This window comes from Rissa tridactyla, chromosome 7 (genome assembly GCF_028500815.1).
Source record: "Rissa tridactyla isolate bRisTri1 chromosome 7, bRisTri1.patW.cur.20221130, whole genome shotgun sequence".
NCBI classification, from domain to species: Eukaryota; Metazoa; Chordata; class Aves; order Charadriiformes; family Laridae; genus Rissa; species Rissa tridactyla.
Genome location: NC_071472.1, coordinates 16,353,494 through 16,475,389, shown reverse-complemented (window position 1 = coordinate 16,475,389; position 121,896 = coordinate 16,353,494). Strand labels below are relative to the sequence as shown.

At 44.5% G+C, this 121,896-nt stretch overlaps 1 protein-coding gene across 12 annotated transcripts; it reads left to right on the top strand.

Moving 5' to 3' along the window:
• The first annotated feature begins 14,803 nt into the window (after nt 1-14,803).
• BIN1 (bridging integrator 1) lies at nt 14,804-116,095 on the top strand. Of its 12 annotated transcripts, none has more exons than XM_054208696.1 (19): nt 14,804-14,991; nt 57,705-57,785; nt 64,833-64,887; nt 65,352-65,446; nt 67,342-67,437; nt 71,985-72,092; nt 80,134-80,219; nt 82,058-82,133; nt 84,112-84,194; nt 86,932-86,976; nt 91,732-91,882; nt 95,970-96,098; nt 99,010-99,117; nt 100,913-100,936; nt 104,501-104,593; nt 105,383-105,493; nt 106,890-106,991; nt 108,198-108,248; nt 110,439-116,095. In XM_054208696.1, exons 1-19 carry the CDS (start codon nt 14,908-14,910, stop codon nt 110,544-110,546), a joined length of 1,686 nt encoding a protein of 561 aa, XP_054064671.1. In that variant the 5' UTR covers nt 14,804-14,907; the 3' UTR covers nt 110,547-116,095. The 12 variants fall into 12 exon arrangements, with proteins under 12 accessions (XP_054064671.1, XP_054064670.1, XP_054064674.1 ...); XM_054208695.1 differs by having other exon boundaries at nt 86,932-86,982; XM_054208699.1 differs by lacking the exon at nt 86,932-86,976.
• Nucleotides 116,096-121,896: the final 5,801 nt, after the last annotated feature.

Sequence of the window (121,896 nt, the reverse complement as noted above, 5' to 3'; positions counted from 1 at the left end):
ATAAAAAAAAATCACTAATTCTCAGTGTTCCAGAGCAATGTTGGTTTGCACTGGCAGGCTCCCACGGAGGCAGATGCTTTGAGGGTTTTTCACCTCCTGAAGTGTCAATACAGGATTTACAGGGTCATGTGAAAAGCAAATGCTAAGATGATTTAAAATGCTACCAAGTTATAGTCACAGCACTGTACGGCTGCTTAGGATAGATGTAAATACATATGCTAATACAATCACTATGGAATGCACATTCAACTGGCCTTACACATTGGACCCTTCTGATTTTTGTAAGGTGTGATCGCCCGTATCATGGACTGTATATATTGAAGCAAGATAAACTACAGTTCACTGCAATGTGTGTTGGAAAATATTATGAAAGAGAGGTCCAAAGTTGCCAGGTATTTCTTATTCATATATAGGTTTTCATCTAAATTTTACACCAGTAGTAGTAAATAATAAAGTTAGATGGGAAGGTGTGAGTAGTAACTATTTTAATACTTGGTGATTTAAAAAGTATATTTTTATATATGTAACTATGCACAAAAAAAAGAAAAATATTTTATCATCTGTGATTAGTACACACATTCACATACTTTTCTCCCTTTCAAAGGGTATTAACACAGAAAATAAGTAAATGTATACCCAGAGCTTGCAAATGTTATTTATTCATGTTCATGCTAAATTAAAAAAAAAACAAAACAAAAACATGTAGATGTCGTGTGGGTACTTTAAAAAGAATTTCATCTGAGAGTTTCCCCCGTGGTTTCCAAGCTTTCTACAAGGAAACCACTGAAGTACTACACTGTTTTTGGTACCACTAGGTGGTGCTGCTTTTATAGTATTCCTTAGTAAAAGTCCGTGATTATGTACCTATGGAAAAAAAAATAATTATAGCTAAAAGCAATGTACTTACTATAGCTTCCTAAAGATAAAAGAGTTTTGTTATACTTGTTTAACAAGGACTATTAGCCCTTGCATGTGTAAATGTACTCAGTTTGTGTTCATCTCTTGCATATGCTTGCTTAAAATGGGAATTTGCATCTACCAAGTAGTACAGTGTGTCCAAAGTTTCATGTTTTCTCCTTAGAGAAAATTCAGCCTTTGCAGTCCTGTATGCCTTCTCCTGAGTTTTATCTTTAACAGAGTTTGTTAATCATTGAGCTTTGTCACTCTACCTCTTATCATGCAAAATTCAAAATAAAGACAGTTCCTCCTCTGAAGAGATTACAGTCTAGGTGAGATAAGAGTAAAGAAGACAGAAAATAATTGAGGGGGATATTTGGCGTATTTCAGGCACCACTGCAAATTTCAGTCCTGCATTGCAGTAACCAGCAGATCTTTTGACACAATTTAAAGGGTATTGAGCCAGTCTTGGCAATGTTTGAAACTTACTTTTTGCTGCCAAGTGTTTATCTAGTTGGGAAACAGTTAAATTGAAGCATAGACTCAGTGAAGCAGCCCACTTTGCTTAGATAAAAGGAAGGCTGGAGTCAGGCAATTTGGAAGGAAGTGTCAAGAGATAAACAACTGCAAGAGAATATTTGCCCAGATAAGTTTCAGGATAAGATCTGCTTTTACCATTTTATTGTTTCAAATCAGTCAAATGTAGAATTGGTGTCTAAACCAGAAGCTCAAAGGTCTGAGCAGATTGTTGAGATTGCATTGTTTCTATATTTTTGAAAGGAAAAAATGGAAAAATTTGGAAGTATGAATGAAACATTTTTCTTAAAGGCAAAAAGTTGTGTGCTTTCCCCTATGCAGGACATGAACTATGAAATTGCCCAACTTTCCTCAGCTTAATCATTATTTTTCAGAAAGCAAGTTGCTCAGGCAACTTCAGGAAACCAGTAAGCAATAGTAGCTGTTTGGAAGACATTTAAAGTAGGTTAAATTTCTTTGTCTGCTAGATGCAGGTAAGAATTTGCTTTCAGGTTGACACCCATCAGCTGAACTGCAGAAAGTTTGGGGGGGCTCTTAGCTCCCAACAAATACAAAATAATGCAAGTAACCTGCAATAAGGAATATTAAAGTAAAGTTGTATTGTCATGAGCCAGGAGTACACACGTAGGCAATTACCAAACTGACCTTGATACACATTATCTTAATAATTTCTTGGAATATTAGCATTTATGGGAGATTAGTACAGTTTAAAGTGCCTGCTGGGACACAAACTGGAAAAAGTATAATAATATGAGATAAAGCGATGCCATATGAAAGTATTCCATGTAGCACATACATGATAAACCCCAAAACCATGCAGAAACCATTAACTGTTACAAGTGGTCTCAAAAATAGCATCATATGGTATCTTTCCCAATAGCAAATGTTGATGTTCTTAAAATTAGAAAGCATGCCAACATATGAACGCCATTTTTTTTTGAAGTGTTTATGGGAAATGTCAAAGAACTGTAGACAGAGAACATGACTAACATGCTAAAGGAACTGTTGGTGGAGAAACGTGTAATACATCAACATTGACACATGCACAATCATGGCAATCTAGTCTTAAGCAAAAAATCAGTTTATGTAGGATGAAAGCAATTGTAACACGGGAAATCTAGGGTGTGCAATTAAATAAAAAAAACCTATAATGTACATTAAAGTTGCTAATTTATGATAGAAATCTTTGACCTGGGTCTAAGGGAAACTGATAAGACGGGATGCCTGAGAACTTTCCTCAAATCATAAAATTTCAGCCATGTTTACATTAGCAGCTAGCTTCCTTTGGGCAATTAGTTATCAGCTGTTTGTTTTTCTAACTGAATTAGTGTTTACCTTGGTTTACAATTGCAGGCGTAGACAAAGAGAAGATTAAAAAACATTCAGATGAGTCTTACTGTCAGTAGCTCACCTTGTGAAGGTCTTTGTCTCCTTTATGCAGATAGGGTTAACCACTTGAATTTGCTTGAAGGTTCCCAAATACTGCAGAGACAGTCTCATCCCAGATGGAAAAAGGAAGTATTAACTCTAGATGATTAGAGAATGAAAAAGGTATGTGGGGAATGAGTTACACATATCTGGAAGGGCTTGGTTAAAAATCCTCAACTAAGATACTGCTGAAAAGGCAATCAATATTTCACTATCACATTTATAGAAGCTTCTTTTATGTTATTGTCACAAATACGTAGATAATAAATGCATAATAACCATGATAACTCCATCAAACACCAGTTATTTTCAGATGAAGTTGCATGAAATAACATATCATTCTTTTCAAACAGAATGTAAGCATGAAATTAATCCAAGAAATAATCACTTACTAGTTGCTAGTCAGTTTAGTTTTGCAATATAAATAGGTATCAGTGCCAGAAAGTAGGCAGACATTTGTCTCGCTTCCATCCTACATTGTATTTTAAAGGTGGCTACAAAAAATCCCAACTGTTGCAGAGTTCTGAGACCTTAGTCTCAGCTGGCAAAGCTTTCTAATTCGTATTGCGACGCGGTGCATCAGTCAGCTTCTCACCAGCGAAGACTGCAGGGAATGGCCACGTTTGTCCGTTCCCTGGCTGTGTGAGATTAAGTTGAAACAGGAAAGGTGTAATTCAGCCATGCTACTCTACCAAAGCAGATGTCTCTAATGTTTGTATGTTTGTGAGACTGTAGACTTTAGGCCCACGGTGAACAGTTTCAGTATGTTGAATTCCACTTTCTACATCTCCTGGTGCTGGCTCATCTTGATTGATAAGGCATTATTGGCAAATGTATAGTAGAGATTAATGTTTAAATCTGTCATGACACTGGGCCACATTGAAATGCAAGAGTAGTACTTGCAATTACTGCAATTATGTTGATGTATAATTTGGTATTACATTTATAATTATTTTTTGATGTTGGCATTTCACCACCTAATATTATGGGAGGGGGGAGAGCAAATGAAATTTATGCAATTATTTGGCTAGAAAAAATTTACAGATACCACACTATCCTCATTCTACTGGCACAGAAAATAATGGTCTATTAATGAGTTTCTGTCACGAGAAGCGATAAAATATCAATTGTTCAATTCAGGTAGAATTAAGATTAATTAAATTCCAGGAAAATGTATGGTGGGGAATGATCTTCTATTTCCCAGATGATAGGTTAGGTCAGGGTACTAAGGTTTTTCCACCATATCAGCTACATCTGAGTGGAGAAAATCTTGCCTAGGCCACTTCACTTCACTTTTATGACTAGTATTTCAACTGCATAGTGTTAGAAAAAAGTTGGGAGAAAAGAGTTCATTATTTTTTAGATGCAACAAGTGGAACAACCCTCCAATTCCTTATTCATTATCAATATGTATTTGGCATCTAAAGTTTGAAAGTCTGATGTTGGACAATTTAACTGGAAGAGTGATGTTTAGCCTTAGGACCAGGGAACAATGAGAATCCATTATTTATTTGTCAGGGATTTGTAAAGGACTAAACCAAGGAAGCCTATTGTGTCATGCTTTAGTGTTTTTATTGAGTATTTTTTAAGAGGATGGCAAATCAAAAAAGGGTGAGAACTGCTAGCTAGAAGATATTTTCGTTGGTTGGTTTCTTTGATTCTGATTGGCTTTTTAGTGCCTGGTGGTTTTGTAACCAAGAGGCCAAGAGAAACAGATATCAAAGACAGCATGATTCAGTGTATTCTTTGTGATCAGCTGGACATTCCTATGGGATGAAGAGGAACTTTTAATTGCAAGAGAATGGGGGACTAGTACTTGTTGTGTCCAAAGAACTGTTTTGTGTCTCTACTCTTTCATATCAATGAGCAGGAGCCTGTAAAATATTTTTTAAAAAAAGAGCATTGCTGATCTGATTAGCTTTATCAAAACATGTCTAGGGTACAGTTCCATCCCATATGGTATAAAAACAAAAATTGTGTGTGTTTATATATATATATCTCTTCTGATATTTATATAAGATGACGAAGACTTGTTGGCTGTGAATTTTGTGGATAGGATAATTAATTAAATACCTCAAGGAAACATTGCATTAATGGCAAGGTCAAATCTTCTTCTTCTCCACCTCCCTGTAAAAAAAACTTCCTGTATAGAATGGGAATACCTAATTTCAGGAGGAAAGAATTGTGTGGTTTCTAGGATTATCACACCCCTATGAGGCTGTGAGTAGAGGTAGTATTGGTAGGATTTGCAACTGACTCATAGCTATTAGTTCCTCTGTCTGAATGTAGGATTGCTTGCCTTGCTAAATGTTTACCGTGGAAGTCTTGGTAAACTTGGAGCCTATTGGCATGCTAGGAAGGAATATTATTCTTTTTTAAAATCTATGATCTCAGAAGGTCTGTCAGCATACATACACCCAGAGGGATAATGCTGTGCAAGATTATTCTTATCCAGGCAGTTTGCTTTGTCTTGCTGTAATGGAGATGACTAATATTACGGAGAACAAAAATACTGTTCTCTTATAATAGTTGCCTTTTGGGTTTCTGTTTTCTACCAGTTTCTGGAAGCTAAATATGAGTAGCTACAGTATGCAGTCACTTATTTTCTCATATCTATTTGTGGGTATGAAGTCTACTATTGCTCACAGTAGTGTGACAACAGTATTAGAGGTATAAGTAAGCTAATGACCTCAGTGAAGCAGGAGTTCATGAGGAACAGTCTCTTCCAAATCCCCAGAGCTAGAATATAGAAGAACTAAATCCTTAGGATTTGAAAAGATCAGATCATAACTGAGATTTTCATTCTTTTTTTTTTTTTTTTTTTTGGAATAAGACATTCAAAGTTTCTAAAATCACAACACTGATCTAAATGGTATCTGGGGAAAAAAAAATGTGTAAATGGAGAAATTATATGAGTTTATGGTTTTGCTTTTTTTTTTTTTTCTTAACAACAAACATTTTTTGGATGTTTGTTTGAAATAAAATATTTGCAATAAGCAGTTTCTCTTTCATTCCTCTCCTTGCATAAGATGGAATTACTGGATGGAAAAATATCCCTTTGAGAAAGGGGAGTAGAATGTTAGTAGTAGCTGTAAACTTTAGCTTGTTTTCACAGTTTCATGTTCCCATTTCATGCAAGAATTTATTCGACCTATTTTCATGCAGGTTTCCTTGTTTCCTTAAAGGTGACAGCGAATGGAAATATCAAAGCCTTTCCTTCATGGAACGTGGAGTTCCTCTACTTGGGTATTAGTTTCAGTTTGTTATTTAGACTGAAATGCGTATGTGAGCATTGCAACCCATGAAACTTTCTTCCTTTATAGGGACTGGTCCTTGGGAAGCTCAGCGAACTTCCAACTACCTAAACTCTCTCCCTTTGGCTAAAGTGTTAGAGGCTTAAGCTTTTAGCATAGATGCATTCAGCCCAGGGCTGTGCACAAGAAGTTTGATGTGGTTTATCAGAATTAGCGGTTAAATGAGGTTAGTCTGGCACCATACACTCATTTTGGACTACATAGCTTAAGTTCTGTGAAACATTTTCCTGGATGTGGAGATGTGAGACTGCCTCCTCATTTTGTGCTGCTCTTTCTTGACTTTCTCATCACTGTACTGTTTTTTGTCAAGCTTTGGCTAAATATCAAACCAGGTGATGCTGATTGTGACCACATTCCCCGGTCACTCTTAGGCAGGAAAGAGGCTCTCTCGCTCCTCTTAAACTGCCAGGGCTGTACCTGCAATAGCTATAGGAAGTCTGCATGAAGGGATATAAATGGGAAGAACAAAGCATTTAAGGATTTCATACAGTAAAGGGACCAGTGCCTCACATGTGCAAGGGAAGGGGCTTTCTGCTCCTATTCAACACATTAGAAGCAGTGCAGGGAAGAGTAGGAGGTTCTCTGGTTGTTTTCCAAGCAGCATATTTTTGCGATATAGAAACTAAATTTATCTTTACCTCCATATGCAAGAGAGATGTATCACGTCTCATGTATTCCCTTAGCTTATGACTCAATGTCACTATCATCAAAGTATGCAGGGAAAGAAATGACCATGAATGCCTTAAAATAAATGAAAACATTGAAGCAATGGCTTAATTCTACCTGCCCTTCTTTGGTTTTGAGTTTTTGGGATTCAGATTTTGAAGTTTTCTTCCTGTCTGGAAACCTATTCATATGATTCCAAAAGGGAGGGTTTGACAGAACATCCTGTATTGCAAAATTTCTAGCAAAGACGTTGAGATGCTGCAACATTTCCAGACTTGTTCTTTAGCTTTCAGCGTAAAGTAGTAGAAATATCACGCATTTCCATCACTTGTACAGTGACATGTTCAGAAAAAGTTTCACAATTTAAGATGTTTGGTTGGTTTATCTGGTGGAGTTGCCTTGTTTCAAAATGGAGTTTGGAAAAAAAACAGAAATTTAGCTTGACATTTATGTTTTTTCCTTCTAGCATGCTGATGACCCTGATATCTGTATACACAAGGCTGTGACTCATTCAACCGTCGAGGAAGCTTACTTTAAGACTCTGTAAATGCTTTCTGCTAAATTTGGCAGGGACACTTCAAGATATCAGAGCATTGAATGGCATGTAAAAATGTCACATAATCTGTGAAGAGAAATATGTCAATTCTAACTAGGTGACCCTCAATTCTAAATCTCTATAGTATTCCATTGTCAATCGTGGATCAAATATTTGTCTATGAATACCAGAAAACTGGTAATTTACCAAATTTGGAAACAGATAACTACCTGCAGCAACTGAGTACAGTACTTAGAATTTAGGTAAGAATCCAGGTTGGAGTAGCAGAGAGCTGTTCACATTAAGAACCATTTTGATGGGATTGTCTGCTCTTTTCCTTCACAATGGTTTACACTTCATTTCTGGATTTTTAAGCATGTACTATCGCAGTGCAGGGACCCAGACTAATTTTAAGGTGGAATATTTAAGTGATGCAACTAGCACCTAGGTAATAGAAATGATTCCAATGCATTAAGGCTTACATACAGTAAACACCTACTTGAATTTTCTTGAGCCTGTTCTTTTCTTTTCATTGGAAATTAACCCTTTGGTGTGCACTAATGGTAAAAATGGTATAAAGAATAAAGCACATGCATAGTTTGAAAAATTCCTTAAAGTCCCTATAATATCCAGAAGCATTGTTTTCCTATATCAGATTTTTTTACTAGAAATGCAAACATTTGTATTGATTTACCTTTAATGAAAACTATTGTCTCTGAGAGTGTTTTTTGTGAACATGTATAGTTAACTTTGAAATTACTTACTAGGCTCTTTAATTCTTTTGAAGTCTTCGCTGTTTTTCACTGAGTCTTTATGAAAGTCTTTGATAGAGTTTATAAAGCCAAACCGGTGGAAATGGCTGAGTTGTTAAAGGTAAGAATCATATTTTTGCATTTGTCTGTGTTGTATTTTCTGGAGGTCAGTCCTGGTCTAGAACTAGGAAAACACTATTCTACATGTCAGTTACTATTAATTATAATAGATTGTATAGTACTGACATATTGAATACATGCAGGAAACTGCATTTGCCAACCTGGAAAGTTACTGACCTCATTTTCTGAAAAATCAAATCCCAAACATCAAAAGCAAAGACTTGGCTAACTTTGAAAACTAAACAAATCTGAAGTGGTAGTGAGCTTACAGTAAATGAAGGTGAGATAGCTCTCGTAAATGAATGAGTCACTCAATGTCATTTCTAAGGAAATGAAATGAGGGTATCGGTAAAGGGAAGCAAGGAGGAAGACATTGCAACTGGGGCAACTGTTACAATTACGTAAGTTGACCTGGTATGGTTATCACCAGTGTGAAACCTTGTGGAGTTATGGTTTTTAGAAAATATTTTCTGGATTTCACTTATGTTTTGTGCTGTTGACATGGTATCCTGGTGATATGATATCCTTCGTGTGATTTTACCAGATGGGCCATGTGTTCTACCATAGGTAAGAAGGACATAAACTGGCCCATCTATTAGAGTATATAATTAATCTCCATTTTAATAAATAGTAGAAGGCTTCCAGAATCTTCAGAATAATTTCCAAAGCAAGCACATGATTCACTTACCTGCTCCCTTGTTGACTGATGATAATGAAAAACTAAAATGCTTACATGTGCACGGTGGGGCACATAGAAATTTTGGTAAGCTTCTTGGAAGTATATTTGTGTGAAGCTTACAGACCATTCCCATTCTTTACTTACTTCATTTATTAGTGAAGGGTAGCTGATCTGTTATAAATTCAGGGTCTAAGATGACTGTGATGGCCAAATCCCCAGAAAACAAGAAAGGCAGCAAAAAGAAAACAGCTACGTGCAGCTGAATCAAGCATGCAAAATGGCACATGGATGGAAAAGAAATTTGATCTGAAAGTTGAAGTTGAGTGAAAAATCTGCCAAAGTTTTGAAGTCTCACCCAGTAAGATATATCATGAACACCACACAATTATCAACAATTCAAGCAAGGTTGCAATCAAGTCTTCAGTGAGATCCGAGACAAAGTTTTAATGTAATTTTATTTCCTGCTTCTCCCCCTTTCTGAGGAATTGAGTCTTCCTGAACTAGACTGGCAAAGCTCTCAGCTTTGGAGCCTTCCCTGTGCTATGGTATTAGATATTTTTTTTGTGTTTAGGACATGAGAAGGGTTACTTACGTATCATCTTCTGCTTCTGATAACAAGATAGTGAAGAGATTCAACAGAAGTTGTGAGTTTGAGAGATGTGGGAGAGAACACCTTCTGGACACTATTTCTAAACCGAAGTTGTTTCATCTTGCTTTTGTTTGAGGGGACAGAACACATAATGAGCAAGGTTTTATCTATTATTTTCATGGCAGAAATTTACTAATCCTTCCCCCACCCCCCCACCCCCACCCCCCCCACCCCCCCCCCCGCACCTTTCTGTTGGAGAGCAAAGGGAGAGTTTGCATGAGAATATAGTCAGTCAGAAAGGAATGTTAAGGCAAACTAATGGTGACACTGATGTCTGAATTACCCTTGATAATGTTATCAGACTAAAAGGAGAGATAGAAGTCACCTTTGCAAGCTCTTCCTGAATGTTGTCCCGGAAGAATGCATGATCTGCCATGGAAAAAAAAAAAAGTGAGCATGCTGTTTAAGGCAAACAAGGTTCGAGTCAGAACTTGATTAGATTTTCCTACAGAATATATTTTGTGTAACTTGTTGTTTTCAAGGTGTTGGATTTACTGTTTTAAATTAATCCTTCAACTGACATCACTAAAGCAAGGGAGTGGCGTTGGCAATTGGTGAGGCCAGCTGACTTGCAGTGTTAGAGCCGGAACAAGACTATGGATCCAAACAACCAGAGGCTTTGGAGTTGTTTAAAATGTGAACCCAGCTTTGAATACAAACAAGAAATCATGACTGAAATAGACCCATCTTGCGTTACATTAGTACTTGGGGAGAAGGGCTTTAGAGTTTTTGGAATAATTTATTGAAAATAATATTATTTAGTATGGATATAAACATTTTAAGAATTCAGTAATGATATATTTATATTTACCGTAAACATCTTTAATCAACTGAGATCTAAAATGTTTAAAAAACCCCAATAATTGAAGACTTAAAATCAGAACTCCTTGCTGAAAAGAAACAAAAATCATGTTTATTGAATTTTAATCTTCTCTGTAACTGGAATGGAGAATATATACTTCTAGTTCCATGAATGGTAGAGACCACTACTATTGTAATTTTGAAATTATTTTATTTAAATGAATTGGTTTATACATGGAAGATTTTGCCACCAGTAGCAGGGAAGCAGATACATTTTGATTATCACAGCTTGTAGCTCTAAACATACAAGCTACAATTAAAAGCTCCCAGTCAGAAAAAATAAAGATATGTTAATGGACACATTGCTGAAATTACTCTTTAAAAAATAAAATTTTATACCAATTTAAATTAGAAATCATGAAGAAAACATCCTGTTCCCAGATGGACAAACTTGGCAAAACAGGAATAATAATTAAAAAAACAAAAAGAGAGATATAACAACAGTTTGTGCAACGAAGGGAATAAATTGTACTTAAACTACCAAGTAATAGTCTCCAACCCAGCGAGCACTTAAACATATGCTTAATTGTAAACAGGTGAGCAGTTCATCTCTCTTTAATGAGACAACTGAGAAGTGAAATGCAGTTATGGGGATGAGACCTAACATAGGCATTACTGACTAGAGTATTAATGGAGTAAGAAAGCAATAAAAAAGCAATGGTAGGTATGTACATGTTAAATATGTGCTTTTGTGCTATTGTGTTTGACAGATTTGCTGCTTCCCTATGAACTGTGTAAATGAATCATGCTGTCACCAGGGAGATGGACTACAGGTGGGTTTCATAAACCACCTGGCTCTCTTAACTTCAGCTATTTAAGCGATTCATCTAATCTCCCTCTGTAGCTAAGGAGGAAGGGAGATGTTTCTAGAAGCTGTTTTACCTTTTATCATCCTTTAGAGGTACTGATTTCCCTCTTTTGACTATAAAAGGAGCCTAGGTGACTCAGCTTAAATTAAACTAGATATGTTTAGCTGGTTACAATTAGATGAAATGAAGTGTCCTAAGGTCTAGTGTTAGAATAAATGAGACAACTATGCACATATTGAACCTACTGAATCTCATTGCAGGAGACGGATGTAAGCATCAAGGTCTATTTTTTTTAACTCCAAGTGTGCAGAATCTGTCATTAATGGCTTCTAAAAGGTTAGACAGCTCTGCCTCACAATGACGCAAAGCACAAATGAATACAAGCATTAAGTTGCTAGCCTGTATGTTTATTACTATGTGCAGTCCTATTGACTTACAAAATTATTATTTATGTTTATAAGCTTGTAAAAAAACTGTAAGCTTGAGATCAGAACAATGGTGGATAGATGTGAGTCTCAAACCTCTCTGGTCCACAAAGCAACAGCCTTCACCATATATCACCTGGCTAAAATGGCTTGTGTGTTCGTTCAGATGCATAGCCACTCATTGTTGTGATGTTCACTGGGTCATGCTAGGGGAATACCTTTTGTGACACACCTGGAGCCCCACAAATGCTTTGCAGCTTTGGTGCTGATCCAATCAAGCACAGAAATATCTGGGAAATGACTCATGCTGGGAGGTGGATTCTTGCTGTTAATCCCAGCTTTTAAAATGTACACAGTTTGTCATCGTTTTTCATTGTGGTGAACGTTTGTGTCTGGCCACTTTTGTTTTACGATTGTCTCAGGTTTGCCATGGACTCTCTTTTCAGCTCATGTGCTGCAGTCATTCGCTTTTCACTTGAAAGGACGTACTCAGACAAAAATCCCTTCAAAACCAGTTTCACTGAAGAAAAGACCTAAGCGGGAGAAGCAAATATATGAGGTAGGATGGAGAGGAATGCATTCTGACCCTGAAACATCTGCTCTTTTAAATGTGATGTTACAAATGTTTAACCACATGTGTATCTTTCACTTTTAAAAGCTCAGCTAAGGAGGAGGAGATGGGGAGTAAAGGACAAAGAAAACGGGCTATTAATTATGTTTCCAGATCATACTGAGCAGTGAGATGCTGCAAAATTGTAGATGGTACTGGACAAGAAATGTAATATCTCATAAGGCTGAAATTATGGTCAAAATGAGACGCATTTGGGACAAATACACAGATGTGTATCTAGAGAAAAACACAGAGAAATAAGAATACTAAATGTAAAGCCAGAAAGGAATTGAATAAAATTGCAGTTTGCAATACAGTGTGGCATCACAGGTATGCACACACTTGAGTCTGAATGTGTCTCATATCACTGCACTTTCCTCATATACAACTGAGGCACATGCCTAAGTATTTTATTGAATAGGAATAGTATGTCTAGTAACATAATTGAAGTATAACATGGATTTAAACCAGTTTCTGAATGAGGCCTTTTGTCATTAAAAAAAAAAAAGCCATTGTCATAACAGGCAAGAAATGCAGAGGCATTATCTCATGAAGCCTCACAAAGAGGTGTTGACAGGTTCTCTGCCCACAGTTTCTAAGGGCTCTGGCAAGACAATTGTTTTTATTCCAAGTTCTGAATGAACAGAAATAGTTCTGAAGCAGAAATGGGAAACAATAAATGAAATATAAGATGAAAAAGCTGGCCTAGCTCTCTCAAGTAATCACCTTCGACATTTTTCTGTTGCTTTAGATCGCAATAGTGAGCGCTACACTCCTCCCTATCTGTGTGAAACCCTGGAGATAACAGTCTTCATGTGGCAAAATAAAGACTGTATGAAATCATCTTGGAACACAGGTAGGTTTTGGTACCATCTTTGAATTAAAATAGGTGTAAGAGATGCAAGTCTCCATCTTCAATTAAGGCAAACGCAAGTTCCTTAAATATCTAAATTGCCTGCAGAGCGTTGGTTCGGTTGATACTGTACTGGGTGCTGTGTGTGCCCCAAGCAGATGTAAGAGCCCACAAATAAGTAAGGCGAGTGTGCAGAAGCAGGCAAGGCGGGAAGCTTCCCCACCACCTGACCGAGCCCCAGCATGTGGAACTGACGGAAGCTTTGAGGCTGAGTATTAGGATATGAATAACAGTGCTGAGGTGATTTCTTGTATTCCAGGAAGCAGAACTTTGTCCTATCTTGTAAAGGAATAGAAGTTCACGAAAGGTATTTGCACAGTAGGTCTAGCAAAGCATGACCGAACCCCTGTTGGGATGAAAGTCATGGCATAACTGCAGTGTACACAGTCAGGAGGTCCAGGATCACTGAAGGGGGACAAGGGCAGACAAGAGGCAGGGCGCGTATTTGGGCCAGGAGAAGCAACACTGAAAAGCAGTTGATCTACAGCTGAAAAATGATACCATACAGACTAAGGTAGCAGGAATTCAGGGGAAATTAGGCCTATAAAGCGCTCTGTGCAGTCATGGTTGGTTTTCTTCAGGTAAACTCCATCACTGCAATGTCTTCTGCAGTGGAGATACGCAAAGCGCCTCACTCCGCTGTCACCATTACTCCCTAACTGTAACAGCCATCATGTGCAGTCGTGCAGAATCCAAATTCTCGTGCAAATCTAAAACCACGTAAAAAGCCACTACCACAGCACATTGAAAGTTCTGTACAAACATTAACCAATTACCCATCCTAATGTTCCTGTGAGGCAAGCTGGTCAATTGATTATTCCAGTTCTCAAAGAGACAGGGCAGAGGTGAAGGCATTTACCTGGCTCCCGTAATAGGTTGGTGCATTAAAGGATGAAATCTGAAATTTCAGATTGCCCTTTTAAAAGCAGAGTATTGGTTCACTTACAGATCCCTTCCCCTAAGAATGTAAATTGGTCAGTGTTTGTAAAGATCTGTGAATAATTTGAAAAGTACCTTTGTTGTATAAATTTAGGAGTACGGACAATCGGCAGTAGCAATGAGTGGTACAAACACTCTTAAAACAAGAATGCCGGTTTGCTGCAGGATGAAAGACAACAGCAACCTCGCGCCATCGTTACCTATCTAAGACTAAGATTAATCGCTTGTTACTCTCTGATTGTGATTACTAACGAAGACCGATACCGCCATGAGCCAGCATCTCTAAGTAATGTTCCTCTAAGTCATGTTTTGAAGTGTCAGTGACTTCTTCAGGGGCACAGCTCCTTTCCACCAGGTATCTCTCCCTCCATCCCATCTCCCTCCTTGGGATGCTTCCCAGATTTTCCCCACCCTGCCTGGCTCCTCTGGGCCAGGCTGCGGCGGGTCCCCCGCCGGGTCCCCCCCCGGGCCCAGAGGAGCCAGGCAGGGTGGGAAAAATCTGTCAAACACCTCTCTTTTCTCTTCTTCTCTCCCTCCCCGCCCCCGCCGGCAGCATCCCACCCCTCGCAGCCGAGATACCCAGCCGTGTCGCTGCTGCCACCTCCCGGGGCGACGCGCGGCCCCTTTAAGGCGGCGCGGGGGTTGCACTGTCCCTTTAAAAGGCGGCGGGAGGGAGGCGGTGGCCACCGGGGCCATCGCCTGCCCGCCGGGTTTTCCCCCCCTTTTCCTGCCGGCCCGGCGTTCGCAGCCGCCCGTTAAAAAGAGGAGGCAAGATGGCCGAGCTGGGCAGCAAAGGGGTCACCGCCGGGAAGATCGCTAGCAACGTCCAGAAGAAACTGACCCGAGCGCAGGAGAAGGTAGGGGACAAGGCGGGAAAAGGCGGGGGGTGCGCTACCGCCAGCGTTCCCTCCCTCCCCCGGGATGCGGGGCGCGATGCCGGGTACCGGGGATGACATCCCCTCCCCAAAGCAGAGATGCGTCTGGCGGTGTGTGTCGGGGGGAGGGCTGGCAGCTGCCTCTCTAAAGCCTGCGGATTTAGGGCCCCCTCGCATCCCGGGAATGCGAAATATCGCTGCTGCGAGCTGTAAGGGTTTTTCCGTCCGCCTGCACGCTCAGGATAGGCAGAAACATGGCATCGGATTCAGCTGGGAGAGGGGAGGGAGGGCAGGGCGCCGCACGTTGGTTTTAAATATGTAGATGTTTATTGTTTCAGCAGGAGGAGACCGGCTTTCTACGGTGTTTAGGTTGTGCTTTATGCGGCAATTTCAAGAGCAGTACGGTATTTTGCGATGGCGCTAAATACGTAACCTCAAAGATGGTGAGGAAAAGGAGATGGGCGCTTGCTTCCTTATCTTCTAACAGCACAGCATGATAGTCGCTACTTGCTTTACTGACCTTGAACTCCAGATTGTGGAATGGTGGTAAGGCAAAAACCATACTGTCTTTGTAGATTGTGCCGATGTCTGCTGAGGGAGGGCTTTTTTTTTGAATCCCGGGAGCCCTTTTGCTGCTCTCCACCCAGCCCCGTGCCAGCAAAAGGTGCCAGGAATATGCAATGGATACTTTTCGTGTTCATCTCTCTGGCATGCTGCATCTGATGCCAGATGCCTGCTCTGTGTAGGGATTATCGGACGTTTTATGCAGGGACATTGATCAGCTGCTTTTATCTCAGGCACGCTCATCTTGGTTTTCAGTGATTTGCTGTGGGATGACATTGGCTGAATAAGGACTGGTGCATCTTCGAGGGAGGGAGGGTGATCTGCCCACTGCTGCTCTTGTTGCCTGTGAGTTATCTTTAGCAGCTAGATTTAATCTAGGAGGTTTGGGATTGGATGCAGTGCTGGCCTGAGCCTTGTACCAATCGCTGACACTGTTACAAAATGCTGCTGGGTCAGAATGGCAACCCAAACCTGTTGGGCCTAATGTTGCACGTGCTGCTTCCCCTGGTTTAAGGTCATTTACTGAGACTAGAAGCATGCTTTGGACTTGCCTGATTGCTTGGAAAAAATAGCAGATCCAGTATGGAACTGGCTGCAGCAACCTGGCTGTCCTGGCTTCGCTCCATTCATGAGAGTGAGCGTGGCCACATCCGTGTTTTTTTCCCCTTACTGTGGTTCCAGGAGGGGACAGGACAGGAAATCTGTCTCCTTATATCTGCTCTACCTGAATTTGTCGTAGATGCTAAATTCGCTCTGTGTTAGCCACCAGATGGCAACCATCTTAATAGTTAATATTAAGGTAGGTGGTGAAGGCTGAGCTCCTGGCCTGCTGATGAAGTTATTGTATTTAATGGTGCAGCTTGGAGCCAAGTGTGGCCTGCCAGGCCCTTCCTCGGCTTCTTATCAGAATACACACAGGTTCTTTTCCTAGGGGAGAGAGTTTTCCACAAGTTCCTCTCAACTGGCGATCCAATTCACTTCCTTGCTTATTCCCTGATGGTGATTGTTGTTGTGGGAAAAACAACAACAATAATAATTGAGAGTTTAGCTGTATATTGCAGGTAACTTGCATGATCTGAAATCAGTTGTTTGTCTCTTTACACAGGAAAAAGTACAGCTTTTTTTCCCCTCTAAGGAGAAAAGCAAAACAAAACCCAAAGCACTTGCTTAATAACCTCACACAATTTCTAGGCCCTTTGGCTGTTGTTATCCTAACGCAAATGAAACAACTTTCCTCTCTGGGCTCTCAAAAAAGCAGTCTTGCTTAATTGTCTGTCTGGTTTCTTCATATTGCTGCAGCTTCATCAGCTTCATCTCTAGCAATTCCTCTTTTGTGGAGCGGTAGGTGCTTTACCCTTGTCTCTAAGGGACAGAGTTTCACTGAGGCAAGCGTGTGAATGTGAACTTTCAGCTCATGAGGAAAGATAGAGCTGAAGATGAAGTGAAGAGGAAGGCACCAGCAGTTATGGCACTACACCGGTGCTGGTCTTGTAGTACTTTGTTTTAAACTGTGTTACGTGATACTATGTGTAGCAGAAAGGGTAAACCACGTGTCTGGAGATAAGGACCAGGTGTTTAAAAAATATTAAAAAAAAAAGAAAAGGTAAAGGTGAGCAGAAGCGTGCAGAGGTAGATCTGGGCACGCAACAGACCAAGCGCTTAAAGATGTATCAGATTTTGGTGAAGGGATGCTGAGTGCGGTTGAACTTTCCTTTTTGAGGCGAGTATAATTTGAGGCTTAAAGAAGCTGACAGTGTTCCTTTTACGTATCCTCTTTCGATTTGAATCTAGGATAAAAATTCTTCCCTTCAGAGTGGTATCTCCCTCCCAACTTGAGCCCTGAGGCTTTGACTTAAGCAATTTCCTTCATGGTGAATTTAAGCCTTGTGTTAAGTAAAGAATGATGTCTTTTTGTTCAATGCAGAATTTGCACTGAAACACTGTACACATCCTTTTTTCCCTTCTGAGATGGCTATTATGTAAAGTATGTAAGATATTCCTTCAGAAGTACTGTTTGTTTTGAGCCTTTCAGCAAAACTATTGGCTATTTTTGGAAGATACTTTCTCAATTCCACAGGAAATGTGGGGCAGAATGGTTGCCTATGCTGTTTGCAAATGGGCTGCGCACCCTTTTAACCTCTCTCTCTATTCAAAGGTAGCCTCAACTATGATACTTGGTAATAATTTGCCCATTGTCCAGTGAAATATATCACATAAGTTGATGCCTCTGTCCAGAGCAATCCACCTAGAAGAAAGGACACATGCAACTGTTGCTAACTCATATATCATCCTTTGCAACTAACAACTAGGTGATTTAGGCTGGAAGTCACAATTTGTTCATCCTGAAGGATTTTCAGACCAAGACATTGAGCTCTCAACCTTTCATAATTCTAAACTTCTTAAAATGGAGTAAAATTGTGATGCCTCCAATGACATGGTGTTTTGGAGAGAGCCTAGTGTTTGCAAGCTCTTTTAAACTTTGCCAGTAAGGATTTGAAGTTTTTTTGCTTTATGTCTGTAATCCATCATCTCACTTAAATTGCATGTTTCTGCGATGTGATCAATTTTTACCTTATACTTTTGAGTTTTTTAAAAATTTCCCCAATTTCCACAGTTCTTACTTTGCTCAAAGAGTGTCCTGTTTCTGGACGTGTCAGTCTGCACATGCACAGACATTTCTGCTTTGAACAAATTAAAACAGTGTCTCAGTTACTTGATGCAATCCTGGTATGAGGGTAACTCCTCTGCAAGGTTCCAGGAAGGGGTTGAGTTCAGGGAGCAAATGGATGGGGGTTTTGTCGCTTGACTGGCAGTGAGGGTCCTCGTCACAGAATCGAGCTCTTTGCTTTCCTCCAGCAGGTTGGGCAGAGATTCAGAGTGGAAAGAGGGTACTGGCTGCACGGGCACTGACTGAAGTTTTAAATTGCATAGAGATTAATAGGCACATCTGAGGAGATGAATTGTAAAGTTGACATTAGAAAGAAAGGTTTTTCTTCAGGAGCTTTTTTTGCGTGGAGAGTAGAAAGAGATGAACTTACTTGTCCCTTGCTAGACTTCGACTGAGCATGGGAAGTTCCTATCCTATAGGAGTGGCGGTCTTTTGCTCTCTTCATTACAAAGCTGGGCAAAATGAGGAGTCTGTGTTCTTTGCCATGAATAGGCTGTCATATTTTTTCATATTTTTACTCTGAGGCACCAAAAAACCAAGGGATCCCCTTTTCTCTGTCCCCGACCAAAGGGGAAGACTTTGTTCCAGGACCTGTCAAGCTTTAGTTTGGACATCCAAACTCCCTTGTGTTAGAGGGTATCATTTAGGTTGTAGACTCTGCCACTGACTTGCTGTGTTGCTGTGAGATGTCACTTCTGCTTTCTGTTCTTGGCTTACTTTGTTTATCTCACCGATGTTTACCCACAACTTTGTTTACAAAGTTTCCCTGATTAAAACTTCTGTCAGAGCAAAGTTCCGCTCTCCTCTGTCTGCCCAGTCCAAGGAGGCTGGGCTGTATTCCTGTCCCACAGGGCTAGTATGACCATAGTTATTGGCAGCCAGGCTTGCTGATGCTTATTCCCTGCCTGCTACAGTGCAAAAAAAGATTTATATGCCAGTAAACCAAAGGCTTCGCTAAAGAATTTGCAGCCCAGCAAGGAGAAATAACCAAGGACGCTGGCCCTAAAAAGGAAGTTGGAGGGCTGCTTTTGGCAGGCCACTGTGACCTGATGTTCCAATGCTTTTTCCAATTAATTTGTCTCATGTAACAATTGTAGCAGCACAGGCTGTGTCCAGAAAGGATCTTTTCCTTTCCCAGAACCTAAGGCTTTGTTTCTTTCCCCTTGTAATCCTTTGGTGGACATGAGGAGGTAGTGATTTGTGTGGAACATGGTTTGCAGAAGGCATGGCTTGCATTTTGTGTTTGCCCTGATAAGACTTCTTTTCCCCCCGATAAGACGTGCTCCAATAGGTGGAGCGCAGCAGATCAGAACACCTAGAATGAAATCTCAGCCCTGTTGAAGCAGGTGGGAGTCTATACCAATGAGCAGCACCCAAGAACCTTAAACAAAATTTAAATACAGCTGTCTTCAGGATTCAGCTGTCAGAGGCTGCCTGATCTGTAGCACCTCTGCAGATGGGGAGGGAGGCTTTATATAAAAAATGGTAGATGCAGGAAGCTCTCTTACTGAGCAGGAAGTATCACATCTACCTACTTGGGATGAGGGAAGTTCCTTATTGGTTTCCCTTCGGGATCCTTCTGTCTCTTCAGAGCTTCTATGGTTTTTGCTTCGCTTTGCCACCAAATCGTCCTCCCTGTGCAGTCTCCCTTGTTGTGCCAGTGAAATACAAAGAGCCCGAGGAGCTATAAGAGTTGTTCTCTTGCTGATCAGGCATGAAACTTCCTTTTTTTTTTTTTTTTTTTTTCCCTTGGAGAACTCCCTAGAAGACAAAGAAAGGGCTTCTTTATATCTTTTAGCTTGCTTTCTGAAGAAGGCAGGGCTTAGGTGGCAGGTAGAGTCTCAAAGGTCTCTTGTGCTTAAATGTTGCTGTAAAACAGACACTGGATAGAGGAGGGAGATCTGAATTAATGCCCCTAATGTACAGACAGATGATTCCAGTATGAGCTCAGACTGTATTACTGGGTATCTCATAATCTGCATGGGGCAGGGAGGAGGTGAAATAGGAAACCAGGCTCCACATGTTTTCTTGCCCATGGAATGGTTTGACTGGCATGGCGCTTGCAGTGCCCGGCTGAAGGTGCCCCTCTGTCTGGGTGTTGGTGACAGTTTTCTTTTAAGAAGCAGAATCCCACAGATGGATGAATTTTCTGATTGGAAAAGGCCCAGACCTGTTCCTGGTCACTTTATCTTCCCTGTAATTTTGAGTCTTACAGCCAGTCCCCTTAAGTGCAGTTTTTGTGAGTTTGGATCTGTAAAGTAATAAGATCTTTTCAATGAAGACTTTTGGTGAGGCTTTAGGCAGGATGGAGTTAGTGTCACAGAACTCATCACTCGTCAGGGAGGGTGCCATCAAACCTGTCTGTCCTCTCCCTCCATCGAGCATACTGATTGTTAAGCAAGGTTTTGTGTTTCCAGGCACAAATGTTTTTTGCAATGTCACAAATGCTCTTGGCACGTGACTAGCAAATGGCATGCCCTAGCCAAGCCATTCAGGAAAGCTGTGTGCAGACTGAGGTGTTCAGCATCTAGCCAGACTGGGGCCTTTGGGAATAAGGCAAGTTTTCCTTTTGGACAGAGACACAAGACTCTGTTGCTTGGGACGAAAAGCTCTGGTTTTAGAAATTTTGGAGTGACAAGAAGGTATCTGAGGTTGACAGGTATTAGAGTGGCTATTTTTTTCCACTGTTGTGATGGTGACCAGACACCTGAGCTGCCTGCTGTGCGAGTTCTGCAACTTTGCAAGGATTGTCTTACAATCCTGGCTGTCTACCTGTACGCGCAGGGATCAGACTCTCTTCCCAGAAGTGCTGTAATGGCAACTTGACATTATCATGAAGATGGGCTTGATTTGCCCAAGCAGAGCAGACTTATAGCCCTGTTTTCTTCAACTTGCCACAGCTCAACATGCAGGGCTTCCTGTGTGGGCTGGCAAAGCTGGGGTGTGCGGACCAGCTGCTTCTGCTGTGGGATAAGACTGTATTAATGTTGACCAGGAGACTGTGCATTCTCCACCCCGGAGTGATGAGATGGGAATAAATATGAAATATGAGTAAAGCTTCCTCTGAGAGCTGCTGGCAGGTGGAATAGAGCATCAAGGTCCATTTTGACGTCAGCCTGTGTTTTAGCCTTCTCTTGAGGGACCATATATTTGTTTTTCTCCAACACCTGCAATATTGAATGCATGAGTGCCAGCAAACCTATACCATTCTGACAGTCATACTGCTGAGCTAAAAGTGGGCAACTCTCACAGGAAGGTGTTGGAAGAGAGAAGAAAGTCATTTACGTTGTCTTGCTAGTTAAAAATCAATTTTAAATATCGTATTAGTTGAGTATTTAATATTGTCAGAACAGGAGTGAGGAACCTGTGCAGAGTTGCCTGAACTGTTAGCAGCAGTGCAAGGGTGAATAAATTTGGCAGGTGTTTTTTCAGCAGGTGCATGCAAGTGACTGATGGACCTCAGGCAGTTCAGGTTTCCCTTGGAAGATCTCCTGGCTTTGCTAGCCTCTGAAGCTTCTTCACCTTCACTGAGCTGGCAGTACTGCAGGGGAGGTCCCATCCCTCATTCCTAGAGAAAAATTGGAAATAGCTAATTATTAGCAGAAAACAGGATTAATGACTTTATTTTTGTTTGTTTTAGATTACATTTTTATTATGCCAGCTTGCTTACATAGTTTTGTTTCCTAGCTGCTACTCAAGCAAGTACCTCTCCTTAGATTTGTAGTTCTGTGGTCTGAAGGAACAGCCCTGGTAAATGGGAACAGAAACTGTCCAACCTGAATAGGTTATACAATTGTTTAATTAATTCCCACCTCCCCCTTTCCCCTCCCCCCTCCCCCCCCCCCTTTTTTTTTTTGTCCTCAAAGTTCCTCTTGGATTATGTTGCATTCAGGAAGGGTTTGGACACTAGTTATATTTTGAGGAAGACTTGGAAGTCAGAGTTGGGGCATTACACGGACCTAGACAGAGGTCTCACAGAATCACCATGAAGCAGCTTTATGAAATGAGGAATAGGTGCCGTGTTTGCTCAGACCTCTGCAAGTACATATGTATAACACAGATTTTTCTACTACTTAGGCTGTGCTGCAGTAAACTTTGCTCAGAACTGTGGCTGGCAGGGTAAAGTTTTTGAAAGTCAGCATTTCCAGAGCGGTGCAGTTAGGAGAGTCATAAAAGCCAGACAGTGTTGCCTTTCTTTTTGTCTCTTTCTTTAGAAGAAAGGAGAAGTCTGGGTGGCAGTTTGTCTTTAATGTAGGCTGCCAGGCAGGATGTTTCGAAAGTGCAAACTTTACCAATAAGGAAGAAAGCAGTACTCAACAACAACTAATCCCTGTGTGAAAACCACTGGCCGCATTTAATCTCTTGATGATGCACGTGTATCAAAGTCTCAAGTACTGTCTTCTCTGCAAGGATTTGACAGGCAGGCTCGGAAAGCTGGTAACCTGTTCTGAAATTATTTATTTTTTGGTAATTCTTCACTGATCATGTTTGGTTTGTGTACTTTAAGTAGGTTTAGAACTTTTTGTTAACTTTGCTTTAAGAGCCACACTAATTTCTCAATTCTTTTCAAATTTACCTTTTCAGGAGGGAGATTAGAGGCTGATGTAGCTGAAGTACAAACACTTTTCACTGGGCAGTTGCTAACACTCTGCTTTGAAACTGTGTTAGACAGAACTGCAATGCTTGTTTGCCAGCAGGGACCAAAAGGGACCTTCAATCGTACAGTAACTACAGTGTTTGAAAACACAACTAAAAGCATTTATGCTTTTTTTTTCTTTTTTTTTTTTTTTATTTCATGCTACTTAGCTTAATTGCATATTTTATCAGGCCAGAAACAACAATGCATGACTTACCTTCAAACTCAGCTCTAAGATGGGTATTTGCAGAGTGAATAAGCAATTATTTCCCATTGGATTTATTTGGAATGGTGCCAACGACAGATGTGAATGTATACGGAATAAAGTACAAAGACTGACTTTTGAAGAAAATGTAGATCTTGCTCCTTAACAGAAATGCTGGTCCTGTAGCTCTCTAGTACCGTTATAGGCAATGTTACCCATTCCTGTAAGTTATAGTGGGTCTTTTGGTCCTACCAGCTCCGTGAGTCTGAGCGTGGAAGGACCAACCTTATTTCCATTCCTACTTCCTCAGCCATTGCCGGGAAAAAAAAGGGCAAAAACTTGAGGGGAAAAAATAGTATATTTAAAAAATGCAGGGAATTCCTTTCCTGGAATTTGAATGCTCAGCTCATTAATTTTGAATTTTCAGGTAGTTGAGTGGTGTCTTGGGGAGATACTTTCTTTCTTCTCCATCTGTGCGTGGAACATGACCCCTCTGGTTTAAACGTTGATTCTGGCACAAGAGACCAAAAAGAAAATTGATTGAGTTATTGTGGCAGAGGACAGCATGTTTCAAAGGTTACTTTGAAAAGATATTTTGGAAAAATTCTGGTGAGAGGGATGACAGGCTCTATGAGAGAAACAGTGCTCAGGAAAAGCTTAAATTCGTTCAGATTGAGAAATATACTTGTGTTTTGTGTTGAAACACTCCTTAAGGTATAGGTTCCTCAGCGGAAGAGTGAGATGACTATTCTTCTGTGTATTGAACTAACTTCTACAGTAGGAGAATACTAGGAACTTTTTTCTGTTTAGACTGAACAGCCATTGCGAAAAGCCAAACCTAGCTGTGTGTCTATAAACTTGAGCCATTGAAAGAATGTATCCACTCTGATAATGTTTCCCTCCTCATGCATACAGACAGCATGATTATTTGTTGGTATCTGCAGTGCGCTTGTATTATATACTGCCAAAAAAGGCCATTCCCTATCCTGAAACAATTCCAATGTAAATATTGGACAGTCTCAGATAATTAAGATGCTTCTGGTTTGTTTCGGTAAAATTCTGTGTTCCAGAAGACTTAACAGCGTTTTCAGATATTTTTGCAGAGGTTTGCTAAGGATGGTTTTGTAGGCAAGGGTGCACACCTATTTTTGAAAAACAAAATTTTTATGAAAATACATAAGCTGAGGAAATTGGAAAAAGAGATTGGCTTTTTATGGAGAGGACGAGCAGCTGTATGTGCCAGGCTGGGAGGGGAGGGTTTGGAGACTGTGGTGTGGTGGAGGGCTGTTAGAGGAAGTCAGAGGGGTGACGTGATGAATTGATTGTAGAGGCCTGTAGTGGTACGCTACATCCAATTGCTCATGTTCTGGGACTTGTCTGTGCGTGGGTTGTTGCTAGACTAGAACTTTTTGCCAAGCTGGAGGCTTTTGCTCTTTTTATTCCCTGACCCTTGGTGAACATAAATAATTCAGGGAGGAAGTGTGCATTATCAGGGCTGGATGCCCTTATGATGAGGCTGTGGGTACAGTAGGTTGGAAGAGCCGTGTTGCTGTGCTGGATGAAGGTGATCGACACAGAGCTGAGGTGGTTTTAGATGAAATGTCTTCTAAGCTGTCAGTCCTGAGTCTCCAGTTGAGGCCTTAATTTTTGAGGAGGCTCTTTAGGGAGCACATTGCAGTGGTTTTTCTCTCCAAAGACAGTGTGGCCCAGATTCTCAGCAAGTACTCTGGCAAAGAAGCCGGTGGGCTCGCACCCATTCACAGCATAAGAACTTGGCCCATCAAGCCCAATTCTCGAATCTGCTGTTACTCATCCTCCAGCTCTTCTGAAGTAGAGGCAGTCCTCTCAGGTGGAAAGGAAAAAGAGCTGTTTAAAAGCTGCTTAGGAAGAACCAACAAGAACTGATCATCTGTGTTGCTCCTTATCTTCCCATTTCGATGGGACAAGCCACGCTCTGCAGCCCAACCTGGCTGTGGAGGGCACCATTCCTGAATCTTTCCCCCATGTCTGATCCTTTGCAGCTATTGCTCTCTGACTCAGGGAGTCCCAACAGCTGCTCCAAATGTCTGTGTCTCTTCCTTTGCATGCTACTTGTTCCAGATCTGTCCTGCATTTGAGAAACTCCCATCCTTGTTCAGCAAGGTGGTCGTGAACACGTACAGGAGGTTTCCTGTCCTCTTAAGGGCTCAGCATCCAGCCTGTGCCTTCTGGAGTCCCTCTCACATCGTTCTGCCTTATAAGAGCTCCTCTGCCCCTCTCCCTCCAAGCACACACCTGCTCCTTTATCTCTTTCTCCAGCTCAGGCATGACCCCAAATGCCTTTTATGTTTTGTCCCAGTTTGGTTGCTTCATTTTCCATTAGGGCCTGCATAAAAATAAAAATACTTCTTGCAAATGTATCAGCGTTTAAAATGAGTGTTGCAGAGGAGGAGGTGGAGGACTTGAGAAGGGGGATTTGTGCAAACAGCATTATTTATGCTATCAGTTCCTCTTACTAGTGTTACTGTTGGCTATAGATAGGGTTTAATTAAGCTATGTTAAATGCCTACCCAAGTAATAGACATTGATGTCGCTGAAGTCCTGTTGCCTGGAATGTCATGTTGATGCCAGCTGAATTAAGTGATGCCATTTGGCCTTATTAACTACAGAGCTACGATGTAGCTACTACCCAGTTCCACAGTTGTGCCCACTTTTTTTGGTCTCTGATGTGGTATCTGTTTAAGGCTGGGGCAGACAGAAAGTAGGGTGGAAATTTACCTGCTTTCTTGGAGACTGTTTGACATTTCCTGCTTCTTTGTTTTCAGGGTATTGATAGATACATATTCTCCCAGTCTCTGGTTTGCTGAAAAGTAGGAACTCTACAGAATTGAGTGTTTTTACCTGCCTGCTTTGAATAAGAGCAAACCAAATGGGGAAAAAAAAAATGCCCAGAAAGTTATGAATTAGGCATGCAACTGCATATGGCCAAGATGGCTTGGTTGCACAAGCACACCTAACGGCTGTGTGTTCAGTGCTCTGTCTCTTGGGCAGTTATGTGGTAGAGTGGTAAACATGTGCAGCCCATGCACCTCAGACACTACAGGCCAAGACTGAATGGTCAAGATGACCCTAATGGAGCTTATGTGTCTTCTGGTGAAGCTGTGAGTTTTCAGCACCTGTGGTATCAGGCCATCTGCTTAAGGTGTTAAGGTTGAAGCATTCAAAGTCTGAAAACTCTGGCTTAAGCTCTTAAGATTCTTAATCTCCCACGCTTCTCGAGGTAGGTGCCTGCTTCTGTCTCTGGATTTGTTCTGGTGGAAGAAGTCACTGCTTACGAATGGTTACCCCACTGTCCCGTTTCCTGCCCGGCGCACCTGCTGCTGGAGCGCTTTGTGTGAGTCTCCATCTGCTTGCCTCTAGATAAAATCTTGTCTTTGTCAGACCAACAGTTTGAACCGACCCAGCCACTTTGACTGGGGCAGCAGTTGCACGTCACTCTTAAACCACATCTGCCACCGACATGTGTCATCTCTAGTTGCTTCTTTTCTCCTCCTTTCTGCATGCTGCTGCCCCATTACCACCTGTCTGATTGTGCCGCTTTACCTGTTTTTCTTTCAAGCCCATCCTCACAAATAGGTGCATTCCATAGTAAGTTCTGGATGGGGTGGACTGGAGAGGGAACAACAAGCACAGGGACAGAGGAAAGACTAGCAATCCAGGGTGCTCAAGAGAAGATCTGCCCCGAGGTAAGGGTAGAGTGGAGGTAAGACAAAGTTTGACCCGAGGCAAGAATGTCTGAATCAGCAGGACCATGGGGCAGTGGGGTGGTGGCTGCGCTGGGCTTCTTTCCCAGCTCAGCTCAACTAGACCTATAGCTAGCACCCGACCTCTTAATTTTACATTCCTCTTTCCTTTATATTCTGACTTTCTGAAACCCCTGTCTGAAGGATATAAAATAGATGAGGAAAAAATTGAACGTGAAGTCTAAATGACATTTGCCAAGGTTTGTTTTTATTCTCAGAAGCTTATGTGGTGAAAAAGCAGGACATTTCCATGTTCTTCTTAAAGATAAATAGGTGGATGAAAAGTAAAGGCTAGGAGAGGGATATATCCATGCTTTCTTTTTAACTGCTAAAATCTGTCAAACAAAGGAAAAGATAAATAAATAAAAACCAACATGCTTTCCTAATAAACATTCACAAAGCAAGGCAAGCTCATGCATTTATAGAAGGGGGAAAAAAAAGTGCACTGAATAACACAGTGAGTTAGACCTGGAGGGAAGATGGTGTATCAGTCAAATGTTTGGGGGTGGGAGCATAGATATATGTAAGGAAGAAAAAAAGCAAGAAATCATTCTTGTTTCAGTTTCTTGTATACTGTTGGTTATAGCTGAGAACCAATCCGTGAATTTATGCCAGGGTACAAGATTAGTGCACGGGTTGTACCTATTGTACAGGGCAGGCATAATGCAAAATTGCCTAAAGAAATGAGAAAGAGGTATAGGCGTAACATAACAAGATTGAATCAGCAAACGCAGCAGGAGCCTCTAAAAGGAACCTGGTTTTGAAGGTGCTCAGATGGCCTAGGGGTAGACAGTCACTGAACTGCATGCGAGTGTGCGAGCGTAGCACTATGGAGACCAAACTATGAGGTCGTGTCAGTGAGAAGAGAAATTGCTTTTCTATATTGTCTGTCACAGCACCACTCCTGCTGTATCGTGACTTAATTTGACCTGAATGATGCCAGAAGCTAAACTGCAAAAACTGTGGGTGGGAGTCGGAGGGAGAAACAATGTGAAAATATTGAAAACAGTCAAGGGGCTAAAATTTTCATATAAAAAAATCCTTGAAAGTCAGGATTTGGGTCAGTGCTATATACACATCAGGGGCCCCAGCCAGTTCACCAGCTCAAGACTTGTCCCTCTTCTAAGTACCCTCTGTGGGAGAGGAGCTGGTTGGTTTGAGTCTGTCAGTTATGTACTTAAAAGCACCTTTCTGCTTAACTGATTTGCCATGTGCAAAGGTGGTGAGAGGTAATGCTTGCAAAACATCCGGAGAACTGAGGATTTATTTGTGTGGTTTTGTAAACATGCTGTAGAATTGCCTTGAGGAAAATAGCTCTTGCATCCTGGAGATGTACTGTGTATCTTCCTAAACGGCCGGTACGGCGCTCTTCTTGTGGAAAGCCATCCTTCTAAAAGCTGATATTAGAAATATAGAAGGTGCATTAATTTTCTTTTGCAACAATGAAAACAGATTCTTAAGCTAGATCTTTTGCTTCTACTCAGATTTCGGTTTCGATCCAACAACTAATGTTCACCTTTTTTCATGGCTGGCTTTTTTTTTTGCTGTGGTGTTGGGCCAGTCTTCCACTTGTACTGGCCTTTTTGTTGTGTGAGAGCAGTTTTGAAGAGGTTCGTGTTACATCTTGGTCATTTCTGAAAGTCACTTGCGGGATTTTTATCTGTACTTAAGTAACCACAACCTTAATGTTAGTGCCCTGCCTTTACAATTAAGGCTCTCCTATCACCCCCTTTTCATTTTGTTTTGTTTTGTTTTTAACTTAAGTGGCAACAAAAATCAGTTGTTACTGTCAAATGAAAAAACTTTGTCTTCACCCTTGATTGCCAGGCTCCTGACTGAATTCATGGCGAATCCCGGAGCTCGGGCTGGCAGACATGGCTGGAAAAGCTCCCCCCTCCCAGCCTGTTCATGTGCATGGTAAGCTGACTGTGACTTACTGCACGTAAAGGGGAATGAGGAGTGAGGCTGCGGCTGCACAGATTAAAGAAATCCAACTGATTCTTTTTCTGGGACAAAAGAGAAAGCAAAATGATGTTGCAGTTCCTTGCCACCTTAATTTAATTTCATGGTATTTGATGGGTGCTAACAGCAGCTTTCCTTTTCTGCTGGTTCATGTTGCACCTGCGCAGTTTCTCCTGCAATAGGTGCCAAAGCCTCTTTTTCAGTTCCCGCTCAAAGGTGAGCGCTACCACGGGGCAGTTAGTGTTCAGGAAAGCAGTCTGTTGTGATACTAAAAGAGTCTGAGTGGCTTCTCCTTCAGTATCCTGATGGATTGACTTTGACCACTGCAGTACAGTATGGATGCCAATGACCTGAACAACTTACCCAGGAAGGAGAAAATGATGCTGATAGCGCTTCTCAAGATGATTTTCTTCCACACAGCGATGAATGATTCATCCAAAGTCACTCTTAAATTAGGTGAGAAGATGCCCAGGGTAGTTGGGGGAGGGAACGCTTCAATTCAGGATTGCAGTAAGTTGCTATCAAGCCAGGTATCCTTTGGTATGGCAGGAAAATCTTTCAGCAAAAGTGTCCTTCTGCAGTGTTCATGTCCTGTTCTGGGGAGCTGACTCCATAAATGGACTATTTGGAGGCTCCGGAGCGTAATATTCCCAATTACATTACCTGCAGGGTCACCATGCCCTCTAATGCAGCTTGCAGCCAGAGAGTGGCTTTGTCCTGTCATAGTTATATGCTTAAAGAGCATTACTCTGATTATCCAGGAGGGTGGATTAATGGGAGTTGATGGATAATTGGAGGAAGGGAGAGGTGCTCGGGAGGTGAATTTGAGTTGGCAGACTTGTTATGCAAAACAGTGCAGTCTGCTTGTGAAAAAGTAAACCAAAGAAACAGGTCTGGGGAAACTGTCCTGACTTGAGGAGCTTGAGGAGGCAGATAGCAAGGTGCTTGCATGGGAAGCTGGGTCATTAAAATTGTCACTAGTGAGTTGTGATTGTGTTTAAGGTACTCAGTAAATCTTCTGGAAGAAAATGAGGAAGACAAGATATCCTTCTGTCCCTCCAGAACTTGGCAGCTCAATTTAGCTCCAAAACATCTGTGTTTTCTAGTTCTAGCCCTCTCCCATGGTGTAAGAGAAGCGGAGTCCTACCTGGTGGGATCATAAATGGAAGTCAGTTAGATGTTGCACAGCAGCTGTGAGTGGGCAGGGGTGGTGAGGAGCTGCCTGTCTCTGTTGTGGGCAGAGGAGGCTGTGTGGCAGAAGGGAATGAAGGAATGACCTGGCCATCAGGAAACCTTTTGATGTCCAGTGGCTGAGAACAGCAGTGTGTTGGGAGTTGTACAAGTTGTTTGATGAGGAAGAGAATGGAAATGTTCTCCTGGTCACAGGAGAAGATCTGATTGTGTGGAAGGAACAAATGTGTTTTAGGGACCTGAATAGGATGCAACTGTACTCTGGGTAATCTGCACTCTGGGGCTTCCAGAGGAAGGATAAAATGAGACTTTCTGCAGGGGAAGTGACACTAGTGCCAGTTCTTACCTAAAAGAGTGCTACTTTAGAAGGACAGGAAAGAAAGGGATTGCCAAAGAAATCCCTAGAGAGTGATGGTCTGCCTTGTCTTTCTGGAGTATGTGTTTGTAGGGACTGAGTCCTACCCTTGAACAGGCTCTTAACACCACTGCTGACCTTGGCAGGGGCTGCATGTGCAATGCTATAACCCTGTCTGTCCTCAGAGCCCTGGAAACACAGATACGTGTGCCCCCCGGTCCAGTGAAGTAAGAGTAACACAAGTTGGTTTCCTGGGTGAGTTAAAGTTTCACCATCATGAATGGGACTGTGAATGAAAACGAGGATGGGACAGTGGAGTGGCAGGCCTTGGAAATGAAGTCCTTCTTGAGAGCCTGCACTACTTGCCTGCCAACCTCCAGTGATGGGCAGTGGGAGGCAGAGGGACAGCTGACGGCTCTGCTGAGGGAGGTACCCTGCAACTCATTCTTCAAGCTTGGGGATGGCACGGGTCCGAAACCAGTCATGCTGTAGATGTGGAAGGGTATCAAAAGCATTGATGGTATTTTTAGCCAGAATGATTAGGGGCAAGGGTTGAAGGGGACAGAAAAATTTAGCTATTCATGCATTTTTCTCCTGATGCTGAGGAACCAGGTGTCCTCGTCAAGGGATGACTAATTCCTTGTTTCATGGAGCGGAGAACAAAAAGCAAAGCATTTCTTTTTTCCTCATCAGATAAAACAAGTACTTGTTTTTAGAGGTGAATTTTTCATGCTTGGAATCTGCTGCCTTCCTTCTCTGTTCCCCCTTGAGCTGTTAGTTGATCTGTGTCACTAAGACGTGTCCTTTAATGCAAGCGTCAGTTCCCTCGCACATTGTAAAATCAGACTTGACTAATGTCCCTTTTTCTTTAAATTAAGAAAAAAATAGATGTCGGAGTGAGGGAACCCTGTTGAAGCAGAGTGTATTGTTCAGTTGCTCTGGTTTGTTATTGTAGGGTTGCTTATCAGAGCTGGGCTGTGAGTATTTACCTAAGCCTTTCCTGTTTGGTCCCCTGTCTCCCCCACTCCGCTCCCCCCTCTCCCCCGCCAGATCTCTTCTGTGGTGAAGCAGCTGGGGAAGATACGAGAAGGGGAAACCCGGGGTCTGAAAGATGTGTAGACTCTTGTTCCATGCTTAAGTGCTCACTCTCTGGATGATGAAGATTAAAAAATGGAAAAGGGTGTGTGTGGCAAGAAAACAAATTCTTCCTTCATTTCTTCCCCCTGCTGCCACCGTCCTTAATTTTCCAACTGTAATAACCTTCTGATGATATTTTTAATCACAGAATATTGTCCCCAGTGGTAATGGTAGCTCTTCTGCCAACCCCATGCACATGTACCAACTTGGATAGAATTTTTTAGTGTGTTATCCTGAAGCTGTGGCCAGGATAAGCAGGGATGTTAACAAGTGGCTGGAAACTTGAGGGAGATGTATGAAAACAGAGTCTGTTTTTGTGGTGACAGGCTGAGAGATGAAAATTCATGTATAATGCTTTCTGCTGGCTTTGCAGTCTGGCTGCACTGCTTCCTTACTAAAATCCCTTGATCTGCTTTCTGTTTGCGATCATTCTCTCTAGTGTTTCTTCTAGCTGTCAGTCAGGGATGGCTCGCATTGATTTTTGCCATTTGTGTAAGGGGAAAAAAAAAGGTGCAAGTCGGGATATCCTCTGCTGAAGTCAGCTCTGGCTGCTCTGGGAGAGTCTTGCAGGGGAGAGTAGAGGAGAAGGAGATGATGATGTGAGGTCAGTCAGTTCCCCTGTCCTTGTGGCACGTGTCCATGAGGCATGCTGGACTGATGCAACTCATCTCTTTGGGCCTCAGAACTAGTTCTAGCTAGTAACACATGGATGGCAAAAAAAAAAAAAAAAAAGAGAGGCTTGGAGAAACTGTTGTGTATTTACCTGTGTTAGTATATCCTGGGACTAATCTATGCATCCTGGGTGATTCAACCCTGTCTGTCTCAAGCAGTAAATCTCAGAATTACCATGTGGGAATGTTTTTTTTTTTTTTGAACCCTTTAGACTGGCTTTCACTGCACAGTTGGTGTCCTCGCTTTTCAGAAGGAAAAGACCCCATGTGGCTGAGATTCAGCCTATGCAAAGCTGACTCAAGGTTGCAAAAGTAAACAGAAGCTTTTCATCCTGCCTTTACTATCACCCGATTCTTGAAACCTGGAATGCTGAAAGACAGCCAGGAACACAATCAACATCTTTGTCTCCTCCAGCAATAGCTGGGCTTGCCTATGTGTCAGAAATCTTATCTTCTTAGTGTGTACTGATAACACAATGGTCTCAGCAACAGTAAGGAACAATGTTCAGGAGTTGTGAAATCATGCGCTTGCTTTTATCGTGCCCCCTCAGGGACTATGTGAGAATACTAGCCTCGCTAGGATAGAAAGGAAAGGTAATGATATGGAAAGGCATTCTGATTTGTACAAAACCAAACAGAGCATCTGTGATTAAGGCAATTTTTCAATGCAGCTTTTCCTGGTTTTGAGGGGAACTGTGACAATTTCTCCATCTCTTCTGTAATAAAGGTTAATATTTAGTATTGACCTACATGTAATTTAGGGTTGTTTCGTACCACTGCGGCACACTCCTTGTACAGCCACGGGCAAGTTACTTGTTCTTCAAGAGGTCTCATTTTGACATCTGCAAATGATAAAGAGGAAGTGATTCTGTGTTGGGGTGAAAAAAAAATAAATCTTTGAATACAGGCCTACTTGCAACAAGCCATTGCACGTAGCCTGTTTTCCTGACAGTGCTGTTATAATGCAGATAAGACTGTCCTGCTCTCTGTAGCAGAAATCGATTAGGCTTGTGTTGTCTGTGGTGCTGACGATTGGTAGAGACTTGCTTTCAGCGAGCATCTTTGGCTTATTTATGTCCCCGTTCTGGAGGCTGAGATGAGAAAGAAAGTGGGGTTTTTTTGTGCTTGCAGTACACTGGGGCAGCACCAGTGTTTTTCTATGATGCACTTGTTTCTTTTGATACAGAAGAAGGTTCTGAGTTTGCTTCCAAGGAAGATGTCCTAGCATTTCACGCACGCTGGTGGGTGCATGTGGAAGAATAGCTGCAGCTGTATGCTTGTGCTTCACAAGATATTGGCGATCAGCGCTGACTATGCATGCATTTCCTTCCTTTCATCTGTTTAGCAAAGAACTTAACTTCTTGATAGCATCAGCTGCACATCATTAAAGTTTCTCCTTCCAATCGCATCATCCTTTCAATCCCACACAGTAATCTCCAGCCATCACCGCACTTGGCAGGAAGCCAAGTGTGTAAGAGCCTGGATGCCCTCATCAGACAGCTACCAAGAAGGGCTTTCCCATTGAGATCCAGGGGAAGCCCTAGGAGCCTACTCATGGTGCTGTGCTCCCAGCTTCTTTTTGTTGTTGGAAAAAGTGCCCCTGCTTTGACTGTATTTTCCTGCTCTTGGAAAAATTTAAGCAAGCTGCCACATCCAACAACTCACTCTTTGGATTTTCTGTCCTCTAATTCTAGACCAGCCAAAACACAGGCAACCCTTCCTCTTCCAAGCTAAGACTTCTTTCTCAGGATCCATGTTGTTCCACAATAATATCTATTTAGTTGTTGTTCTAGATCCTTCTTGCTATAATTTTTCTTTCTCTTCCCATCATCTTTAACCTTTGCCTGTGGCAGCTGTGCAATCAGACCAGAATCCAAATGAAGCTGCCTCTTTGATCCTAGCCTGCGTTTAATAATAGGGTTGTGGTTGTTACTGAGGAAAGAACATATCAAGGTGCGTTGGCTCTTCTCTTATCCAAAAGTTTAATTAGAGATTTGGGCAATATACAATAGTCTTTGTGCTCTGGAGTGGTTGTATGGAATTAGGGACCTGGGATACTCAGGAGTGCATGTCCTGCTCGGTAATACCTGTTACACTTGGTACTTAAAATACCTAAATGAAAGGCATGTGGTAGATATGACACTGAGTTCATGATACCTGTGAAACCTCTGGATTTTGACTTTTGCCTTCCCATAAGTTATCCTGTTTTCCTCGGAGCATTTGATGCATTCTGGTACACAATCCAACTGGTTTTGGCTGCCCCAGAGCTGGATGTTGTTTCTGTGGAGTGGCTAGATGGAGGTTGGGTACGCAGAAGTGCTTTGAAGTTTTGCCATTACAGATTTATCTCCATAATTTTTGGTCATACTGTATGTGGCTTAGAATAGGAGATTCACACTATTTTTTTAAAACACTTGAATCTCAGTGAAACCTTGAAGCATTATAGAAAGTGTGTAAAAACTGAGGTTTGGAAAGGCTTTTGGTGAGAGAAGCCAAAGTTTTCAGTAAATAAAATGGTTCCTGAAACACTTTGAATTTGAATGAGTTTGTCTGAAAATGTGATTGATTTATCTGCATCTCCCTTGTACAATTAAGAGTTTAAAAAAAATTTGAAATGCCAAGACCAGAATTTACCAGCTTTTCTTGAAATAGAAAAAGGCTTGGCTGTGATTCTCCCTCTTTAGAAATGGGAGTGAATTTTTAGTTCTGTTGAAATACAAGTTTGGCAAGTGATGTTTTCCAGGGACTTCATAGATAGAAACGGTACACAATTCTGTTCAAACCCAGGCACTGAATCTAGTCCTTTAGCGAAAGATCCACCCTCACAGTTGGTGTGACTTAGTGAAAACAATGGCCCAACGCTTTGTTAAGAGGGCATAAGTAGGCACGGCTGCTAGGAAAATCATTTCCACCCCTTATGAGCCAGGCTGGGACATCAGAAACTACTGGTTACTTTTAACTCGATCTGTATTGCTATTTCTAATTGAGGTTCATTTCTCAATCCTGTTCAGCGTATGGCCGCTCAAATTCTTGGGTTAGCGCAAGAGGGACACAGTGATGTAGAGGCAGGAAAGAGAGTGGTAAATTAGACTTTTTCAGTGGCCTTATTGGGAAAGCTTGTATTCATGAAACTGTGGCCTCTCCAAAGACTCCTCTGTGCTTTGGGGAATTCTCCAGTCCAAGGCAAATTTTCTTTTCATCCCCCCAAGCAGGATAGTTCTGTTCTGGAAATGAGGGTGGAGGAGATGCTCTATTCATTTGTGCTGGAGAATGTACTTCAAATGAAACTCCTATTGTTTCTTGCAGGAGATTAATTAGAGCAGAGCTTTCACTCTGGAAATTGTGACAGATTGCACACCTGGAAGTGATTAGGTGGCAGTACTTTTGAATGCTTTGTATGTATAAGCTGTCTACAGAAGATAGCTTCCACATCTTCTAGCCAGTGCCTGAAGGTTTTTAGGATTCTGGCTTCTTAAGAACCCAGGACCCTTTGACATGCAGCCCCCCTGCCCTCAGTGCAAGCCAGAAGTGCACAGAAGGTAGAAGAAGCCCAGCCTATTCTTTCCTGCCCCATCCTGTTTACTAGCGCTGCTGGAATCGATCCCTGTTGATTCTGGCGCAGCCGTGCTAAAAGCCACAGGGGGACAAAAGCTCCTTTTGTTGGGAGCTGCAGCCAGGCGCATGGACGTGCTTCTCTGCATTTGCCTCTTTCCCGGGGTATCACGCAGTGATTTCGCTGCTGCCTGGGATGCGTGTCCCTCAGCTTGGTGTTGCCGCACTGGCCAGGGAGTGTTTCCCGCTGTCGTCTTCTGGGAGAAGGAGGAGAGAAAAGGCATGTGTAAAGTGGCGGTTGAGGTTTGCACAAGAGGAAGTTAAATATTGGGTGAACATGACCCTTTATAACCAGGTCCAGATAACAAACGTGAATAAATAGGGAAAAATAGACTTTGCTCCTTGTTCTCTTCTGTCTTCACTCTTAAGGATACTTTATGCAGCTAAATCTCAGTTGTGTGGGTTTTGGGTGTTTTTGTTTGTTTGTTTGTTTGCTTTTAAGACCTGTCTTTGTTCAAGCAGTACTAGCATTTAATATTTCTGAAGCTCTGCAGGCTGCACATCACTAATACTAAAGTGCAGTGGTTGCTGGGGAGAGGAGTTGTAGAAAGAGGTTGGAATTGGAGGCATGAGCTGGGGAACATCTGCCTGGTGCAAGAAGTTCTCCTCCCTTTTCAGGTTTCTGTTCCCCTTGGTGGGAGCACTCCAGTTCCTCTCCTTTCTTGGGTATGGTTGCAGAGCTGTTTAAGGAGGGGGAAGTGGAACCTGTGGCAGGATAGGATCCAAGCATGGAGGTTTTATTCTGTGCCCATGACTGGTGGGGAAGGGAGGTGGCAGGGCATGTCACTTGCCAATGAGATCTCAAAAGCTTACATTTAATCTTTGAAACACTGTCTCCCACGCCCAGCAGGTATCTGCAGCATCATCCAGTGTGGTGGGGAATCGGGCAGCTGCTGCAGCAACTGTTGATGGCAGCCTCAATGCCTACACCTCTTTCTCGCAGGTGATAATAGAAGTATTTAGGTGATGGCACTTGCCTCATGGGAGTGAAGGCACAGAGTGGTGTGCACATGCCATGTGTGTTTTCCTGAGCTATTAGTATGGATTGCAGCAGCCGTGGAACACTTGCTGGTTGCTGTCATGATTCATTTTTATTAAAATCATGCCAAGCCAAATTTAGTATGTAGGAGCTGCCCAGGAGGCTGATGTGACTGTACTGGAAAGACATCTGTGTGGGTTAGCACGTGTCACGCTGACGCCCTCTGTACCGAGGAGGGAGGTATGTTTTCGCCTGCTCGTAGCAGTTCACTGCAGTCACAACACGTGTGTTGCTGAACGTGAAGGTTAGTGGCTGGATTAGGAACCTTACTGGATGTATAACATGGGATGTGCCATGTTTGGACAGCTGTATTGGCAGACCTGGCATGGCTCTGTGTTTGGGGATCAAGAAAGGGATGTTACTCAATTCTCTTGACTTCTGCCTGGGAATTATAGAAAACAGAGAAACCTTTATAAGGTTTTTGGAAAGAAAGCTTCTCATCACTATGGTTCTTTTGTTTTTTATACCACTCACTCCAGGTTTAAGTCTTTATTCATAATTGGAGTAGATTGTCTTGTTATAGTCTAATGAGGTGCTTGTTCTTTTGTCAGATACACCAGGTACTGACTCCTGTTGAAGGGGTTAGACCTGGCAGACTCTGAGTTGTGTCTAAGGTGAAGATTTTTTTTCATCCCCTTAGCTGTTTGGTCTGCGCATGTGTCAGTGGGGTTGAAGGAGGCTCCCTTAAAACCATGATGAGGAATATACCTCATGAAAAGATCTCAGCTATGCTCTAGATGAACTAGAGCAGGGCTTCAAACCTTTTATTGAATCGTGGGGCTTTAATTTTCTTTTCCAGGAGCCTGGCCTTCTCTGTAAATACCAAATATACAGCTTGCTTTCTATGGTTCTTCTTCATGGGCCTTGAAGTCTGCAGACCACATGCTGAAAATCACGCAACGTTCTCTTATGTTTATTACCAGAACTGTAATTGCAAACCAATATCTTCTGGCCTTGCTGTCTGTTTAACTCCCTGTGCTGTTTACACTTTGAGATTCTAAGCAAGTAGTAACACGTAGCAGCAGGCACCTATAGTCCCTCCACATGTGCTTGAGTTACCCTCAGCTTGCTTCTCTGAGCAAAGAGTTTTCTACTTCCCTTTTGAAAGGGAATTTAATGTAAAAGCTGAAGTCTGTGGTATGGCAATAATTCTGTGTGCTTCCACTTGAGCTTTCTTCCTGCCCCCTACTCTGAGCCTGATCTTGAGAGTAACTCTCGGTGCACAAAACAGTTCTGATGTACACAGGTTGGCTGGTAGATACGAGCTTTTCCTTCCCTTCACTCTGCTCCTCTCCCACCTACCTTTGTTCCAGGTGGCCTGTCACCTTGTGACTAGGACTCCGTGGAAACAGTAGCTTACTTGCCTTTGATTAATGTTACAGACGGGACTTCAAATGTTATCAGGCTGGAAAAAGCAGCACTTGATGGCTTCTGTAGCACATACAGTATCTGGTTACTCATTGTGCAGGGAGGTCTCAAGGACAAGCAGCCTTTCTTTCCACTGCTGCTTCCACTACCTCCTACCCCCTCCTCTCCCCCCCCCCCCGCCAATTTCTCCTCACCTTTCCCTAAATTCTTCCCTCATGGTTCACCTGAAAATGAAGCAGAGAACAATGGAAGTGTCGGCTTTGCTGTCCTCTCGTTGGCAGGAGGTTTTGGGATATAGACCTGGGCATGGCTGTAACTCTTGGCAGCAATAGCTCTTCAGAATAGCCTGATCACTGGACAGAGGTGCCTCAGAGGTGCTATCCTGATAGAGCTATGGGTGCTGAGCTGGCCAGGGATCAGGGTAAGGACAGGCATGGAGTAGGATGCGAAAGTGGTGTGTGTCAGCCCTGAGGACGATGCATGGGGCAACAGCTCTGTTCTTGGCCTCCTTCTCAAACTCTGACACTTGGTATGGCCTCTTTGGTCCAGGCATAAAGCTCGCGATGCTGTGTGTCACTCAACTGAACCTCCTTTTCTTTGCTTGACAAATTTCTACATGCAGGAAAATTCTGGAGAGTCTGTACCCTCATGGGAAGATGTTTTTAGGGGTTTGCAAACTCAAAAGGTTGAACCACCGTCCCAAAACGTAGCATGACTAGCAGACTGCTCACTATCAGAGTGAGTTCAGACCTTTATTTGGTTCCTAACATGGTCTCCTGCATCTGGGATCCTCTTGGCCCAGTCCTGCAGTGATCAGCACCTGATGTAGTAGATCTGTTTGTGGTGATGGCCTAAAACATCAGTGGGGTTTTCTCTCCACTCTGAAGATGTAGGAAGAATGCTGAGAGGGTATCTTTCATGTGTCCTTCCTATTCTTGGAGGTACTTGCTTTATTAAAACCTTGCAATCCCCATTCAGGCCATGTTGAACTGCTAGAAGCACAGTATGGTGGTGAGAGTGTGTCACTGTGCCCATCTGAACACGGGCAAAGCTAAATTGCCTGTTCAGATCTGGCTGTCAGAGTGGTGAGATGGCTTTGCACCAAACACTCCCTTCGTTGATCCCCCTGTCTCTGCCGAGAAGGATGCTTTTTGGCAATGCATAGTGGAGGTTGCTTGACTGATGCCTGTGTCTTCCTGGCTGTCTTGGTTCATCTCACCTCCTGACTGATAATTGCTTTGAGGGGCAATCAGAAGTGGTAACTAACTTCTACAGCAACTCCCGTGTGTCAACTGTGGCAACTTTCTGATGCTTCCTACAGTGCCAGATCATCTGTTGCTGTTTCTGCCTTGTTTCATGTGTTCAACCACGGCCCTCCCTCTTCTCCTTCAACATAGATCTGAACTCTGCCCTGTGGGGTTCATTCTCTGGGAACCGAGTTTTCCAAGTAGATGAACAAAACCTTAAATCACTCTAGTCATTGAAATCTTAGTTCCCTTCTTTTGCTGGTTCTGCCTCTTCCCTGACTTAGCAGCAGCAAGAACAGGAACAGAATAGGAAACCACCAGGATAAGGGGGACTGTGTATAAACAAAAGTCAATCTCAAGTTAACAATTGAGCAAATCCACTGCAAGGAACTGGGCAAGTGGAAAAGGTCCCTGCTGTATTTCATGTGTGGCACAAGGGAGGACGAACTGACGTGCACATAATCTGGAATAATAAATGCTTAAACTGTTGACTTTATAGTAAAAATTCAAACATGGTACTCCCTGTTCCAGAGGCAGAAGCTTTTCAAAAAGCTGTTTAGGATGCTGATTATTACCCAAAGTTGTACATGACTGTCTGGAGACAGTTAATGTTTAAATGAGGCAGGATTTAAAATAGGTAACTCGCCCTGTTTGGTTGTAGCAAAGTGTTTAAACACATCCTGCTGGATAGCACAAAAGCTTGCCTGTTCCTTTTTTGCTACTTGGATTTCATGTTAAACTTGCGGCAGAGCGAGTTGAATGGAGTGCTGGCATTTTAAGTGCTCTGCTGGTGAATCTACCTCAAGGTCACAGCTTGGTGCTTTTGTCACTGTGGTGGAGAACTGGCTTTTCTCTTGCAGTGCTGAAGATGAGCTGGTTCTAGGGCACAGCCTGGCTGGTTAGTAGGTATGATTGTAACGTATCAAATACAAGGTAAAAAAGTATACTACACTGTTTGGTCTTGTTCCAATGTGCATGGTCAGGTCCTTGTGTTTTCCTTACAGCACCATCACATCTTGCGGTAGCAGTGAACAGAAAAGGAGTCTAGCCATCTTGCTCTTGGGGCTAACTAGCTGCAAGGGTCTGTGGGTGGCTGGGACGTGAAGTGTCCACATTGCTGCAGAGTGAGTCCAGGACTAGAGATGTATTAGCAGGTTCTACTTACTTCTTAAGTAGATTGTGTACTTGAATCCTTCTTGGTCATCCAGTGTAGTCCAAGGTGTCTGTTGCATGTCAATTTTACCATGTTGAATATGAAATGAAATGTAAGAGGCTGTGAATGTTATTAGGTATGGGGAGGGCTTCTCTGGTTCAAGCACTGTTTCTGTGTTTGTGAGTTTCAGGTGATGTTTTATGGCTGGCAGCTCCTGGGGTCTGTGTCCTAGGCAGGAAGCATGCTCGTACACCAGCTCTCAGGTAGAGAGCTGAACAAGTTGGTTCATCTGCAGTGAGACAGCATTGTAGCAGCCAGTGGGCCAGATGATGTACAGTGTTCTACTTGGCATGGTAAATCATGAAGTTCTGTAGTCATGAAAACATTGTCTTTTCCTGTAATGCAGAGCAGAGAGGGTTTATAGAGTATATAACCTCAGACAGTTGGATAGAAGCCCTCAGATCCACCTTGAATCTCTTGATTTGCTCTAGCATACACATGCCAAATTAAAACCTACGTGACTTAAGCTGTGTAAGGTGGAATTTCAAGGCGCTGGGTCTTGATATTGCAAAGGCAATCCAGAAAAAGTTTGTGAAATACTGAAATCTTAGGATCAAAGACAGATTTAATCACTGGAATTAGGTACCCTTCTGCAGGTGCTCTCACAGCCCGTGTTGAATAATAGAGAGGACTTCACACAGCAGTGCAGATGACAGTGATATAACCGAGGGAGGGCAACAGTGAATGGGCATGACATCTACTAAACAGCAGTGATGTGGTTAAAGAGTCTTGCTGTGATCTGGAGATGAGCTTGAGTTCTACCTGGATTTGCTCTGTCTGCCTCCTAGTAACCTTTTGCGAACAGGCACTTGGGCAAGAGGAGATAAAAGCAAGTAGATGCAGTTCTGGCCTTCCTTTTCCCGTGAGTGCTGCTAGCTATAGAAACGAGCGTGCTGTAACCACAGAAGGTCAGCAAGGCCTTTAGGCTCTGGACAGACATCTGATTTTATTGTTAGCCTGTATAACAAGATTAGCACCAAATGACTCACAGAACAAGTCAGGTGGTCTTTAATCTTCTGTAACTGGGTTGGTATGAAGGCATTTTCATTATCATGACAGAATGTGGCTGAAAACTTTGACAAAATCAGGTCTTCAGTGACAAGTATTTTCTGTAGGAACTCTTAACTTCAATTAAAAACTAAACATTGAAGGGGTGGGTGTTTTAGGGGGGGTGGTTTCAGACAAAAAGCTGAACATCCCTGAAAAGGATTTTGTTGTTGAAGTTTTTGGTGGGAGAGAAAGTGATGCTTTCCTGTTAGCTCAGCGGCGAACCCAGGGGTGTCCCTATGGCCTGAGTGTCTGGATTGAGGGGCCAGTGGACGTCACAGCTGAAGCTACAAGTTATACCAGCTTTTCTTCTGGAAGGCAAACTCCTTTCTGACTCTCCTGGGCTGCCTTCATTCATGTACTTATTGGTTGCAAGCTGTTCATGATTATTCCAGCATGAGGATTTAATCTTTATAGTATTAAAAAAATAGGTAAATCTCTGTAATAAGTGAAATCTGTCCTAAATAAAGAGTGTGTGTTGCAACAGAATGCCTTTTCTCTTAACTACCTCTGTGATCATGGTTGGCCTTTATGCCACAAGTACGGAGGGCGCGGCAGAGTTTGTTCCCGTTGGAGGAGCAGGCTAGGATTCAGACTAGAATACCTTTATTTTGTCTCCATTTCAGGCTTCCTGTAAATAACACAACTGGCCCAGTCAAAGGAATAACACCAGAGCCAACCTGTAAATACCAGTTTATGTGCCATCTTGAAAATGGTCTGGAGTTTTCTCTATGTTGAAGTGAAGCTAATACCATTTTTTTTTTTTTAAATAAGAAACATTAACCTATGTAAATACCACTTGGCTTTAGCTTATCAGGTAGTATGATGGGATGGGGAAAGGAGTTGTATTTTAAAAGTGGAGATCCTGACTTGTTAATGAAAATGTGACTGGAGTTAATAATTTCTGGCAAGGTAACTTATCCTCTGGGTAACTTTACATTTCTCCTCTTGTGTTTATTATCTGGCCATGATAAGTTTATGGTTCTGCTTTATAACAGCTCAAGAGGTTTAAAAACTACTTTGATTTGCACAACTACTGCAGGAGGGAACAGAGAAGCCCAGAGACTCTGTTCCCCGAATTTCCAAGATGCCTCTTGAATCACTTCTGAAAATGCGCTAAGGGTGAAGTCAACCCTTGCAGGAAGGATGAGAACTGTGTGCTTGACTCTTTTTGCAGGAGCTGGGACCACTTATAACTGTGGCAACTACTTCTGCACACCAGGTGTGTAATAAAAGTGTGTGAGGATAGTGAACAGAAGGTGACAGAGCCGGAGGGAGGCCAGGAGAGAGCAGCTGGGTGATATCACTTGAGCACGTGTGTGTCTTAACAACCTTTATGATTCAGGCTGATATTTGAAGCAGTCTTGTATGATGACAGGGAGGGATCAAAGGAATGGCTGTGCTGTCTGTAGACAGCAGGTGCTTTTTAGGGATGATCTTCAAATATTGGATAAACAGAAAAGTGATTATTAATGGGGTGGGCAAGAAGTGCTCAGGCACTAGCAGATGTAATTCTAGTGATACGCATGCCTAGAGAATAGGGTGTGGGATATACTCCTCTCCTCTAGCTACTGCCCAACTTTGCTCCATGCAGAAAGCCAAAATCACATCTGCTTTTCAGTTATCCTACTTTTTTTTTTTTAGGGAATATTTCTGTTCTGCCTTAAAAGGTGTATTGAAAAATTTAAACTCCATAGTGTATGACAAGACCTCCCCTTCTCTGCACCCTTTCACATCTGAGATGCAAAGAAAGGTGAGTGGGCCGGGTTTTCTCTGCAAGCAGTGTCACAAACCTGGAATCATTCAGCCAGAGGCAGTGGGGTTTGCTTCTAAATCACTGAGAATCCATTTCCCAAAGAATCTTTTATTCTCAGAGAGCCCTTTTGAGAGATGGGAGATTGCAGGTGCAAGGCTGCCTCCCTCCCACTCCGCAATAGGCTGCGGGAACAGGACAGTAAAAAGCAAGGGTTGGGTCTTTATAGCACACACCTGAGTGATGTTACAGGAGAGCTGAGTGCAGGCTCAGCTCGGTCCACTCGTGTGCATTGATTCATATATAAAACGCGTTTGTTTTCCACGAGTTATGCAGGTCTGCTTACAATTTCAAGCCTTTGGGAGAGGTGCAGGTTGCTGCCAGTTCTCTTGGTTATTAATGGCCACAGCAAGGGCTTTCAGGTTCTGAGAATAGACTCTGCATTTGCTTTAGAGGGGACAGCTGACAATGGTGTTTGATACAGCAATATGTCTCTGCCTGACTTTTGACTGACAGTGACACAAACTCGCTCTCCACCCAGCCATGGCTTGAACCTGGTGACATTTACAGCAGAGCTAGCTTCTCCAGTCTAAGTTTAGATGGTGATTTTTGTGTTTGTTTACATGTGTGCTCTTAATAAGATGAAAAAGCAGGAGGGGTCTTCCACAAAGAAAAGTGGAACAGGTTTTCAAACCATGGCTGAATATGAGAGAGCGAGGCCTTCACTCTGCATGGATTTTCATGGTCTGGTTGCTGTGGATCCTTTTTCAAGATATCCGAGCGCTGGAAGGTTATTGCTTACTTTGGCATTTTTGGTTTGCTCTCATGAAATATGTGGTAACTATTCATAACTATGGGGCTGTCTGTTTGACAGGGTTTTTTTTGAGAAAGCTGCACTTGGAATTGTCTGGTAGCCTTAGCCCCACCTGTGCACAGCTAATGACATGTGCTGTGGGTGTATGTCCGTAAGCCATCTGGAAATAGCCTGTGATCTTAGCTGACTGCTGAGACTTCATTTCTTGCCATGTATCCGCGTTACTCTTTTAAAGGCTTTTCCTGTTAATGAACCCCCCTGCACGAGAAAAATCTTCCTCCCTCCCACAGCAGAGAAGCCCAGAAGAACAGAACTGCCAATGTGCTTCTCAGCCCTGCCTTGAAGGATGAGCCATGTCAAGGGGAGCCTGTCTGTGTCCCATTTGATCCTCAAGCGAGTAATGCTGAAGCATAGCATGAGTGAGAGAGTGGATCCTTGTCTAGTGATGGCTGAGCAAGAGATGTCCTGAGTTTATGCATAACTTTATGCTGTTAAATGGTGGTTGAGTGGGAATAGCTTTTGGTCACTAACACTTAAAAGCTTATTTCAGATGAATGACCTAAAGCAGAATGGTTTTGTCTCCCATTACATACCCTTTTGTAAGCTTTCATTCTTTCAGGAATGTGACTGTTTTCTTATACTGTCTACTCTAAGTCTGGCAGCAGGTCATATAACCCAAATAGAAATAACTGCCTTTTAGACTTGGCCATGAGGGCTAGACGCTCCGTATCCTCCACTAGATGCATGGAGAATTTGCACCTATGTTCCTCTGGCATTACAATGAAAAATGGACTATGAAAGCTGTTGGAACTCAACCCTTCGTGAACATCATAAGCAACTTAGTGGCCATGTGTTTCTGGAGAGTTCTCCTGGGACTTCAGACAGTGCTAGCAGAGTTACTCAGAGAAGTCTGATGGCAAGTAGCCTCCAGAGAGGCTGTCTCTGGAGCCGGCCAGATGAACCCATTTTAGAACAACGCTAGTGTTTAGAAAAGTGGTTTCAGCCATCCATTATAGGGAAAGCAAGCTCCTGGTTTTGGCTTCTTTTTTGTCTAAAATGAAGGCACAAATATGTACGATCAGGGCAGCAGTCCATATGTCTTTGCATCTACCTTACCTCACTTCTGAGTTCCTTGTCAGGAACAATTGGCTACCTGTGATGAGTAGGAAAAGATTTGCTGGAAAGGTTTTTCTTTTACCATTCCTCTTCCTCTCAGTTTCCACTTCCCTCACTCCCTGCTCTTAAAGTTTGCAGAACTCCATCTACATAAGCAATGCTAGCAGTGTTTTATGCTGTCGCTTGATATTTGTCGAGTGAGCTGCACCTTTTGTCTGCAGGAGACTCGGGGATTTCCAGTTCCATGTCCTTTGCAGCCCTTCTGCCCTTTGCTAAGCTGGACACGTGGTCCCGATTCATTCTTGTTGGTGTGATAATGCGTTAGTACTGCAGCAGTTCTGAAGGGTAAAACCCCGGGGTCAGGATCCTGCCATAATCAAACAAATCTGGAACAAGAAAGGCCTCTTGCCTTGAGGTTGCACACAATGAGTGATGGTGCAAAGCAAACCAAGCGTGCAGCTGCACCGGTGCCGTAATCAGCAATCCTGGTTGCCTGCATTTGGGATTTCCTGGGGCATGGTCTGCAGGTGCAGGTGAGAGGCAGGAGTCAGTCCATCAGCATTTGTGTGAATGAAAGGTGCAGAGCTCTGCTGATCTGGTGAATCTTATTATTTCAGTAGCTAATTATGGGATAGTACCAAAATCCCTAGGTATTCTGTGTGACATCTGTGGAGATATGAGTGGTAGATTGGTACTGCCTTTCTCAGAGGAAGATGGAATGGGAAACTTTTTTGTTTCCACACCCCAACAGGTTAAAGAGATTTTTTGAAGCCGTGTACCTCCCTAATGCTCTCCTTGAGATCTTTTTGCAGCAGTTTTAAACAATCACCCCTGTATTATTTCATGGCCCTGTTTCTAGTGTTGATGAATGTATGGTCCATAGCAGAAATAAAAGCAGCCTGAAGGTCTTCTAACAGACCTCCCTCCAACTGATTTACAGTGACAACATTTCCTCAGTGTGCCTTTTCCTTCTCCTGTGGGAGTGACAGCTCACGTCCACTTGTTCGTAATATATTCAGCATCTGTCAACACCCTTCCAGCCTGGAGCTGAGCAGAGAGCCTTCTTGTCCAAGGCTGATAACTGAGCTCTGAGACTGCTGTCAAAAATAAAAGCTGCTGAGCTCGAATCAGATCTGGTTATCTGAGAACTGGAAACCACGTGAAAGACAGAAGCGACTGAGTTGATTATTAGGAGCGCTTAATGTTTTGCCTTGGCTGGGAGATCTTGATGTAAATGTTTGAGAGAGAATAAACATGAAAAACTACTTTCCTTGAATTGCTGTGTCCTGTACCCAGTTTAAGGACTTGGCAAACTTAATGCTGCTGCTCTAGCATATGAAGGAGCCCTCTCTCTCCCGGTCTCCCCGTCTTTTTAAAAAAAGAAAAAAAAAAGAAAAGCACCCTGAAGTCCCCCTCCCACTCTCTGGCTTCATATGCCAAACTCACAGGTACAGACGCTCATGAAACCCTGTTGTCCCATGCAAGTGTGACAGCTTCAGCACAGCACCCTTTCTGCCCTGTGGTGGTGATGTCAGCTCATCTGGGCTCTCTGGGCTGGCCTTTACATCTTCTGCCATGTAAGAAAAAGTCACTTTAGAAGTCTTCGCAGCACCATGTAGAGGACGACGTGGTCACGATTAGCTGAGAAGAGGAGGCAGAGGAACTCGTCATGTCATCGTCTGCTGTGGGATCACATATATGACTAGTAACATGGGGATAGCATCCCCATTCACACTGCCAGTAAATCTGTGCCTGCTGTAGGCAGGACAGTGAAGTGTGAAAGGGCCCTGTTCTCCACAAATGGCAATATCAAGCAATGTGTCATTTGGAGCATACCTGATATGGGTATGTCAGGTGTCCTTATGCCCTTCACCTTTGAGTTGTGCTTTTGGGAGAAGAGAGTGAAGCATTCTGGATCTGACTTTTGGAGTGAGGGGAAGCATTTTCTGCCAGGCCAGCCAGGGGGTCCTGGCTTAGTCTTTCCATGATACCTTCCCTCTAAAGGTCTCCAAGTTCAGTGTCCATCATGCTGGTAGCTAATAGAGCAAACCTGCCTGATGCGAATGTGTTCACAGTTGTTGTTGGAGGGAGAGGGCTTGTGCTTGGCAACCTGTTCTTAAACTCTGAAGAAAATCTGGGGACTAGTTGTATGACTTAAAAAAAACTGCTGATTTGTTCAGAAATGTCTTTTCAATGTTGGCCACTGAGAGGGTGTTACTGTAGGGCCTATCATAAAAGAAGGGCTCCGCATTGCCAGTTTTAACAGTCCTTGCAAGCATATTTTGGACCTTACCAAAAAGGACAGCTAATAAAAAATACTGGATGTGCTAGTGTTAGGGGAGCAATTCAATTTCTTAAAAAAAACGCAAACCCAACAACTTTATGTAACATTTTAGGTGGAACATTGTGCTTGTAGTGTAGCTTTTAAATATATCCCAGTGATATTGGGAAGATCTGAGTTTGGGAGTTTTTGTTTTGTACTGTTTTTCTGTTTGATTTTTTTTTCCTTCTCTTTTTAAAACTCAGCTGGATCCATTCAAAAGTACTATGGGCAAGGGTTTGGTTTTTTGTTTTGTTTTTTCTTCCACTTAAAGTGCTATCTGGAGTAACAGCAAGGGAATGCATATAGAGCTTGCCCCTTTAAGGAAGTGCATATAGAGCTCACCTCTTTCTTCAAAGATCATGTTATTTATAGGCTTTTTGCCAAAGCTGATGCCACAAAAAAATGACTGAGCCCCTGGACTTTGTGTACACCTGAATGTCATTGTTATCTCTTTCCTTAATTACACTGTATAAGGCTGGAATTAGCACAGATTAGCTGCACAGTACTTCCTGTGCCCTTTGATTTCGGAACTCTTGATTTGCAGAACAGGTCCCACTGCTGTTCTGTGGAAAGCCAAGATCAACCCATCGAACTTGCTGAGATTTAGATATTGTAGCCCAGTTGTATGGGAAGCAGCGGTGAGCCTTTGGAATAAGGTGAAGGACTATGAATGTTTTTTTAAAAGGATTTCTGTACTGCCTGGGTATTTGTACTGCACTCATTAAACTATCTGGATGTCAAATGTGAATCCTGTATAACAGGTATAGAATAAACTGCCTCTTAGTTCAGGTTCCTGATGATATCCTGGGAACTTGGAAAAAGTGCTGAAAAGATGAGGACTAGATCAGTAAATGACCTTTCTGCATCAAAACAAAAAATACTTCCAAAATACCAAACACAGAAGTTGTGCCAGCCAGCTATGGAGCTTTTAGCCTGTCCCATTGTGCTGGTCCTTTTCTTTCCTTCCTACTTTCTTCCTTAAGTTTACTTGTTGATAATATACTGTGGTTAGAGACAATGTTAGCAGATCCTGGTATTGAAGGCTTCCCAGAGAGACTGGCAGTAAGGCAGGGCAATGCCAAAGCCCAGTTTATAAAAGTGATTTAATCACAGGGTGGAAACTGAAAGCAAAGTGCTTAGCACTTTCCTCTGAAAGAACTGAGTACTGCCAGTACGGTGGGAATGGTCCAGCGCGGTGCCTGCTGCAGGTCCTACTCCAGAAGCAAAGAGGCTTTTTATGTTGATCCTCAGAGATGTTGGTCTTGCTGAGACAGGGAGTGGGGTCAGCAGATATTATTGTGGATGCTGAGAGCAGTAGAAACAGAGGAAGGCGTAAGCTGGGTAATGAAAATCACCCTGGCCTTTTTCCTAGCGCAGAATAATAACTCGGTTTCTGGCCCCAGGTCCAGGAGAGCTCTTTATCTTGGGCACAGGGCTCTGCCCATGGGCTCAGCAATTTTGATTTGCAAAGCAAGACAGTGATTCTCCTTGCACAGCATGGGAGCCAGTTTCTTAAGCTCCAGGTGCAGGAACAGGCTGAGGTCTCTAGACTCAGAGGTAGTGTGGGAGGAATGTGAGTCTCAACCTTGGGAACACTTAACAATTTTGCTACCCCTGTGTTTTGCCACAGCGACATTCCTTATCTTTAGGCTGTGGGGTGGGCACAGGAGACTGACCAATGTGCAGAGCTGAAGTACCCAGAGCCTTCTCCCTCCCCTTGCTGGCTGTCCTGCGCTGAACAAGTCTCAGGGTTTAGGCCGGGTTCTTCTCATTGTGTTTACCTATGGTCTTAGGACACTCAGTAATGATGTACGATGTATGAGGTACTCTTTGATAACCACTATATGAGTGATGTGAATCCCTTGTTCAATAGCCTGTAACTTTAGATAAGCGTCCCCAAAGGGAGCCAGGCACAGGAGGAAGCATCTTAAGAGCGAAAGATTTCACAAGCTGGTTCCAATTAGTCTTCATACTGAATACCATGAAGTAATGTAAGTACATTTACGGAATGCCGATATCCTTCCTGTAGTAGTATTGATTAACATGTTTCTACATGTTTTTGTGATGTTTCAGTGTGGCAGCTAGCTGAGTCTTTGCATCCATTTATGTTGTCTGCTAGCTGCTGCATCCCATGGGGAGAAACAGAGCACAGTAACTTTATTTTGCTTGAGGTCTTGGGTGAAGCACATGGTGCAGTTAGGAATAGCCTGTTCCCACAGGCCCATCGCTGCAGGCTTGTACCCTGCAGTTGCTTCAAGGAAGACTTCTGAGTTTGGAACAGGGATGGCAACCGCTATAGAAGAATCTGATGCTGCCAAACAATCCTCTTTTTATGCTTCATAGAAAAAGGGGAGTCTTCAGCAGTGTTATTCAAAGGAAAATGCTCAAATAACGCAGTCATTCTTAGATGAGCATGGTGCAACACACAGCTTCAAAAGTGGGACAGGTCCTTTGTGTACCCCCCTCTTGGGGATATTACTCACTACTTATGACTCAACCTTAAGGATAAGCTGACTATCGTTTCAAGCCACCAGACTTGAAAACAGTCCTGCACCTGCTATGCTTATTTGTACACCTTGTCTTACACCTGGCATGATCAGAAACAGGGATATATTCTTAAGATGCTAATTTCAGCCTGGTGAAACTTGTTGCTGTGAACTTCCTCTGAGCCCATTATGGGGAAGTAGGTGTTTCCAGAAAATAATTCAGAAGGAGAAAGTGGAGTTCCTGGTTTTTTCCCTATTGACTACAGAGTGAGGGAGAAGGATTAGCCTTGTAAGGCAACCCAGTGTGACCACACTGAGTCACATTAAACTTGAGAGATGTGTCTTGAAAGTGCAGATGATGGTGAGGCTGCTCCTTAGTAGCTGTCCGAGGCAGATATTACAGTTGAGCCTTCAAGGCGATGTAGTGTGACTCTTGCTGCTACAGAAATTTTACAATATAGTGCCATTTAGGGAAGGTGGCAGTAACATGTGTTTCTTTGATGATAGGCTATACATGCCATTATTATCTAGTCATGCTTGGATATATATTGCACTTCCAACTGTGATATGGAGGAAGGAGTGAGGTCTTTTTTCAGAGGATATTTGTTCCGAGACAAAGAGACCTTCTGTTGCTGTCGTCTTCAGGATTGGGAAGACTAGCTTTGGAAGGGCCTTACAAGGTCTGTCCCCTGTGTGGACTGGGATCTGGCTTAAATCACACTTGAGATGCTTGTCTAATTTTTTTAAGTCTTTAATTAGCAAAGGATCTCTATGCAATCTATTGTAGTGATTTAAATTCTTCACTGTTAGCATATTTTTGGGGGATGTTCTGAGACTTCAACCCTGCAGTGTGAACAGAAAATTATATTTTTAGTTGTTTGGTGTTTTTTTCCCTAGTCAGTTTGGGTTTTAGAATATGGCGAAGCATGCAAACTCTCATTAGCAGGACACCTGTGAAAATCAATCTCAATGTGTCTTGAGCTGAGCACTCAAAACTGGTCATCTCCTCTCTCTGTACCTCTTTCCCTTTTGCCAGCTGGGGATGCCAGGCATAAATTTGGTGACTCTGTGACATACTGAACAAACACTTCTCTTTACAGCTGGATGGATGTGACATTGGACATGCATTTTCCAGGTCATTCAGGAAGTCTCTAACAAAATACTGCATTGAACCCTGATTTCCCAACTCTTGCCCAGTGATTGAGGCAACGTCCTGTCTTTGCAGGATCTATTGAACCTTGTTAGCCAGTAAGAAGCAAACAAGAAACGCTCTGTCTGCGCCAAGTGCGACGTTGCCCTTTCCCATCTTCCAGTGATCCGAGGGTCTTGCTGATTGCTTAGCCACGGGAATAATTTTCTCAATTTAAAATGAAGCGTTAATATGTTTGGAGTTTCTTCCTCTCCACCCCCATCCTCCTTTGTCCCATTGTTTCAAAGAAAGACTTAATTGTGCCAGGCTTGCATGAGGAAAGCCAGGCTGTCCCCAAGACCAGCCTAGAGGCAGGCGTGGAGGGCAGGAGGACGTGCCCTGCTCCTGGGGAGAGTCAGAGGGGGAGCAGGACTCCCACTGCTGTTCTTGCTTTTCTCCCTGAGTCTGAGTGGAAAAAAACAAATTACTCCATGAGCACACATCTACTTCGTTGAGCAAGTCACATTTCATTTGGGCAGAGAAGAAACCAGGCTTAAAAAAGCCTATGAAACTTCCTTTGTACCTTATTAAGTTATGTGTCTTTGTATTTTCCATCTGACTTGGACCATATTTTCTTCTCCCTCTCTTCCAAGTATAATGACTTCCATGGAAGAATAGGCAGTGGCCTAAGATCAAAGATTTGTTTGTTCTGTTGCTAGTTGACCCATTGGCACATGCCAATTTGTTGCAATTCAAAATTAGTCACAGTATTTACTGGCTCTACCCAGTTGGTAGTTGGAGAATAATGCACTGGAGTTGGCAGATACAGCAAAAGTCAGAGACCTCGTTTATGAGGGGAGGAGAGGTCAAGAGATGGAGTGATTTGGGAGCATCGGGTCCATCTCAGTAAGACGTAACCACAGCCCCTTCTCTGATACAGTAGGGAGTAAGATGTGGACCTGCAGGGCTCCAGTTCTCTGGCTCTGGGCTTAATGGCTCCCTCTTCATCAGGGCTGGACCACCCTAAATTCAGATGTTTCAAATGCAGATTTAGCTCTGTTAGGGATTGACAAGCTGCATTGATTTTTGCCTCTTTACTCGACACCTGCTTTCTCCAAACTGGTCTTTGGCCTGGGTGACCCATAAAGTAGTGTTTTATTAGGTTTCTGCTTCACAGAAAGGGTCTGCGTGGGGTTTGATGAGACTATTTGGGGGTTTGGGTCTTTTGTTGTAGCATTGATCTTTCAGAAGGGAGTGATGGGAGGTGCTGGGTAAGAACTGTGGATGCATAAGCAGCTGGCATATATTTCCCTATTAGAAAACATATACCTGAATCTGTTGCGGTTGTTTTTTAGAGCAATTTAGTTGCATTTCAGTTGGTCTGATACTGCTTCTTGATGCTAGCTGCTGCTGCACTGCTGGCAAGTGTTTGTCTTTAATGGTGATTTGTGTTCATCAGAGTGTTTGGTCACAGGGCTGATCTCCATTTCCTTCATGCCCAGTGCTCAAAGCAGAGTGTGGGAGACCTTGTGCTTAGCAGTGTGGGGGTCTGCCCTTCAGGAATGCTTCCTACTCTACACCTGGAAAAAAGAGGGTGCAGTGCAGCCAGATAAGATGCTTCCTTTTGAGTCCTACAAAGCTGTGGTATTTAGGTAATGCTCAGTCAGCCTGTGAATCTTACAGTCTTGCCTTTGAGAAAAACCTGCAGCACGGATTTCCCTGAGGAAAAATTCCATTTTTCTGGGAAAAGTTGCTGTTTTTAAAGGCTATTTCATGTCTTTACTTCTCTGACCATTGCTAGCAGAATGCCAGATGTCTGATACAGAGGGTTTCCAGATTCCTCTGTTGCTTCTTCTGGGTTATCTCACTTCTCAAAGTGTATCAATTCAAAGCTTCCTGCAAATAGTTCTGCCTGCAACAGACTACAAATACATCCATGATACGAGAGGAGTGTGATCATTTACGTATTTGTTAATAGCATCTTCCCTCCTAGGATCTTAAAGTGCTTTTAAAACTTCAGTCAAAGTCTGAATCTCCTTGTTCCTTGTGTTGCTTTTATTCAAATACAGGGAAAGTTGAGGCTCCATGGGTGGATCTGTTTAGAGGTGCTGCAGTAGCTGGTCAGGTGCCTGTGGTCCTAGTTTATGAGAAATGCAGAGCACCTGCTGATCTAGCTAATTGTTGGAAGAGACTTGGTTTCTGAGCAACACTGGAAATTGGTGTCTGGTGCCTGAGGCCAAAAATGTTGGCTGGGATGACATCTGCATCCTGTCATAGTGAATCCATAGTGAGCCATGACTGGAAACCACAGCAACGCTGGAACTCCCTCTGAAATCCATCGCATGAGGTGTTTTGTGGGATTCATACAAAGTATTCTCTCCTTCACCCTAGCTTGCGCTGTCTTGAAATGATCCCTATCCTTGTGCAGGGCCAGGACTTCTCCGGTCAAGGGCAGATCAAGGAGCCTAGCCACGGTTGCTTCTTAATCTTTTAAATGCCAGATCCATGCCCGCTGCCTGGTGTGGTTTGCCTACAGACAGCAGCTGACAGATCACACCATCTCTGATCTGCCCTGAGATTTGGGAGCTGCGGTGGGGTCCTGACTCCTACCCTGGTAAATCTGCTCCATTAATAGCTACCAGAGAGCCTGAAGTTTCCATCCGAACTTTATCTGGCTTTGCAGTGAGCTGGAGGATTAAAGACTGTCGCAGGGGAAGGGAGGGAGCAGCCGTGGCTCACCCGGAATAGCCTGACCTATGACGGCACGTACCAGCCTGGGGAGGGGAGTTGTCCCGTGAGCTCACGGGTTATTAGCAGTGAGCACAGACATGCCTGCACTCAGCAGCACACCCAGGGCCATCTGCTCCATCCCTGTCTGGTTTAGGGGGTCCAGAGGGATTTGGTACTGCAGCTTGATGGGAGAGCTGGGAGCAGGCTTGAGGGCCAGCCTTGTGGAGCCGTCTTTTTATGCTGTTCAAATGACTTAGGGTTTGACCTCTGAGCTGTTGCCATGGGACAGATCTGTTTCTGAGGGAGAGTGGTGTGAGAAGATAACTCCTGCCCTGCTGCGGCCTGGGCCTGTTGTCTCTCTGCTGTGTCATAGCCAGTAATAAAGAGATTAGAGTGGGCTGTATGGCTGTGACTCACCCATAGGGCCAGCAGGTGTGGGGCACAAGCCTTCATCTACCAGATGGGGAAATAACGTCAGAAGCAAGAGCAGTTTTCTTGGTGTAGCCAGGGATTCACTTCTCACAGACTCTTTCTTCTAACTGGTTTTGTTTTTCTTGCCTTGTTCCTCTGCTGGCGTCCCCAAGTCCTCTGTTCCACCTGCCTCATGTCACCACTGTGGAAAAATGCAGGGTTTCTTCTGATTTCCTCCCCCTTCATTCAGAGCTTCTCCTCAGCTGAGCATTGCTGTTGCAGTTTTTTCCTTATAGATAGGCTGTGAGTCAGGGCACTTTTCAGTGCCCAGCATCTTTCAGGACTTCTGCAGAGCACCTGAGCATGGTGGAACAAGATCTTCCCAGCTGTCCAGATGACTCCAGACTCAGTGTGCTTGTGCCCCAAGGAGCAGTGGAACTGCAGATTAGCCGCTTGGATATGTGGGAAGCAGGCGTCCGGCCACTGCAATGAATGGGTCTGTGGGTGCTGCTCAGTGTTTTACACCAGGAAGCACTGAGGCTGTTCTAAACCTTTGACCCCTGCTGACATACTCCAGATTCCTCCCAGTTAAACTGTCTCTTCACTCCCCTCCAGGCCTGAAAGCGTTGCATCTCCTGACTAGCCAGACAGATACATTGCCCCATGAAAAGCTCCTTTATATCCCCAACAATTCTATTGATCTGCACATTGCAAACTTCATTCTGCTTTGGAATTTGCAGGTTGTGTACTTTATTATTACTAGTGATGGTGCTACTGGCATGATGGCTCTTTGGACATCTAGGAAGTCACCCAGCAGGTGGGAAATCCATGCTCCATAGATCTGGTAGCCTAGGGTGGTACCGATGAACACAGGGCCTTTGAGCAGCATCCGTTATGGAAGAGGTTCACCATACTACCTGATGAGAAAGATGAGGCTGTACTGAATCCTTCTCTCCTGCTGGCATGGCAGAGAAATGTGTAGCCTCAGCAGCAGTGTTGCTGTGACATGTGCTCCCCTTCATGCTGGAGGGGGAGGAGCAGATGGAGAGGCATCAGTGGCCGGTGTACAGGACTCTCTGCCTGTCCAACCAATGTTGCTGCTTCTGCTCTCCAACAAGCTGTTCTGTGCCAAGGGTTTGAGAGGAAGAAGGGAATATTTGTGCTTTCTATGTCCTGCTGCATAGACAGGTTTACCAAGCACTTTAGGTACTTGTAACTGCCGTGTTTGCTGCTGTCACTTAAGCTGTCAAAAGTCGTGCTTCTAACTTTGGAGGTTTTTGGTTCAGACCTTGGTCGCAAAGAGGGCAGTCTTCATCTGTACGTGTCCTTTCCCCCCCTTTTGATATCACTTGAATACCTCAGAGATTCCTGGAGGTGAAGAGGCTGTTCAGCTGAGGGGGAGTGAAAAACAGCGATTCCCTCCTAGACATTCAATCCCAGCCTAAATAAAGGGACTTATGAGCTGGGTGCTGAATAACTGCACTGATTTATCGTGTCTAGCACTAGAGTCAGTTATTGCAGTCAGGGGTGAGCTGGGAATATGTGTGCTTATATGGGAGAGAGGGCAACTGAGATTAGCCAAATAGACATAACACAAATGTCCTCCACCTTGGCTGTTTAAAAAGATGAGAGTGGGCCAGTAGGTGCATTAGCAGTTGGACTAGATGATCATTGTAGGTCCCTTCCAACTGAAAATATTCTACTCTACTCTATTCTACATCCTGTTGCATGGACCTTCTCAATGCCATTTTGGGGACCAAACATGAAAGTCTGATCCCTGCCCTGCAGGGTAAAAATCCTTTTTACATTATCTGAGAAGATCCGTAGGTAGCAAAGGGAGCTGGAGGAAGTTGATTTGTGTGGCTGCCTGGCAGTCCCTCAGAGCAGCTGGTCTGGAGACACTTACTAGTGTCCTTCCTGTAGACCTGATGGCAATAACATGCACCCGCTTTTCCATATTGACCCTCTTCTCGCCAAGAGGGGCTGAACATGATGGCTGAGATCTGTGTCTAAAGGACTGCTGTGCTCAGCAGAGCAAGAGAGACTTCAGCTTTCCAGTGCTTTCTGCCTCCTGGGCAGTCATGTTCTGGCAAGCCAGGGCTCCCTTGCATTTTGAGGTGTTCCCTTGGCACCCTTTCTAGCCGAACTCCGGCTCCCCAGAACCTCCTGTGAGTGAGAACCAGGTGGGCTTTTCTCTGTTTTTCCCAGCCCTGTGAGAGAAGGCTTTTTTTTTTTCTTTTTTTTTTTTTTTTTTTTAAGCGTGGTCAGGTTTTATTTTCGATTAACAAAGATGCTGTAATCTAGTTTAACCAGCTGTAGTTTCTATCATTGTCTCCCTGCCGCTGGAGTTGATTGGGGTATGGCAAATAGCTGCTGCCCTCCTCCCCAGCTGCAGTTTGCCCAGCCTTCTTGTGATGGACCTACCTTTCTGCCCAGAAAATTAAATGCTTTGTTCAAAGCCTGGGAACGATCCACTTAGCTGCATGGAGAGATCATTAAGAGAGAAGGGTGATAAGGGAAGTAGTCTGATAAGGATTTTTTTCTACAGGCTGTGGGGAGCTGTGCTGTGCAGGGAGGCGGTGAGAGGAACAGGACTGGCTGCTGACACTCTCAGATGTGACACTTAGACCGAGTGTCACATAGATTCATGGTGTAAGGTTCCCAGTTGCTCTCAATCGCCAGCTCCTGCCAAGCACGTGCATATTGCAAAAAGGTGGCAAGAAGGTGGGACTTTCACTGCTCCAGCCACCTTCTCTCTCTAAGGAGGTCTCTGCATGGCTTTCTGCGTTTGAGGACAGCCCAGCTGTTCTGGGAGCAAAAAACCCCACCCTGTCTGGACCAGAGACTAGCGTTAAATCAGGATAAGTGTAACCACACAATACAAGGCATATTAGGGATGTGGTTTGTTTCTTGCTCGTCCAGGAGATAAACAACTGGGTTGCTATTGTCTTGCCTGCAAAAATCATTAGACCAGTGAAGTACAAGCCTCAGTCATGCTTTTTGGTACAGCAAAGCATATGAGGTCTGAGTTCATCCTGATTCGCCTGTAAGTCCTTTTTCAAACTATGACTATGTGGAGAAGTATTCCTGAAATTCTGAGTGCAAGAATAAGGGAGGCTATTTAACTTTCCTTCTTTCATTTCAGCCTTGTGAGCAAAAACTTGAAACTGATTAGTTTTCTCTACTTTGCTATACCTGTGTTTGAAGTCTCCTGTCTTTCTCCTCTCTTTCTGCAGGTCCTTCAGAAGCTTGGGAAAGCAGATGAAACAAAAGATGAGCAGTTTGAACAGTGCGTGCAGAACTTCAACAAACAGCTGGTAAGATAATTGCCGATATGTAATTACACCCTGGGTTTCAGTATTAGCTTCCAGTCATCTGCTGCAGTATGCAATTAAAGCCCATTAAATTAAACGATGCCATAGGCCTATTGAAGTGACCCACAACTTGTAGCTCTTCACTTACAAGAAATCACACTGTGTCTTCCAGTGTCCTTATCATGGAGTCAGTGAGAATGTATGCTGAAAAATAATACTTGTTCTAGACCCAAGTTCAGGAAAAGAAGTAGCTCAACCACAGAACGCTTCCTTCAGTTAGCAGCTGCTTTGTAATGTAATTTTTCCTGCTGGGCGGGAAGAAGAGATGTAAGAGCAACATTGTCTCTCTGAAAGATGGATAGAATGGGAAACAGATTAGAAATGAAAAATGAAATGGAACAAGGCAGTTTCAGTTTCCTAAGTGCAGCAGAGGGAAAGAGAGACAAAGAAAACAAATGGTGAAACGGCTTCCACAGCTAAAATCTAAATCTAACTTCCTCCCCATCCTTGCACAATCACTGTGTCAGGCCTGAGTCATTCTTCTTTTGCATGTCTGCTTCATCCCTATATTTTAGCAGGCAAAAATATTTTAACAGTGTAGCAATTTGTCCCCACCCTCTTACTTAAATAGCAGGAGGTTTATATCTTGAATTGGGAGTGTGGTTTTGTTTTGTGTGGTTTATTTTTAATTATTATTATTTTTTTTTATCTGGAGCTTTCAGCCACCGAGAGGAGGGGCGGAAACACCATTTACCCCAGGGGATTTGCACCCTGGTGCTTGGTGTTAGGGGAAGTGTTGCTTCTGTTTCATGGTGGCAAATGCATGCCACACCAAAGCTCAGGTGACGCTGAAGAAATTTTTTACCCCCTTTGTGCCCTGACTTATTTGGGACCTTTTTCTGGAGCCGTTACAGGCAGCTGCATCGTGTCTGTTAAGAGTCAGCAGATGTGATTCTGTGTCACAAAACCAGCTGAGAAGGGATTTGCCACAGTTGAATATAATGAAAATCTTTCAGTCTGACTTTGACTTCTGTCTAACTGGAGCTGACTGCAGATTCCTGGAGACTAATGCTCATTCTCTTGGCAGCGACTGTAGCTGTTGTTCCAGAAGTTTGTGCAATATCTCTATAGTATGTCCACCAACGATGTTCGCTTGTGCACAGAGGAATAAAGTTTGGCTGCTTTCTAATAACATTACATTACCAGGTGTGACTGTATGATTTTTAAGTATCGGCAATCAGGAAATAGCCTTTTATTAAGGAGAAATACTGAAAAACTCAAATCCAAACTTCTTGATCAGGCTGTCTGTGATGGCTTATCAGTTCCCAAAGCCATGAGTTCTAGTGGTGCACCAAGCACTGCCTCTGTACCCCTTACAGCTGAATTTCTTTTCCTGTCTTGCAGGGACGGGCCATGAACTTAAATTATCCAAATAATTTATCAAAGGATCTGGAGGCTGCTCTGCATTTGCTGATTGTGGTCTGTTGGTTTTGCTTTGGCCCTCAGTTTCCCTGTTACTAAAATAAAAACAAACAATGCTGTCCTGGTTTGAGGTTGTTTTACAGGGCAAACCATAAAAGTGGGTTCACTGGATTGTTAGGATATCCATGGCTGAGGAGTTGTTATGCCAAGCAAAGGGGAAAAAGAGTTCAGCTATATGTGCATATATACACACTTGGTTTTATTTTTATATGTATGATATGTGTGTGTAGTATAGCTATGTGTGAGGTTTCTATGGCCTTTCCTTACAAAGTCTGCTCCAGTGGGAAATGTAAGTCTGGAGGAAAGCTGCTCTTCTGCTGCAGGCTTGTGACAGAACAGCTCTGCTGTGGAACTGGCTGGGATGTGACCAGGCAGTGGCCTTATTTGCTGTGTTGATTAGAGGTTCCTCTGGTGTTGGGCCACTTCGACACGTTCCCATGCGTAGGCTGTCAATGAATGGAGAGCAGGTCTAAAAATCACTTACCCATTTTCAATCAAGGCGTCTTGTGGTTCTCTGAAATGGTGGTTGAGTGGACATTAGGGAAAGCATTGCACTTCCCAGCTCTCTGTCCTTTCAGGTTCATAACAGCACCACTGGGAGATCTCTGAATAGTAGGAGCCTTTTAGCTGAGACAGATGACTTTGCCGTGTGACAGATGAGCTGGACATAACCGTGCTGCTACAGGGCTTGCCTGTGTCTCTTGAAGGCTTGACAAGCAGCACAACTGGCCCCCATATTACTCCCTCATGATAGATTATCTTTGTCAATTAAACTTCCAAAAAGTCCATTTGAGGGCTCCCCGCTCCTTCCCTTTCCCAGTGTCACTTTTGTTCAGGCATGCGCACAAGGATCTGTCCTGGAAATTGTCCTCGCAGACCTGGGAGCAAGAAGCCTGCTGCAAAGGTGAAACACAGCCCCTGCCCAAGGTGTGCTGGGCTCTGGCTTCTATTCCCCTGCATTTGAAATACTCACTGGAGAGACAGGGAGTGGGAGGCTGATGGCAGCCCTTAAACCTGGCACCACGTTGTGTTTCTGCCTGGCAGAGCGGCTGGGTTTTGATACCCTTCATGAGCTGTTGCTCATGTGGAAGTCCTGGGTGGGTTTACAGCGTTTCACACCAGATGCATGAGAGGCAAGCTGCTGCTGGCACGGGCTGCATCCATCTCTGCCTGTACCCCACGGTGTTTGGCACAGCCTCAGCCTGTGGGGCAGGCAGCGTGGACTTAATCTTTGCTCTCGCAGCATAGGTTTGGCTGTGGACCATTACAGTCAGTAGCTCAGAGAGAGACTTTCTTGCCAGGCAAGAACGCTTCACGCCCAGCAATTTCTATTTCAGCCCTGTGTAGCTAAACAAGCTTAACAGCTTGCCTGGTACCCCAGGATGGGAGCTTCTCACCAGTTGTCCATGCTTTGTGTCTTAACAGCTCTAGTTTTGCTGAGTTGGGGGCTTATATGGAGCTGTTGTCTCAGTGCTCCCCCCCTTCTTTTATCCCTTCACAGTCTGCTCTTCCAGCCCTATATTAATCTAATCTGGAACAGCACATTGCCTGCCCCTCTCAGGTGTAGAACGTCCTTCCTAATAATAAAAATCCTTCACATTGGAACTGCAAACCCAGGGAGGTTATGTAAAGGGGTTGCAGTCTAATATTTGGATGAAGGAATTCCTTTCAAAGATTGGGGAGAAAGTGGTTTTAGGAAACCTGTCTACTACTAGGAAACAGCTCTACAGAAAATCACATACTTACTTAGGGCTTGGTGAAAGGTGTTGCAAATAACAACCCCAACAAAACAAGAAAGCACGAAAATATACCAAACCACTTGTGTTTTTCTTTCACAGAGCTATAAGCAATAGGTGGTTCATTAGGTCTTTGGAGAGAGTTCTTCCAGCCTCCTGAGTACAGCACTTCTATTTTTAAATATGCATCTTCCTGTACATACTGTCCTTCATGTTATACCTGGTTGTGTTATAGGCTTGCAGGGTTGAATTACACCATGATTGCAACCATGGCGATATCTGCTCAAACAAGATGACACTTGTGTGTTTGAGTAGAACGACTTATTGTGGTCACTTCTACATCAAGACAAAGTGTCATTGTCCCTGTGTGAAGGTTTTAAGTCAGTTTGGTAGTGCAGGGATGAGAAATGAATATGGGATTCAGAATCAGCACTGATCTTCCAGCTTTGTCCTAGTTTTACTTTTCTTTTGTGGAGTTTTCTTGCTCTGATATATATCTCTCTCTATATATATGCTATTTATTCTTTCTTTTATGTTCTTGCAATTTAAAAATTACTGATTTTTGAATATCTTTGGATGCAACCGTACCTCTATAACTTCCCTCTGCACATTCTTAAACTCTTTCACAAGTGGGAAGTGGATTAATTTTTCAGGTTCCAGTTTAACTCTCTTCCCTACTTTTTTTACCTCTGAGTTTAGAAAGCATCTCTTAAATGTGCACTCAAGGGTGTTGAAAGCTTCTGTTCTATACAGTATTTGACAGTGTCTAACTACATTGCGAGAGGTGTTTTTGCAGAATCGTGGCTGTACGTGACAGCTCGCTCTAGCCTGCTTGAAGAAAGCAGGTGTTGCATGCACAGAGAGAAATCAGTTGCCAAAGTTTCTTGGGAAAGCATTAATGCTTAAAATAATAAAAAGAAACCCATGTAGCAAGTGAGGGAGCTGCTTTACTGGTGGTGAAGAAATAGAGCAATGTAAATGCCAAAGATGGACCTGGATGGGAACTCCAGGTGCCCAGGGGAGCTGGGGAAATGGGATTCATAGCAAAACTCTGAACATGGGCTTTTCTTTGAAAACCTTTCTGCCTGCAGATCTTGCAGGCTGTAAAATCTATTCACTCTCTCTGGCAGGCTTGGTACTTCTAAGAGGCTTAAGTAACCCCATAGTCATGGACATCAGCTGTAACTCTGACTTTAAGCATCAGGAAGAGGTGACTAAGAAAGACCACTCCAGTGGCAGGATGCAGCACTGCACATTGGCTGACTGCACATCGTGGCAAGACGAGTGGTGTTGAGGATGTTTGGAGAACACGGAAGGCTAGTTGTGCATTGCTGCAATGGCATGCTCCAGTATTCAGGCCTGACTTGCAGGTTTTTCAGGTAGTCTATCTAAAAATCTTGATTCGATGTTTAATTGTGATGCTGGTATACCTCTCAGAGGATCATTTTGTCCCTGTGACTTTGGGACTGGGCATTGAGACTTAAAGAGTTCATGAGTCTGGGTTCTGTCCTGTGCTGCTGTGGCAGGACTGAGGCAAGTATGGTCACAATTTTAGAGGTGGTTTCTGATTTTAGATGCTATAATTTTGAGAGTTACAGTTCTAGACATTGCAGCGCCCAAGTGTACGGTGGGCAAGTTCTGCAGAGGACCTTACCTGCTGATTACTTTCTGATAAATTTAATGCTGCATGTTCAAACTTAGTCATTCTTAAAAATGGTATAACTGCAAGATGATAATGTATCCATCTGAGGGATTTTGCTTGATAGTTTCTTCTGTGTCGTTTCCTCTTATGTTCTGACATCTTATGTTGCCAGTTCCAGTTTATTATTTCCAGCATGGACCAATTCTAGGCAGACAGCACTGCTTTCCTCTAAGCCTTTCTTGCTCCCTGCATTGGGCAGAAGCAAACACATATTACAGCTTGATTGAATGGCTGCCTGTCAGCTCAGCCTCCCTGATGGTCCTCTCTGTGTGTGCTTTTTGATTACTCTGGCACCTCTTCCCTGGTGGTTTCTGATTGCATCTCTAGGAAAGTATCATCTGACCAGGTTTCCACATTCGCCTCAAGCCAGCAAAAAGCAACATTTGTTTGCTCTGTGTTTTAAAAACTCCTAGGACTTTTGCAGCAGATGTGGTCATTATTCCTTTCCTGTTGTATACTCTCTTTGGGTCAGTTCCAAATGCTTCTCCAGAGCAGGAGACTGACTTTCTTTTATAAAAGTGGTCAGCTCTTTCCCATCCCTCGTTTCCTTTGTCGATGGCAGTAGGAAAAGAACAAATGTGAACTCATCCAGAACTTTCGAGGCAAGGAAAACAAATTGGGCCACAGTGTTGGAAGCAGATGGGTTTCTCCATGAAGCTATGTTAGCACTGCCACTTCAACAGCTGGGCAGATTTAGCCTCTGCTTCGAGAGCGCAGCTGCACTGCGAGCACAAAGGATCACAGCACGAGCTCGGTTGAGGCACGAGGTGCCTGAGTGGTGGGGAGGGCTGATGGGAAACATCTGCCTTTGAAGCTCGTAGCTCTGCGGCAGCTGTCAGATGTCCTGTGAGCTCCCTGTCTCTGGAGTTGTCTTCAGCTGTCAAAATTCATTATGCTGGGGGCTCCCCCAATGGGACACAGACTGGGAAAGAATGGGAGGAATGGAGCAGGCTGTGAGGAAGGTGTGAGGTGTAGTTGTTGCTTTCCTGCATTTTTGTTTTTGCAGCTACTTTGGGGGTTAGTGGGGATCCCGTGAGATCCCACAGGGTAAGAGAAACCGTTTTATAACAGAGATCTTTGTCTCTCAAACTTTTTTTTTCTGTACTTCTTGCATACTCCAGAGGTTGTCTCCACAGGTGTCCTCAATGTTTGCTCCTCTTCCTTTGACATGCTCTGTGGTGTGGATCAACTTCTCAAGCCTTGCTTTTCTCTTCTTTTTGTTTCTGTTTGTATAATGTGACTGGCTGGATTTGGGAGTATTTTTCTGTCTGCTTTGCACCACTGTCAATGACACATACCAAGGTAGAGCTGGGCCTGACTATTCTTATCCTAGTGCAGGACAGCAATCATATGGGGAGTGACTGTATGTGTGTGTGTCTAAGCCAACTGTGTTGTAAAAATCTCCACGACCCTTTCTAATCTGGGTTCTTGTACCCATTCACCTGTGCCATATGAAGGCTCAAACTGGCAAAACAGCCCAGCTTCTGGTTTTAATCCTTTGTTTTCCTAGTGAGTGAGATCTGCTGCTGGCAGGCCACTTCCACAGTGAAGCTAAAGAAAAAGAGGATTAATTCTGTATTTGCAAGCCCTGCTGCACAGGACAGTTTAGACAGGATGTTTGGGCAGGTCAGAAGTCCCTCGTACCCACTTTGCACTGGGGTTTTGGTTTGCAGTGTGGCAGGAAAAAGTGGTGAGCTAAACTGCTCACAAACTGGTACAGAATAAATCAATTTTATCTCGCTTCTGTATCCTACAGATTCCCTTCAGTCACATTTGTTGCATAGACCTGCTAGTCCTTATCTTACAAAATAATTGTTGCCCTTAGGACCCTCTCCAGTTGCTTGTATGAAATCAAAATGCTACAGCTGGCTCTGCTGGGTTTACCCACATCAAGTTACTTGGTACTTTGGTGGTATTGTTGGCCAAACATGCCTGCAGGTCACCATCTGTGGGCTTTCCAAGTCAGAGGGCTGTGGTCTCCCTGTTAACATTTATGTTTTGTGTGGTAATAGGGCTGGCATGTAGCCCATCTTCAAGACCATTTTTCTTTATTTAGAAATGCTTGACTCCTCCTTCTCACACTCTCTTTACATGTGAGAATAACTGATGGTCTTCTCCTTACGTTTACAGTCCGAAGGCACGAGGCTGCAGAAGGACCTCCGAACTTACTTGGCTTCTGTAAAAGGTAAGGTCTGCATAAGCAGAGAATGGTTTCCTCTCTAGCGCTTACCTACATAGTGAGGTTTCTGCAGCATCTCCTTCCTGGTGTTTCCTCAGACATGAGCTGTGGGAAAGGTCAGCCTTGTCTAGGTGAGAGATCTTTCAGAATCCCTCAGGACCAGCTGGAATGGAGTGGGGTTGTGCTTTGATGCCAAATAGCTGGTGCTGTCTTAGCAGATAGACTCTCATATCTTCTGCTAGGAGAGGATGAAGACAAAGGGTTTGATGAGACCGCATCCTCGGTTCCGTTCTCCCTCTGGTTACCTTTCATCTCTGTGTTATCAAGGGTCAAACATTCTGTAAGGAAGAGCCTAGCATTTGTTATAACCCATTCAACACCTCCTGTGTCCCTATGCCTCAGGATGAGAGTTAAACTGTGAGGAACATGCTATTTCCCTCTTTCTGAAGCAGTTCTCTCTTCTTTCCTAGCCATGCACGAGGCCTCCAAGAAGCTGACAGAGTGTTTGCAGGAAGTTTATGAGCCGGATTGGCCTGGGAGAGATGACACAAATAAAATAGCAGAGGTAAGAGACTGTCCAGGATGTGAGGTCACCAGCCTTGATCTGTCAGCAGAGATGAGCTTTGGAAGATATGTCTGTGCACCATGTTTCTTCAGTCATGTGACTTTGCAGAAGAATTGGAGATACAAACTCAGCATTGGAAGAAGGGAAAGTTGAAGGGATGTGGCCTGTGTTTTTGTTTGTGTAGGCACTGTCTCCAGACGCTTGAATGCTACACAGAGCCGTATGCTATTGAACACAAACAATTTGTTCCCCAACCAGTGGCTAAACAGGGATAGAGGATGCCAAAAAAAGGGTCAGTAGGGTCAACTGGATGTATTGCTTATGGTCTGTGCAAGAGAAAGGGGAAGCTAAATCGACGGCCAAAGCATGGTCAGAGCAGCCATTGTGTAGCTGCAATAACCTCCCACTCACAGCAGTACCACAAGCTGCCATATTTTAGTTGCCACCTTGTTTGGCTGAGCCACGTATCATCCCAACCTGCTCGTCTTCTCATTCCTTGGTGAGGTGGTGCCTGTCCAACTTGCCCAGGTGTTTTCTGTGGAGCTTAGGGCACAGCCAGTCATTTGACAGCTTGGATCCCCCTTGGCATGTGCGTGTGGTGGGTCCAGATGGAGGTAGGCACCCCCTGCCCTCTTGCTCAGCTGTTCTGCTGAGCAGCAGCTGTGGCAATTCAGCTCTGTGGATCCATCTGCCATGAGGCTGCAGGACTGGGCTTACTGCAGCTGTCTGTGGCATTGGAGCAGGGGGTAAGGAATAGAGAGGAGAGCAGGAGAAGGATTCTTCCCTTCCTCTGCTTTCCCCTGCAGAAAATCTCACCTGAAATAACATCTGCATCTTGCTTAGGAAATACTGACTTCAAAGCAGATAAATCAAACAAAACCTGAACATTTCCAGGTCAATTCTTGCATTAACATGGAAACTTTCCATTAGGAAGTGCTGTTGCAGTAAATAACGGAGTTGTAATTCAGCTGGTTTGGCTTCATGTTCTCTGTTGGCCTTGCTTCTTCCTGAACCACTGCAGTGCCTCTGGGGAGACCATCCCATCAGAGAATTTGAGCCAGAGAGGTCAAAGGGAGCATAAGTCCTGAGAACTAACTGTAGCTACTCTAATGGTCTGCAGGAATATTTCCAGTCCTCCACCTCTCCCTTTAATACCTTTCTTTATGTTTCTCTCTTTCAGGGAGAGAGAGGCAGAAGAAAAGTGCTATTCCTGCCAAAAAATAATAAATTCTCACATAAAGCGGGCATTTTAATAAATATTTTAGCCAAACCCCTTTGTTCAAGAGGAAAAACAGGACAGAAGGGCAATTTCCGCCTAATCCAAAGGGTTGATGGCAAGTTACTGTGCCTAAGATAAGATCAAGGATAAAGTGTGCAGAAGCTTGGGTGTAATTCTTGGACGTGACCTCATTGGGCTTTGGAGGAAGGTGTGAGGGATGAAGACTGTTAGAATAGCTTTCTGTTATTGTTCATTATCCTCCAGAAAGCTGTGTTGTAATGAAAAGCAGAAAATAGTGCCTAGTGGTCTCAGGTGTCACATTTTTCTGGTTGCTGGGAGAAAAAGGTAAAGCCAGCCTGACTTTCATCTTCCCTTCTGTTGTATGGACTTGAGCTAGCTCTGGGGGGGGTAAAAGACAGGCCTTCAAAGGAAGGTTTGCGAAGGGTGCTGTGTCCTTGGAGAGGTCACCTGAATTGGGAGCATCAGGCTCTATTTCTACATTTCTGGCATGACCTCTGTTTTCAACTAACTTCTCTGCTCCTCATTTTTTTCCAAAGATATCACTATTTCTTAAGAGCTCTGGGGGACTGAAATTGTTGACTGTAGCACTCATGGACAAAATAGAAATGCAGAGCTCTGTGTTCTTGATAGTTTGCTCATCACTTTTGTTTTTCAGAACAATGATCTCCTCTGGACGGATTTCCATCAGAAGCTGGTGGATCAGGCACTTCTGACCATGGATACGTACCTTGGCCAATTTCCAGATATTAAAGTAAGATTCTCTTTAAACCTTTTGATCTAGAAAATCACAGCAGATGAAACCCTGTAAGAATCAATTTCTTGCATCCCTGTCTTTCTTCTTTAGGAGGATGTGTGTGCTGTGCTGCTGCAAGCTCTCCTTTTAGAGCAGCCAAGATCTTTGCAGCTCTGGGTCATGTGAAAATGTTATGTTTTCCTTTTGGGCTTGAAATGAGAGTGAAGAATTGGGACACTGAAGAGAAAACATAAGTGTGAAACGGGAGGATTCATGAAATTTCTTATTGTATCACGGTGCAGGAGGGCAGTGTCAGCAATAACTCACAAGCTCTCAGTCTCTCTTTCCAATCCTTTGGTTTTTTAACTTCCTTGTAAGTAGAAAGCACAGAGGAGGTAATCAGTGGCAAATGTCCTTTATAGGTAGAGGCTGGTATGGAAGGCAGATTTCTGTGTTCCCTGAAGTCCTGCTGTGCATGTAACCAGCTTTTTGCAGCGAAGGGGGAGATCGTATCCAAGGACCTCGGTTTGAATGGTGTCCTCTTCCTCCCCCCACAGTTAGGTCCTCTCCGTTCGTTTTGAGAAGGTTATGCAGGAAATATCTTCACCATATGGAAGCGCTAGTAATGATATCACCATATGGGAAATATCAGCTTGGCTTCTTCCCAGTGAAAACAACCCTTTCCCCACCACATGTCTCTTAAAACGTTTGTCAATATTTGTTGCTTCAGGAGGATGGTGCTGTATCAAAGGGGGGCAGGTCACAGGCTTGTAGAATGAACCCTGAACAGCAGTGCCCTTCCTCGCCTCCTGGGGCTCCTTGTTTTTGCTTCATTTTTCCAGTCTCTGGAAAAATCTGTCTCTGGAAGTCTGACGTGGGGAAGGGTGAAGAGGCTTGCTGTTGCTTTCCACCCGATCAAGGCTGTAGAGTTGATTGCTCCCCGTCGTGTGATGCCATGTGCCTCAGTTAGCAGCGCAGAGGCTCGTGCACTGCTTCCTAAGCAGAAGGTTTTATTTCAGACTCGCTGTAGTCTCAGACTTCTGCACCGCTTCGCTCCAAATCACAATTTACCAGCCTTGTCGGCTGTGCACTGGGTCACCTTGGAGTGTCACCTTTTTTCTATGCTTAGTATCTTTGGGATTTCTTAATTCTCCTGGGGTCTCGCTGAGGTTTTACAGTGGGATTTTAAAAGGAGCACAAGACTGGGACCACACAAATTCCACCAGAACTCAATGTGTTAGGCACTGAGCTCCTGTGGATCTTTTCTGTCTTTGGAATGGGCCACTAAGGTGTTTATTACTCATGTCCCTTTTTCAGTTTTCAGATAACGCTCTAGAAAATGGGAAGTTAAAGCAATTTTGTGCACATTTTAAGTAATGCTTTAGAGAGCACTACTCACCTCTGCTTCCCTTCCTAGAACAAGTGAGAATTTGTCTTTCTGTTGGTTCCTACAGTAAGATATGGATATGTTTCACGTAGTTGTCTATTTCCTTAAAATGGAGGACTTTCAGTGGCATGAACTTAAAAAGGTCAGTATGTTTTTGTTGGTAGTTCAGCTGGATGCATCATCCTCCTTACCCCAGAGCAGTGAGAAATGCTCAAATCAAGTCTGGTTTCTTTGACCAGTAGAAACTCTTATAAGTACTGTTGTTGAAGGCTGCTACAGTTGTACAAAAGTATAATTTGGCTTCACGTAAGGAATTAGAGGTCTTGAGGATAGCAGGCAAAAAACCCACCCCAGTCTTATGTAATTTACAGAATATTTCAGGGTTTTTTCGTTGTTGTGGTAATAGTTTTCTGTTTTGTGTTTTCCACAAAAGCAAATTTTCTGCTTTTCTTGGAATTCTGGCATTACTGCACTAATGAAAGATGATTTATGGAGAGAAGATGATTTTAATTTACTTACGTCAAGGCCTGTTTTTTGTTAACAGCCCAGTAATTCAAATGTGTGATGAGTTAGATCATGCATACATTATTTTTTGTTAAATTCTAACATATTCTGAAATAGTCATTTGAGGGGCTGGAAAAATTCCCTAGAATTTTTTGGACTTCCAACGGGATCCACAGCGGGAATGTAAAAACATATCATGTCTTTAGTAAGGGATTTTTATAAGTTAAAGAGACTAATTTTTAAATGTTGGGTGGGGAGGGGTGAACAAAGCCTCTCTGTCTTCTCTAACTTGAAAAACAGGAATGCAAAAAATACTTCATCCTTTCTTTGCAGGTCAGTATCTGTAACTTCTAGGAGTAGGTCTCTTGCATAATCTGTAACATTTCTGAGTGAGTTTTTGGTTGAGGTTGCAGAGCACACAGGAAGAGTACAGGTCTTTGTGGCGAGCCCAGAAAAGATAAACCATAACCCTAGTTCTGAATAGTTGTGGAATTAGCAATTTTCTGTCTTGCACTGGAAGTGGTGCCCTATTTCTACTAGGTTTAAAATGAAATATCAGTAAGGACAGTAAAGTGTTTTGTGGTGGTTTGTTTTGTTTTGTTTGTGTGGTGTTTTGTTTTGGTTTTTTTTTTTTTTTTCTTCTTTAAGGAGCTTTAAATTAAGATGTATCTATTGCAAAGCAGTAAACTGTTGAAGTTCAGCTTTTGCCATCAGATAGTGGTGGGTAGCTGCAATTATCCTAGAGTAAGACAAGGAAGCTACCCTGCAGCCTTCCAGGACTGGGCTGAGTCCCGTTACTGTCATCACAGGCAATTGCATGATTGATGGTTACTCCTGGAGGGCTCGCGGTATACCCGTACCTCACAGCATTTCCATGGACTGTAGTAGAAATATGAGGGTGGGGTTAGAAGATTGGGGGATGCAAAAAAAACGGGAGGAGTGACCTTGTTGAGAGATGGGTGACATTGAATCAAACTCCCTGGTGGGGTGGCAGGGAAACCTAGAAGTGGCTGTTTGCAATGTCACAGAGGTGGGCAAAACTCCATCTGTCTCTACCAGTCTGACCTGGGGGAAAAATCCTATCTCTTAAATCCATGGTCTGGCCATGTGTTTTATCTGGTGTGTGTGGAAGATGCATTAACTAGCATCTTGGAGATTGTCATACTGCTGCAAGCTCCCGCTGACACCCTGTCTCCATGCCTGGCTGGCTGCATGACGTTGGGGAGGTGTCTTCTAGTGACCTTGACTGTGAGGTGGCACAGCTTCTTTGTGATTCCTCTCCTGAAATGAGCTCAGTACTTTGAAATCAGTTTGGGTGTGCGTGTGGCTGAGATCCTGCAGATCTGCCGTGACTCACACAGAGCTGCACCAGCATTTGCTGAAAGTGCAGAGCAGCATGTGTGGGAGATGTGCGAACTGGTCCCAGCTGGTCTGGCAGAAAGATCAGCCCCGAGTGCGGTTTTGTAGCATATCTGCAGGAGCCAGGGGGGGAAGACCACATCTCCCTGACAAGTGTAGTGGAGGGACGGATTTTGCTTTTGCAAGCAAATCCCAGTGCTGATTCTTCAATTTGCACTTTCAATTTCCCTGGGTGCTGTTGTTAATTAGAAACCTCCTGGCTCCTTGCCGCGCCTGTTCACTCCAGTTCTCTAGCCTGTCTTTAGATGACTGACCATTGACACTGGACCAGGCTCTTCGAGCTGGGGTGATGTTAGGGTCAGGCTGGGAAGACCTGTGTTCCAACTCAGATAGTCTGGGGTGTTTGTAGAGACCGTGGACGTGAGGGTCTAAGAGGGGTAGATGGTTCTTAATCCATCGGGCCTGAGCCTTGCTGAGGTGAATCTATGCTGGGGGAGAGAGCCTGAGGCACCTCGGATGAAGAGGGGTAATGGAAGATCAGGCCACAGGCCTGACTGTCTATTCTGGATTCTCACCCACGGACCTATCAGGACTCCATTCCTGAACGCAGTCTGGTATGCAGTTGGCACCCTCCTTGCGTTTGTTACAGCTTCAGTGTGTCTTGCTATTAGTGACATAGTGCTACAGGTTTTCCCTCCGGCTTCTCTTGCTTAGTAGCCAGTTACAATGGACCACTGCCTGTGGCTGCAGACACTTCTGTCTGGACCTCCTGTCGCAGGGTCCAAAATGCTGACCTAGGTGTATCCTGAACATATTGGTGAGTGTTTTTTCTGTGCTGGCAACAGAAATGCCTTCTTTTGTTGAACTTAATCTTTTGAGCTTCCACACAAACTAGGGCTGTGAGCTGGTTAGTTAGAGTCTGGCTGCAGCGCTCCGGAGGCCCTGAAAATTATGAAGCAGGTGCCCGTAGGATGCAGACACATGGGGATGCTTAGGAAGCGCTGGAGCTACAGGTCTGAAAACATTAATGGCATCCAGAGTTGGGGCCTGTTGTTCGTTGGATCCCTTTGCTTTCCCTGGCTGGATCTGCTCTCCTCCTGAGGATCTCCCTCTAGAATGGTGGTCGTCACAGGTTGCTCCCAGGGCCACCTCTCTGGGCAGCCTGTGTGGAATATCCAGTGAGTGTCCTTGTGTGGGCAGAGTATGGGATGCTCTGGAAGTTGGATGAAGAGGAGGGGGGAGGGTTCCTTGTGAGGCTTTGGGGTTTTGGGTGCTGGGGAAGATTGTCACAACTCTTTTCTCCCATCTTTTTTAGTCTCGTATAGCGAAGCGAGGAAGGAAGCTTGTGGATTACGACAGTGCCAGACACCATTTTGAAGCCCTGCAAACTGCAAAGAAGAAGGATGAAACCAAAATCGCAAAGGTAAAGCAAGCAGAAGGATGGGCAGCCATCCTTTCATTTCATGAGGTCTGCATTTGCCTATTGAGCAGTTTTTAAGTGCGCCGCTACCTTGGGTGTGTTTTGTTCAGAGAGATGTCATGAACTGGTGAAGTTTGGCTAGGTATTTCCTTCTTATTTTTTTTTTAGTTCTAGAAAGCAGGATGGTCTCTGTTGTAATGGTTCAGACTCACCATCATCAGTGAGCATCTTTTGGCAGCCAAGGCATTTCCTCAGATGCTGCAGGACCAGTAACCTCTGTCAGGAAAGCCCACGTGCCTCCGAGGGAAGCAAAGCCTTGTAGTGCCCCAGCAAAGTTTGCTAGTTTGTCTGCTTCCTGGGGCTCTGTCTCCCCACCTTTATAGCAGTGGTGAGAATAAGTGTTTGAGTGTTGCTTGAAGTTGGTTGTGTTTCTGATATTCTAAGATGGAGTGTGAGTTACAAGTTCATTGGTGGAAATGCTCCCTGTGCACACTTGATGACTGTGTTCTGTTGTCTGTTGGTCACAATCACTGGACAATAAATATGGCTGAAAGCAGGAAAACAAGAGTTTTCTCTTATCAGGGTATAGTTTCTTTCGTGCCTGTGAATAGCTTGATCTAGGGTTAACCCAGAGCATGCTCAACATGCAAGTGCAGGATTCTTTTTTTATTTTTTTTTTAATTAGAATAAATGTCATTAAAAAAAAATTTAGATTTTCTTTCAAATGTAGATGAAGAAAGGTGATAGTGCTAACCTTGTTCTAGAGAAGACGCGTGGTTCGAATACCTGTCCAGAAAATAAGCTGTGGGTTACTCCTGTACCCTGAGTGGATTTGAACCACGTGCTCCACTCCACAGGGCAGGTCTTGACACAACAGAATAATCCAGGGCTGGGGAGACATCTTAATTCTCTTGAATGTGGGCCATGACGCATCAGGACTCTTCAGGCTAGAGGCAGTGTAGGAAAGAGCGAGCCTGGATCTTTTAACCAGGCTGAGAAGAGTTGTCATCCTTTGCTTAGAGTTATTTCTGGTAGGGGGAAATATGGGCTATGTGGGAGATGCTAGAGTTTCTCCTGCATGGAAGAAATAGAGATGCATCTCTCCCCTGAGCAAAGATCTACATTTAATGGCCAACTGATAGTACTTTTATTTTTAAGCTGCAAGTCATCAGTCATCTGCTCACCCGGTGCAGGCACTGTGATTAACTTTGACAGACAAAGGGGGGAGAGATTGGTGGCTCAGGTGTCATTGCATCATTTGTGTGGCAAAGCAGGTCTTGGTTCTGTATGCAAGGCATGAGGCCTAGCTGGTTGTGCCTTCTGTTCAAAGCTGTACTTTACTGTGTTTAGGGGTAAGAGCAGAATTTCCCTGGGGCGTGGTATTATTATTGGTGTGTGCCTGTGGGATCTTTGCTGCAGTGGGAATGGTCCTTGTAGAAATTAATCTACTCAGTTTGGTGCCTGGTGATCTGCACCAAAGAGGCTGGCCTTCTTTGCTGCACTCGCTTGTGTTGCCCCAAATGCTCATGTAAGACATTGTTAACAAGGGATTGTTTGTTGTTTTTTTGCTGAAGTATGAAGAACAGTGCAGTTTGAAGAGTGGAATGTTGAGATTTAGAGAGTTGGTGCTCTGTTCCTGATTCAGCCTGTGCAAGTGTCTCTCAGTATTTGATCGGACTCTTCTCATTAGCCAAAATGTTCACTGGATCAGATCTTTCCTCCCTCTGTGCTTTAGCCCTAAGCTCATGCATGGGATGATATGTGACACATCACACTGTCCTGATCCTGTAAAGCTGGGAGCAATGAGTCCCCGAAAGATATGTACGTATGCTCTTCCCAAATGGGCAGGTTTCACAGACCGGCTTGTGGGCCCACACTTGCAGTCATGCAGCTCTGCGGGGCTGTGGGCCGTAGCCCAGGGCTCAGCGTGCACGACGCTGATGTAGGAAGTTCATCTCTCTGTTCCTGTGACTGCGATTTTGCTCCTGTGACTTTTGAAGGAGGATTGTTCTGGTCTAAGGTACTTTGGAATATGATGATAGGCCCCTAGGAAAGAGAAGTCTTGTTTATGACACAGCATACAAATGGGAGCTGACTTGATTGATGTTTCATGTTATAGTAACGCTAAGAGCAATGTGAATGCGTTTTGGGGTTATATGGTCTCTCTTTTTCTTCTCTGATACATGGATACATTTCTCACCCAGGACTCCTGCCACTTATTGCTAAACTCACAACCTGCCATTAAAATAAAGCACTGTGGACTTTCAGCTGATGCATGCAAATAATCACGATGGTTAATTAATCCTGACCTCTCTTTAAGGAGCTCCCACTTCACAGCCATGACTCGGAGTAGGGTTATCTGTGTGTGAAGTCACTAACAACTGTATCTGTTGCTCTTTGCAGCTGCCTGGCTGGTCTGCAGTATCCCAGCCCACGCTGGGGCATTAATTACTGCTAAACTTGGCATGCTTCAAAGGATTCATAACTGATCGGTCTCGGGATGTTTGTTTTTTTCTCTCGCCTTGGTGATACTGGTTTGGCCCAGCCTCTAAATACACTCTCTGTTGTGATTTTGATTTTTTTATCCTAAAAGATATATGTTTGTGTCTCTCTTTTTCTCTGTTGTTTTTTTTTTTTTTCTCTTTTGACTCAAACATGCTCCCTCCCCCCAGCCTGTTTCGCTGCTTGAGAAAGCCGCGCCTCAGTGGTGTCAAGGGAAGCTACAAGCTCACCTCGTTGCGCAAACTAATCTGCTCCGAAATCAGGTGACTGCTGATCTACCTGGCTCTAACCCTGCATGCGCTATTTTGGGCTCTAGATTGTACCGTGCAACTAATCTCTAGGCAACGTTCACTCTAGTCCCCTCTGTTTAAATGTGTCCTTGATATTCCTGAGCCACAGTGGACACGTGGAAGTTGCTGACCAATGAACAAATCTGTGCCTGCACTATTGATTTCTAATCAGGTGTGTTAATACTGGACTATTGTTTTCCCCCCCAAAATGAAATAAGGATGAAGAATGGTTGTGGAATAACGCGAAGGCAGAGGGTGGGTGATGTAGTGTACTTCCTCCAATTATTCCTTTCTATTTATTCTAAGAGAAGCAGTGAATTTTTGTTGATGCTGTTTCAAAACAAAAAAGAAAAAAGAGGAAAACATTGGAAAAATTGGCTTCTGCATTTCTGCTGTTGAATAAAGCCATAAAACCCCGTATTGTTTCAAAAGCAATTTCTATGTCTGCTGAGTTAAGTTGCAACATTCTCCAATGATAAAATCCACGTTTCCTAAATGGACGCTGTCCTGGCTCTTGTGGTCTAAATGAAATGTTTCCAGGTGCAGGGAGGTTCAGTCTGCATAGGAGAAGAGGCGAGTCCAGACCAGGGAATTTGCACCCCGTGTAATATATTTGAACAGCTCCAGGTTGAGGTCACGGTTGCGTCATGTGGCAGAACTTGGCTGAACATTTAAGTTATAGCATCTTGAGGGACATAAGAGCAGCTCAGAGAAACTGCAGGGACTAAGAATTTAAATCCTATTTGCATAGGAGAAGCGTGGCTTCCTGATGAAATCTCCCTTGGTATTTACCTTGGAGCTCCTTAAGGGATAAGAGGGAGCTGACAGAAAACAGTAAGAAGAAAATGCTTTCAATGGGCAAGGGATAGTAAATCATTACCCAGACTGGGGGAGTGCCAGTTACCTGCTTACAGCTTCCTGGTGAGCTCATCTGTTCTCATTCAAATGCTCCTACGTTTTTACATTCCTTGTCAGTGAATGAATTGCAGTTTAGGAACACAAAATCGCTCTCACCTTATAAAGCACCTGGGTTTTTCACAGTCAGTTATGACTGCAGATCAGGGAAAATACTAGATTGCCACATCAGTAAAGTCCGGGGAAAGAACAGCTGTTAGCAGCCCTGCTTAAGATGCATAGCAAAGGGAGGAAATATGTATTCATTCTTGATTGAAGGGAGAAAGACATTTGGCAAGCTGCCGGGGGCTTTTCCTCGGCTTCCACAGTGCTGGGAACAATCTGTGCGGTTCTTGACTGGTCTGTTTCGCTGATGGTATTGCTGGAGGACTAGAAAGCAGGTACGGGAATTTTCTCAAACTGCAAATAAATAAATCAGCTCTCGGGCATTTTTTCTCTTCTCAGCCTGTCTGGGGTGACTGGCAGGAATACCACTGCTCACAGATTGCCTAAACAAATGGTACCTAGGAGTGCTCCTCATCCATTGCGCTCTGATCTTAGACAGACTATGGAGATAGATAATTTCACTGTACTGGGGGACTTTGCCCTCAAGCAGGTGACAAGGGGGTATGTAATCTTTCCACCCATTGTGTTGCGGGGGTGTTAACCTCCTGCTAAGCGACAGTAATATTTTCAGTCACCCCAGATATTTTCAAATCAAATTAAATCCTCCCTTCAGTTTTTCCTCTTTCATTCTTGAACTACATAATACTATTGCCAACCTTGTTTTTTTATTTCTACTTCTGTGAGTCTTTGCCTGGTGGTTTTTTTTTTTTTTAAACTTATTTTTATTTTGATTATGGACTAAAAAACCCAATCTCAATAAAGAAGATTACTTTGTATTCTGAACCTGTAGGTTTTCCAGCTGTTCTTCACAAACACGAGCAGAAAGGGAAAGAAAAAAAGCTTCAGTTTTTATATTTGCATGACTTCAGGACTGGAGGTGTTACTGACAACCCTAAATCTCATTAAGCTCTTGATAAAAGCGGGAAGGCTGATGACACTGCATTTATTGAAGAGCTTCAGAATGTTAAGCCTAAATAAAAAAAGTCGTTCCCCTTACCAGCAGCTGTGTTGCTGTCTCTTCTTGCCTGATAATTTTACAACCTCCAAGCAAAAACGGGGTCAGCAAGACCTATTATTTCTACTGTCAAACCAAGTCCCTCCCTCCAGTGTGCAAACTGCTGGTTTTTTAGGCCTTTAGAAGATACTAACAAAAACAATACAGTGGGGGTTTTCTGTAAAGCCTCCTGGGGGGGTTGTTATTGCACGCTCTCAGTTACAAATTTTTATGACTGCAGAAGGGAACAAAAGGGAAAATGGCTTAGAACAGCAAATTCTTGCCTTTTTGCTAAGCTCCTCTGAAATGCTGAGTACAGACTAAAAAGCAACATTCTTGGTGCTGCAGTGATAACAGAACGATATCTCTGTAGAAGAAAGCCAGCAAGTTGAGTCCTGGGCCATACTCCTCTTCCGAGAGGCAAAACCATCTGGGACTGGTGGGGCTTGGGCCTGGGGTGAGGCACCCAGCTCTCCTCCTTACCCCTGCCTCATGGGTGTCTAAATTATTTACTGAGCGGTGCGTAATTAATTACCGCAGTTTGCAACATAATGTTTGAAGAGAAATGGTCACCAGATTGCCTGAAAGCTCGAGACTGGATATTGCCAGACACTCGTGAGTGCTGGGATGCATGATGGTAGGAAACATAAGGGGGAATAACTGCCCCCCCCCCCCCCCCCCCCCCCCCCCATCACAACTGAACTGGTTGTGCTTGGCACTCTGAGCCCTGGCTAGGGGGAAGATCAGGAAAGCATTTGTGTTGTCCAGCTCCTGTTCAAACCTTCCCCCTTTCAGGCAGGAGAGGAGAGGAAGAATTTTCTGAGATCACATTTCATGGACCTGGGAATTATGTCCTTCTGCTCAGTTCTCCATCAGGTTGGCAATGATGACAACTAAAATAGAAAGAACACAGATAACGGCAGCAATGGGCTCTGCCCCTGAAACCGATGTCTTTCCTCCTTTCCCCACTGGAACTGCATGAGCTGGCTTTTCTTCTAGCAGGGCTCATGACCAAGTTGATATCTGTCTTCAGCTCTGTCCGGAAGCAGTCAGGGCTATCCAGTGTCAGGACCCCTGCTTCCAAGCAAAATAAATCCCACTGGTGAGAAGATCCCTGGGTCAAGGGAGTGAAGAATTAATTGAGTGCTACACCTGGGACTGTAAGAGCACAAGGTGAGCCACAGGCACTAGATGGATCCCTGATTCCTACAGCTACTCTAGAGTGAACGTTGCCTGTTGCTGATTTTGCCTTTGCCTTGGGATGTCACAATATTCATATGTTGCTTTCTAGGTTTGACCTTCTGAACAGGTAAACGAGAGAGGGAAAGACTGTTATTAATGTTCACCGTATCTGAAAAATTAACAGCATTCAATGGTGCCTCATCTCCCAGCTATCCCATCCTCCTGGGTTGATTCTGGTTCCAGGCTAGTTTGGAAATTAGAATAAGATAAAGCCAAAGGATGCACTGGGTTATTTTTTTTTTCTCCTTTTAAAATGGTTACATTAGAAACATTCATTCATAGAGGGATTTTAAGGCAGAATGAGTCTTTGTGATCATCGTCTCTGATCCAGCATAAACTGTGTCTCTGTTTAAATGGGCTTTTTGTTTGTTTTGTGCAAACTGTCTTGAAATGTTGTTCTTTTCAGAGAGCTTAGCAGCGAAATACAGGGGTTTCTGGGTGGAAGCATCCTGGCTTCTTCTCCCCCTGCCTGTTCCTCACGAGGTCTGCTTAACTGTTGAATACCTCCCAGTTGTGTCTTTTTCTGGGGGAGGCTCTTTTCTGATCTTGAGTACGAAGTTCTAGCTGTGCCTTTGGCAGCAATGAGTGACCCTTTTAAAGGTGGAGCTAGCTGGAAAGTAGGAGCTTCTGTGGCTTGCTCGTAAGTCAGGAGAGAAATGTGGAGTGTAAGGATCCCGCGCAACACTGTGAGGAACAGGACTCTGAACTGCAAAATATTTTTTTGTCCTTTCTCCCATCAATCCTATCTTTGCATATACCTATTACTAAGGAGCAGTAAGCCGGATTTCTTTAATTAAGCCGGCACAAAGAAGGTAAAACTTTTATGCATAGAAGGGGTAGGAATCTGGCTGCAGGCTCATAGAGAGATCCAGTTCCCCAGTGGCTTGCGGGCTCTTTGCAGAGCCCTGTGGTGTTGTGACATTCCTGCTGTTGTCACACATACATGTAGGCACTCGTGCTGACCTTCCTCATGTTTCTCCTGCAGGCATTTGCCATCCTGCATCCCACTGCTGTGCTGTTGCAAATTACAGAAAAGAAACATTTTAATTAGCACGCTTTGAGTTTTAAGACAGGCCACTGAAAAGAGGAAGAGGTCACCTAGGACAAATATGGGAAGGAGAATGTGCTTGTTGCTGGTGTCTGCTGTCAGCAAGAGAAACCAGGATCATCCTTTTTGTCACCGAAACCCGACAGGATTCATGCATCAGTGTTGGGGTCTGTCCGTGTCCATCATGAACAGATCAAATTTAAACTCTGAACTGGGAGAAAGAGGTCCTCTACGAGGCATGTTTCCTTTGGTGTTGGTGGCCAACAGCCAGCCAGGGTTTGCTCTTGTTTTAGATCCTCATCAATGAGAGTATGTGAGACTGCTGAAACCAAGACCTGCTGCTCAAGCATTCCAGCCTGGCCTCCTGCTGGCACAACTCATGCTTTGCATACCCTTCCTTGCTTCTCCAGTCAGCTTTGTGAGAGAGCTGTATCAGCCAAAGACGCAGACCTCCTCCCTTCCTCAGAAGAGATGGGGCTTTGGCATGACCTTACCTGAGCAGAGAGAGTCCCCACAAGAGAGGACTCTTCTTCAATGCAATTTGGGATGGATTTCAACTTTTTCAGAGACCTGGCAAGGGGAAGGGGTCACTGTTACCTTCATCTGTATCCAAGCTGGAGGCTGAACTGCCTGACCAGCTCCATTCAGTTTTTGAAGCCAGGGAAATTTATAGAACTTAAAACACATTAGTGGATGTTTGAATTACTTTCAGAATATCCAAACGATAAAATCCATTGAGAGAAAGCCTTAGAGTAACACATGGAAGCTGAAGGGGCATCAGGTCACTTGTGATGCAACCCTGGTTCCTCAGAGACTCATTTGGGATGGGGATTACACCATGCCAAAATTTTGCCTGGTCTCCCAAGGAAGTCGAGAGTCACAGTTGTCCCAGCCCTGTATAGTACTTGTTTGTGTTGGAGCTGACAATCTACTTTCTCTGTTATTAAGGCTGAAGAAGAGTTAGTAAAGGCTCAGAAGGTGTTTGAAGAGATGAACGTTGATCTGCAGGAGGAGCTGCCCTCACTATGGAATAGGTGAGTGCTGGAAGTTTTTCCAAGGACTGGTTGGAAGGAAGCAGAGACCCAGGTTCGTGTATCAGTGTTCTCCTTAGGTTGGGCTGGGTGTCTGCTCTTGTTTTCTGGATTATCTCAGAGAGTCTGTCCTAGGATTCCCCCTAGCCATGTTCACCCTGGGCTTTCAGTGCTTTGCTTCATGATCCTCATGAAAAAATCAGTTTTACCACAAAACCAAACTGTGTTTCTATGCTTTGTCTGATTAATCCCTTTGCCCCACCAACTTTGCCCAACTTTCCTGGGCAATAGCCCAGATTCTGCTGTGGACAGCAGGCAGAGCAGGCTGGGTCACTAAGATTTTGGGTGTGGAGCTGGCTGGCTGGAAGGAACATCTGCAGCTGAGTGGGTATGTCAGCTGACTGGTTAAGGGAAAATGAGATTTTAGAGGGGTTTTATACAGTCACTGAGGTTGGAGAGTGCCAAGAATTGATGCCTTGATCAGCGCGTCTCACCATGCAAGCTTATGAGCACCCGGTGAAGTGGCAGGTTTAACACAAGAGGGCGGATGAGAGGACAGGTTGCTCTGCTTTGGATGCCACTTTCAGGTTTGGACAGTTGGGTGAATAAAGATAAGGGAAGGATCCTTGTGTGGCTGCCTTCTCTTGCCCCTAAATGTGCTCCTGGCTATGCGATGCCGTGAGGAACTAGTAGTTATATCTGTCCTGTTGTGCTGTACTTAACCATACATAGCCTGGGCAGAGGAAAACAGGCTGAAAGAATAGGAAGACAGACTTGAGGGACCATGGATTTCTCATACTAGTGATTATGGTGATAAAAAGCAGGGAGAAAAAACAGACCAACAGTTAGCTTGGAGGATGAACTGGAGGACAGTAGAAGCTGATGTATGGGAAGGCATGGTAGAAAGCAGGCAAAATCCTCCTAGGATTGTCCCAGTTTCTTATTTTTAAATGCAATGATCACATCTAGGTTGGCAATGCTGGTCTGTGGGGGATGGAGAGAGTGGGCGGCAGCAGGGTGGGAAAGCAGAGAGCTGATGTCTGCCCTCACTCCCTTTTCCTCCCAGCCTGGGTCAGGGCTCTGCTCACAGCCATGTGCAGGCCTGGCTGAGGAAGGAGCTGGGAGGGATACAGGCATCTGGGTGGTTGCATGTGCAGAACGGTGGTGCTGCTGGCCTTAGAGAGCATCTCCCTCCTGCTGTTGCTCCTCCAGCTGGGTGCTGGTACAGCACTCCCTGTTGGCAGCTGGCAGGCTGGCTGGAGGAAGGAGAGCAGCAGGCAGCTGCTGGGATTTTAAGGTGCCACAGGTTGTTCACAGGCTCCTGTTATCCAGCTGATCCTTCTGCTTTCCTGTTGCTCTCTGTGCCTGTCCTGTGCTTTCTTACTCTTCTGCCCCTGAAGGAAACAGTTCATGCTTTTTTCTTCCCTTGGTGCTGAGGGACTTCAGGGTGAATTAATATCTGTCCTCCTGCCAATTCCCCCAGCTCTCCCCACACTCCATCTGCATCACAGCCTCTATCCTTTTCCTTTCCATCACCATACCACTGGTGCTCTTTTTTTTTTTTATTTCCTTTTTTTTTCTTTTCTTTCTTTCTTTCCCCCCTGCTCTGTACCTCCCTTTCCCTTTAGCCAACACAAATTCAGATCCTATCTGACCTTGGGCATGTTTGTCCCATACATGGCCTTTGCTCCATCAACCCCTTGATCCAGCATGTACCAGACCTGACAGAGTTGAGTTTGAATGGGAATGGTGGGTGGGAGGTAGCAGAACGGGCAGAATTGAAAGTTTTTGGGAGAGCATTGTGTCCATTAAGTTCTTCTGTCTCATTTTTCATTTGGCAGTCGTGTTGGTTTCTATGTCAACACATTCCAGAGTATAGCAGGCCTAGAAGAGAACTTCCATAAAGAAATGAGCAAGGTAAGGCAACTAACAGCTTATCTTACTAATACACCCTCTCCTCACTGTTATGAAAAAACAAAACAAACCCCTGAAAAAATGGCTGGAGAAAACAGAGTATTTGCCCTACATCAGAGGAAAATGTTAACCCTTAGTTTTTTCTGAGCCACTTAGGAGAAAGACTTAGATAGTAATGTAAAGGGATGGAGCACAGGGAAGAGACCATGGGGCCATGCAGGAGTGTGTCACTTGGCAGGGCTCATGTGCAGATCCACAGAAGGAAGGGAAGCCACTTTCAGGCCTATCTCTTGCTGCCTTTTTTATTTGGTCTACATTATGGACCTGTAACCTGGGCACTCTCAGCCTGTTATCTATTTGCCTCCTCTGCTGCCTGGCAGCAAGTTGCTGTGAACCCTCATCTATCTAGCTGTGGGAATGAAAACAGCAGGGAATCTGCCAATCTGCAAGTCTGCTGAAGACTGAGACCTGCCTCATTCCAGTCCCTCAAGAAAGCACTTCCCAGCAGTACCTGTCTGCCTTGGCTTCTTTCCTGCCCTGTGACCCAAAAAAAGGCATATGCGTGCTTAGCATGGCCATTGCATGGGCTACCAGTTGGCTAGGAGCTGGGAATCGCAGCAGTAAGCAGTGTTGTAACCTGGTGGTGGCAGGCTGCATCCTGGTGCTGTGTGCCAGCACCCAGCAGACACCTCAGGAACAGTCAGTGGGAAAGCCCCCCATTGCCACTCTCATTTACAAGTATGTTCTTGTTCTTTCACTTAAAAGCTAGAGAAGTCTTGAATTCCTTAGGTCTGTACGCTGCTCCTGAGAGTTGCACACCCTCTGTAAACGTTGCACTAATCTTGATGAGCAACTGAGAGCCCAGCTGGAAAACTCTTGTATTCCCTCCCCTCCCCAATGTCATCCTGACAACAAGACAGCCGCTAAGCAACAAGCAACGTTATAGGGCTTCAATTCCCAGCAGTCAGGGGCCCTCTGCCTTGGTGTAATGCATCAATTTTGAGCCCTGCTGACATTTCATGGGGACCTTTCCAATTAATAGCCTGCTCTTCTCCACTGAGGGATGAACTGATTGTTAAGAATAGGGAGGATTGTTGTAATTATCAGTTTGTTGCTGTTAACTGACATTCAGCAAAACATGGGAAAGATGCTTGTTAGACAGGAATTATCATGTATCATGTCTCGGATTTTTCTTTCCTGAGCAGTTTTGTACGAGAGCAGGCTTTTGCTTTGTTCCATAAGAACCATCTGTTTCTTATTACTGCTATAGCATCCAATTAACTGCTGGTGTTGCCGGCACAGTGCCTCCAACGTTGATTGCGTTGGATCCCTCCTCCTACCAATGATAAATCTGGCATCTCTTCTTGTTTATGAATCGGCTGTTTCAGAGAGGAGTGTCTGGAGTGAATATTGCAGCCTTGAGTGCCAGGGAGAGTTTAACCCCTAATATTGCATTTCTGCAAAGATGTCCAGGTCCTGCCCAAACCTAGATGGCCCAGGCAGCCTGTGAAGTCAAGGCTTGCTGTTGACTGGGAAGGCCAGCTGCCTTTGGCTCCACAGTTGAAATGGCCATATCCCAAGCTTTATAAGCAGGTCTGAGGAACAGCTTTGGCTACAAATCCAGAGTGAAGCTTCAGTTCTAGCACTTAGGTAAACACACTGCCCACTTCTGCAATGGTACCCAGCAGCACACCAGTGGGGGCAGGTGATAAAGAAGCGAAGTGGATGATGTGTAAGGGAGACAGAGCATTCCTGTGAGGTGCCAGCAGCTCTTCAACAATTGGAGTGCTCTAGCATTTCATACCCCATGGAGGACTGGAAACAGATGTAGGACTGTCCTCTCTTGGGATAGCTGAGTATGTGCACATGTCTGGGCACAAGCCTGTGTTTGGTCAGCCTATGCAGGCCAGCTCAGACTCTCTTCTGGCACTTAGGGCTCTTTTCTCATTCTTTTTCTTTCTCTTGTTTTTGTATTTTGCAGTTGAACCAAAACCTCCATGATGTCCTGCTGGGTCTCGACAAGCAGTACTCAGGCAATGCCTTCCCAGTTAAAGCACAGCCCAGGTCAGTAACTGTGGGAGTAGCCTCTTTCCCTCAGCAGGGGAGGAGGGACAGGGATGTCTCTACCAGGGGTATTGAAACCTCCATATTGTGAGCTGGGGAGTCATCTGACTACCTGTATATAGCCGGCTGGTGCCCTCTTCAAAACTCCCTACAGCATGTCCAAGGTTGCACTTGGGGCTGGGTGACACAATGCAATACCTCTTACCTTTCTAGAAGAGCATCTGGAGGCCTAAACTTTCACTAGGTGCTGATATTTAGGCAACTGACTCTCAGCTCTGCTTTTTTAAAATCAAATTCCATGCACTGACATGCAATACTGAGCTGCCCTTCCTTCTGGGTCCAGTTGCCCAGTACCTGTCCTGTTCTTTCCTTAAAAGCTTCCACCATGTATCTACAGCTTGTGAGCTTGAGCGCCAAGAGCCCATTTGTTTCCCCAGCCTCCTCTTTGGCCCTCCAAACTTAGAAGCACCTGTTTGCTAAGGCCATATGCCCCTCCTGTGTACCCAGCTGAGGTGCGTTTCCCCCGTGTGAGTGTTGTGGAAGTAGTTGCAGCCTCACTAACATGAGGCCTCCTGATATCAGAGCACTTCTAGTCTGCACATATGCAAGGAATGAGTGTCCTCCAGGCCTTCAGTTTTCTTTCCTCAGCTGGGTCCAGTCCTGTATGGCTAAGTGCAAGTCTGCACATTCTCTAGCACTGAGAGGGGAGGGAGAGGTCGGGCTCTGGATGAGGCTGTCTGGCTCCCATCCACATGCGTGAGTGATGAAACAGTGTCGGGCTCTGGCTTCCAGCTGCTGCTAATCCCACGTGCCGGGTGAGCAGGAGCACAGCCCAAGTCCTCAATTGGTGTATTGACAGAGGGAGGAGGTGAAGTCAGCATGAAGTAAGGGCAAGCTGTGGTCTGAGTGCATTGGTTCGAAATGGCTAGATCAGCTGTTGAGAACTCTGTGCTCCCTTGTCCCTCCTCCCAGTTTAAGCTCCTGTTGCAGTCGTGCATAGATGATTTGCGTATCTTGTTCCAGCAGTGTTTGTGCTGTTTGACAGCTCTAAAGAAAGAGGATGTTTGAGTTGAATTTGGCCCCTGAATTTTGGATTGCTAACACCAAATTTCCAAGATGGTAGTAGGAATGCTTCTTGTGAAAATAATATCTTCTTTCCAAATTAGCATGTGGTGTTTGTTGATCGTTACAACCCAAAAAGACTGAAACCTTGTGAGGAGGAGGCCGTGGTGCCCATCCTCTTACTGCAATGTCCTGTGTTGTCTCTGATAGTAGTATCCTCCAGGGTCCTTGGAAGAGGATGGGGTAACAGGATAGATGAAGGCTGTAGATATTGCTTTGTCTAGCTCCTCCCTCCAGCTTCGTTTCTTCCTCAATGAAGAGACTGCAGGCTATAGTGGCAGCCTGGCCGAGACGTGTTCGTTGTTGTGGCATGAAGTTTCTGTCCTGAAGGAGCTTCCAATGAATAAATTACCTGTCCTCATGATTCCCGCCCCCACAAACTGCTAGATTCATCTGGGGCTATAATGGGTATCTCAGCTGCAGTTCTGTGCTCTTTGGCTGGCTATGAGACCACATGGCCTAAAAACCAAAAACGAGCACACACACAGAGGTCCCCGGGCGGGCAGCAATCTCACTGCTGCTGCTTCATCACTTCTTGCATGTTGGCTGAGATGCCAGACCTGCCCCAGAGGGACTCTTCCTCCTGAGCACAGTGGAGCCGGGTGCTGTAGGAGGATGTAGGGAATGTTTGCCAGGGCAGTAAATATGTTTTGCAGTGACCAGGAAATGCGATGAGGCACCTCTGCCTTTCCTGCACATCTGGCCTCTCATTGTGGCGCAGGGCTGGAGCGAGAGTGTGCAGGAGGAAATAACCCTCACCAATCTGATTGCTCATTGTGGTCTGCAGTAGGAGCAGATGCTTCCCTAACCCTTCTCTACTGGGAAGGAGATTGGAGATAGATACAATGGCAGGAAATGAATGAGGAGGTGTGAGAAGAGAGGCAATTAATCTGTGCACATTATTATGGCATTCATCCGAGGCCTCACAGAAGTATTACTGTGGCTGATGAATCTGATGCTGGCTGTGTAACACAGTAGCACAAAGCAGCTGATGTATTTCTAGGAACCTCAGACATATGTTTGGGATTTGTTTCTGAAAGAGTTTGAACATTCAGGGCTCAGATGCCTAGAAGATCTAGGAGGTCGGTAGCGTTATCCTAGTACGATTGGACAAACTGGAAAAACACATAGTAGGAAAGCTGCTGATTATGCTCCACGTTTAAGACTGTGCACAGATCCCATGAGTAAAGGAGAAGAGGGAGCTTGTTTCTTGTGTACCAATATTTACAGGGGAGAGTGAGGAGCTGTGATTACCTGTGAAAAAAGGACGTTTATAGTTCTCTGCTCTGCAGTTTCCTTTTTCTTCTTCTCCATGTGCACCCTGGCCCCATAATCCAAAAAGGAGGGAAAATGCTAGTTTGCTCACACATATGTAGATCTTTGACAGGCACAAAAAGCCCTCTCCAAACCAGGCCATAGCTTTCTAGGAACTAAGGGAAGTGTGTGTGTGTGTGTGTATCTGTGTGCGCGTGGGAGAGAGAGAGGAGGTTTTGTCATCTTGATTACAGTGAGTTTTGTGGCACCACGTGAATGGGTGCTCGGAAGCATAACTTTTCCTCCCTGGTTTGACTGTGCCATCCTGTAACGGAAATGATTTGCGTGCCATCCTCAACAGAAAGAAAACTAAACTGTTCGCCAGGCTGAGGAAAAAGATGAGCAGGTACCGGTACGGAGAGCAGCATTTCGATACGTGTTTGATTTAGTTCCTAAAACTGGAGAGGCTGTTGCTGGACTCTTAACAGCCTGGCACGTGTTAACCCTGTGATGGGAGAGGGGTCCCTTTGCATGATACGATGTGTTCATGGCCTGCTGGGTCCTGCTGAGATCTCTCTGTGTCTGGATAATCCCATTAACTGCTTGTGTGCTTGGTTTGAATCCTTGCTTCTTTTCCTATCTAAGAAGGCAGTGAGAAAGCTCGGTCATTGTCTGTTCAGTTGTTTTTGTGTGACTAAAAGCACAGTCATGGGTTTTCTGTGGGAAATATGAGCAATTTTGGTCATTAAGAACTTCTAGTTTTACCTAGTGGGGCTTGCCCTTTTGAACAGATCTGAAATGCTGCGTTCTTGTTCCCTGCCTGGCCTGGGAGGAACACGAAGCAGGTCTTTCACACTCAGAAGTCCTGTCCTATCTACTTGTTGCAGTTGGGAGGATGATGAGGCGGGAGAAGGACACTTCCAGCTTTGCTCCTTACTTGCTCTTTGCTCCATCCATTTAAAATTCTGTGTAGGACTGAAGAAAAGGAAGCCTGTTGTCTTGTATAAAGACTAATGTCAGCATCTTGCCTTTCAAGACAGTGATGGCATTGAATAATTGGATTGCTACAATGCCTAGAGATCAAGGACTCTGACAACAACATAGTCTGGAGCAAAGTGGGAGTTGGTGCATAATGGCATGGAAACTTCCTCTAATTTTAGTTTTTGTATTGGTACTTCCTCCATGGGGTCCTTATAGGAAGAAAAAAAATATTATAATTATCAAGATGATGTTCTGCCAGCAATAAAAGCAAGTGCTGGTGGATTGGGATCCTTGCTTTTCTGATCCTGCCTTCCCACTGACTAGGGCAAGTCACAGAACCCTTCTCTGTCTCTGCTATGCATCCTTTGTAAAGTGGGAGACTGGAGGGTGGAGAATGGTAATTTCACAGGGAAGCTGATGGCAATTCTTGATTTTTATATCCTCAAATGAAAAGTAGTGAAGGAATATCTTGTGTTGTTACTATTCTGAGACTTTCTCCTGTAGGAAAAGGAGGATTCACAGGAGTTCTTCTCTGGATGTTTGCCTCTGGTCCTTGGTTGGACCAGTGTTGTAGCCGCACCAGGCAGGAGGTCTAATGTTTCCAGTCACTGGGAACAGATGGATGCTACAGCAGAGGGAGAGCTAGTAAATCTCATCTCAATGAGCACTAGCCACAATGTCCTCCTGCTCTGCCCTGATAAAGTCCAGCTGGCTCAGCAGTTAAGGTGCCTGACCTGGGCTGTGCTGGGGGTTTCTCCGGTCAGAGAGAAACGTGCTACCCCTGGTGCAGGAAAGGAGGGTCTGGGACGTGGTCAATCTTTGATATGCAGCAAGAATGTACATTTGTGCCACTGTATGTTTTGGTATGTAGGTGTTTTTTCCTCCTTTCTTCTCTTGCCACCCCCCGCCCCCCCCCCCTTTTTTTTAATAATTCTCCAGTCTGCTTTGGTGCTAAAAAATAAATTACTTTTGGCTAAAAGGCCCTGTCTGAGGTTTAGTTGAGATGCCAACCTTTTTTTCTTTTTAACTTGAGAACTTGGCAGAAGGTGACTGGTCTGTTTTTACCATATTGGAAAGCAGGTTTCATCCTCTAACACAGGATAGTTACAGGCACATGGGAACCCCACCTACAGATGTTACTCTGCTCTTCCAGAACTGATGAGGCAGCCCCAGGAGGGGCCTGGGAGCTCGCAGCCCTAAAAGAGGCAGTGGGATTTTGGCTTTCCCTTCAGCTGTAGTAACTGCATTAGACCCTCTTCCTAGCTCTGTATTCGCAGAAGAAATTTGACACCCCCTTCCCTGCCTGATATTCCTGGATTTGGCATCACTTCCCAATTGCTCATGGGAAGGAAAAAAAGGGAGCAATGACCTTGTTGTTTTGATATGCTTTTACTGTGGTACTCACATTTGGTCAGTGGGGACAGTCCCCACACTCTTGCTTTTCCCCATGCTTCCTGGAGCAAGCAGTCAGTTTGGAGACAGGACTATGCTCTGTGTGGGCAGTGTGTGCTCCCCAGGGACCTGTGAAGGACAGAGGATCCTGGTGACAAGCTCGCTTGACGTTGGTTGCACTGGCTAAATGTGTGCAAAACAACAAGTGCAGGGATGAAGGTGCTGCTCGGGGGGGGCTGGAAAAGTCTCAGCCAGAATTAGCACTGGCATTTTCCTAGGGGCATCAGCCAACACATCAAACAAGCTGTAAATAGTAGTGACTTAATGAAGGCTTTATTGCGGGGCCCTCTCAGCCCTTGTAGGATGAGGGGAGAAAACTGGGCTGCCTCTCATGTGGGAGCCTTTTACCAATATATCTCCAAATTAAGTCACTGACAGGCGCCAGAAATAAGGCACTAAAAAGCTGTTTCATGGCCTTTAGAAAATAAGCCTGAACTCCTTTCTCACTGGGAGAAATGGCCTCTTCAGGTGCTTAGAAGGAAAAGCCTACCCTTGTGTTGGTAGGCCAGCTGATAGTCCCGATATTCACAGTGTAGTCTGGGCATTTGAGGAGTCCTGGCAGTATAGCTGTAGCTCACTGTGCCCCCATCTTCTCCAAAGTGCTTTCAAGTGTAGGGAAGGTAACTTCTATTTTTTTTTTCCCAACTCTAGCATCAGAGGACATTTTCTGTCATTTCCTACCATTCCCTGGTGACTCCCATTTAGAGAAGGACTTCCTTACCTTCACCCTCCAACCATTACCTCTTTAATCTGTAGCACAACCTTGTCAATTTTACAGAATCCTTCACATGACCCACTGCTTAGAATTGATTTCTGGGGACCTCTGAGGAAGGACACTGTAGGCATATCCAGTCAAACTGAAGAGCTGTAGGTGTTGATGTACATGTTCTTTAGTCCCTTGTCTTTCCTTTTTTGTCTTCCTTTCCCTCTTTTTCCCTTGGCCTGTGTGCCCTTGGTTGAGAGCTGCTGGCAGAGAACGTCATTGGGTTTGTTGCATCATGTTGGTGTGCTGCTGGCATCAGTGTCATCAGAAACATCCAACCTGCATGTGGACCTGAGAACAAGCGCTTTGTGGGGAAATGTGCGTGTGCGGTGTGGATATGGGAGAAAAAGGCGGGGGAATGGGTGAGGGCAAAGTGAATGAAGAGGGAATGGGATGGGGAGCTTGAAAGCTGGAATGTTGAGCAGGGGGAGATGCTTGCTTGGAAGGGGAGGTTTGTTGAAATGCCTTGCTGTCCCTTCCTCCTCTTCCTGTCCCCTTCCTCGTGAGTGTTTAGGAATGAGGCCATCATGCATGTTAGCCAATGACCACCACACCTCGGGCATCCAAGTGTGAGTAGATGTACATGTCTGGAGCTCTGGGCTCTCTCTGGACAGAGCAGAGAAATCATTGACTTGATGTCCCTGCAGAATCAGGTGTGCGTTGCTCTAGTCCTGGCTCTATGCCAGGATTTATTGTCTCAAGTTGTAGGAAAGGATCTGTTCCTTTCAGCCTTCTCCCAAGGCCTTTAACTTTGCAAGAACTGCAACTTTATAAGTGAAGGCAAATATCGCTCCCTGTAGATGAGGTTGCACAGCCCTTTTGCAATATTCTGTAATATTCTGTTTTCAGCTGTGTATAGTTTTGCCAAACTGTAACCATTTCTGCTAAAATATCCCCTACCAGTGTCTGTGCTTCTGCATGACTTGAGATAAATTGATTAGTTGCTTTTTGGGGAGCTGAATTTCAGCCAAGATGATTCAGATGTTCCTGAGAATTAGGCTGGGAAAATGGTTTTACCTTTATCCCTGTTGAAATTCTCTGGTAACCAACTTTTTAATAAATCTCTCATGATTCCATATTTTGAAGCACAGACCTGACACTTGGCCAGGGCATGCCCTTAGGGAAAGGCGTGTGCCTCTTGCTATTCCTTTGAAAAATCTGTCCAAATCTGGCCAAGTTATGAACCAGCAAATGCCATTGGCATATGCTCCTTGTATTTAATTCCCTGAAGAAGCCCTCTTGACTGTGTGTCAGAAACAGTCCTGGAATGAGGATCAACTGGAAAGGCAACGGCAGAAGGGGTTCACTGAAAACAAAGTAGGGGAGACTTTCCATAACAGAGAAATCATTATTAGCCAGAATGTCACTGTTTCTTTGCTGTCTGGAATGATCTGTGAAAACTCTGGCTGCTTTACCCCTCTCCCAGCTTAGCCAGTTTGTACCACATAGAGGAATATGATATTCTGTGATTACAGCCTTAGTTCAGGTGTTGTGAATCTATTAGTCATAACCCATGCAGGTGTCAGTGCACCACCACGTAGAAAAATTCTGATCTGTAGAATTTAAAACTAAATGAGCTGCACAGAGCTCCTTCCCCTGTCTGCTTCCCCAGTATTAAAAGACCATGACTTAATGTCAGGCACTTATATTAGAATCTAGCAGAACTAAGGATGCCTGGTTGTTTTTTTGTTTTTGTTTTTCTGTCTGAGGCAAAGTATATTTAGAGAGTAGCCTGCTGCACAGTAATGCTGCTGCAGTGTGTTGGACTGCAAGTGACTCAGCAAAGATGCTTCTCAGAAGCTTGTAGAGGCTTTAAAAGTCTTCCTCGTGTGTCTGGGCAGGGAAGCAAAGAGATAATGGAGGCCACTGATCTGTGCTGGTTAGCACAACTCCTCCTAGGCCTGGCTCAGACTTCTCTCTCTTTCCCTTTCCCTCTCTCTCCCTTTCTCTCTCCCCTTCCTTCAGTGACAGCACCCCAGCGAAAGCAAATAAAAGCCCCTCGCCTCCACCAGATGGATCTCCCATCACCAGCCCTGAGACCAAGACTGTCAACCATGATCTGGAACCGTCCACTTTGGAAGCGCCTGGGGCAAGCATCCCAAAGTCACCATCTCAGGTAGTGTCCCCATGACATTGACCATGTCTTTGCAGTATTACCACTGATGGCACAAGCTCTGTGAGTCAAAGATGTCTGTCAGTTGCTTTTTTGGGCCTCTTCCTGCTACTGAGGACAGAGAATATGACATGACAGTTGTTCTCCTTCACTGGTTCCTGAGAATGCAAGTTGCTCATTGGTCGTCTCTATATCATATAGGGAAGAACTAAGCTGTCTCTGAATGCCTCTACAGGGGGAAGGTCAGTAATACATTTTACTGTCCGGTAGGATGGCCAAGAAGATCCAGGGAGGATGGAGTTGTAGGTAGGTGAGGAAGTTTGTTCTTTACATTTAATTAACCTGTGGAATTCAATGGTCCAGTTTCTTCCCAAGAACTTACGTAACTGAGGAAGGTTCAAAGAAAAAAGTTTAATATTGATAAGGATAGGGAGAACATCTGTACTTTGCATCATCATTTACTTTAATCTCAAGATAGAATATTATGCTAAAAATAAAGGCATTATGTTCTTATGCTATGAAGAAATTAGGTGAGTACCAGGAAGAAGACTGGCTGTTATATGGAGTCCAATACCTTCCACGGGGCCTTTGTTAGTCCTTTCCTTACACAGAAGACACCCAGTGGCATTATTAAAACAGCAGATGTAGCTCCTGCTACTCAGCGTATCTTATGATATATTTTACTTCGGGATTTAAGGAAAATGAAACACTTACTTCCACTTCCCATCCCTGTATTTCACAGTGACGGAAAAGCTTAGTAGGGAAAAAATAGTAACTAAGCCAAATTTATGTCTGGTGCCACTCCTTGCATTTCAGTAAGTGGGACACCAGGGAGGAGTCTTCCAGGAAGAATTAAAGCTGAGAGAGGTTCTGGCTAAACTGGTAAGAGAAAACCTATCGCTTCTAAAAAGAGGTGGACGCAGCCCAGAACTTCCTTGCTGCTGTCATACGTAGCAGTGTGATTCCAAATCCAGGCCTGTGATGTAGGCTGTCTCCTGTTTCTGGATAGCCTCTTAGAATATTTTTCCCTCCACTGCATTTTTGATTTTCAGGATTATCTAGGGACAAAAAGGGGATGTTTGTACATTGGCAAAAGGGTCTTTTCCAGCCCTGTGAGATGTGTGGATGCCTGGCAGTGTCTTCGCAGGACTTCTCCAGGGTCTCTGCACTGCTCAGCATTGCACAGCCTAGAGCGGCTTCACCACCACCCTGGCTGGGACCTTGAAGGAGGGTATGTGTACAGGGGAGAGAGGATAGTGCATATCTATCCAGAATTGTCTTCCTGTTTTTTAAGAGATTGCCATAACTAGATTGAAACTTGGAACGAGAAATGGTACAGATACATCGAGCTGTTCACTGCAGACTTCACTCACCCTGCCTGTGGACTTGTCTTGCTGAGTTTGGCTTCTTCCCTTTCCTTGAAATAGCACACATAAGCCTTGTTTTTGCCAGGCTGCAAGTGCTTGCTCATTCACTTGCTGCCTTCCTGCCCACAGGAATGGGGCTGGAGGCACCCCTTGTCGAGCAAGCAGAATATTCCAGTGCAGTCCTGGCTGGAATCTCAGATGGGACACAGACTGAAATGGTATTTGCAGCTAATTGCTGCCACCACCTGGCAGCTCTTTCCCAGTCTATATTTAATTCATTCCCTCAGGCTTTACTACGGTGAAGAACAAGTTCTCCACTTCATATTCATACTAGGTGCTAAGAGTTGGAGCCTGGCTCCAGGGGGAGGGGAGACGAGGAGTGGGATTTCATACCCAGAGCCAAGCTTGACGTCTGTATGGATAAAGTCTAGAAACTGGGTCCATATCAGCTTGCCAGCCCACTGGAAAACACAAGTGCCTGCTCTCTCAACAGTGCTCGACTTTAATACTGAAAGCTTCACAGGTGTCATTACTTTTGATCTATAGGTAAGTGATTTTTTTCTAGGGTCCTCCTAGGGAGGCTAGGAGCCTTGTCCTCTGGGGGCGGATGGAGCAAAAGGCAACAAGCAAGTGCAATTCTCTGGCCTTGTCCTTTCTGAAGTACTATACAATAAACAAAGGCTGCAGAGAGAAAGGCAGCAAAACAGGAGAGATCAGATAAATACTAACTAAATTTTGAACTGTTCCCTATGTCAAAAAAAAGCATCTTTCTTACTGTCCTTTAATTCTCAAAAATAGCTTATTTCTGTCTTTTGGAAGAAGCGACTGCTGTCAGCTCTCTGCACTGAGTAACGTACAGTAATGATACAGGACTTCAGAAGTCTATGAAATTTCAAAGGTCAGACTTTTGCTCTCAGTTACACCACTGAAACACTGTAAGGACACTTCTGAAATCAGTGCGACTGTGTTGAATTTAGACAGATCCAAGTCAGCAGAAAGATTTTAGAGGATTTGTTTTATTCTAGGTAGCAAAGTTGTTTGTACTTGATGAATCTCCAGCTATAACCCAACATCAATATGCAGTCCTGCTGTCTTTGGGATGTGGTTTTAGACTGCAGTTGGAGGTAATGCTGGATGCTGTGGAAGTGGTTGTCTCCAAGGCATTAATGCATTGGAGGGAAGGAGACTGACTATTTTAGAGAAGTAAATAGCAGAAGAGCCAGGATCTTTTTGACTTTAGAGTTTGTAATTGGAGCCTCACATTTCTGCAGATGGTGGCTCTGTTCTGAGAATAGCTTTTCTCTGAAATTTTTGGTCCCTTCTTGCAACTAGCAAGCAGGGGATTTTCAGGAAGGAAATATTTTTGTGTGGACATACCACCTTCTGCAAACAGTGAAAAGTTGAAAGTGAATGCACTACTTTCATTATTTCCCCTAGCCCAGCTAGTTAGTGAAAAATTTGTGTTTGATCTCTAAAGTAGGTTAACCCTGTAGAAAACTGGGCATATCCTTAGCAATCTGAATAAATGCTCTGTCGAGATCAGTTGTATGCTGGGGGAGTGTGAACACAGAACTATGGGTTGGGGGTTGCTGGGTTTCAGACCTGGACCGGACACTGATATACTGGGTACGGTTGTCAGGTCTCATGAGTCTTGCTGCTTTGGGATCCTAGGTATGATGAGAAGATCAAATAACTGTAAGACATCATTGCAAATAGAGAGCATTGTCATTGCTGAGCATTGCTGTGGTGCTGGGAACTTGTGTGGCTGCTTTGTTCTAACACAGCAGCAGCTCCTCAAAGTATGATTTGATCTAGAAATGATCATTGACCCTTGGGAACAGGAAAATTTGAAAAGGGTGTGGATGGGTTGATCTAGGGAGGGTCTACCACAGCTTCCCATGGGGTTGTGGATGCAGTGTCAGGCTGTCTTTAAGCATGATGGTGGGTGTCTTTTAGCATGATGGTGGGTATTAGTATGGGTTAGAGTTACAGGGCCAGACTTTGTTATGCGTTCTCTGGGATCTCCATTTGGGAAACACAACTTTATTAGTGTCAATGCTCATTGGTGAAACTGAGAGCAGAGTTTGGCCCACAGTGTCATGGATTCTCAGGAGTTTGAATTGTTCTCACCTAAAGCTGAGAATTGGTAAGACACCATCAAGAGTTCCTTCAGACCTTTCTTACAGTACACTGATAACCAGTACACCAAGGAACCAGCACTGGGCAGATCAGAGTCTGTCCTCATGGTCACCTACCCATAATAGGACAAATTGAGTTTGATCTCTCATTCCCTCAGGTATGGTAAGTATGGCAAAGGGAGGCAGTGCTGGCCTGGTCTATTGAGTCGTGTTTGCAGTAATTGATCTACTCCCTTCCCAGTGGTTCTTTTGAAGGTTGCACATGCTTTAATTATGTATGCATGTCCTGTCAATGCATATTAATTGTGTTACGCTTCTCCTCTGCAGAGGGAAACTTGCCCACGGCTGAAGTGTAACTAATGATGCCAAACCTTCTCTGGAGGCGTGTGGTTGTTTTTTTGTTTTGTTTCAATTCAGCCCTTCACCTTCCCTTCCTCTCTCTTCAGATGGAATTGGTTGGACCCTGCTATGTGCCTGTGGTTGTGATTTCCCTCACCTTCAGTTTTTGTGGCTAACCTGGTTCCTGTCTCTGGTTTTTTTGGGTGTCGCCGTCTGTGCTGTGGCCGTGTGCTCACTTGCATGCAGTTGAGGAAAGGGCCTCCGGTGCCTCCGCCTCCAAAAGTCACCCCCTCCAAGGAGATCAAGCAGGAGAACATCATCAGTCTGTTTGATGACAATTTTGTCCCTGAGATAAGTGTGACAACCCCTTCGCAGGTTAGCTGCTATGCCCTGCCTTATATTTGTCTGCCTCTGAACTTTTCCTTTTGACCTTTCTTCTCTTTGGTGGTGTCAAGCCATGAAACCTGGTCAGGTGAAGGAGGAAGGAAAGCTCAGGGCTGGATCTCAGAAAGCAAAGGGATAGATAGGAGGCCATCTTAAAGGGAATGGTGGTTACAAGGCAGCTTTGACCAACACGTTGCCCTTTGGAAGCTTTGATTCATAGAAGAAACAGGAGAAATACAACTGGTGAAAATGCCAGGAAGTAATGACTGCATTTGTTCAGCAGCAATGCACATGGATTATGGCTCCCCTCATATCCCATGGTATGCTCTCTCCAGACCTGCTCATCCTGGATGTGGATGAAGCACCTGTTTTCTGCTCTTGTACATGCTCAAGCACCGACCCTGGCATCTGTGCCAGTTCCTGGGAGAAGGCAGTTTCATGCTCTCTCTGCTTTCACACATGGGCTTTGTGTTAACGTTTAAAGCCCACACCTGCACGGGAAAGGCAAACAGAAACTGCATATAGTTCTTTTTGCAGAGAATAGGTGCCTCCAGTTTAGATGGGCAGGACTGTGCCTGCTGTCAATTCAGGACTCCTGACGCAGTCTGTCACTCTTCACCAGACAGCGGTTGCCATCAGAATATTTCTTTCTTGTCATGTGGCACCTTTTGAAACCCTGAAAATGGAAAAACATTTTCAAAATATATATATTCCTCTTCACTTTCCTTTTTATTTACATCTCTGCAAGAGAGGATGCCAGTTGGGGAATTCTGTGTTGGATCTAGGAGAATGGCAGTCCTTATGTATATAGGAGCCTGACCAGATTTCTGGCTGTATCGTGAGACACCCGCATCTACTTTTTTTTTTATACATATAAGTATATATATTTTTTTTTTCCCTAAATGCTTGTTAAAGCACAAGTAATGTCTCTATCAGTGCTCATCTGTGACTCATTTCCTAACTTTTCCTTGCATTGTGATGCTCGATTGCCTCTGGTTTGCCACCTTCCACCCAGCTGCTGAGTAGCAGAGGTGGAGTGGGGAGGGAAGGAGGTCCATGTCAGGTTTTGCACTGCGGTAGATAAAGCTTGCAGAGCAGAGAGATAATTTGACAGCAGTGTTGGAAGCGGGGGACCACAGGCAGTTGAGCAACCCTCTATCATTCTCCGTGCTTCCTTCACCTGTATCATAATGGACAGATCTGTCTGCCCCATGGTTTGTATCATGTGTTTTCCATATGAGTGCCAGCCCTTAGCCAGACATATTCTTCTACACCTGATCAGTGTCCTGACCCAGGATGGGATCTGCTGTGACATTCAATCAGATGGGAGTTCTGAGGGAGGCCTCTGGTTGCCAGAACAATCTTCACTGAAGCACTAAAGCCACTAGCATTGAGCATGTTGTCCAAGGCCATTCCTGTCAGATGTCTTAGCTCCAATGAGCTATCTTGTGGGAGAGCTGGGTGAAGGCAATGGGTGATAGCCCTTGTGTGTAAGTCTTAAATGGCAGGTAAGATTATTCCATGGCTGGAGTCTTTGGTGTCTCACCAGCAAACAAAATTAAAGACTGGGGTTTGAGCCTCTCCGATGCCCTGGATATGCTTTGAGGACTGTACTAGAATGCAAGTTGGTTTTAGCATACTGGTCAGTGTTTATTATTGTGAGATGGGAGAGCTTGATTCCTTGTCCTCCTGCCTGTCGATCTCAAAAATAGATGTTCATAAGTGAGAGAAAAATCTGCAAGAGAATTGGAGTAAGAGGAAGTTAGAGGAGGTGAAGGTGTTGGTGGTGTGGGTTGCATGTGGAGGACTTTCTCTTAAATGGTATCTCTTGCTGCTTTCCAGGGGGTTTTCCATGGTGGGACTATGGTATAACAGTGGAGACCAACCTGCCAGACTTTGTGTGTTGTTGTAAAGGTAGCTGAAGCAGTAGAGCCAGCAAGCTTGGGAGGTCAGTGGAAATGGGGGCATATCTTCCTGGACTCTCCTGGAGAGAGCAGCTTCCTCTGAAACTGAGTAGAAAGGAGTGTCTTGTAGTGGTTAGGTTAAATCTAAAACCCAGAAGTGATAGTTCAGTTTTGCATACTAATGACGCATGTCCTTTATAGTGACTATTTTACTAATGGTAATCAACGAATGTGCCATCCGTGTCTTTAGCTAGAGTGTTAATCAGTCAAAGTCTGCTGACTTTGAAGAGAGTAGCAAAGCCTTTCCAATTTATGCTCTGTTAGAAGACCGGTGTGTGCATGTTTCTCGGGTGTCCTAATGGAAAGCATTGGAAATAGCATTTTTTTGGATTGGGGAGTGATTCAAATCCCTCAGCTAGGGTGAGGTGCCATATTCTGTGTTTCTGTCTCAGGAGACAGGGGGAAATGAGGAGCTTTGGGAGTTAGCTCTGAGATCCCACAGGCTTGGCTTTCAGAAGTTTGGTGGTTTGCTTTCAGAAGAGTGGTTTTCTGCCTGGATACGTGTTCCTGAGATAAGTTGTATGCATGGCTCTTCTGTATGTGGCTGACGAAGTCTGTCCTGGGCCTTTAGTACAAAGGCAGCTGGATGAGCTATGAGGAATAGATGTAAATAGAAGAGAAGCCCTTCTGGGTCAACAGTGGCAGTGATCCTTTTGACCGCAGCAGGTCAGATGCATACACCATGTCAGCTCGTTTGGCCAGGTGAGAAGATGAATGAGTCCTGTGGAAAAGAAAGGTTTGAGTTACAGTGGCACCCATGCGAACTGCCCGTGATTATAGGCACCAGGCAGTCAGGAGTCACATCAGCTGTTTGCATTGCCACCACATCTTCTGCGCTTGCAGCCTCAGCTCCTGGATAGCACATACCCTCCCTCTACTGTGTGTGCGTGTGTGTGTGTCTAATGCTCGTACTGCTTTTCTTCCTCACTGCTGCCAAGTTTGATGCCCCTGGGCCCTTCCAGGAGGGAGCCAGCCTGTTGGATCTGGATTTTGATCCCATTAAACCAGATGCCACTGTGGGGAAGACCCCCACACCCGCCTCCCAGGTTGGTTCATATCACCGTTCCTTCTCCCTTCCATAACAGACTTGGTGCCAAGTGTGGTGTGAACTCCACCCACATGAATGATAGTGTGGACCTGAGCTGTGAGTGGCTGGCCTGGGTGCTCAGACCTGTGCCTTGCAGACGGGTACCTTGATCTTCTCTGCTGGATGCGTAAGTCCAGTGGGAATCAGGTGGCTATTGGCCAGGTCACAGTCTGGCATGTGTTTGTGGGATGCTTCTGCTTTGCTCTGATGATCTACTGATTGACAACTGATTTAGTTTAATGTACGTCCATCCCTAGATTAGCATCTTCTGTATGCTATGTGGATTTAAACTGTTGCTCTATGGATGGGAGTTCAGCCTCTATTCTGTGCTCCTCCTATAAATTACTCTCAAAGGGATTTTTAATAAGCAGACTCTTAGATAACCTGCAGTTACTTAAGGTGAATAAAGCTGTAGATGGATATTCAAGTGATGTGAAGCCCTTCTTTTTCTGGGTATAACATAGCCTCTGTTCATAGTTAAAAAGACAGTTCCTCTCTGAGCATAGCACTGCACAATGCAGCATCAAAAAGGAAGATGCCTAATTCTGGTCTGGCCTGTACCTGGTCTTGTCCACCGTCACAGGCAGGTGGACTGCACTTCATTTTATGTCTAAATGGCTGGAGGCTTTGAAGTGCATCCTGAATTTGGCTGTTGTACTCACTGAGACTTTCATATGTATGAAATGGTTATTTTTTTGCCTGTGGTTGCCATTAAAATCTGTAATAAACATAATTGGGATGTTTACGGTATTTCTCCGGTATCATCCTGTCAAATAGGCCTGTATGACACAGATTTTTGTAGCAATAAGAGAGATCAAACATTAAGTATTTGATTATTCAAAATTAAAATACTGTACCTGCAAAATACTAGTTATTATCATAGTTTGATACACACCAATATGGAAAGCTACCACTTTCTGGAACTTTAAGTGAGCAGATAGGCATTTTGTGTCTGCTTGCCTGACAGAACAAGCTGCATGCCAGGATAAGCTTTTTTTTAAAAAAAAATATTTACTGGGATTTTTTTTTTCTGTCAGCAGTTATAACTTGGATAATGGAGTATACTGGCATAGGATACGAGTCTAAATTTGGCTTAAAATGGAATTATTTGTTACCCTTCCAGCAAGCAACAAATATTACACTGAGTGGGTTTTTCAAAGCTGTTCAGCAATATCACGTTCAGTGTTCTAGTGTATTTCTTATTAGCTTCAGAAGTCTTTAAGAGTCTGAAATCAATGCTTTCTAATGTTAACCACAGTACAAAACCTAGCGAAACCCACCTAGTTTTCAAAGCAGTCGAATTTATTTCCTATAGGGTGGGCACTATTGCAAAGTGGTTAAGATATGTCACTAGTGGTCCAAAAACACCAGTTGAAATCTTGTTCTGAAATCATGCTAACTCTATTGGGTGTGGATATATAGGAGCATATTGAACCCTAACGGACCGCAAACTCCTGAGGTTTTTTTTCTGACTGTGTTGTCTGCCACTGATAACTGAACATGGCTTGGCTGTCTCCCTTCATACCAGAGGTAGAAACAACCCTTATTCAAATGCCTCAGTACTTAAATTTGAATATGCAGTGGGGAGGGGTGTATAAATTCAGGTACTAAAAAAATATTTTAAAAACATGCAAAGATAAGTGGTGTTGAATGTTTATGTCTGCTTCAGTCTGATCAGCATCTGTAATGTTTGTACTCACTGAAATAATCATGTATAAACATGTTTTATTTTTGTTGCTCTTTGACATGCTTAGTCTTTACCTTGGGATTTATGGGAGGTAAGAACTTCATATGGCTTTCATCTCTCATCGTACTGTGCATGTGCCAGTGCCATCTCTGTGTGCATACCTGTCTCTTTTCCCTCGCTTCTTTTCCTCTCTGCACACCCCAAGCCAAAGTTGCTCCATGTGCTGCTGATGCACCTTCTGTGAAGCCCCAGGGGCAGCCACATGTTTACACTCTGTTTATGTTTATGTCTCCACCAGCACACAACCCCATTGCCTTTCCCTCCTAACTCCCTCATCTTTCCCTTGGCATGATGCTGTGACGTTCTCCTCAAACTTAATCCCACTGTGCATCATCATCCCCGTCCACTCCCCAGTATTTCCTAAACTCTGTACATCCTGTTGGTCTTGTGTGTGATGCATAAGTGTCTTGGCTGCCCCTCGTCCTTACTGCCTGTACCATTAGGTATCCATACATGTTTGCTATTGTCTGTGGTATTTGTTGTTCATTGACCATCATTGCCAGGAAAGCTGATGCGAAATAGCTCAGCCTGTGTCTAGACTGAAAATTGTGTCTAGACTGAAAATTAAGTGCAGGCCCAAGACTTACCTGGCATCTGCCTCAACCTCAGCTTTGGAGCTTGCTTGACAAGGGAGACTCTACACATGCTCTGCATCTGAACCAAACTCAGACCCTCATTTGTGCCCTCTAGATATATCGGGCCTGGGAAGGTCTCAGATTGCTGCAGATTAGCCCATTGGGAGCTATTTCAAGCACAACTACTTTTGAGCCTCTCTGAACAAACAGCCAGCAGCGTGGACAGAAAAATGCTTGGTCTGGGCCCTCAAGCCTGCTGCTTGAGCTGTATGCCGTGGTGTAGATGTAAGCACCTTGGCTGATGCTGGGCAATCTGTCCTGCCAACCTTCCCATTCTCAAGGACCAGATCACCACCTAGGGTCAGTACTCGGGAGGACGTGACTTAGCCTTGCCCAAGGACTCACTGTGGACAGTGCTCTCCTTCACATGACGTTGATGTCAAGGAAGATGTTTCCCTTGTGTGTTTTATCAGCCATCAGTATTTAACATCTGCCGTAACCCTGTATGTGCATTGTCAGTCTGTCTTAGTAAGAAAGAAAAAAAGTCTGTGTTTTCATGAGGAAAGATCTCATGCCTTTCCAGTGAATGGGCAGGGGTGAGCTATGACTTTATCTGATAGAGATGTGCCTACAGTCTGGGGTGTAAAAAGTGTTTTGTGCCATTTCTACCATTCTGGAAATTGATTTCACGCAAAGGACAACGTAATCACCCGGGGAATGCTACTAGACAAGATGTTCTCACCACACCAATTCTCACCTTGGCATACCATACATGGTTAAAGAGCCGAGCTCCCTATAGCTGGAAAATCCTCCTCTTGTTCTTCAAGTCTTCTGCATTTTTTTTTGCTATAATGTTGTTCTTAGCTGTTATGAGAGGAGACTAGTTGCATGCCATGAGGTTAACAACTGCATAGAAACTTGGATGCAGGAGAACTTGCTTAGTTTTGCAGACTAGGAAACTTGCATTTGGTGTGTGGGATGCGGCTGTTGGAATAAGCAAAGCTTTCAAACCTGGCAACAGCAGCGAGCAATTCTCCCTCTTCTCCCTATAGTATCTTGCCATAAGTCTAAATGTTTTTATAGGCTTTGGGACTCCCACAGGTACATGAAATAGAAAAATAAGTAGCTGACATGAAAAACACCCTTTGTTGAAATCCAGGGGATTAATTTAGATTCAATTTCTTTGGTTATTAAATACTGTTTTTGCAAATTAGCTGCTTTTAAAAAAGGAGCTCTCGTTGAGTTCCTTTTCACTTGTCCACATAAAACCCATGCTTGGCCAGATAGGGTTGAACAGACGTCTGTCCCAGTTCCAGTTTCATTGAATCCAAATAAAAAGCAACCTGGGAGTGAATCTACATAACCAGGAGAAGCCTTTGTAGTGTTTCATATGCATACATTTACCTTAGCACCACCAAAGCTGCTGCGGGAACAGCTCTGCTGTATATGGTATCCTTTAGGAATATAGGCCTGTGGACATGGTGATGGGGAGACATGAAGTAGGAGGTGATAGGAGAGGAAAGCATGTGTTAAATGGCACTATTGGAGCAGCTGAAGGTAAAGTAATGGCTTTTTGTCAAATCAAGGATTTATTTCTTCGTTATTGCTGCTGCTGTAGGAAAACTACTTGGAACATTGTGCCGGTGCATGGCTAGTAGCCAGATGGGTGTGGAGTTAAGGGTTACCATGGTCATTGCTTTACACTAGGCTTTTGTAGGGTTGGGACTATGAGAATTGCAACATTAAGAAATGTGGACAATGCCTTGTCTTGAATGTGGTTGTATTCAGGCATACGCGTGTTTACCCAATGTATAAGGCAGGTAGGCATGCTAGAGCTGGTTTGTTCACATGTATTAAAAATGGGAAATCTCTGTATAGCAATCTCTGTCGTGCAAGTATTAAGTGGGTGTCTGGTTAGATTCTGCAAAAAGACGTTTGCTGTCTGGTATAGAGAACAAATGGATATAGACTGGCCATGAAAACACCCGGCCTGCAAATTAGACCCCTGAGATTCTTGTCAGGAGTCTTCCCAGGTGCTGCCTGGCCAGTCTCCCAAGGGCCTGATCTGCAACGTTGATGCTATGAGATCCAACTTACTTCCTGCATGCTGCAGTTTCAGTGGGGCAAATGAATAGCTTTAATTTTGTGTTAAAACAGAGTTCACCTGACTTCAGGTAAGGGAAAATAAAAACTTGAGCCACTGGAAGTGTATCAGAGATGTCTGGTTGGTCTTTTGCTGTGTGCAGAAACCCCTGTCTCCAGGCTTCCTAGAACAGTGTCTGCCAGGCAGTGATTTGTAGGTGATGGTGGATATTTCTCCGTGGTGGTGGCAGTTTTTCTGTATTAGAAACTCCCCTGTCCACCAACACAAATGCGTGCACACACCATTCGGAATAGTCATAGCAAATTCTTAGTAATAGAATATTCACAGCAGAATCCAAATTCATGACTCTCTGGACGTACCCAAAATCAAATTGGGTGAAAGTTAGCACAGTTTTCAATTCAGTTTGGTTCGGTGCTAATGCCATATAGACGCTGTGTCCAGAGTAAGTTCCACATCTGGATACAGTATTTCCATGATCTTCTCTTTTCTGGGAGTATGCAAAGGTTTAAATATTCCTTGGTTGTTGAATCCTTGGAAGTAGCCTATTGAGAGATCCTTGTTCCCTGGCATGCAAGCACACTTGTATTCGCGTACAAGTGGGCAATCTATATGTAATAATAGGTACTATGCATAGATTGTGAAAAGAAAGGATTTTTGGCGTTTCATTGATTTCCTCTGGAGTATTGCCTGCTGCATGGCTGGAGTGAGGGAATGCAGGCTTTATTGTGATTTCACTAGGTTGCAGAGAAAGAGGGAGACAGAAACCTAGCAAGACCCTGAGGTTTCTCACCTGTTTGTCAGCAGATGGCAGCAGTCAACAGCATAGAGCACTTGGACAGGCTGAGCTGCACTTTTCTGCACACACATTTAACCGTGATGAGCATAACTCTCCACCTGGATGGCTTTTGTATTGCAGCCTGCAGAAGCAGCCCATGCAGGAGCTGAAGCAGCTGGATCAGAAGCAGCAGCTGGAGCTGAAGCATCTAAAACTGAAGCTGATTCAGGATCGGTAAGCACCTCGAGGGACAGCAGTCCCTTCTCTCCATCGCATCCCTTTGTAATACAGCAGACGTGGGAGGCTGGGCTGGGAAAAGAGATGCGTGGCTGCTTGGAAAAACACATCCCTGCCACCCCAGCAGTTAAAATGTTCTTATTTAGAGGCCAGACTTAGCCGTTGCACTTTATCTGTGTAATGTTTAGGGAGGAGCTCTGCTGTAAGATCCACAAAAGGAACTGTCCCTTCACCCATGTTGTGAAGCCAGCCCACAGCCCATGCTGTGTTAAGTTTACGTTGTCGGCTGGATTCTTCCTTGCTCGCCATTTATTTTACCTACCCTGTCCTCTGGGCTCTGCCTTTGTCCCCTGAATGTCCAGGGTTCCTCTTTTTTTCCTGACACTGCCACCTTTTTAGGGTACTGGAGTAGGTTCCATCTCATGGACGCTTAGTTCCCATAGGCTGTCACATTTGAGTTGTCTGTCCATGAAGGCTCTACAAGAGCTACATTTTGGCCGCAGTGAATGGGAAATGTCGAGGATTATGCTCCCAGAAAAACTCTAAATCCTCTCTGCTCTTCTGCAGCCTTAAGCAAAGGAAGGCAGTGGTCGCGTCTCCTGCCTTCTCACTGCTGCCTCTTCTATCTATGGGGTGTTTTTGTCACTGACTGGTGTGCTGGGAAAACGTGCTGAGGCCGTGGGTAGGGTTGGGATGTGGATTCTCCAGGGTGGACTTGGAGCTGCAATTTTTGGATTCTGTTTTCTCAATGGCTTTTTTCCTTCCCTGGCTGCTGCTGCCCACCAGAGCTCTCTGCCTGCTGTCGTTGTGGAAACTTTCCCTGCTACCGTCAATGGCACTGTGGAAGGAGGCGCTTCATCTGAGAGAGCTGACATGCCCCCAGGATTTCTGTTCAAGGTGAGCGTGTGGTGGTGGGGCGCCGAGGTCCTGGTGATTTTTTTCCTGTAATGAATTAACTATTTTTGCTCAGCATGGCCAGGGGCTATGCCTCAGTGAAAGGGAGAAAGGAAGTTGAAGGAGAGATACACCTTCCAGTCCAGCAGCCCAGCTTCAGGCAGTTCCAGATGCTTCGAAGGACTGTATAAGAGCATTGGTGTCTAAAAGTCTGGCTGCGCTGTATAACAAAACACCCCTCCTTCTCTCTGCTGCAGTTATTTCTGTCTCTGGTGGTGTGGTAGTGTCAGTCACAGACTCTTGGTGTTAGATAAGAACTTGTGCTCCAAACTGGAAAGGTTAAACTTTGATGCAAGTAGCAAAAGAGGAGGTGCTGGAAACACCATTAGGGACTGAGGACTTCATGTCTGGGGAAATTAGAAAGCCAGGATGAACAGAGCAAAACATAGGATTAGACAGGAAAGTATGGTGGGAATTCTGAATATGCCAAAGATCACTTGCAGCTTGTTTTGAAGGTGTGGGGGAAGGAGTGATTCTGGGTAAGGACAGGCTACAAATTTAACATGCATAATGGAATAAGGTAGCACAGATGCATTATGCCCTGAAAGTGAGAAATGAGAGTCTCCTTTTTTGTTTGTTTAACCTGCTATGGGAATGCTTTTTTTTAATGCTTTAGTCATGTCCGTGCATCTTTTTTTTTTTTTTTTTCCTGGGAGGTCTACCAAAAGCAGAATGAAAAAACCCTGAAAAACAATAGGAGGCTCGTCACATTTTTACTGGTTACACACGGCACTATAGACTGTAGTGCTTGAAGTGGAGAGCTGTGGTATGAAGTAGAAAAGCTGTAATGCAGATGTTGATAGCAATTAGGCAGAATACCAAAGAGAAAACACAGCAGGATACGATCACTCAAAGATCCAAACTGATACTTGTCCCTTCCTTTCTTCACCCTGCTTGCTGTGACAGAGGTGGGAGGCTAGAATCTCTAACACTCTTGCCGTCCAGCTGCAAAAAAAAAAAAGTACAGGGCACCATTTAAGTGAATACAGGCTTTCTACCTTGTGAGGTTTTTAGGCCCGTACCATGGGAATTCAACCCTCCTAAAGGAAGTTGAATGAGACTCAGGAGGATGCCCTTGTGGGAAAGGCGAGCTGCATGCTGGGCTGTATGAACAAGCATGTAGCCGTTAGATTCAGGGAAGTAGTTATTCCTGTAGATGCAGTATTTGTGAGCCAAGCTCACCCTGCCTTGTGCAGCAGGTTGGATCAGATGGCTTCCAAAGGTGCCTTCCAACCTGAATCATCCAGTGAATCAACGAAGTGGAAAGCCTTGTCACCCATTACAGAGATGGGTGAGAGAAGGCTGGCCTCACCCAAGCTTTCCTCTGCTCTCCCCATAGGTCCAGGCCATGCATGATTACACGGCCACCGACAGTGACGAGCTGCAGCTGAAGGCTGGGGATGTTGTGCTCGTGATTCCATTTGAGAACCCTGAGGAGCAGGTGAGTGGGGAAGACAGGGTGTGAGCATGAGCCGGGGGGACCCAAGGGCATTTCCAGAGCTGCTTCTTCCTCCACTAACAGTTGGCTGGCTGGGTGCAGAGCCATCAGTTTGTGGCTGGGAGCTGGCAGGAGAGCCAGTTGTCCATGAGCTTGAGGGTGGTTTCCTGCAACAGAGGAGGACTCTGCTTGTGGCTGGAAAGGGGAGACGTTATCCTGCATAAAGCATGTGAACTATTCATGGCTTTCTGTCCCTATCAGGGCATTTGAGCCAATGCAGGGGCTTTCGTGGTCAGGGAGCCCAATGGAGCCTATACTTTGCCTCCTTACTGCTCCTGAACTTGATTCACATTCCCTGTGACCACTGCAGTGCAGACTGTGGCGTTGGCAGGAGCGACCCACAGCTTACGATGTTTTCTCCCCTTCTGAGAAATGATGGAGCTCACAGAAAGCAGCTTGCCATGGATGATGTCTTGCACTTCAGCATAGCAATGCCTGTTTCCAAAAGACAGTGTTTGGTCAGGAGATGGCAGCAGAACCAAAGGCTGGAGCAAGTTGCTCAGCCCCAGGGAACAGTCTTACTGTCCATCTCCAACCTGAATTTAATTGGCGATGCTTTTCTGAGCTATTTCTAGAAGCCTTGAGTAAATCCTCCTCACTTGCTGTTTGAGGGCTTCCAGCTGATACAGGCAGCAGCAGTTTTACTACTCTGGATGAGGGAAGTGGTGATTTTATAAAATTCATGCTTATGTCTCCAGGTTTTTGTTTGGAAAAGGAAGGGAATTCTCCAAATTTATTCAGTAGTCACCAGCTCTTTGGGTTTGGCCAAGCCCAGACAAGATCTGGATTCCACAAGGGGTAAAGGGAAGGTGATGTAGTTCACTGGCCACAGAAGACGTGGACCCTCTTTGTGGCTCAGCTGTTGGCTTTGTGAATTATGGAGGCAGATCTTGCTGCTGCTTGTGGAATGGGAGCTATAATGTGCCAGCAGTTCCTGCAGAGCTAGGTGCTCTGGGGGGAAAGGTTGTATGGGGAAGAGGCAGTGATTCCTTCTGGAGACAGGACTCTGAGTGGGACTGCTCTGCACAAGCGTTTGTGAGCGTTTATTTCTCAGAAAGCTGTCTGTTGAGTGGCAGCTCCCCTAGTTTCTGTGGTAGGAGATGGCATTTGTGGAGCAGAGTTTTTCAATGCCCTATGTTTGCACTCTAGCTGGATGTGGGTGCAACAGCCATGAACTCGAGACTCTCCAAGCTGCAGAGGGTGAGCTCTGAGTGTTGCTAACATGATGCTGTAGCTGCACTGAAGCCCTCTAACCCTCCCACAGTGTATCCTGTGCTACAGCTCATTTCCCTAACCTTGACCATACCCAGCCAGAAAGTGCTGGCTGTTAACATGTGCATGAACTGTGCACGTGAGTGGAGGAAGCTTAGGATAATAGACTGTGATCCGTGTCCCTGTCTTGTAGCTTAGGTCTCAGTCTATGGGTACGTCAGCCAGGCCTGGATTCATCTCTCTTGACAGAAGAAGGGGTTGAGGGCAGCAACGTTTCAAAGCTGGCACTTCAAGTGGTGTGGTTCAAAATCGGCAAGGGTCAGTCTGGGTCCTCATGTCTAGTCCCTACAGCTGAGGAGACCCTTTGTGGCAGGATGCAGTGGGAGTTTTGCATGCTGTATGGCACAGACGCTGTGTGCAAATGGATGAGCTTTTGTGCTTGCCGTGCTGTGAGCTGGAAGCTGCCTTCCAGACACTTGGGCCCAGCATCTTCTGCCTAGTTGTTTGTCTTCCTGATTTATGGCATGTCAGTCCTTCCTCAGCCCCTGCAGCTGGCTGCTGCAGATGGTCTCCTGTCTCATGCCATTCCCATGACATCTCCTGAATGCTCAAATCTAAGGTAGCAGCAAGGGCTAATTGAGCCTGCAGGCACCAAGGAACTCAGGTACGGTGGCTGTTCTGAGCTGCTGCCATGTGAAAAGTGCAGAAAACACGACAAGAGGGCAGAACCTGCAAAATGGCAGTGTAAAGCAATATGTGCCCCATGGATCACACCTGGCGGGGTCTGTACTGTGTCACTCATGAACTGTGCAGGTATGTTTTTAAAGAAACAAGTTTCAAGGGGGGAAATTGCGCGGCCTTGGTAAATACCCAGGTAACTCCTGCCAGTTCCAGGAAAGGAGAAGTGCCAGAACAACTATATGAGCTGTACACATGTATGCCCCGTGTCCCCACAGCTTAGAGCATCTGGTTACCTAAGCGTTTCTGCCCAGGCAAGTTGTGTGGCTGGATGTGATGACGTATCTCTAAATGAGTCTGATGCACGCTCATCCACAGGGGTGGATGCAGAGCAAGCTGTCAGATTTGGAGGTGGTGGTCTCCTGTGCGGTTGCATTGCCCCATGCTGCAATCTTAACCCATAGGCTGCCCCACTGCAAATGAGTGGGCACATTTGCATGTTAAAGGGGTGCTTCCATGGTGGCAGCTCCCAGGCATGCAGTGAATAGAGTAGCTGCTCATCTGAGCTGCAGGAACTGCAGCTTTCCCACATCGAATATCTTGTCTCCCTCATGTGCTCAGATGGAGTGCAAATCATGGTTCTGGGCACCCTGCAGAGAGCAGGGGAGAGGGTAGGAAGTCTGGTTCTTGTCCTGAGCAGGTTCTATCAGGCAGGACTCCATTTGCATCCCTGCTTATAGATCTATAGGTTTGGTGGCTGTGGAGGACCCTTGTGAGGAACCTCAAGTCTTATATCATATATAGCACAGGTTGGGGAGTTTTGTCAACTACACCTTGCTTCAAGCCCAACAGCCTGTTGGATTTTGGGAAGATGAATTCAGCTTCTCAGCTCCCAGTTCACATAGACCACATTTTCAGAGTAGTGAGCCAGACTCATTTTGCCTGTGTCATCCCTCTAAAACACTAATCACCCAGGTGCTATGACTAGACCAGGGGATGAGCACCTCCAAGGAATGATTCATCCTTTCCAAAGACCTGTGCCCAAGATGAATGTGTGAATTACACTGTGGAGATGCCCGTCTCTTTTCTGACTATGGAGAATGCTAGACCCCTCATATTTAGATAGTGAAAGGTGAGGTATTTGGTTCCTGTCCTGTAGCTCTAGAGACTTTCTTTGGCAGAATTTCTCCTGCTTCAGTGGATGTAAATTATGACATGTTTCTATTACACTTGCTAATTGTTTAGAATTTCACTGTCTCTAAACAGTCTGGGTCAGATAGGAGTTTGGTACTGACTCTGGTGGGATGTAACTTTTCCCTGTTAAGAAGGGAATGAAAACATTTTTATTTTTTTTCCTTCTCCCCCATCCTCTTCCTGGATTGTCTCCAAGCCAACTACAAGCATGGCTTTGATGTGCCTTGACACCTCCTTGGCCTGCACTCTGTAAGAAAAATCCCTACTCACATCTATCCCTCAGCGTCTGATCTCTGTCTTCTCTAGGATGAAGGATGGCTGATGGGCGTGAAGGAGTCTGACTGGATCCAGCATAAGGAACTTGACCAATGCCGAGGAGTTTTCCCAGAGAATTTCACAGAGCGGGTGCAGTGAAAGCCCAAGCCCACCAGCCGCATTTCTGCTGGAAGAAAGCAAGTTTTCTGGTAGATAATTGAAAAAGAACAGAGAAATGAAAAGAAGAGAATTTTAAAGGAACAGAAGCCTGAAAAAATTGTCAACTTTAAGGGTGCGTTCTTCTCAAAGGGCAAGGTTTCAGAAGTAAATTGAAATTCAAAGTGTTATCAAAATATATAGAGATAAATAATAATAAGGCAAGTCAAATACCCTCTTCCTCCTTTGGTTTTAACAGCATTTGGATTCAGAGGACTGATGCAGAAGCAACTCAGCATGGTTCTCTAAATACTGCGTTGACTCAGTTGGCGAGATGTCAGTCTGATCCCTGGAAAGGCAATATTTGTCTAATGGCTTGAGAGTAGAAGCTGTGTTTGCTCTTGGGTGGGTTCATCTGTTTTGTCTTGAAGGTAGCTTGCATGGCAACCGTAAAAATTCAGCCTTCCCTACATGTTCCAACTACAGTAGGCCAAACTTTCTGTTATGCTGTTGAAAAAAATATTTAGTGTATAGTGTTCACCAATACAATGTATGTGTGTGCGTGTGTGTATTTTATTTTCTTCCTTTAAAACAGTGTTACACAAACTGTGATTTTTGTACATGTAAAGACAGAAGAAACTACATGGAAAGGGCATGGAGAAGATGAAATGCGTGAAGCTGTGCTCAGTCCAAAGTTTTCAAACGCAGATACCTAAATTCTTGCAGTAGTATTGGCCTGTGAAATGCTAAGGGGTATGCAGAAATTCAAGAGAAGAAACAAGATGAAACAAGCAGATGCCATTCAGATGACTCTGAAATTTAGGAGAGGGAATCCTCTGCCTCCAAATCCCTGTAGGCAGTTTCAGAAAAGCTTAGATTCATGTAGATGGAAGATAGCTCTCAAATCTGGCTGGTTAGAAAATTGGCTTTTAGAGAAAGAGATAAGGGAAGAAAAAATTTCTTCTGAAAGAATGTCCAAGAAAAAACAATTTGCTTTCTGTGTTTTTAATTGGCATTGTTATTTGTGGAATAATATTTCTTATTTTCCTTTGGAGAGTTCTCTAAGTGAAATATTGTTAGATCAGCTTTCTCCAGTGCTGTGCTGGTGATCAAGTTAACCTCTAGGAAAACTGGACTCTTGAAATACGCATTTAAAATGGCTGCATGACTTCGTGATATTTTAATGCATTAGAAAGGAAGGCAAGAATATCTAAGTGTCAGTGTCAAGGAGACACCCTGCAGTCTAATACTGATGCTGAGACCTTTCCTATACCTTCCCTTTGCTTCTGTTTGTTTTTGAGTTTTGTTTTTTAGTTTAAACAAGCAGATGACAAGGCTGTTTCAAAGTGCATATTACACTTGTTAAAATAAGCCGGTCTGACCCTCCAAGACTCTAAAGTCCCACAAAGGTACTTTAAACTTTACTTGAATACTGATGCAGCTGGCAAACAGGTCGGGCTATTATAATTTTTTATGGCTTTCCCCCCACCTTCATGATCTTTTTGCCTTGAAGGGATTTTGAACAGTGAAGTTACCTCCTGCTGTAAAGGGAACGGATCACTCTCTCAAATAATCTTCCAAAATGTTAGGAGCTGGCTTTTGTCAAAGATGCACAGAATGCTGACACACACCACTGAAAATCCAACCTTTTCCAATCTGTTTTGATTATTTGTAGGACAACAGAGAAAACATTGTAGGGCAAAAGTGCACGTTTTTTAAAAATTTTAGTTCAGAGGGACAGATCAGATTTTGATCAGAAAATATATCCTTATAAAAGCAAGAATTGCTGGTGTTCCTCCAGCTTTCAGCTTGGCAAATGATTTGTGATAGTTATTTACACCAATGTAACAGGCATCAAAATCTGTCCTATATACCCAAATCCCTTCTCCTTTTTTTTTTTTTTTTTTTAATAAACATGCAGGAATTTATATTTTACATCACTGTTCCAAAACCCAATAGTATTTAGGGATAACTGCTCACAATACAGAAGGACTGGACTCCACAAGTTATAGTATGGTGAGCCATTGCTTTAGAATACTGCCCTGTTTGATTTTTTTTTTTTGCTTTTTCACCAGGGTTGTCTTTATTATTACTCTTTTTTTTCCAAAATATCTATTTTTATGCATTTGTGACTCCATTACTCCTTTAAAGAATATTCATAGAAAAATATACATTGAAATATACATAGAAATATATATATTAAAAAGCGGGTTGATCCAATTAACATGATGCTGTCAGCTTAAAATGTTTATTTTTATGCAAAACCTGTGGATTATTGTTTTTTAAAAAAATGACAAGATTCTAAGTACCAGAGCTGTGATTTTTTGTCTTGCAAGTAATTGTTCTAGAGCATTTAGAAAGCTGTGCTGATATCTAATTTATTGTGGGGTTTTTTTTTTTTGCTGTTTTTGTTGTTGTTGTCTTCTGCTGTGTTTGAACCAGATGACTGTCCCAACAAAAATCCTTGTAAGGCCTTTTCATTTTATTGAGCTTGCAAAGCAACTATCCAGTACTGTATTGTCCCTGCAGAAGTCGTAACGCTCTGCGAAAAAAGGGATGTTGTTTTCAGGTCACGTGAGTGATGCTCAAATATCGTTAGTGCGGAGGATGTCGCATCTCTCTCCCTTTGCTTCCCCCCCCCAGCTCAAAAATCCCAACCCCCAGCCCCCCTCGCTTAGAGCAGGTCGGGTGGGTTACCTGGATCTTGCATGGCTCACGAAGAAGTGGTGGCAGCACGTCTCAGTCAAATGCAGGATCGGACCCACAGTTTTATAAATTGCCTTATATGAGAGTAGGATGGCATAGCAGGAAGCTTGTAGATGGCAATGTTTTTTGGAGCTAGGAGATCTCTTGTCTCCTCGGTCATGTTCAGCCCATCGTAAACAGCCACAACTCCTCCCATTTTCAGTATTTTTACATCTGCTAAATACTTTGATTCTGGTTGGTATTACCTGGTGAAATGAACCTCTCGGGGTTTTTTTTGGCTTAGGACTGATTCAAATAGAAAGAGGGACAGTAAACTCCCAAGTAGGCTGTGCCCACAGTGGTTTTTCAGTTTGCGGGCTGAACTGAAAAATCTGGGGAAAAAAGTTGTAAGGGTGACCTGAAGTTGTAAGGGTGACCTGAGACAATTTTTTTTTTTTTTTCATTTTCTCAGTGAAATGAAAAAGGGAAAAATCGAAGCATAAAAAATAATAATCCTTTCAAACCAAAATGAAGCATTTAATTTGTAGAGTTGCTTTTTCACTTTTTTAAAAAACATTATGACTTGGGCTGTAACAAGTTGCTTTGAAGCAAAAATGTGAAACCTTCTGTTTTGAAGATGCTGAAAGAAAATGTTTTAATGTTAATAGTCTTTTTGCCTTTGCCTTTTTTTCTTAATCTGATGACTGGTTTCAGTTAACCCTAAACTGCATTTTTTAGTGAATACGTTATCCACCGAGGAGAACCCAAAGACGCCTGTTGCCCAGTTCTGCTCGACTGACAGGTACACTGGACACTTTTCAGGGATTACTTGGTATCTGGCCCAGCAAAGCTGCTGTTTCCCATCTAATAATCTTTCACTTGATTATTTTACTGCGTGAACAATAAAAGCATCTCCTCATCCCATGCCATTGACTGGTTTTGTAGCCTGGCTTAGAAAGACCTTCTTGCTCTATCGGTCTCAGTTTGGTCACAGATTTATGACTATGTATTTATGATGCTATTCCAATTGGAGCCTAATCCCATTGTGCGGTGGGAATTATCATTTGCCCAGCTGATAAGAAAGAAATAAGGCATTGCTTTTTCTCCCTTTTTCTATCTTAGCAATGTCAGTAATATATCTTTATTAGATAGAATTAACGAAAGGTCCCAGGGTAAAGATGAATGCGTTGTTCCAGGCAGACTCCTGCATACTCCGTGCTGCTTTCCGTGGGCATTCCTCAACTGTCTGCTTTTACCACTTTTGCGTTACTTGGCTGTGAAGGCAATGTGGTAAATGGCATTGCACAGTCTTCATTCCGGGTGCTCAGAGCTAGTCCTGCTTTGTGATCTGTTTGCCACAATCCTTGAAGCCTTGTTCACAGTTGCAGGACGCTTTCCCATCCCACTATCCAAAGGCCGTGGCCAAGGCAAACACCCCCAGGTTAAAGGGGTTTCTCTGATGCCCTGGAGCCAGCTGTAAGGACTCCATATTCCGCCTAGAATTGGGATGTTGGCTTAGTTAATTTTGCAACAGCTTCTTGAGGGGAAAAGGCCCAAGGCTAAGGAGATACTTTATCTTTTTCATTTTGGGTTGATGTGCTGACTGATGTGCTCACCTCTTGGTTCCAGGGAGGTCCAGAACTTCTTTATTTAGGGCTGAGAACAAAATGCAAGTGGTCAAGATGTGCATGGTCAATATGGGAACAGGTGTCTCTCCTGCAAAGGACACTGAGTTCAGAGTTTCTTCTTTCCTGCTCTGTGACAGACAGGTTGAATGCTCTCTGCCACCATTGTAGATGTTTTGGAGGCCGTGCAGTCCATACCCGGAAACAGTCAATGTCCTTTGCTGGAGGACGCAGAGGTGCTTCTCAGCCATTTCTAGGAAGAGCTACTCATCTTCCACAGCCAAGGCCTGTGTGCTTCTAACGCAGTAGCCTGTGATTTCAGCAGCCTCTGTGTCTTTCAGCATCTGTCCCCACTCTCCAGCTCCTCCTGCTTCCCAACCTCTCCCGTGCTCTTTGAGGATGATGGTAGCATAGGGCACTTCCCATCAGCATAAAGTGCAAAGCTAGAAGATGCATAAACACGTCCATCAGCAAATCTTACACAGTGCAGCTTGATGATGCTGGTATCGGGAAAACAAGCAACAGCTTTTCTTCTCTGGGCTGCCAAGGGGAAGCTATGCTTTGCCACACAGGATCCATCACACCTGACACTGGTGCAGACACCTCTCTGCTTGCATGCTCTGGTTTAGAGATCTCTGAATAACAAACTCCTGAGGGGAAGGGGTCCTGTGTGACCCCCAGGGCTGGACTGTGCCACCAGCCCTTGCGAAGCTTGGGGTCTGTGGCTGGCGCATGGAGGCTGAGAATTAGAAGGCCATTTCAGAAATTCTGTTTATGAAACTCAATGGAGAAGCTATAGCTGTGAAGACTGGTCTGTATGAGCTTGTGCTTTTATGGCTATAATTCCTTCACCTGTTTTTACAGTGTATTCTGCTAATCCTGTCCCTAGTCTTCATTTCACGTAGATGGTCCCTACTTGGAACTTGCCAGATGCAGTCCTGGGCTTATTGCTTCTCTTTAACTGAATCAAATGGCAATGACTTTGGCAATGTATTGGCAATCTCTTTTCCTTCTGTTAATTTGGTCTCTGAGTTTAACCACAATGACCTGAGATATGTTTGGGTTTTGAGTGTTTTTTTTTTTTTTTTTAAAGTATCTTAATTTTTGTTTTGTTTAAACAAAGCTGAACAATTCCCATTGTATTCAGAGCTGTGACGCCCAGTTCCAGTGACAAGTACTAGATGGATTTGTCCCATTTTGTTTCTTGGCGATGTTCAGAAATATAATTTGTGTCATCCTAAATCCTGTGTCAGTTTTTCTCTTTCTCTCTCTCTCTTATTTTTCCCCCCTTTATATTAAGAAGCTGAAACAATTCAAGGTTTCTTTCTCCTCAAAGAGGTGAGTAGTTTCAAAAAGATTTGATTTGTCCAGGCACCATTAACACTGGGAGTTCTTACAAACACGTGGGATGGAGAAGGCAATGCTGGTCCTTCCCTGAACAGCAGAATAAACTTTTCTAGCAGCCGTCTCTCTTCTGGTTTCTTGCAAGGACCTGACACCAAACAAATGCAGTGTATGGAAGGATTTGAGACCTTTGGCTTTTAATAGCTACTAACCCCAAGGTGATGTGATCTTCATCCTCTTAAGGCAAGTTGGTTGATGGCAGTGTGACACTGCCTGGGCACCCTACCCCATCCGGCCAAACATCTCCCACCTCCCTTCTCCCTGTTGGCACACCGGGGAGAGCTCTTAGTTTCCAGGCTGGCTTCGGGGTCTGCTCTTTAATGGGGCTTTTTCTTCACCTGTAGAAAGGGTGTGTTTCTGCCCTTTACCAGAATGCTTTGGGATCCCAGAGGGAAAGGATTAGAGGGATTCACGGTTCGTAGCTGGCTGTTTTGGGGCCGCTCCCACAGATGCCTCATTCCAGCCAGGCTCGGTGCAGCTGCAAGTGGGACACGGTGTGTAAATAGCAAGCGCTGGCCAAAGGTTGGAATATTATCTGATGCAAATCGGTGCCAATTAGCACTTTGATGAATGGACTGCCAGAGTCCTCCGCTTTAGCATGCGGGTGCACGAGCCTCAGCCAGCGCGGGGAGCTGGCCAGACTGCTTGCACGGTTCCTTCCTTTCCAGACGGCCTGGAGAGCTTAGTGCCTTTTAGCCTCTCACCTCTGTGGCACTTGGATGGACCTATATCCAATCCTGCAGCAGAGGGAGGGGAGGAGGAAAGCTGTGCCCCTGAAACTATTGCTGCAGTTGGTGACTGGGGCTCAGCTTGGCATTGTGTCTCCTGCCAGGCTGAGCCAGGCCAGCTCTGCCGGGGCTGTGAGCACAGCTTGCAGGGCAGGAGCAGAACCCCGAGGCAGGGGGGCTCTGTGCATGCCTTCTGTTTGCCCTTCCTCGTGCACTTTCCTTCTTGTCACCCAGAAATATAAAGAAAACAGGGGAGGGGAGAAGGCAGCCGAGGGGGAGCAGTGTGCATAATTCATTGTCAGCTGCCTCTGCTCAGCTGCATAATTCATTCCCAGAGATGTCATCTTGCTCCAAACAAGCGGCACTTGGGCTCGTTGGCCACGTGCAGGCTGGGCTACGTGAGCCCTGGCAGCACGTTTGGAGCAGGAACAGCCTCAAGGGCGCCTGCATCCGGCCCCGAGAGCCTTTGCCATGCTGTGGGGAGAGCTGTGCTTAGCGCTGGGAGCACAGCTGGAGAAGGAGGCCTCTGCAGATGGAGGAGGCACAGACGGCACCAGGTGAGGCCGGAGTGCCTGGAAGTGGATGAGGTGGAAGCCAGGGTGTTACATATGCTGCAGGGGACTGGAATTGGCCGGTGTCAGTCTCTCCACAGCATCCCCACATGAAGGGAGAAGTTGGTAGCAGGGCTGTCCTTCAGTGGCAGCCCACACCACCTGGGAGGACCCTGTGGCAGGGAGTTTGAGCCCCAGAGCCGAGCTGGGAGTCACTCTACAACCCCAAGGAGGAGAAGGGAGTTTGGGGCAGCTCCCGGCAATTTCTCCTGTTTGCTGGCTGGGTGAAGCTGGTGCCCTTTGCCGAGCAGGATTGCTGCTTCAGCAGGTGGAGGAGCCTCTGCTGCCTGTCTGCCGCATGGCCCAATCCACAGAGCCATTAATAATGGTGCAGGAACAGAAATTCAGCAAGTGCCCGTGATTAATTAGTTCATCAAGGGCAGTTAATGGCCAGCCTGCTCTCCTTGGCCCCGTGGTGCAGGTAATGGAGTAGGCATCACTTCTCACTGGGCAAGGTGCAGCCCTCTGCCAGGAGCGATGGGCAGAATTTGCAAGCTGTTTTGATGCACCACTGATTGATAGGTATTTGGTGAGAATGTTTTTTCAGGTGCTGGGGGGAGAGATCTGTAAGTTATCTGAGCCAGGTACCCAGCTGGCGGCGGTCCAGTCTAATATCAGCTTTTCCTTTCCTAGCAGTGGCATTATCCCACGTCTTGACTTCTTTACATGTACTCTGCTTGTCTCAGCACTTTCTCATGAATTAATATATAGAAATTCAGGTACCACCTATGCTGCATGAGGCACGGGGGGGTGGCAGAGCCGTGCAGTAATGAGGACAATGCAAACAAGGCTGGTTTTTGAAATCTAAGTGGGATGAAACAATCTACTCCACAGGTGACCCTGCCAGGCAGGGGGCTGAGCTCCACCGCGTGTAGGTCATCACCTTCAGCCCAGCTGCTTTGCAATAAGGTAGGAGAAAGAAGAACTTTAGCTGGAGTGCAAGGTATTAAAATTAAATTGCAGACATTCATGTCGTTTGGTCAGCATAACACAGCTCAAGTTGTGAAATTAATGTGATGGGACCAGGGCTGCTGCTGGGCCAATAACAGGAGCAGTGCAAGCCTGTTGTCCTGTGTCCTAAAGGGGATCACGTTCCTCTTTAGGGCACCTTTTGTGACTGCCACAGTGTTGGCTATTGTGGCAGAAGTCAAGTGTGTTTGGAAACCCCTGTGCCGCAGGCTGTAATTTCCTCCTATCTCCAATTTGGAGACCTGTGAGAGCCTCCTGGAGTGATTTCCTTTCTCTAATGTCCAGGATTGCCTCTGTACATCTCTATTAGAGGCTGCCAGGAGAGACCTGACTATTGATTTAGCAGAATGTGCTGTATTTGCTGTTGAAAGCGATGCTGCGGTTAGGTGTGCAGTGATCCAGCCACACGGGAGGCACCCCTGGAATCTGCAAGTACCTTAGTACAAAACATCCAAATGTCTGATGAACACCTTCTGTATCAGACAGACTTCTGGTCCCTGTAAGGAAATCTGGGGAAGGCTCATGCTGAGAGCATCCGTGCTGGGAGCAGGCAGGGTGTTTTAGCGGCTGGGCCATGGCTTTGCTTTTGCTGGTCACTTAAAGGGTCACATTAGCCAGAGATGCTTTCAGCCTTCTAAGAGCTTTCCCCATAACCCACAGCAGAGGCTGGCTTTGCTCCTCTGTGACAAGAAGCCACCTTCCTAAATCCTTAGCAGGTTGCTCCTGGAGATGTTTTGTGAAGTCTCATGCTCATCTTCTGCCTCCCAAGCCCACTTTCCCATGGGCAGGCATGTCGGGGAAGGCTGTATGTCCTGCCCTACAGAGGTAGTGATGTACCAGATCAGGAGGACATGTATTTTATTTTGCTTTTCCCTCCTCTATCTGTCAGCTCCCAGCATTGCTAACTGTGTCTCAGGCTTTCTGCTGTGTTTGCGAAGCATTCTTGCTCTTTCCCATATGATACAGAGGTTTTTGCAAGAGTGTAAATTACTCCCATCCAGTAACTCTTTTATGAAACACTTTTCCTCTGCACAGTGAAGAAAAATGCAACCGAAGTTGGTAATTAAATGTTTACTGTTAAGTACTTTATATATTATATACTATAGATCATTCCATCCATTAAACAAACCATTTAACTCCCTTTAACAGCATTATTGTCTACTATTAGGTTAATCAGCATTCACATCCTGTAACTCTGCATTTCTATCTAATTAGCCTTTCTTTCTTACTTCATATTTCTATTTAATTAAGCTCAGCATCACAGCTGAATTCCCTGTACTCAGTACTAGGAGAAGACTTGATCCTTTCAACGCCCAGGGCGGTCGAGGGGCCCAAGTTTTAAGCAGTCTCCTTGGATATCTGCTAAGGTTTTCTTCCCTGAGTCAGTCCCTGCTTAACTCTAGAGAAATTTGTGGCCATGTAAGAAGCTGTAGGTTTCACACCTTCCCGATTATCTCAGATTATCAAAGAGCTCCCCTGTGCATGGTGGCAGCAGCTGGTGTAAGTGTGTGCTGCGATCAGTGCGTGGGACATACAGCCACCACTCCAGCAAGAGGACATTGTGGGTTTCCTGCTCTTGCCTTTGCCTCCAAGTCTTTCTGGCCCTGTGGATATTTTGCTAACACATCACTGGCAAACTGAGTGTCTTACAAATGACTCTGTGCATGGCATCCCTGGGTAAAGGCACCGAGAGTTTGCAGTGCTGGGAGTCTGGCAGATGCCTGTTGAAAGCTCTCCTGTCCCATCACTGAACCAATCTAACCTGCTGTTAATGTACTATCATCTTAACTACTTAGTAAGGAACTTAACTGTTCCTTACTATCCACACTGGCATTTGGGTGAAATCTTTGCCAATCCATGGCAGTGCTGGTGCTTGACCTGGTGTCCCCTCAGAAGACGACCTCACCCTGAACCGGTTCATGCTCTCGCTTGGAGGACCAATGTGACAGAGGGTTTTTGCACTTTTTTCCCCAAAGTGAAGTCAAATTTGTTCATGAGAAAAGAAGAAATACTGAAAACAAGTCAAAAGGAGATTAATGGATTTTTAAATCTGGATTGCGTCATCTCACTGGGAGTTTCATTCAGGTACGTGTTGGGTAAGGAGTTTATTTTCTTCCTGGATGAAAGGCGGGGAGTTTGTGTTGTGAGGGGCTCACACCTCGCTCTGGATGTTGGGGTAAGGATCAGCAGCTGGGAACAGCTAGTATTTTACCTGACCAGGGCAAAAAAGTGCATGCTGGTGATCTTCCACTTGCTCCCAGGCTCTGGACATGGGTAAGAGCTGGGGCTGGTGGGACAGGCTATAATACCTGCCTGCATGTGGGGATTTCTCAATGAGCATCAGTTTTATATATAACTCCACGGGCCCCATTTGACAAACCTTTGTGGAGTTCCTCCGGTTTTGATCTCTGGAGGGATGCACTTTTAACTGGTGTGCTGGCTGGCGGATGGCACTGACCCATCGAGGAGGCCATGACACCATGCACGAGGCTGCGTGAGGCTAGGCTGGGCTTTGAGCACTCTTGTGACGCTGTAGCTCATGTCACGCCTGCTGACAATGTGCTCTTGTGGCGTAAACGTGTGCTCTGTTCTCTCAATCCCCGAGCCCTGGGGTCTGCTACAGGAGGCTGTCAGTTGTAATCTCTCCCCCTCGGACATTTATGGGGATACCCGAGGCACCCAGCTCGACAGTGTTACTGGAAAGCAGATTAAATAGCAGGCTGGGAACACCTTGCTTGTCACCACTTAGCATCCAAGCTGCAATGGCTTTGAGGAATTGTCTGGGCCCCTCCAGAGTCCCTGAGCAGCTCTTTTTGCTAGTACCAGTCCAGAACAATCAGCAAATTGAGTTCTTTTTATTAACTTTAAAAGAAGACATTCGCCTCAGCTAGGAGAATAAAACCAATTTATGAGGCAATTAGCTCTGCAAAAACATTTCAGTCTCCCCAGAGCAGCCATCTGAGGAACATCTTATTCCAGCTGCACAGCTTCTTCCGGCCTTGGGTTTACAGCACATTGCATTTATCATAAATAATAATAATAATGTATAAACAAATGGTTTCCTGATGTGTGTGTGAGACAGCCAGGAAGGTCTTCTCTGCCTGAAACTAGACCATGTTGTTGTCTTCCTCCCTTCAGGTGCCATTCCTGTGGCTTGTTACTTGGTCGTGATTCATTTTGATGCTCAAGTATTATCTTACGTGGGCTTTTCATGGGACCTGCAACAGGGTTAGTTGCAATCCAAAGAACCCGAACTACATGAAGAGGCCATAGCAGCAGACTCAGAGAGCTCTGTGGGTATTTTCCAAGGCCCTTTGCAGGAATTGCAGCT

What these genes read in the sequence shown, in the direction of transcription:
- BIN1 (XM_054208695.1), top strand. Translation starts at nt 14,908, where the DNA reads ATGGCCGAGCTGGGCAGCAAAGGGGTCACCGCCGGGAAGATCGCTAGC. An exon ending in CCAGTTAAAGCACAGCCCAG is followed by an intron (nt 84,195 to 86,931) that starts GTCAGTAACTGT and finishes CATCCTCAACAG; the next exon opens with AAAGAAAACTAAACTGTTCG. An exon ending in AAAAAGATGAGCAGGTACCG is followed by an intron (nt 86,983 to 91,731) that starts GTACGGAGAGCA and finishes CCCTTCCTTCAG; the next exon opens with TGACAGCACCCCAGCGAAAG.